Below are 144179 nucleotides of genomic sequence, written 5' to 3'. Positions count from 1 at the left end.
TGCTCTGCTTTCCTGTAAAGTCGACCACTGCATTAGGCTTCATGCACACGACCGTGTGCCCCCCGTGGCCGTATAGCGACCCGCATACAGTGGGTCCGCAATACACAGGCACTGGCCGTGTGCATTCCGCATCATGGATCGCTGACTCATTCACTTGAATGGGTCCGCAATCACGGAGATGCGGAACGGAGGCACGGATCGGAACCCCACAGAAGCACTACGGAGTGCTTCCGTGGCGTTTCTGGCCGTGCCTCCGCACCGCAAAAAAGTAGTGCATGCACTACCTTTTCGTGGTGTGGGCCATCGGATGCGGATTGCGGACCCCATTTAAGTGAATGGGTCCACGATCCGCATGCGGCTGCCCCACGGTCACGGGCACGGAGCCCTAACGGTTTATTTTTTAACATGGCAGCCCCTGCAACTGAATAGCATACAATTGCCTACAGCGGATGGTTTTCCTTGTGGCACGTGTGGTATATACGTCACATTTTCCCCACGTATGAGCTGAATGTAAACCATAATCATGCTCCTGGGCCTCAAAGCAAAATCTGCAATAGGGCCCACCTACTGTTATGTTACAGGAGCCTTTGGGCCGACCTGCACCTGAAGCCTCAGCATCCTTACGTTCCACCAGATAAATCTAAGGCCTCATTCACACGTCAGAGTTCCACATGCGTGTGCTGTACGTGTTATCCACAGACCGAATACATACCCATTCATTTTAATGTGTGTATTCACACACATCCGTGTTTTAGCACGGAAGCATGCTCTATTTTGTCTGTGTTCATGGATCCATCTCGCCCATTATGGTCTATGGGTCCGTGAAATCCACGTATGCAACCCCTGTTTCACAGATCATTAGGAAGAGATGCTTTGAGAAAGATTTTTCAGCTGCACAGTGTCTGTGAAACACGGATGACAAACGGATCCTTAACGGATATAAACACGGACATGTGAATAAGGCTTAACTTTTGCAGTATAAGCCGTCTACTCCATCTTAGGGTTCATGCACACGACCGTCGTTGTTTTGCCGTCCGCAAATTGTGGATACGCAAAACACGGATACTGTCCATCTGCATTCCGCATTTTGCACAACGGCCGGCCCCTAAGGCCCCTTGCAGACGAGCGTGAGCGGATTAGGTGCGGATGCATTCAGTGAAAAATGCACGATTTCGCAAGCAAGTACATTTAGTTTTGTTTGCGATCGCGTTCAGTTTTTATCGTGCGGGTGCAATGCGATTTATTGCGTTTTTCACGCGCGTGATAAAAAAAACTGTATGTTTCCAAACAACATCTCTTAGCAACCATCCGTGAAAATCGCATCTGCACTTCCTTGCTGTGATTTTCACGCAACGCAAAAGTGATGCGCAATAAAACATCGCTCATATACACAGACCCATTGAAATGAATAGGTCCTGATTCTGTGCGTTCGCATCACGCATTGCACCTGCGCGAAATACTTGCTCATGTGAAAGGGGCCTAATAGAACAGTCCTATCCTTGTCCGTAAGGCGGACAATAATAGGACATGTTATATTTTTGGCGGAACAGACATACGGATGCGAAATGCATATAGAGTAGTTTCCGTTCTTTTACGGCCCCATTGAAGTGAACGGTTCCCCAAACGGTCCACAAAAAAAAAAAAAAATAATACGTTCGTGTGCATGAGCCATTAATCATTTTTTGCTATCCTGCTGTCCTCTACAGATATTGGAAGTGCTGCTGTAGAGTTTTACTATGCCATGAGAAGAGGTTGTAAATTATTTCGATATGGCACAGGTGTATGCAGTTTAGTGACAAGGTGATAGGGCGGTGTGTGAAGCTAAACATAGTTACGCACTGCATGAGCACGAAATGAGCGTTTACACAGGTGCTTAGAGAGATAACCGTGTCTTTCCCCTACAAAATATTACTGCAATAAATCATGGAATCTATTATAGGTTCAACTACAACCTATTACAAGAGTATTCTGCCTTAGATGTATCCATCCTAGTGATTTCCTATTGCTATTTAAAGGGGTTGTAAAAATGTTTCCATAAAGGGTCAGAGGACAAAATGAATACCGACCTCTAGTTACTGTCCCTTGGTCCCCACCCAGTCCTTACTACAAAGTTCTTCTTGACTTAGGAAATGTGACTATTTGGCCACAATGGTGACCCACCTTAGCCAGTGAATGGCTGAGCTTCACATTTCCATAACCAGAAGAGACCAGCAGGGAACCCGGGAAGTGTCGCAACTGGAGCATAAGAAGATTCAGTGTTCAGTGTCTGTGCAGAACTTTCTAGGAAATGGCCACTTTATGCCAGGTAAATCGATTTTGGAGACTCTAAAGGCCAATCTTCGATCTTTCTAAACACTCCAATGATCAATGAATGCTCTTTTGTTGGCTGATCGGATCTTTTATGTAATAAAATAAATAATTGTCAGTAGTACATCTGCCCTTAAAAACATGTGATGTGCTGCCAACAATATGAACATCATATGGAGAGCAAACAATCGTATTACTGATTGTTTATCCACCATGCAGTTTTCATTGGCCGTGTAAAGGACCTTTAAACAAGGGCCAGTCGACTTCTCAAGGCCTCGAATTGGGCCACAATGCCAAGTGTCAGATGAAGTGGTATAACACACAATGCCACTGGACTCTGGAGCAGTGGAAACATGTATAGTGGAGTGATGAATCACTCTTCTCTATCTGGCAGCCTGATGGACAAGTCTGGGTTTGATGAATACCAAGAGAACATTACCTGCCTGACCGTACTGTGCCAAATGTAAACTTTGGTGGAGGAAAGATAATGCTATGGGGTTGTTCTTTAGGGGATGACCTAGGCCCCTTAGTTCCAGTGAAGAGAAATTCTAATGCTTCAGACATTTTGGACAATTGTATGCCTCCAACTTTATGGGAACAGTTTGGGGAAGGCCCTTTTCTGTTCCCGCATGACTGTGCCCCCGTGCACAATGCAAGGTCCATAAAGACATGGTTTGGCGATTTTGGTATGGAAACACTTGCCTAGCCCACACAGAACCCTGACATCAACACCAGCAAACACCTTTGGGGTGAACTAGAATGGAGATTGTGAGCCAGGCCCTCTCTTCTAAAATAAGAGTCTTACCTCACAAATGCTCTTCTGAATGAATGGGCTAAAATTCTGAGAGACACACTCCAAAATCTTGTAGAAAACCTTCCCAGAAGATTAGAAGCTGTTCGGGCTACAAAAGGGGGGCCAACTCCATATTAATGCCTATGGATCTAGAATGGGATGTGATACAAGCTACTGTAGGGATAATGTGTAGGTGACCCTATACTTCTTTTCTGTAAAATCTGTACCACAGCCCCACAACTACCATGCACCATTTCTAATACTCATTTCTTCTTATGTGGTAGAGGGCACTTTAGGCACCATCACCATTTGACTACACCCCTCAGTGCCTGCACTGGCCTTTATCCTTTAGCTGTGATGGGCGACAAGAATCCCTGCTGTGCACAGATGTGGCAAAATTAATGTTTTTTTCTCTATATTCATCAGAAAAAATGACTGCGGCTGAGTGGTTAGTTACATTTCATCACCCTATGTAAATTTTCTGCAAATATATTCCAGACCGTAAATGTTGCAATACTATTTTGCATCCGTTTTGCTTCCCAATATGAATTTACACACATAATTAGAATATGTACAGTACAGTGTGTGTCTTTTCTACCCAAACCATAACTTTATCGTCATGAAATAAAAGTTATGAACAGCGAAAGTGAAATGCTGCCCTCTACAGACAACCCATATGCAACTAATGGGGAGATCCAGGCAAAACAGATCTTCCATATTAGCAGCATTTAGGCATTTCAGACAGTCACATTCTCTGGAACTTCCTAACCAATCTTATGCCTCTCACAAATTTCCTTGATCTTGCAAAAAATGTAGCAGCAATTTCTTGAAACTTTTGGGAAGATTTACTAATTTTTAAAGACGACGTAAACTTAGACCACTTGGATGAATGACAAATTTGGGGGATGGCTAGACACTTGTTGGGTGATATAAAAGAAGATGTAAGGGTCCATTCACACATCCGTGTGTGTTTTGCGGATCCGCAAAACACGGACACCGGCAATGTGCGTTCCACATTTTGCGGACCGCACATTGCCGGCACTAAAAGAATATGCCTATTCTTGTCCGCAACTGCGGACAAGAATAGGGCATGTTCTATTTTTTTCGGGAACAGAAATGCGGACCCGGAAGTGCATAGGTTTAGATTTTGCTCCCCTGGACTACCTACACTGGTCCTTATACTTAAAGTGTGGGGGAAAGCAAGAGAATTGTTAGGAATAGACGGATGTACGAAATATACCCCTATCTGGAAAAAAATCCAACTCTGCAATCAGAGTTTCAATTACCGCACAGAGTGTTTTATCAGTATTTACAGTGAAGACACGCTATCCAGAGTCAAGAACGAGACATCCCTTTAACCGCAAAATCGATGCCAATGATAGATTCCGTAGTATAGGCCAGAATAGCCAGTAAAATAATTTCTATGACATATACCAGTTTGTTCGATAAGGAGTTGCATGACTCACTTAAAGGTCTTAAGGATAAATGGAAAAAGGATGTGGGGGAGTTGTCGGATGACGATTGGAGGGATGTTTTGGGGGCAGTACCCATGGTTGCTATGAGTGAAGCGCATAGATGCTCGCAACTGTTTTTAATACATTGTGTATATATGACACCATGGCTTATGTTTAAAATGGGTCTGCGTGCGGACTCTAATTGCCCAAGGTGTGCTGCCCCGGAAGCAGACTTGATCCACATGTTCTGGGCCTGCCCGGAACTGGAGTCATTTTGGAGTGCGGTGTATAAACAAATAGACGCAAGCTATGAAGTTCTGACACCGAGGACCCCACTTGTGGGATACCTTGGACATGTAGAAGACCTGTTAGTTTCTGTAGATCATAAACAAGCTATTGCTAAGTTATTATACAATGCACGCAAAGCTATAGCTAAACGCTGGATACAACCAATTCCTCCAACTGAGCAGGAATGGATAGTCATGGTGAATCACATGATCTCTATGGAAAGTGGTATTCATATAAAAAGAGGTACTATAAAGAAATTTGAAAAACAATGGAGGGTTGTCACGGAACCATGAACCAGACGTACAACAAGAGATAAGTGAAAATAAGAAGGCTTTATTGAAAATAAAGCTGTAAAGCAAAAGTCCAAACGGATGGTGAAACCGAGCAGAGTCTTTGCGAAGCCAGAGGTCAGGAACCAGAAGGGTAGTCAGAGGAAGCCAGGATCAGGAACCAGCAGGGTAGTCAGACGAAGCCAGGATCAGGAACCAGCAGGGTAGTCAGACGAAGCCAGGATCAGGAACCAGCAGGGTAGTCAGACGAAGCCAGGATCAGGAACCAGCAGGGTAGTCAGACGAAGCCAGGATCAGGAACCAGAAGCAGCAGCAGTCTAGAAGCATGTGAACACAGGAGGACCAAGCAAGGAACTGAAGCCACAGACCTCCTATATATATGAGCTAGGCATCCAGCTCCTCCCAGGGGAAGGAGGAGCCGCAGGGTGGAAGGCTACAAGAAACCCAGAGCCCAAGATGGCCGCCAGCACATGTCAAACGAAGGAGAGCAGCAAGCAGGTAAGACCATGACAGTACCTCCCCCTCAAGGGCCCCTCCTCCGCGGAGCACAAAACGGTTTCTGAGGGAAGCGTGCGTGGAAGGCTCGGAGCAAGGCAGGAGCATGGACATCTGCGGAGGGAACCCAGGAACGCTCCTCTGGACCATAACCACGCCAATGGACCAAAAACTGCAACCGACCGCGGACCAGGCGTGAGTCCAGGATATTGCTCACCTCATATTCCTCACGATTGCCCACTTGGACCGGACGAGGCCGAGGAACCGAGGAAGTGAAACGATTACACACCAGTGGCTTCAACAGGGAGACATGAAACACGTTGGAGATCCGCATGCCAGGAGGAAGCGCAAGGGCATAGGCTACCGGGTTTACCCTGCGAAGCACTCGGAAGGGACCAACAAAGCGAGGCGCCAGCTTGGGAGTGGGCACTCGAAGTTTGAGGTTGCGGGTGGACAACCATACACGGTCTCCGACCTGGTAGGAAGGAGCAGGCGCTCGTCTGCGATCAGCCTGGAGTCTCTGGCGCTGCGCAGAGACCTCAAGGGACTTCTGGATCTGTACCCAAGAAGCACGTAGGACGGAAAGGTGATCCTCCACAGCCGGAATATCCTGGGGAGAGAATACCTCCGGTAACACGGCAGGTTGGAACCCATAATTGGCCATGAAGGGAGACGTCCCAGAGGAAGAGTTCACCGCCGTGTTCCTGGCAAACTCAGCCCAAGGCAGGAGGTCAACCCAATTGTCTTGGTGATCGGAGACATAGCAACGAAGGAATTGCTCCAAGGCCTGATTGGATCGTTCTGCGGCCCCATTGGACTGAGGGTGGTAGGCCGAGGAGAAGGAGAGATGAATCCCCAACTGGGAGCAAAAGGCGCGCCAGAACCTGGACACAAACTGACTCCCCCGATCCGACACAATCTCCTTAGGCAAACCGTGCAACCGGAAGACCTCCCTGGCAAAAATCGTGGCCAACTCTTGTGCAGAGGGTAACTTCTTGAGAGGAACACAGTGGCACATTTTGGAAAACCGATCCACAATCATGAGAATGACCGTATGGCCTCGGGATGCAGGGAGGTCCACAATGAAATCCATCCCCAGGTGTGACCATGGGCGCTCCCCGGTGGCTATGGGTTGCAGAAGGCCCAACGGAAGGTGCCGAGGGGACTTACTCTGGGCACAAACGGAGCATGCCGCTACATATGCGGCGATGTCGGAACGTAGGGAAGGCCACCAGAACAGACGTGAAACAGCCCAGGACAGCTGATTCTTTCCAGGATGCCCCGCGGTCTTGGAGTTATGGTAGGTTCGCAACAACCGAGTGCGCAACTCCTCAGGCACAAAACATCTGCCGTTGGGTCTCCCAGAGGGAGCACCAGATTGAGCCGCCAAAATCTGCTCACCCAGGGGAGAGGTCAGGCTGGTGCGAATGGCGGCCAGGATCTGATTCGGAGGTATGACCGAAGTCGGAATCGACTCCTCCCTGGACAGCTCGGAGTACTGCCGTGATAGGGCATCCGCCCTGATGTTCTTGGAACCGGGTAGGTAGGAGACCACGTAATTAAAACGTGACAAGAACAGAGCCCATCTGGCCTGACGTGGTGTCAATCTCTTGGCCTCAGAAAGGTAGGTCAGATTCTTGTGGTCCGTCAGGATGAGAACCGGAACCACCGAACCCTCGAGCAAGTGCCTCCATTCTTTAAGGGCCTGCACGATGGCCAATAACTCCCTGTCACCAATCTGATAGTTGCACTCCGCGGAAGACAGTTTCCGGGAGTAAAACCCACAAGGAAGCAGAGGACCCTCTGGTGTTCTACGCTGAGACAGAAGGGCGCCTACTCCCGTCTCAGACGCGTCCACCTCGAGGACAAAGGGCAACCCAGGGTTGGGATGCGACAGAATCGGAGCCGACACAAAGGCGGACTTTAGGGCCTCAAAAGCTCGGATGGCCTCGAGCGGCCAGACCTGGGAATTACTGCCCTTCCTGGTCAGATCCGTGAGAGGCTTGGCCAGCATGGAAAAGTCCCTGATGAACTTCCGATAATAATTGGCGAAGCCCAAAAAGCGCTGCAGGGAACGAAGACCACTGGGCTGGGGCCACTGTAAGACAGCCGAAACCTTCTCAGGATCCATGGAGAACCCCTCAGCGGAAATGATGTAACCTAAGAAGGTTACCTGGGATCGGTGAAATTCGCATTTCTCAAGCTTACCGAACAGCTTGTTCTCTCGTAACCGTTGCAACACTCGTCTGACATCCAGAATGTGGGCCTCCATGGATTCAGAATATACCAAGATGTCATCCAAATAGACTACCACACACTGCTGCAACAGGTCACGGAAAACATCGTTGATGAATTCCTGAAAGACTGCGGGCGCATTGCACAACCCAAAGGGCATAACCAAGGATTCGTAATGACCGGTCCTGGTGTTAAACGCGGTCTTCCACTCATCGCCCGCCTTGATCCTTACCAGGTTATATGCCGCCCTCAGGTCGAGTTTGGTAAAGACCGTGGCCCCTTTAAGGCGATCGAACAGCTCGGAAATCAAGGGTATCGGGTAAGCGTTCTTGATCGTGATGCGATTGAGACCCCTGTAATCGATGCAAGGCCTCAACTCACCGCCCTTCTTTCTCACAAAGAAAAATCCAGCCCCTGCCGGGGACGAAGATTTGCGAATGTGTCCGCGTGAAAGCGCCTCACTCACGTACTCCTCCATGGCCTCATTCTCCGCTACCGACAGTGGATAGACTTTGCCACGAGGAGGAACGGCACCAGATTGTAACTCTATGGCACAATCGTATGGGCGGTGCGGAGGTAGGGCAACCGCGCGCACCTTATCGAATACATCCCGGTACTCCTCGTATTCAGGAGGCAACAGAGAGTCCGAGGAAGTACACAGCAACTTGACAGACCCATGGATGCAACTAGCCCCACACTGCGGTGACCACGAGAGGATCTTGACCGATCTCCAATCGAAAGTCGGATTATGCTTCTGGAGCCAGGGGTACCCCAAGACCACCGAGTAGTGTGGGGACGAAATAACCTGGAGGCAGACCGACTCTCTGTGAACGGCACCAATGGCTATCCCCACTGGAAGGGTCTCATGAGTCACGTGTGGCGGCAGAAGGGGTCTGCCGTCTATCGCCTCAAGAGCCAGTGGGGAACCTCGAGCCTGCAGAGGAATGGAATTGGCGGCAGCGAACACACTATCAATGAACAAACCACCAGCACCAGAGTCCACCAACGCCTGGGTCGTCACCGAGCCCCCGACCCAGGAGAGGACAACAGTGATCAGTGGTTTGTCAACACGGGAAACCGGGGACGAGGAGACTCCACCCAAGATCTGCCCCCGACAGGATCTCAGGGTACGAGCATTTCCCGGACGGTTCGGACATGCCAACCGAAAATGCCCACCGAGACCACAGTACATGCATCGGCCCTCGCGTCTCCGGAGTGCCCTCTCCCCCTCGGACAGGCGAGCAAACCCCAGCTGCATGGGTTCACCCCCAGACAAGTCATCCCCAGGAGGCGTGGGAGGAGAGGGAGGCACGGGTGGGACAGCAAACGTAGGCACCAATCTGTTAGAAGACCTCCGCAGGTTCTCCTTAAAGGAAGGTCTCTCCCTGAGTCTGGTGTCAATCAAAATCAGGAAAGAAATAAGAGACTCGAGCTCAACTGGTAGGTCCTTAGCTGCAACCTCATCCTTCAAGGCATCCGAGAGACCATGAGAGAAAGCAGCGACCAGAGCCTCATTATTCCAGCCCACCTCTGCTGCCAGGGTACGAAACTCAATGGCGTATTCAGCTACGGATCGTGAACCCTGTCTGATGGACATAAGGAGCTTCGCAGCAGAGGCAGCACGAGCCGGCACATCGAATACCTTCCGAAGAGAAGCAACAAAACTGGAAAACTCGACAACCACCGGATTGTTGTTCTCCCATAAAGGGCTGGCCCAGGCCAAGGCCTTGTCCGAGAGCAGCGAGATCAAGAAGCCCACCTTTGATCTCTCAGTAGGAAAGGCATGTGGCAGCAACTCGAAATAAATGCCCACCTGGTTAAGGAAACCTCGGCACTGAGTTGGCTCTCCCCCAAAGCGCTGTGGAAGAGGGGCAGAACCGGTCATACCCCGAAACACCGCAGGCGCAACAACAGGTGTCGGGGTAGACTCTGGCGCAACAACCGGAGCGGCAGTAGGAGCGAGCCCAGGAGCGACAACCGACCCATCGGCAACGGGAGCGAAATGAGCCGTGCGTTCAAGCAGGGTTTGCAACGCCACAGCGAACCGACCCAACAGGTGATCCTGCTGATCAAGTCTGGCAACCAGCGTGGGTAGCGAGGATGGCCCTGTACCGTCAGAATTCATGGCTTGGTCCTAATGTCACGGAACCATGAACCAGACGTACAACAAGAGATAAGTGAAAATAAGAAGGCTTTATTGAAAATAAAGCTGTAAAGCAAAAGTCCAAACGGATGGTGAAACCGAGCAGAGTCTTTGCGAAGCCAGAGGTCAGGAACCAGAAGGGTAGTCAGACGAAGCCAGGATCAGGAACCAGCAGGGTAGTCAGACGAAGCCAGGATCAGGAACCAGCAGGGTAGTCAGACGAAGCCAGGATCAGGAACCAGCAGGGTAGTCAGACGAAGCCAGGATCAGGAACCAGCAGGGTAGTCAGACGAAGCCAGGATCAGGAACCAGAAGCAGCAGCAGTCTTAGAAGCATGTGAACACAAGAGGACCAAGCAAGGAACTGAAGCCACAGACCTCCTATATATATGAGCTAGGCATCCAGCTCCTCCCAGGGGAAGGAGGAGCCGCAGGGTGGAAGGCTACAAGAAACCCAGAACCCAAGATGGCCGCCAGCACATGTCAAACGAAGGAGAGCAGCAAGCAGGTAAGACCATGACAAGGGTGTGGTTGACTGGCCCTGGATTGCTGTTCCAAAGATTGACGTATATATGGAATGGCATGATCATTAGGGGATTTAGTAGTTAGAGATAAAGAACATATACGTTGAAGGAAGGTACGCCATGATTTCAATGATGTGTATAATAGAATGCGGCTTCAGGATAATGATTATGGTCACACGGAAAAGGGAAGGGAGGTGGGAGGGTAGAGGTTTTGGGGATAGGGGGGTACTTTTTGTGTTCTATTGTTTGGAGAATAATAACTTGTGATCGCTTAAAAATAATACATCTATTTTGTACAATTTGGCTTTTGTATAAGTAATAATTGTATGGTCTATTTATAGTACTTTACCTATTTATATAAAAAGCTAATAAAAATTATCAGATTTTTAAAAAAATGACACTTTGAGAGACATTTATTAAGACCAGCGTTTTCCATACAGGCTAAAAGTCCCTCTGCACTGCCAGAGGAAGTGCCATAGTTATGTAGAGGCGCAAACCTCTACATAAGTTTGGCGCTTCATTCAGCAGGACGTGCGACAGACTTAAAGTGGTTGTCTCACTTCAGTAAGTGGCATCTATCATGTAGAGAAAGTTAATATAAGGCACTTACTAATGTGTTATTATCCATATTGCTTTCTTTGCTGGCTGGATTTATTTTTCCATCACATTATACACTGCTCGTTTCCATGGTTACAGACCACTCTCAAATCCATCAGTGGTGGTCGTGCTTGCACACTATAGGAAAAACACCAGCCTATGTGCACTCCCATGGTCAGCCTCTCTGGTGGCCGGGACCATGGGAGTGCACATAGGCTGGTGTTTCTTCTATATTGTGCAAGCACGACCACCACTGATGGATTTGAGAGTGGTCTGTAACCATGGAAACGAGCAGTGTATAATGTGATGGAAAAATAAATCCAGCCAGCAAAGAAAGCAATATGGATAATAACAACACATTAGTAAGTGGCTTATATTAATTTGATAAATGCTGAAGTGAGACAACCCCTTTAACGCTACGCCAACCATCTAGCAAGCATACTGTCATGGAAAATGATAAATAAGCCAGGCCTGCTCATTTAGGACCTTGCTGCAATACCAGCTAAGGCTACTTTTTCACACTGGCGTTTTGGCTTTCCGTTCGTGAGATCCGTTTAGGGCTCCCACAAGCGGTCCAAAATGGATCAGTTTTGCCCTAATGCATTCTGAATGGAAAAGGATCCGCTCAGAACTCATCAGTTTGCCTCCGATCAGTCTCCATTCCGTTCTGGAGGCGGACACCAAAACGCAGCCTGCAGCGCTTTGCTGTCCGCTTGATGAAACTGAGCCAAACAAATCCATTCTGACACACAATGTAAGTCAATGGGGACGGATCCATTTTCTCTGACACAATAGAAAACGAATCCATCCTCCGTTCAAGACGGATCCGTCATGGCTATAGAAGACATAATACAACCGGATCCGTTCATGACGGATGCATGCGGATGTAATAAACAAAATCTAGTGTGTCCTCAGCATAATGAAAAATCGTGGTATTATCACCGCACCAGGGTCAATGGGATATCATGGCAACATGCAGAAGTGTTTTAACCTAGCAACGTCCCTGGCACCTGCACTAAATCCTGACCCATTCATTTCAATGTGTCTGTGCACATGAGCGTTGTTTTTCACGCATCAGTTCTGCATTGCCTGAGAATCACAGCATGTTCTATATTCTGCATTTTTGACGCAGAAGAAGTGAATGGGGCTTCAGTGAAAAACACATTGCATCCGGATGTAACCTGGATGCAATGCATTTTTCACAGATGGTTGCAAGGAGATGTTGTTTGTAAATCTTCCGTTTTTTTCACACGCATGAAAAACGCATCCATACTGATTGCACTCACACAGGAGAAAAACACACTGAAGGCAATTGCATTCAAAACTGACTAAACTTGCTTGTGAAATGGTGCGTGTTTCACTGAACGCATCCTGACACAATCCGTATCGCTCGTGTGAAAGAGGCCTAAATAGAAAAAATTCTGTTCCACCTTCAAAGAAATCCCCCCTTTCATTTCGGACAGCTCCTTTGGAAAATGAAAGGAGGAATCTGTGTGTGTGTAAGGGTCCATTCACACGTCCGTTTTTTCTTTCCTGATCTGTTCCGTTTTTTCTGGACCAGATCTGGACCCATTCATTTTCAATCGGTCCTGGAAAAAAACGGACAGCACAATGTGTGCTGTCCGTTTCCGTTGTTCCGTTCCGCATGTCCGTTTAAATATAAAATATGTCCTATTCTTTTCCTGAAAAATCGGATCCTGGTACAATACAAAGTCAATGGATCCGCAAAAAACGGAAGACATACGGATGTCATTCCGTATGTCATCCGTTTTATACGGAATCCGTTCCTGGAAATAAAATTTTTTTTTTCAAGAAATCCAAGCAACTTTATTTGCTTATTGAAATTTATACATGTTTCCGTTTTTTGCGGATCCGCAAAAAACGGATGACATACGGAAACATTTTCAGGAACAACGGATCCGCAAAAAACGGACAGAAAATCGGATTATAGAAAAATACTGACGTGTGAATGTAGCCTAAGGCATTGTAGATGGACTTTTTTGAGAAGATTCAAGATTCAAGATTTTGTGTGCTTGTCTCAAAGAGGTTTCACAAAATCTCTGTTCATTGAAAACTCACTGCTCTACCTGCCTATTAAAACAGTTTTTATGCAAATCTCTTTGGCACAATGGACGTTCTTGGGGCAGATGGTCACATATCCGTTAAACCTAAATTTCCCAAACAAGATAAACTTTCCAGACTAAAAGCAAAGATACGAGCCCTGCCTTTATTTAATCTCAATTTGGACTGAAAGGGCATCCAACAGAAAAGATCAGTGCAGGAAATACCCTGTTGTATTTGCCAGCTACTGAGATATCTCATACTTCTACTATTAACATACTGTAGATATTAATGGTCGTTGTGCATACATGAATGGGTCCGCAATACACAAGATTCAGTCCCACTTACATGCGCCTTGTGCCGTTTCCTACGGCATTTAAGGAGGGAATCCTGCCGGTCCGGGCTGTTAGAGCAGGGCCTGTGCAGCGCTTAGACTGGGCTGTAGTGAAAAAGTGCCGGCCCAGCCTAAGGCCCCTTAGTGACCACTGTCAAATGGTGTATGGGTGGTCACTAAGGGGTTTTCTGGGATTTTAATACTGATATGAATACTAAACTATCCTCAGGATTGGTCATCATTAGTCTTTTTTTTTTTTCTGTTAGTTTTAGGGATAAGTACGCGAACACCCGTGCCCCCACACACACGCACACTGAATAAAATTTACACGCACGCACGCACACACACACACGCACACACACACGCAGACACACACTCCCCTATGGCCCGCTGGATGTTTTCGGCCGAGGAGGCATACGCCCAGCTTGCCTCCGAGTCCGAGAGTCCCAGTGAGGACGAGGATGACCCCACTTTCCTGTCGTCATCCGCATCCTCCTCATCATCTAGCGATGATGAGCCCCTCCGCCTGGCGGAGACGCCGCCAGGCGGAGCAAGGGGACTGCCATGATAGGGACCCTGTGGCCCACCCTAGTATGAGCAGCTCTGGGGCTCGTACTAGTTTTCCGGCCCACCAGTTAAATCCACCAGAGCCCCGTGCCGGTGAACTTGTCTGGTATACCCCAGAGCGATTTGAGCCCGTGATTCCTGATTTTGTAGGCCAACTATGTAACCAGGAATCCAGATTTCCACAGTGGGCTTCACTGAATATGACTTTTTTAGTCACTTTTTCAGTGACCAACTTCCAAATCTAATGGTGGAGCAGACGAACCTGTACGCCCAACAGTTCGTTGCTCAACAGCCGGGCTCCTTTTTGGCTAGGCCCGGTGGCTGGACGCCGGTCAGTGCAGCCGAGATAAGGACATTTTGGGGCCTCGTGCTGCATATGGGCCTAGTCAAGAAACCTAGTGTCAGGCATTACTGGAGTGGGGACGTCCTCTACCAGACCCCACTTTACAGTACGGCCATGACACGCTCCCGGTTTGAGGCCATCCGGAAATGCCTGCATTATTCAGATAATGCAGCATGTCCCCCCCCGAGGTGATCCTGCTCATGACCGCCTGTACAAAATGAAGCCGGTCATCGATCACTTTGGGGCCAAATTTGTACAGGCCTATGTACCTGGAAGGGAGGTCGCGGTTGATGAGTCTCTCATTGCATTCAAGGGGAGACTCATTTTCCGCCAGTATGTTCCCTCAAAGCGGGAGAGGTAGGGCGTGAAGCTGTACAAACTTTGTAAGAGTCAGTGTACACTTACAAGTTTCGTGTGTACGAGGGGCGAGATCCCTGTATTCAACCCCCAGAATGTCCCCCCACTCTGGGTGTTAGCGGGAAACTTGTGCGGGACCTTATGCACCCACTGCTAGATAAGGGTTACCACCTGTACGTGGATAACTTTTATACTAGTATCCCCTTGTTCCAGTCCTTCGCCGCCAGATCTACGTCCGCTTGTGGGACCGTGCGGAAAAATCAACGCGGCCTTCCTGCCCACCCCCTCCAGGTACCTATCCCCAGGGGTGAGACCCGTGCCCTTACCACTGGAAACCTGTTGCTGGTCAGATATAAGGACAAGAGGGATGTCCTTGTACTGTCCACAATTCATGGTAACGGCATCACCCCTGTCCCTGTGCGAGGTACCGCGGCAACGGTCCTTAAGCCCGATTGTATCGTCGACTACAATCTGTATATGGGAGGAATTGATCTCTCTGATCAAGTCCTCAAGCCATATAACACCATGCGCAAAACGCGGGCATGGTACAAAAAAGTTGCGGTCTACTTGGTGCAGGCTGCCTTGTACAACTCTTTTGTGCTGTCCCGGAGCGCTGGCAACACAGCGACATTCCTTCAGTTCTATGAGGCAGTCCTCAAGGCCTTGATCTTTTCTGACCGGGAAAGAGCAGGCCGGAGTACCTCGGGAACTGGAGGCGCCCCGGATCGTCCCTGGCCAACACTTTCCAGGTGTGGTCCCCCATACTGGAAAGAAGGGATGGACCCAAAAAAGGTGCAGAGTGTGTCACAGGAGGGGGATACGGAAGGACACCACCACTCAATGTGACATGTGCTCCGATCATCCGGGCCTCTGCATTATTGGTTGCTTCAGGGAGTACCACACTTCCATGGAGTACTAAATTTATATCCCAATTTAGCCACTGACAATCGGATAAAAAACTGGTTCTCAGACTTGAGACACTAAAACAAAAAAAAAATTTTTTTCAAAAATATTATTTAGTAAAACTAAAATAAATAAAAAAAGTTGACTTATTAGGTATCGCCACTTCCGTAAGAATCTGCTCTATTAAAATACCCCCAACCCCTCAGATGAACACAGTAAGAAAAAAACAAAAAAACGGTGCAGTTTTTTTTTGTCACCTTACATCACAAAAATTGTAATAGCAAGTGATCAAAAAGTCATATGCCCCCCAAAATAGCGCCAATAAAACCATCCTCACATCCCGCAAAAAATGAGCCCCTACATAAGATAATCGGCTAAAAACTTAAAAAAATGACTCAGACTATGGAGATACTAAAATGTTTTTTTTTTCTTTATAAAAAGATAATATAGTGTAAAACATAAATAAATAAATAAATAAAAAGTAGACATATTAGGTATCGCCGCGTCCGTAAGAATCTGCTCTATAAAAATACCCCCCCAACCCCTCAGATGAACACAGTAAAAAAAAACGGTGCAAAAAAAGCAATTTTTGGACAAATTGTCCATGTTAATCCGTTTTTTTCCAATAACAAAGCAAGGGTTAACAGCCAAACAAAACAAATCATACTGCAGTTTACAGAAACACCCCATATGTGGTCGTAAACTGCTGTATGACCAAACGGCAGGGCGCAGAAGGAAAGGAATGCCGTATAGTTTCTGGAAGGCAGATTTTGATGGCCTTTTTTTTGGGCGCCATGTCCTATTTGAAGCCCCCCTGATGCACCCCTAGAGTAAAAACTCCATAAAAGCGACCCCATCTAAGAAACTACACCCCACAAGGTATTCAAAACTGATTTTACAAACGTCGTTAACCCTTTAGGTGTTCCACAAGAGTTATTGGCAAATGGAGATGAAATTTCAGAATTTCTATTTCTGGTAACCTTGCCTCACAAAAATGTAATATAGATAAACCAAAAATCATATGTACCCTAAAAATAGTCCCAATAAAACTGCCACCTTATCCCGTAGTTTCCAAAATGGAGTCACTTTTATGGAGTTTCTACTCTAGGGGTGCATCAGGGGGGCTTCAAATGGGACATGGTGTAAATAAACCAGTCCAGCAAAATCTGCCTTCCAAAAACCACACGGCGCACCTTTCCCTCTACACCTTACTGTGTGCCCGTACAGTAGTTTACGGCCACATATGGAGTGTTTCTGCAAACTACAGAATCGGGGCAATAAATATAGAGTTTTGTTTGGCTGGTAACCCTTGGTTTGTTACTGGACAAAATAGATTAAAATGGAAAATTTGCCCAAAAATCTAATTTTATCTCCATTTGCCATTAACTCTTGTGGAACACCTAAAGGGTTAATGACGTTTGTAAAATCAGTTTTGAATAGCTTGAGGGGTGTAGTTTTTCTGTGGTTTCTATTATGTAAGCCTCACAAAGTGACTTCAGACCTGAACTGGTCCCTAAAAATTGGGTTTTTAAAAATTTCTGAAAAATTTCAAGATTTGCTTCCAAACTTCTAAGCCTTGTAACATCCCCAAAATATAAAATAACATTCACAAAATGATCCGACAATGAAGTAGACATATGGGGAATGTAAAGTAATAACTATTTTTGGAGGTATTACTATGTATTATAGAAGTAGAGAAATTTAAACTTGGAAATTTGCATTTTTTTTTACAGATTTTTGCTAACTTTGGTATTTTTTTATAAATAAAAATGAATTTTTTAAACTTCATTTTACCATTGTCATGAAGTACAATATGTGACGAAAAAACTATCTCAGAATGGCCTGGATAAGTCAAAGCTTTTTAAGTTATCACCACTTAAAGTGACACTGGTCAGACTTGCAAAAAATGGCCTGGTCCTTAAAGTGAAATAAGGCTGTGTCCTAAAGGGGTTAAGAAAAGATAATAAAACTGACAATACAGTAACAATGTTGTCAATGGATTATACAGTCAGCATAGTAAGTACATTGTACAAAGCACTCAGAAGCTACTAAGGCGATATATGGCAGCATTTGATTTATCTGTGTTTTCCACATACTCAGAGTTGGCGTGTTGGAACTGTACGATCGCAAAGCAATGCATTTACGAGCCAGAAATTCCTGGAGGAATATAGCCTTATAGTGATCCCAGTGTTCCTCGTCCTATAAACCCAAGAGACATAGCTCCGCAGTGCAAGTAATAGGAATGGATAACAAGGTTGAAAGGATGTCAATTACCCTCCTTCAGAAAGTAGATATCGGACTGCAACCACATCATGTGCCAGAAGTCCACCTCCAGCTCCTCACATCCTGGACAAGCAGTACACGGAGCCCTACCCATCCTGTATAATCTGACTGGAGTGAGATATGTCTGATGAATAATGCAGAGGTGGATAAGTTAATTGTTGATTGCTGGTGAAACCTTAAAAGGATTACCATCACAGACAATGGGGGCATATTGCTAGGATACTCTCCCATTGTCTTATAGGTGCGGGTCCCACCAACACCGAGAACGGATCGGGGAAAGTGGTGGAGGGCGCCTTGCGCATGTGCTGGCTTGGCTATTTCCATCGGCCACATAGAAATGAATGGGAGCGGTGGCCGCACAAGCACGGTGCGCTCCCATTCACTTGTATGGGGCGAGAGCTTGGAGGTGGCCAGACCCCAGGAAACCCGATGCCATACAACCACCACTTTGCCAGCTCCCCTTTAAGATGAGATTCTAATAAATCTATTATTGATTCATCAGAGAGTGTGGGAATCTGTTTCTTCCATTTGTCTATCACCGCAAGGGGATTAACGAGAGTTCTAGTCAGTGGCATAACTATCGGGGAAGCAGATTCTTCAGGGCCCGGGCTGACAAGGGGCCTGGTGCCCGGCAGCGTGTTTGTCAGATTAAAGAGGACCTTTCATGGGTTCGGACTTTGTTAACTAAGTAGCAGGACATGTAGAGCGGCGCACAGGGATCTCCCTGCACTTACTATTATATATGGGCGCCGCTCTGTTCACCCGCTGTGGCCCCCGTTACCGTCTCCCACACTGTATGATAATTACTATTATTGGAGCAGGGAGGAGGAGACCGCCCTTTTTCTCAATAGGCGTTCCTTCTCCCTGGCTGTAGCGCTGTCAAATCGCAGTGCAGAGCATCACAGCCAGGGAGAAGGTGAGTTTTTTTTCATCCCTGGCTGTGATGCTCTGTGCTGCGATTGGACAGTGCTACAGCCAGGGAGAAGGAACGCCCATTGAGAAAAAGGGCAGTCTCCTCCTTCCTGCTCCGATAGTAGTAATTATCATACAGCGCGGGAGACGGTAACAGGGGCCTGTCAGGGATATATAGCAAATGCTTTATAAAAAAGAAAGGATCACAGGGATTTGATCCTAGAGGTGGACATATAAAACACCTCAAAAATAATTTGTTGTTAATTGATTTATGTTGTGCAATCAGTAAAATATGGTACAAGCGTCTGCAAAAACATAAATGATTTATTAATATTATACAATAACTTAAAATACAGTCAAAGCTTAATAAATAGAAAAACTCAATAATATGCAATAACACACAGTGATATGCAGTACCCAAAATTCGCCACTAGATGGCTCTAACACAACTACCAGCATTCCATATCACCTCTCAAACATAAAAATGTAATACAACCGTCTCGACCACAATTATGAGATAATGAAGATTACTGTTACCGGTAATTGGATTTTCCTGAACCCACGACAGCACCACGAGAGAGAGGATCCGCCACCAAAGACAGGAAATCGGAAGTACAAAAAGGTGGAGACTCCCCTCCAACTTCAGTATGTTTTCTCTAAGTATTTGAGAAACTCCGCCCCTTAAGGTTAGTATCATGTCATTCCATCATTAAGAAAAAAAAGGGAGGGAAAAAATGGGTGCTGTCATGGGTTCAGGAAAATCCAATTACCGGTAAGAGTAATCTTAATTTTTCCCCTCACCCACAACAGCACCACAAGAGTGAAAACCAAGGAACTCCTAGGGTGGGATAATAGCTGAAAGCACTTTCGAACCAAAAGATAAATCAGAAGGTGAATTCAACTGCAGACGATAGTGATTGAAAAAGGTAGAAGGTGAAGACCAGACTGCTGCTTTACAGATATCCTCGATAGATACAGCAGCTTTTTCCGCCCAAGAGGTAGAGATTGCTCTAGTAGAATGAGCGTGAAGGCCTTCTAGAGGTTAAATTCCTGAAGATGAATAGGCCAGAGATACCGCTGACATAATCCATCTTGCCAAGGTTCTTTTAGATGCTTGCTGACCGTTATTCTTTCCCTGAAAAAGAATAAACATTGAGGAAGACTTCCTCCAATCTTTAGTTTTAGATAAGTAATGGAGTAAACATCTCCTAACATCTAGGCAATGGAAAGCCTTTTTCTCCTCTGAGGTTGGATTTTCAAAGAAACATGGAAGGATAATCTCCTGAGACCTATGAAACCTAGTGGCCACTTTGGAATAAATGCAGGGTTAGGTCTGATAACAACCCTATCATCTAAAATGGTAGTGTAAGGTGCATTACTAGAGATCGCCTGAAGCTCACTAATTCTACGGGCTAAAATAAGAGCCACTAATAGACAACATTTAAGAGATAGCATTTTAATCGGAATCTGCTCAATGGGTTCAAAAGGAGGTTTAGTGAGGGCACTAAGAACAAGATATAAATCCCACGGAGCTATTCTTGGGGACAAGTTTAAAGCTGTTTTAGTGACTGATTTAAAGAATCTTATTACCCATGTATTTGCTGAAATCTGTTCATTAAAAAGAGCCGAAAGTGCTGAAGCCTGAAACTTTAAGGTGTTGGGGGGGAAGGGGGTTCAACCCGAACTGCAACCCCTTCTGAAGAAACTTCAAGATCTTAGTAACTCAGCGCCGGACATGGGAGGTCCATAAATTGTAACCCATGAATACATGAAGTTAGGCTTCCCAGAATTGACATACCTTTCCTTAATGACATTTTTGGTTTGATCAAGGTCTGTATCTTTTTTATTATGTTCAAGATTTTTTCTTCTGGTAAAAAACACATCTGCCTTTTGGAATCCAGAATCAGACCCAGGAATTCTTGAAGCTGAAGATGATTCGGTTTTGATTTTTCTTTGTTCAGGATCCAACCCAATTTCTTCAGGATCCGGATCACCTCTTGCACTGCTCTGCTGCAGGCAGGGCCGATCCTACACGGGGTGCAGTGGGTGCCCCGCACCCCAGCGCTGTCACCCGAAAGGCGCCGAGCGCAGGGCCGGACTGGCCTGCCGGGATAGCGGGAAATTTCCCGGTGGGCCGGCAAGCCTGAGTGCCGCAAGGCCGCGGCCCTGGTGACAAGTGGGGGCGGCCGCGGCCGGCGGCAGGGCAGAGCAGGAGATGAGCGCCTCCATTGCGGAAGCGCTCATCTCCATAGTCATCTGTATTGCCGTCCTCAGGACGGCAATACAGATGCCTGTGCTGCGGCAGAGGAGGGAGAGGTGTGTCCCCTCCTGTTCCTCTGATAGGCTGCCGGCTTAGTGCTGGCAGCCTATCAGAGGCCGGTGCAGGCGGCGCGATGACGTCATCGCGTCGCCTGAGCCGTATAGCGAGGGACACAGACGGAAGAGGGGGCCTGCATCGCATCGCATTGCTGGAGGTAAGTATAAGTGTATTATTTTTTTTTATTTTTTTTATATAGGTACAATACTGGGCTGGCACATGATAAGGGGGGCTACTGGGCTGGCACATAAGGGGGGCTACTGGGCTGGCACATAAGGGGGGACTACTGGGCTGGGCTGGCACATGATAAGGGGGGCTACTGGGCTGGCACATGATAAGGGGGGACTACTGGGCTGGCACATGATAAGGGGGGCTACTGGGCTGGCACATAAGGGGGGACTACTGGGCTGGGCTGGCACATGATAAGGGGGGCTACTGGGCTGGCACATGATAAGGGGGGACTACTGGGCTGGCACATGATAAGGGGGGCTACTGGGCTGGCACATAAGGGGGGCTACTGGGCTGGCACATAAGGGGGGACTACTGGGCTGGGCTGGCACATGATAAGGGGGGCTACTGGGCTGGCACATGATAAGGGGGGACTACTGGGCTGGCACATGATAAGGGGGGACTACTGGGCTGGCACATGATAAGGGGGGACTACTGGGCTGGCACATGATAAGGGGGGACTACTGGGCTGGCACATGATAAGGGGGGACTACTGGGCTGGCACATGATAAGGGGGGACTACTGGGCTGGCACATGATAAGGGGGGACTACTGGGCTGGCACATGATAAGGGGGGCTACTGGCACATGATATGGGGGGCTACTGGCACATGATATGGGGGCACTCTGGCTACTGGCACATGATATGGGGGCACTCTGGCTACTGGCACATGATAATGGGGGGGATCTGGCTACTGGCACATGATATGGGGGGGGGATCTGGCTACTGGCACATGATAAGGGGGGGGCTCTGGCTACTGGCACATGATATGGGGGGCTACTGGCACATGATAAGGGGGGCTACTGGCACATGATAAGGGGGCTACTGGCACATGATAAGGGGGTCTACTGGCACATGATAAGGGGGGCTACTGGCACATAGGGGGGCTACTGGCACATAAGGGGGGCTCTGGCTACTGGCACATGATATGGGGGGGGGCTCTGGCTACTGGCACATGACATTTATTTTGACTTGTCAAAGCCGTTGACTAAGTTATTGTCAAAGCAAATTGGTGGGGCTGAAGTTGGGGGCTGAAGTTGTTGCCATAGAAACATTGTAAAGGGGAGGAGTTAGTAAGATAACCACGCCCATGTGGGGGCGCCAGAAATATTTCTGCACCCAGGCGCCTGTGACCCTAGGATCGGCCCTGGCTGCAGGCCTCCTTGGACTCTGCTACAATTAAAGAGTCATCTAGATATGGATTTCCCTGGAAAACACACACACACACACACATATATACACTCACCTAAAGAATTATTAGGAACACCATACTAATACAGTGTTGGACCCCCTTTTGCCTTCAGAACTGCCTGAATTCTACATGGCATTGATTCAACAAGGTGCTGATAGCATTCTTTAGAAATGTTGGCCCATATTGATAGGATAGCATCTTACAGTTGATGGAGATTTGAGGGATGCTCATCCAGGGCACGAAGCTCCCGTTCCACCACATCCCAAAGATGCTCTATTGGGTTGAGATCTGGTGAATGTGGGGGCTATTTTAGTACAGTGAACTCATTGTCATGTTCAAGAAACCAATTTGAAATGATTCAAGCTTTGTGACATGGTGCATTATCCTGCTGGAAGTAGCCATCAGAGGATGGATACATGTTCTCATTCTGTTTACGCCAAATTCGGACTCTACCATTTGAATGTCTCAACAGAAATCGAGACTCATCAGACCAGGCAACATTTTTACCAGTCTTCAACAGTCCAATTTTGGTGAGCTTGTGCAAATTGTAGCCTCTTTTTCCTATTTGTAGTGGAGATGAGTGGTACCCAGTGGGGTCTTCTGCTGTTGTAGCCCATCCGCCTCAAGTTTGTGCGTGTTGTGGCTTCACAAATGCTTTGCTGCATACCTCGGTTGTAACGAGTGGTTATTTCAGTCAACGTTGCTCTTCTATCAGCTTGAATCAGTCGGCCCATTCTCCTCTGACCTCTAGCATCCACAAGGCATTTTTGCCCACAGGACTGCCGCATACTGGATGTTTTTCCCTTTTCACACCATTCTTTGTAAACCCTAGAAATGGTTGTGCGTGAAAATCCCAGTAACTGAGCAGATTGTGAAATACTCAGACCGGCCCGTCTGGCACCAACAACCATGCCTTTCTTTCCCATTCTGACATTAAGTTTTGAGTTCAGGAGATTGTCTTGACTAGGACCACACCCCTAAATGCATTGAAGCAACTGCCATGTAATTGGTTGACTAGATAATTGCATTAATGAGAAATAGAACAGGTGTTCCTAATAATTCTTTAGGTGAGTGTATATATATATATTTATACAGGGCTTTTTTTCTCAGAGAAAAGGTGGTGGAACTCACCCCCCTCCCCTGGCCACGCCCCTACCCACCCCTAGGCCCGCACCCTAAAACCGCCCCTTTAGAGAACAGGGATGCAAGTAAAATTTGGGGGGCTATAAAAGTCCTGCCCAGCAAAGAAACCCCCCAGATGGGGAAGGCACTGTTAATGGGGGATCTGGGGATGACACTGTTAATGGGGGATCTGGGGATGGCACTGTTAATGGGGGATCTGGGGATGGCACTGTTATGGGGTGGAGGATCTGTGGATGGCACTGTTAAGGGGGATCTGTGGATGGCATCCACAGATCCCCCATCCTTTAACAGTGCCATCCACAGACCCCCCCATTCTATAACAGTGCCATCCACAGACCCCCCCCCATCCTATAACAGTGCCCTCCACAGACCCCCCCCCACCCCATAACAGTGCCATCCACAGACCCCCCCACCCCATAACAGTGCCATCCACAGACCCCCCAACCCCATAACAGTGCCATCCACAGACCCCCCCCACCCTATAACATTGCCATCCACAGACCCCCCCATTCTATAACAGTGCCATCCACAGACCCCCCATCCTATAACAGTGCCATCCACAGACCCCCCCCACCCCATAACAGTGCCATCCACAGACCCCCCCACCCCATAACAGTGCCATCCACAGACCCCCCCACCCCATAACAGTGCCATCCACAGACCCCCCAACACCATAACAGTGCCATCCACAGACCCCCCCACCCTATAACAGTGCCATCCACAGACCCCCCCACCACATAACAGTGCCATCCACAGACCCCCCCACCTCATAACAGTGCCATCCACAGACCCCCCACCCCATAACAGACCCCCCCTTAACACAGATCCCCCCCTTAACAGTGCCATCCACAGACCCCCCCACCCCATAACAGTGCCATCCACAGACCCCCCCTTAACAGTGCCATCTACAGACCACCCCCACCCCATAACAGTGCCATCCACAGACCCCCCCCCTCCCATAACAGTGCCATCCACAGACCCCCCTCCCATAACAGTGCCATCCACAGACCCCCCCCCCATGCTTATAACTTCTTCCGGACGTGCCCACGATGCTTACTAGTGCTTTTAATAGCACGGAAGCATCATGCCCGTCAGTGCTCAGGAGCCCCCAGTCATCGCACCTCTGCAGGACCCACTGCGCACCGCTGTGCCAAGCATCAATATTGGGGACTGCAGGTAAGTAAGGGGAACCATGGGGAGAGAAGAGTGTTCCACAGGCTTCCCCTCCAAAGATAGGAAACCATACTGAAGTTGGAGGGGAGTCTCCGCCTTTTTGTACTTTAGGTTTCCTGTCTTTGGGGGCGGATCCTCTTTCTCGTGGTGCTGTCGTGGGTGAGGGGAAAATACACAATAAACTTAATATTGATTAAGGTAGATACAAAAACCCTTGCTCTGCTCAAACTATGACCAATCTCTGATATCGGGTAGTATTGCTACACAACTTATGAATTTTCAGGCCTGATCTGGACTATAGAATGTGAGCATTTCAATCAGAAATTCTCTCTGATATCAATATTAGATATTTTATTCAGTGATATGCATCTTTTCCTAAATATCAAGCCAATCAATTCAATCAATACTACACATAATAAAGTTATACGTTACCCGAGAGTGCAGTTGATATGCAGAGTCTAAGGGAAGTCAGCTCTAAGGCCTGTTCTGATTATTGGGATTTTTCTCCTTGGGTCTCTCCTTTCTTTCTTTGTTTCTCTGCGTTTCTGTGTCTTCTGTTGTTGTCCTTTTTTTCCTTCATGGGTGTGTGGTTTAGGATCACAAACTTATCAGTTAGACACATCTTCCTAACTTGGAGTTTTCCAATCATTGTCGGTTAGGCGTGTACATATGATAATGACTGTGATGTCACTGTATCACCCAGAATGCATTTCAGCTGTTGGTGCAATGTTACCTATTCATACCTAGATGGCACTATTGCATAAGCTACTAGCATCATCACTATTAAGGGTTAACTGTCCAGGTCTGATTTCTCTTACATTGACTACACCCCTCAGTGCCTGCACTGGCCTTTATCCTTTAGCTGTGATGGGTGACAAGAATCCCTGCTGTGCACAGATGTGGCAAAATTAATGTTTTTTTCTCTATAATCTTTTCTCTGAGGGGTTGGCACCTGATACTGGCACATGGGGGGGAGGGGGGTTGGCACTATGATACTGGCACATGGGGAGGCACCTGATACTGGCACATGTGGGGGGGGGGGGGGGGGGTTGGCACCTTATACTGGCACATAGGGGGGTTGGCACTATGATACTGGCACATAGGGGGGAGGAGAGAGGCACTTGATACTGGCACTTTGGGGGGGGGAAGATGGCACTATAATACTGGGACATGGGGGGGGGGGAGAGAGGCTCTTGATACTGGCACTTTTTTTTTGGGGGGGGGGAGATGGCACTATGATACTGGGACATGGCATGGGGGGGGAGGAGAGAGGCTCTTGATACTGGCACTTTTTTTTGGGGGGGGGAGATGGCACTATGATACTGGGACACGGGGGTGAGGAGAGAGGCACTTGATACTGGCACATGGGGGGGCATCTTACTGGCACATTATTGGGGGGCATTATGGGGGACACTAGGCCGGCAGCCTATCAGAGGCCGGACACTGAGGGCATCTACTGGGGCACTATACAGGGAGTGCAGAATTATTAGGCAAGTTGTATTTTTGAGGATTAATTTTATTATTGAACAACAACCATGTTCTCAATGAACCCCAAAAACTCATTAATATCAAAGCTGAATATTTTTGGAAGTAGTTTTTAGTTTGTTTTTAGTTTTAGCTATTTTAGGGGGATATCTGTGTGTGCAGGTGACTATTACTGTGCATAATTATTAGGTAACTTAACAAAAAACAAATATATACCCATTTCAATTATTTATTTTTACCAGTGAAACCAATATAACATCTCAACATTCACAAATATACATTTCTGACATTCAAAAACAAAACAAAAACAAATCAGTGACCAATATAGCCACCTTTCTTTGCAAGGACACTCAAAAGCCTGCCATCCATGGATTCTGTCAGTGTTTTGATCTGTTCACCATCAACATTGCGTGCAGCAGCAACCACAGCCTCCCAGACACTGTTCAGAGAGGTGTACTGTTTTCCCTCCTTGTAAATCTCACATTTGATGATGGACCACAGGTTCTCAATGGGGTTCAGATCAGGTGAACAAGGAGGCCATGTCATTAGATTTTCTTCTTTTATACCCTTTCTTGCCAGCCACGCTGTGGAGTACTTGGACGCGTGTGATGGAGCATTGTCCTGCATGAAAATGATGTTTTTCTTGAAGGATGCAGACTTCTTCCTGTACCACTGCTTGAAGAAGGTGTCTTCCAGAAACTGGCAGTAGGACTGGGAGTTGAGCTTGACTCCATCCTCAACCCGAAAAGGCCCCACAAGCTCATCTTTGATGATACCAGCCCAAACCAGTACTCCACCTCCACCTTGCTGGCGTCTGAGTCGGACTGGAGCTCTCTGCCCTTTACCAATCCAGCCACGGGCCCATCCATCTGGCCCATCAAGACTCACTCTCATTTCATCAGTCCGTAAAACCTTAGAAAAATCAGTCTTGAGATATTTCTTGGCCCAGTCTTGACGTTTCAGCTTGTGTGTCTTGTTCAGAGGTGGTCGTCTTTCAGCCTTTCTTACCTTGGCCATGTCTCTGAGTATTGCACACCTTGTGCTTTTGGGCACTCCAGTGATGTTGCAGCTCTGAAATATGGCCAAACTGGTGGCAAGTGGCATCTTGGCAGCTGCACGCTTGACTTTTCTCAGTTCATGGGCAGTTATTTTGCGCCTTGGTTTTTCCACACGCTTCTTGCGACCCTGTTGACTATTTTGAATGAAACGCTTGATTGTTCAATGATCACGCTTCAGAAGCTTTGCAATTTTAAGAGTGCTGCATCCCTCTGCAAGATATCTCACTATTTTTGACTTTTCTGAGCCTGTCAAGTCCTTCTTTTGACCCATTTTGCCAAAGGAAAGGAAGTTGCCTAATAATTATGCACACCTAATATAGGGTGTTGATGTCATTAGACCACACCCCTTCTCATTACAGAGATGCACATCACCTAATATGCTTAATTGGTAGTAGGCTTTCGAGCCTATACAGCTTGGAGTAAGACAACATGCATAAAGAGGATGATGTGGTCAAAATATTCATTTGCCTAATAATTCTGCACGCAGTGTATATGGGGCATTTTATACTGGTACATTATGGGGGGCACTAGCAGGAAGGGGGGAGAGGAGCACTATGGGGGAATTTACTGGGGGCACTATATAGGGGTATTTTATACTGGGACATTATGGGGGCACTATGGGGACATTAGCTCAACTGGGGGCATTACAAGGGGGTATTTTTTGCACTGTCACATTAAAAGGAGAATTATTTCTACGGGGGGGGGGGGGGGGGTTCATTATGGTGGGCTTTATTACTCCCCTATGGTATGACCCCCTAGTAGCAGCACCAGCCTGTCCCTGCTCTGCTATTCCTCTGCCCCTTCCCCAAATCCTTATTATGAAATCTTTCTCATTAGGATAAAACACAACATCAGCTCCGCCGAGCCCCCGGCCAAAGTGTTGAAGTGGTGTCAGAGATCCCCAAGGGCCAAGCCAAGTAATTGTAAGTTTTCATATGAAATATTTTATGTTATACACATATAGCCTACACTGTGCCACACAATATACAGTATACCGCTACACTGTGTAGTCTGTTCTATAAGCACCATTGTTTTGTGGCGGCGGACAGAAAATAATCTGTAAGTGCCCCTCCCGAGACCAGGCTCTGACTGCTAGGGGGGGTCTGCTGAGCTAACGGATGCCCCCTATGGCAGTAGCACCACCATAGCCCCCATATATGGCTAAAAACTATTGCTTCGGGGGGGGGGTGACACCATTTTCTACCGCAACGGGTGACACCAGCCCTAGCAACGCCACTGGTACGCTGCCTTCCTCTGTGCCACATTCTGCCTCGGCCCTCAAGTTCCTCAACTTGCAAAGGCGGCCGCGTCACAGAGGAGACACCCAGTCCATCACCACCACCATCACTAGTCTAGACACTCAGTAACGGTTCGGTTACTCACCTGAGTCACGGTCACCTCTAGACTATCTGTTAGTCGCTTGTCGGTGGTGTGCACTGCAGGCTCACTTGTCTAAAGGAAGTGGAACTGTCTGAATGGCTGTACAGTACAGTCAGAGTGGCATGTGAGTCTGTGACACATGATGTGGCAATAATAATGTGTCTGCTGGCCTGCTGCCTGGACCAGTATCTGTACACGTATGTATGGCATAATTAATGGAATGACACATCACACATGACATGAGTAACATAGGTCTTTACCAGGCAGCCTGGTAACTCATGTCATGTTATGTGTGATTCCATTAATTATGCCATACATACGTGAACAGATACTGGTCCTGAACTCCTGTGAGGCTGCAAGGCAGGGGTGTGGTGTGGACCATTCCTGAGACTGCATGTGCTTACAGTCCCTAAATAAATAATACTGCAGTGATTAGCAACCGTATGACAGGCGTTTATCACCGATCCTCAGGACGACCGTCGCTTGGAAGAGCTTAAAGTGTAACTGCCATTTAATTTTTTTTTTTTGCTAAAGTGTAGGGCAAGGGATAAGTAACATTTTTAGAATATTGTTTATTTAGCCAAAACGTTTAATTTTAGTAGAAAACTGTGGCTGAAATGGCCCTTAGCAGCGCTCTCTGAAATGAGCGTTGCTAAGGGCCACCCGTCTTCTATTTTAAAAGGGGAGACGGGCTGTGCGGGAGCTGTGCTTCTGCCTCCTGTGCCCCCGCGGTGGCCACAGGTGTCTTAAAATCTAATGCTCGGGTACACTAACTAACCTGCCTTCCCTGCGATAATCACTCATGAAGACAGATGGACCTTAGCATTTCAGGGGGCCCAAGGAAATTCTTTCCCAGGGTCCAATCAATTTTAAAGACGGCCCTGGTTCCGGCGATGGAACTGCCTGCCGGCTCCTCACAATGCAAGTGTGAAAGTACCCTAAGGGGGTTAATGTTGAGCAGCAAGGCCTGGGAGTAATGTTTAGTAATCTTAATTACCTAGGTATTTAAAGGAATCCACCACTTTTAGGCCACCCATGTGCGACGGGCCGGACCACTGTGCTTTATGCAGAGGCATATATACAAATTTTTCCCAATTAACCCTTGAGCCCGAGTCCAAATTTGTCTATAATTGCTATGGCATGGGTAAAAGAGGTGTCCAAGAATAAGTATAAAATCGTATTGTCGGCATATAGTCGGATTTGGACAACCCTCTCTCACAGTTGAATCCATCGTATGCAATCACTATTCCTCACTCTATGTAGCTACATGGGGGCTTATTTTTTGCGGGACAAGATGCATTTTTTAATGCCACTATTTAATTTACCATATCTCGGATAGGAAAATTTAAAAAAAAAAAAATATAAATAAATATTCCACCAAGGTTTTTGGGGTTTTGACATTACAGTGTTCACTGTGTGTTAAAATGGCCTGACGTCCTTATTCTGCGGCTCAGTTATGAATGCGGCAATACCAACCTTGTATAGTTTTTTTTTTTGTTTTACTACTTTTAAAATAATAAAAACCTTTGAAAAAAAAAATATCAAAATTTTCTTTTCATTGACATATTCTAACAGCCATAACTTTATATTTCGGTTAACAGAGCTGTATGAGGGCTTGTTTTTTTACGTAACAAACTGTATTTTTTATTAGTACCATTTTTGTGGTATGTACAGTTGATATAAAAAAAAATCTACACACCCCTGTTTGACTTTAGCGAGATTTGCCCACTCTTCTTTGCAAAAACACTCCAAATCTGTCAGATTGCAAGGGCATCTCCTGTGCACAGCCCTTTTCAGATCACCCCACAGATTTTCAATCGGATTCAGGTCTGGGCCATTCCAAAACTTTAATCTTCTTCTGGTGAAGCCATTCCTTTGTTGATTTGGATGTATGCTTTGGGTCGTTGTCCTGCTGAAAGATGAAGTTCCTCTTCATGTTCAGCTTTCTAGCAGAAGCCTGAAGGTTTTGTGCCAATATTGACTGGTATTTGGAACTGTTCATAATTCCCTCTAGCTTAACTAAGGCCCCAGTTCCAGCTGAAGAAAAACAGCCCCTTGGCATGATGCTGCCACCACCATGGTTCACTGTGGGTATGGTGTTCTTTTGGTGATGTGCAGTGTTGTTTTTGCGCCAAACATATCTTTTGGAATTATGGCCAAAAAGTTCAACCTTGGTTTCATCAGACCATAACACCTTTTCCCACATGCTTTTGGGAGACTTCAGATGTGTTTTTGCAAAATGTAGCCTGGCTTGGATGTTTTTCTTCGTAAGAAAAGGCTTTCGTCTTGCCACTCTACCCCATAGCCCAGACATATGAAGAATACGGGAGATTGTTGTCACATGTACCACACAGCCAGTACTCTTGCCAGATAATCCTGCAGCTCCTTTAGGCCTCTTTCACACGGGCGTGTCCGGATTAGGTACGGATGCGTCCCGGTGCATTGCGGCAAACCCGCGCGAGTAGGAACGCAATTGCAGTCAGATTTGACTGCGATTGCGTTCCGATGTTCAGTTTTTATCGCGAGGGTGCAATGTGTTTTGCACGCGTGTGATAAAAAACCGACTGTGGTACCCAGACCCGAACTTCTTTACAGAAGTTCAGGTTTGGTTTCAAGGTTGTGTAGATTGTATTATTTCCCCTTATAACATGGTTATAAGGGAAAATAATAGCATTCTGAATACAGAATGCATAGTACAATAGCGCTGGAGGGGTTAAAAAAAAATAATATATTTTTAACTCACCTTAATCCACTTGTTCGCGCAGCCCGGCTTCTCTTCTGTCTTCATCTGTGAGCAATAGGACCTTTGATGACGTCACTGCGTTCATCACATGGTCCATCACATGATCCATCACCATGGTGATGGATCATGTGATGAGCGTAGTGACATCATCAAAGGTCCTATTGCTCACAGCACAGATGAAGACAGAAGAGATGGCGGCTGCGCGAACAAGTGGATTAAGGGGAGTTAAATATTTTTTTTTTAACCCCTACAGCCCTATTGTACTATGCATTCTGTATTCAGAATGCTATTATTTTCCCTTATAACCATGTTATAAGGGGAAATGATAATGATCGGTCCCCATGCCGATCGTCACTTGCTTGCAGATGCTTGCGATTTTCACGCAACCCCATTCATTTCTATGGGGCCTGCGTTACGTGAAAAACGCACAAAGAGGAGCATGCTGCGATTTTCATGCAACGCACAAGTGAGGCGTGAAAATCACCGCTTGTGTGCACAGCCCCGTAGAAATGAATGGGTCAGGATTCAGTGCGGGTGCAATGCGTTCAACTCACGCATCGCATCCGCGCGGAATACTCGCCCGTGTGAAAGGGGGTTTCTGTCACCCCGCAAAACTCATATTTTTTTTTGGATGGTTAGATTCCTCATAGTGCGATATAGCAGAATATAATGCTCTTACTTACTTTCATGCGGCCGATTCTTTATAAAACGAACTTTTATAATATGTAAATGAGGGCTCTACCAGCAAGTAGGGCGTCTACTTGCTGGTAGCTGCTGCAGAAATCCGCCCCCTCGCCGTGTTGATTGACAGGGCCAGCCGGGATCTCCTCCTCCGGCCGGCCCTGTCAGTAATTCAAAAATCGCGCGCCTCGCGTCATTCGGCGCAGGCGCTCTGAGATGAGGAGGCTCGTATCCTCAGCACTCCCTCAGTGCGCCTGCGCCGATGACGTCTTCTCTTTCGGTGATGTCATCGGCGCAGGCGCACTGAGGGAGTGCTGAGGATACGAGCCTCCTCATCTCAGAGCGCCTGCGCCGAATGACGCGAGGCGCGCGATTTTTGAATTACTGACAGGGCCGGCCGGAGGAGGAGATCCCGGCTGGCCCTGTCAATCAACACGGCGAGGGGGCGGATTTCTGCAGCAGCTACCAGCAAGTAGACGCCCTACTTGCTGGTAGAGCCCTCATTTACATATTATAAAAGTTCGTTTTATAAAGAATCGGCCGCATGAAAGTAAGTAAGAGCATTATATTCTGCTATATCGCACTATGAGGAATCTAACTATCCAAAAAAAATAAAATGAGTTTTGCGGGGTGACAGAAACCCTTTAATGTTGCTGTAGGCCTCTTGGTAACCTCCCAGACCAGTTTTCTTCAAGTCTTTTCATCAATTTTGGAGGGACGTCCAATTCTTGGTAATGTCACTGTTGTGCCATATTTTCTCCGCTTGATGATGACTGCCTTCACCGTGTTCCATGGTATATCTAATGCCTTGGAAATTCTTTTGTACCCTTCTCCTGACTGATACATTTTAACAATGAGATCCCTCTGATGCTTTGGAAGCTATCTGTTGACCATGGCTTATGCTGTGGGATGCGACTAAATTTCAGGAAAGACCAACTAGAGAAGCTGAATTTTATTTGGGGTTAATCAGAGGCACTTTAAATGATGGCAGGTGTATGCTGCTATTTAACTTGATTTTGAATGTGATTGCTTAATTCTGAACACAGCTACATCCCCATTTATGCAACCACATTATTTTAGTTTTTTTTTTTTCTTCCCTCCACCTAAAAGATTTCAGTTTGTTTTTCAATTGAGTGGTACAGTTTATAGGCCACATTAAAGTTCTGAAATGATTTAGCTTTGTCTAATTTTTTTACAGCACAGAAACCTGACATTTTAACAGGGGTGTGTAGACTTTTTATATCCACTGTACAATTTTTTGATCAATGTTAGTTCATTCTTTTGGGAGGACAAGATGACAAAAAAAGTGAACCGTGCGATTTTCCATTTTTTTTTTCCTGTTACGGTGTTCACTGTACAGAATTTAAAAAATATATATTTTAATAGTTCAGGCATTTTTGGACGCAGCGATACCGAATATGTTTATTTTTTTTATTGTTTATATATTTTTCTTTGTAAAAGTGGGAAAGGGGGGCGATTTAAAATTTTACTATATTGGTGTTTTTTAAATAAATTTTTTTCACTTTTTTTTTTATAAACTACAGTATTAGCCCGCTTAGGGGCCTAGTACATGGGATCTCTATTAGGGTGAATAGGATTTTTACACTCCATTCTGAGCTATGCCTCATGCTTAGCTCAGTATGGAGAAAGCCATGGCAGGCCTGGAGTGCTTCAGCAGCGTCAAGGCTGCCATGGCAACTGACCGGAGCCCCACAATTTCACAGTGGGGGCTCCATTGGAAGGCAGAGGGAGCTGCATCTTTAGGGGGAGCAGATGCATGGTCGAGAGTGCGCACTCTCAGTTTTTGAGCTCCCAGATGCTGTGGTCAGGAGGGGTTAAATGTGTGCGGTTGACATTATCGTTGATCGCATACATTAGCCTTCGGTGTCTGCGGTTTAAAACAGCAGGCCCCAGATGGCTATGGTGCCTGCTGCACTACTGAATGGGCGCCATTTTTAACTACTCAACTGTCAACGTATTTTTATGGCATTTTGCAGTATGGAGCAGTACAAAGAATGATGATGCTGAATCACATGAAGAGGCCTATCACATGTATATTCTCATGAATGCCTGCAGGTGGCAGTGCTCCATAAGAATATACTGCTATCACACAAATATTTAGACAGCACTCCGTGATGATGATAAATAGTGGTTTATTTCATATTATTTCAGCTGGAGACAGTGGTATATCAGTTACGTGCAATGTTTCGGGCTAACATACGCCCTTCATCAGGCTGACAAAACATAATATACAAAAGATAGTTCATAAAATGGAAACACATCATAAATTTATGAAACATCATTATACAATTTTATAAAAAGGTCAGTACCATAATTGATTAATCAAGGTTCAAAACAAAGGAAGTTGTGCCCCAAACATCATGGTATGCCAAAAAGTACATAAACAGATGATAAGGTGATAATTGATGCAATAATCCACAGGACACGATTATACGGTGTCTATCCAAAATTAACGACATGATTTATAAAACAGGGTCCAGTGGAATTGGAAAGTACATGGGCCCTAAGTATAATACAATGTCATAAAGTGTATGGACTGGCCGCAGGATCAGGCCATGGGATGATCCATGCAGCAAGTGGATTGGAAGAGGTGGCATGGAGGTCAGACCAGGCGTGCGGCAAAAAAACTACCGCAGGCCTACTCTAAGTACCAAGCCACATCACTGAAGGCAAGCTGAAAATATGTGAAAACCAGTGGATAGCAGAGAACAAAACTCCGGTGAGTGGGGGTTCGCACTTATGGAGCAATGCTCCAAAGCAAGGCGGAAAAAACCCTAAAAAGAGAACAAGGAGAAACCATACTCTATGTAAATAAATAGAACTCAGATAAGTCCCTACTGATGCAAAAAGTAATAATATTAGGATGTCAAAGACTCACCACTATTGGGACCACAGTAGGTGTACTAGCCTGTCACGTGACCGCGCCTATTCAAATCGTGTAGGCGGAGCCACTGGTGAGTGGGGGAGGCAACTATAATAAGTGACGTGCCTGTCACGGAGTGCCACAGAGTAAAACATTGTTCATATCAGTGGGCATGTCACTATAGGTATACATTATGCCGCCATATATTCAAATAAGCAATACGGGGTAGAAAAAAAGCGGAAGGCCACACCTTCATGGTGCATGCGCTACCCCCCAAAAGAAGTTCATAGGCGGCCATCTTGCAATATGGCAGGTTGCCGGCATCAGGAAAGACTAATCATTATTGCTAGATATAGCACAAAAATCAGAGCAAAAACATATGATAAGAGTATTTAAAGGAGGATGTGACCGTGGAACTATATACTTCTGGGACCATATGCAGTAATATACAGTTCCAGGGTCACCATAGGAGGAGGAAATCATTAAAGCATACGGATAAGTGTGGTCATGGAATTATACGATTATGGGTGCACTAATTATATAACTCCAAGGTAAACCACAGTAGAGATGCAGAAGGCCATTTCTATAAACAGCTAAATAGATCATTGCACTACCATTGTATGAAACACACTGTACACAAGCAATAGATCATTTCAAATTGACACATGGGATACTTAAAATAATGGTAAGCCATGGAGAATGTTGGGACCGTAAAATGTGCTTGACGGATGTCACCACCCGCTACTGGACAGTTCTGGTCCTGCAAGGAAAATAGAAAGGAGAATGTTAGTGAACACACGGGACACATTGAGAAGCAATGCTAAATAGTCATCCTAAAGATAATCCTTATTAAGTCTAATGGGTTGTAAAGTACCCAGCCGGCGAATCCATGACATCTCTCTCTCCCGCAGCATCGCCGGCCGATCACCTCCTCTTCTCAGAGGAGGAATCCAGTCAATTACCTGGAATCGTAATTGGCTGATGGCGTGTTTATGTCCAATGAAATGTTCGACTAATGGAGCGTCAGTCTTTTTGGTACGGATATTGGACTTGTGTTGGCAGATACGCTCTTTAATTTTTTGGATAGTCTGACCAACATAGCCAAGTCCACAAGGGCAGGTAAAGGTAAATGACGAAGTTAGTTTGGCATGAGAAGTGGCCCTGGATGTTATATGTTTTCCCTGACGTTGGGTGAGTGAAAGTCGGGCCCCTTGGTGACACTGCTGCATTGGGCGCATGAGAGGCAAGGATAAGTGCCGTTAATAGGGGAACCTGTGATGGTGGTCTTAATGGAGGTGCCCTTGTTGCTCCCAAGGTCAGATTTTACTAGTAGGTCTCTGATGTTTTTGGCCCTTTTGTAAGACATTAGGGGCTTCTCCTTAAAGACATTGGGAAAATTATTGGTAAGAATGTGCCAATGTTTGTTCACAGTTCTTTTAATATCCATACTCTGGTGCGAGAATGTAGTCACACATGGGATCCGTTTCTGAGTTGGTGTTTGGGTCCGCAGTTTAGGTGTCAGTAAATTACCTCTGGAGATATCTGTTACTTTGAGGGTATGTGTGTGTATAGGATATGGGCGGGAAACCCCTCGCAATAAATTTGGATGACATTTCTTTTAACCTTGTATCTAGGATTGATGGATCCGAGACAATGCGTTTCACCCTCATCAACTGTGATCGAGGTAATGATCGAATTAGGCCTGGGGGGTGGAAGCTATTAAACCTAAGTAGACTATTTCTGTCCGTCGGTTTAGTGTACAAGTCAGTAGTGATAGTGTTATTTCTTACCTACAAACAGACATCTAAGAAGGATATTTCCGACCGGCTGGAGCTCAGAGAGAGAGAGATGGAGGAGACACTTGAGTTGATGTCCTGATGAAAGACAAGGAGATCTTCTTGTGTACCCTGCCAAATACAGAAAATGTCATCAATATATCGGACCCAACAAAAGGCAAAATCATTGAACATAGCATGGGGATAAACCACCTTTTCTTCTAAGGAGTTCATATAGATGACGGCAAATGTAGGTGCTACGTTACACCCCATCGCTGTCCCGGATGTCTGCAAATAGAATTGGTCCTCGAATAGAGAGTAATATACTGAATTACCCATATACTACTGTATTAAATCATAGTAGTGTAGTGTATGGGAGAAGTGATCTAAAGATTGCATGTTTAGGTTCCCTAGAAGGGCTTAAAAAAAGTAAAAGAAAAAGGAAAAAAGTTTTCAAAAATATAAAAGAAATCTAAAAATTCATCCCCCTTTCCCATAATAAAAATAAAGAATAAAACATAAAAATAAAGATCATTTGCACCGCTATGTCCCAAAACATCAGAACTATTAAAATATAAACGTACTTATCCCATACAGTGAATGCCGTAATGGGGAAAAAAATAATCAAAATTGACGATTCGCTATTTTTGGTCACTTCCCCACAAAAAAAAGTCACATACACCCCAAAATAGTACAGATCGCCCTGCAAACAATGAGCCCTCACACACCTCCATAGACATAAATATAAAAAAGTTATGTGGGTCAGTATATGGCGATGAAAAGAAAAAATATTTTGTGCTATTGCTGTAATCGTACTGAATCAGAGAATGAAGGGCACAGATCAGTTTTACCACATACACAAAATACACAATTAAAACAAAACCCCAAAAACTTTTTTCCCCAATTCCACTTCATCTGGATTTTTTTTCCAGCTTCCCACTGTTTTGTATACAATATTAGATGGTGCCAATAGAAAGTACAACTTGTCCCACAAAAAACAAGCCCTCAAATGGCTATGTGTACAGTCGTGGCCAAAGGTTTTGAGAATGACACAAATATTAGTTTTCACAAAGTTTGCTGCTAAACTGCTTTTAGATCTTTGTTTCAGTTGTTTCTGTGATGTAGTGAAATATAATTACATGCACTTCATACGTTTCAAAGGCTTTTATCGACAATTACATGACATTTATGCAAAGAGTCAGTATTTGCAGTGTTGGCCCTTCTTTTTCAGGACCTCTGCAATTCGACTGGGCATGCTCTCAATCAAATTCTGGGCCAATTCCTGACTGATAGCAACCCATTCTTTCATAATCACTTCTTGGAGTTTGTCAGAATTAGTGGGTTTTTGTTTGTCCACCCGCCTCTTGAGGATTGACCACAAGTTCTCAATGGGATTAAGATCTGGGGAGTTTCCAGGCCATGGACCCAAAATGTCAACGTTTTGGTCCCCGAGCCACTTAGTTATCACTTTTGCCTTATGGCACGGTGCTCCATCGTGCTGGAAAATGCATTGTTCTTCACCAAACTGTTGTTGGATTGTTGGAAGAAGTTGCTGTTGGAGGGTGTTTTGGTACCATTCTTTATTCATGGCTGTGTTTTTGGGCAAAATTATGAGTGAGCCCACTCCCTTGGATGAGAAGCAACCCCACACATGAATGGTCTCAGGATGCTTTACTGTTGGCATGACACAGGACTCATGGTAGCGCTCACCTTTTCTTCTCCGGACAAGCCTTTTTCCAGATGCCCCAAACAATCGGAAAGAGGCTTCATCAGAGAATATGACTTTGCCCCAGTCCTCAGCAGTCCATTCACCATACTTTCTGCAGAAGATCAATCTGTCCCTGATGTTTTTCTTGGAGAGAAGTGGCTTCTTTGCAGCCCTTCTTGACACCAGGCCATCTTCCAAAAGTCTTCGCCTCACTGTGCGTGCGGATGCGCTCACACCTGCCTGCTGCCATTCCTGAGCAAGCTCTGCACTGGTGGCACTCCGATCCCGCAGCTGAATCCTCTTTAGGAGACGATCCTGGCGCTTGCTGGACTTTCTTGGACGCCCTGAAGCCTTCTTAGCAAGAATTGAACCTCTTTCCTTGAAGTTCTTGATGATCCTATAAATTGTTGATTGAGGTGCAATCTTAGTAGCCACAATATCCTTGTCTGTGAAGCCATTTTTATGCAACGCAATGATGGCTGCACGCGTTTCTTTGCAGGTCACCATGGTTAAGAATGGAAGAACAATGATTTCAAGCATCACCCTCCTTTTAACATGTCAAGTCTGCCATTTTAACCCAATCAGCCTGACACAATGATCTTCAGCCTTGTGCTCGTCAACATTCTCACCTGAGTTAACAAGACGATTACTGAAGTGATCTCAGCAGGTCCTTTAATGACAGCAATTAAATGCAGTGGAAAGTTTTTTTGGGGATTAAGTTAATTTTCATGGCAAAGAAGGACTCTGATCACTCTTCATAACATTCTGGAGTATGTGCAAATTGCTATTATAAAAACTTAAGCAGCAACTTTTCCAATTTCCAATATTTATGTAATTCTCAAAACTTTTGGCCACGACTGTACATATGGCTCTAGGAAGACAGGGAGTTAACGAAAATGAAAAATGGAAAATCCCTGCATCATGAAGCTGTTAAAGGGGTTGTCCCATAAGGAATATTATTGTTTATAGTTAAAGCAACCCTTTAGGATAATCAATTTTTTTGTATTTAAAAATACACTAGAAATGCAGCTAGTATTCCAAGCATAATGTCAGTATATCGTCACCTGCTGTTTCTGTTGAACAGTCATTCTGTGTCCACGTCTTCGCTTCTTGAGGCATGCAAGGGTCCTCTGGTGTAGTGAGGAGGCTGCTTCTGAAGCATCTTTTCTTCTCAGAGGAGGTGCTGTGCAAGTGACGAGTGTGTTACTGTATTTAAACTTGCTCAGCACCTCCTCTGAGAGGCAGAAAAATTGCTGCAGCTTCAGAAGAAGCCACCACATTAGGGATCTATGCACAGGCTCAAAACTAAACATGTGGCTCAGCCTTCACATTTACTGAGGTGGATACAGAAAGGCCGTTCAATTGAAACAGCAGAGGACACTATACTAACAATATTTCTTGAATATCTGGGGATATAAGAGGATTTTACAATAAGTGTAAATATATAAATGCAGAGCGCAGCGTGCACCATAGCCTCCGGATTTCTGCTATTTCATGCAGCAGACACCCTGCCTAATTTCTGCAATCCACGATAACATTTAACCCATCAGATGCCGTGGTTAAATGAGGCTTCTGCACCTAAGAGTTCTGCGCTTCTGGGCCTGGAATGGCTCCCCCATGTGGCCACTGGGAGGAGCCATTGATTCGTTGTTAAAATCGCTTGAGCCTGCTGGAGGCTCTGATGCCTTTCACAGGTATATTCCAATGTAAGCCTACAGGGGCCAGCACTACACTGCAATATACTGAATCTTCTATTAGTCAATGGATTTATTCTCCAAGTGGCAATCTAAAAACTGTATGATGTTAGGCCCTTGGGGGCCTAAAATCAAAGTATAAAAATATAGAAAAAATATACACTTTCCTCAGAATAAAAATAAAAAATGAAAAAATAAAATATCATGGGCATCACAGCATCTAAATACTATTAAAATCTAAAAATACTTATCCCATATGGCGAACAGCGTAAAGGGAAAGAAAATCATAATGGGTAATTCGCAATTTTTTGTCACTTCACCTCCCAAAAAAATTTAATAAAAAATGATCAAAAAGTTATACACACTTCAAAATGGTATAAATACTACAGATTGTCCCACAAAATGAGCCCTCACACAGTTCCATAGATATAACTATTAAAATGTCAGAATATGGCTAAAGATTTTTTTTTTTTTTTGAGTATTTAAACACAAGAAAAACTGTATAAATGTGGTATCGTTGCAATCAGACTAAGGACTCATATACACAAATGAGCGCCGCCTGTGCCGTTGGGGACTACAAATTGAGGTCCCCAATGCATGTGCACCATCTGTGTGGCCTGCGCTGACGGATGCAGACCCATTCAACTTGAATGGGACCACGATCCGTCCACACGGCAAAAAAATAATGTTCTATTTTTTGCAGTGTGGAGGCATGGACCGAAACGCACTTCGTAGTACTTCCATGGCCTTCCTCTCTGTGCCTCTGCATGGTATCTTCTCAATCTTCCCTTGAATGGGTCCGCATCCATGATACAATACGCAATACGGGCACGGACCTGCTACGGCCATGTACATTAAGCCTAACCCAGAGAATGAAGGCATGGGTCAGTTTTACCGCATAGGGAATTCCGTAAAAACAAAATTCATAAAAATGTGTCCGAATTGTGGAATTTTTTCCCCCCACTCCATTTGGAATTAATGGTGCCATTAGAAAGTATAACTTGTGCCACAAAAAACACATTCTCATATAGCTATGTGAAGAGAAAAATAAAAAAAGTTATGGCTCTGGAAAAGCAGGGAGTAAAAAACGATAACACTAAGGCCCCTTTCACACGGGCGAGTATTCCGCGCGGATGCGATGCGTAAGTTGAACGCATTGCTCCCGCACTCAATCCCAACCCATTCATTTCTATGGGGCTGTGCACACGAGCGGTGATTTTCACGCATCACTTGTGCGCTGCGTGAAAATCGCAGCATGCTCTTTATTGTGCGTTATTCACGCAACGCAGGCCCCATAGAAGTGAATGAGGTTGCGTGAAAATCGCAAGCATCCGCAAGCAAGTGCGGATGTGGTGCGATTTTCACGCACGGTTGCTAGGAGACTATCGGGATGGAGACCCGATCATTATTATTTTCCCTAATAACATGGTTAAGGGAAAATAATAGCATTCTGAATACAGAATGCATAGTACAATAGCGCTGGAGGGGTTAAAAATAAATAAAAAATAATTTAACTCACCTTAATCCACTTGATCGCGCAGCCCGGCATGTCCTTCTGTCTTCATCTTATCTGTGTGGAGCAACAGGACCTGTGGTGACGTCACTCCGGTCATCACATGGTCCATCACATGATCCATCACCATGGTAAAAGATCATGCGATGGACCATGTGATGACCGGAGTGACGTCACCACAGGTACTTTTCCTGCAATCAGCAAAGAAGGAGACAGAAGAGAAGCCAGGCTGCGCGAGCTAGTGGATTAAGGTGAGTTAAAATTATTTATTTATTTTTAACCCCTCCAGCGCTATTTTACTATGCATTCTGTATTCAGAATGCTATTATTTTCCCTTATAACCATGTTATAAGGGAAAATAATACAATCTACAGAACACCGATCCCAAGCCCGAACTTCTGTGAAGAAGTTCGGGTACCAAACATGCGCGATTTTTCTCACGCGAGTGCAAAACGCATTACAATGCGCACCTTTTCCTGCAACGCCCGTGTGAAACCAGCCTAAAACAGAAAAATCGCAGGGTCATGAAGGGGTTAAAATTATGGCCTGGATGTAGCTACTGTATTATTAATATTCTTCAAAATGCCTCCATATTTCAATCTTTTTAGATCCATAGTAAGTAAGGCCTGTTTCACACTGCCGACAGAGAGGAATGGCTGCCAGCCCCATTGACCATAATAGGGCACGGCAGAGATTCAGCCGTCAATTGGCTGAATCCCAGCAAATTTGCCAGGCAGCAGTGGGATGTCCGTCTGACCCCATTTTAGTCAATGGGTCCTGCGGCCATTCCAGTAACATCTAAATGTTCTCTAACAAACCTCTGAGGCCTTCACAGAAAAGCTGTAGTTATACTGAGAATACTTTACACGCACTGGATTTTATTTAGGGGTATCCGAGTAATACAGGGGCTGAATGCAAATGCCCACCACACTTTTCAGATTTTTATTTATTAAATATTTTGAAAACCATGTATTATTTTCTTTTCACGTCACACATACTTGATACTTTGGCCTATCACATAAAACACATTTAAAGGGGTTATCGGAGACAAAAAAAATGTCCCCCATATGCCCAGGCCCCTCACACTGAATCTACTTAGGCTACTTTCACACCTGCGTTCGGGTGTCCGCTCGTGAGCTCCTTTTGAAGGGTCTCACAAGCGGCCCCGAACGCATCCGTCCAGCCCTAATGCATTCTGAGTGGACGCGGATCCGCTGAGAATGCATCATTCTGCCAGCGTTCAGCCTCCGCTCTGCTCAGTGAGCGGACACCTGAACGCTGCTTGCAGCGTTCGGGTGTCCGCCTGGCCGTGCAGAGGCGAGCGGATCCGTCCAGACTTATAATGGAAGTCAATGGGGACGGATCCGCTTGAAGATGACACCATATGGCTCAATCTTCAAGCGGATCCGTTCCCCATTGACTTTCAATGTAAAGTCTGGACGGATCCGCTCAGACAACTTTCACACTTAGAAATTTTTCTAAGTTTTAATGCAGACGGATCCGTTCTGAACGGATACAAACGTCTGCATTATCGGAGCGGATCCGTCTGATGAAACATCAGACGGACCCGCTCCAAACGCTAGTGTGAAAGTAGCCTTACCTGGCTCCCTGTGTCGCCGCTTCTCCCCATGTGCGGATGAAAACATCCGGTGTCGGGGGGGGAGGGGGGGGGCAGCCAATAGCAGGCGGTGACAAGGACGAGCCTCCCTAGCATCGCGTCCCCGTCTGCCACCCTCCACCGGATGTTTTTATCCATGCACGGGAAGAAGCTGCAGTGGTGGAGCGGGAGCCAGGTAAGTATATTCAGTGTGAGGAGCACGGGCATACGGGGGACATTTTCTTGTCTCGGATAACCTCTTTAGGTTTGTGGGTGTAACGTGAAAATCTTTTGAAAAGTTTAAGGGGCATGAATCCTTTTTCAATGCACTGTATCATTCTTACAACTCCCACTAAAGGAAATCTGTCACATCTCCTTTCTGTGTTCGCCTGCGTCATCTGGCGCATGCGCAGTTCAGGTAGAAAGACGATTTGCGCCTGCACGAGATTTGGAGAGAAAAGGAGGGGAGGAGTGGTGCTCCAGCAGCGATAAGTACACCTTGGGCTCTTTTAACCTAATTAGTAGATTTATAGAAACCTGTTTTTTGGAGATAGAGAAGATTGATTTGGACATATTTACAAGTGGCTATAGCAGAGCAAACATGACATACGAAGTGACAAACGGTCCAGGGTGGGGACAGACTCGCTTTTATCCAATGTCTTAAGGGAAATTCCAGGACCAAACCAAATTATAGGTGATGTCACTGTCTTTGTATCAACCAGGAACCTACAACTCATATCAATGCCAAAAACTACATTTATGATTATTCAGCACTGCCAAATCTGGGACTTACCAAGGTATTTGGATTTGTACTTCCCCTTTAACCTGTTCCAAATGTGTAGGCAGAAATAAATTTCCTGCTCTTTCCAGGGAAATTTCAAATAATACATTTGAACAATTCAACTGTCAGACATGTGAGATTTACTTACCGTCTTCTTCGCTTTGTATACAGATTTCATTTTCACACGAGGATCAAGATTTCTACCAAACACTAAAATCTGAAATATATGAAGTAAAAGCAGGAGCCAAAGTTTAGTAATAAAGCTCGTTTTACTTACAAAAAGACATTGGGGGAGATGAATCAAAATTGGTGTAAAAGAATATTGGCTTAGTTGCCCATATATACAAACTAAGAAGACAGGTTGGCATCAGCAGGAGCTGCTCAAACCCACATGCAGTTGTGCATATATATAGGGGAGCAAATCCTGCACTTGTGGCCCGTTGCTAATGGCAATCCCCAGCAAAATGCATACAATGGAGGATGCCCGCGGCGAACCACAAGTACCACAATAGACATCCTACACAAGGTAACAAGTGCGGATGTGATAATTAATATAACAATATAACAAAACAATGACAAACATAGGTGCACTCTGCAGTCTCACTAATTCTCAAACTGATTTTAAAATTGAGAGATTAGTCAACATGTCCTACGGTGTAGAACATGTCTTAAGCCCGGACACCACGACAAGGTTTCTCAAGTAGCCCGGGACCCTACACTCTCCTACCTGAGCCATATGGGCGATACCAGGAGCCAGTGGGCAAATTACAGGAGCATAGGGCCGACTCGCAAACAACTCACCAGTTACCTCCAGCATGTGGCCATGCTTGCAATGGGAGGAGGGAGGAGTCTGTGAGTCCCACTCAAGACTTGCTGATATAGCCCAGGCTTCACAGGTGCACCTAAATGTGACCTGTAGATGGAAAACAGGCACATTTAAATAGGAGTTTATACACCTCCAGGATTCTATATATACAAACTAAGAAGACAGGTTGGCATCAGCAGGAGCTGCTCAAACCCACATGCAGTTGTGCATATATATAGGGGAGCAAATCCTGCACTTGTGGCCCGTTGCTAATGGCAATCCCCAGCAAAATGCATACAATGGAGGATGCCCGCGGCGAACCACAAGTACCACAATAGACATCCTACACAAGGTAACAAGTGCGGATGTGATAATTAATATAACAATATAACAAAACAATGACAAACATAAGTGCACTCTGCAGTCTCACTAATTCTCAAACTGATTTTAAAATTGAGAGATTAGTCAACATGTCCTACGGTGTAGAACATGTCTTAAGCCCGGACACCACGACAAGGTTTCTCAAGTAGCCCGGGACCCTACACTCTCCTACCTGAGCCATATGGGCGATACCAGGAGCCAGTGGGCAAATTACAGGAGCATAGGGCCGACTCGCAAACAACTCACCAGTTACCTCCAGCATGTGGCCATGCTTGCAATGGGAGGAGGGAGGAGTCTGTGAGTCCCACTCAAGACTTGCTGATATAGCCCAGGCTTCACAGGTGCACCTAAATGTGACCTGTAGATGGAAAACAGGCACATTTAAATAGGAGTTTATACACCTCCAGGAATCTATATATACAAACTAAGAAGACAGGTTGGCATCAGCAGGAGCTGCTCAAACCCACATGCAGTTGTGCATATATATAGGGGAGCAAATCCTGCACTTGTGGCCCGTTGCTAATGGCAATCCCCAGCAAAATGCATACAATGGAGGATGCCCGCGGCGAACCACAAGTACCACAATAGACATCCTACACAAGGTAACAAGTGCGGATGTGATAATTAATATAACAATATAACAAAACAATGACAAACATAGGTGCACTCTGCAGTCTCACTAATTCTCAAACTGATTTTAAAATTGAGAGATTAGTCAACATGTCCTACGGTGTAGAACATGTCTTAAGCCCGGACACCACGACAAGGTTTCTCAAGTAGCCCGGGACCCTACACTCTCCTACCTGAGCCATATGGGCGATACCAGGAGCCAGTGGGCAAATTACAGGAGCATAGGGCCGACTCGCAAACAACTCACCAGTTACCTCCAGCATGTGGCCATGCTTGCAATGGGAGGAGGGAGGAGTCTGTGAGTCCCACTCAAGACTTGCTGATATAGCCCAGGCTTCACAGGTGCACCTAAATGTGACCTGTAGATGGAAAACAGGCACATTTAAATAGGAGTTTATACACCTCCAGGAATCTATATATACAAACTAAGAAGACAGGTTGGCATCAGCAGAAGCTGCTCAAACCCACATGCAGTTGTGCATATATATAGGGGAGCAAATCAGTTTGAGAATTAGTGAGACTGCAGAGTGCACCTATGTTTGTCATTGTTTTGTTATATTAATTATCACATCCGCACTTGTTACCTTGTGTAGGATGTCTATTGTGGTACTTGTGGTTCGCCGCGGGCATCCTCCATTGTATGCATTTTGCTGGGGATTGCCATTAGCAACGGGCCACAAGTGCAGGATTTGCTCCCCTATATATATGCACAACTGCATGTGGGTTTGAGCAGCTCCTGCTGATGCCAACCTGTCTTCTTAGTTTGTATATATAGATTTCTGGAGGTGTATAAACTCCTATTTAAATGTGCCTGTTTTCCATCTACAGGTAACATTTAGGTGCACCTGTGAAGCCTGGGCTATATCAGCAAGTCTTGAGTGGGACTCACAGACTCCTCCCTCCTCCCATTGCAAGCATGGCCACATGCTGGAGGTAACTGGTGAGTTGTTTGCGAGTCGGCCCTATGCTCCTGTAATTTGCCCACTGGCTCCTGGTATCGCCCATATGGCTCAGGTAGGAGAGTGTAGGGTCCCGGGCTACTTGAGAAACCTTGTCGTGGTGTCCGGGCTTAAGACATGTTCTACACCGTAGGACATGTTGACTAATCTCTCAATTTTAAAATCAGTTTGAGAATTAGTGAGACTGCAGAGTGCACCTATGTTTGTCATTGTTTTGTTACTTAGTTGCCCATAGCAACCATATTCCACCTTTAATTTTCTAAAAGAGCTGAGAAAAATGGAAGGTGAAATCGGATTTCCTTTAAACTCATTTTAATAAATCTCCTCCATGCGCATTTTTCCTATCCATTTGCAGCAGCCATTTAGGCAAAACCCCTGCGATCACGTTACTTTAAAAGGGTTGTCTGATTTTTTTATTTTTTTTAAACTAAACAAAAAAAAAACAGAGCTCACCTCTGCAGCCACCCTGCTGATCCACCATAGAAGCTCCCCAAGCTGCAAGTGAAGACGTACTTTAACCCCTTCCATGCCATAAATGTACAACAAAGTATACTGAACCTTAGTGCATCATGCCGTACATTTACATCATGAAGAGGGCAGCGGCTCAGGAACAGAGCCGCCACCATCATACAGCTTAACACCCCACTGCAACAGCCGAGATCGGGCTAGCTAGCACCAATCCCAGCCGTTTCATAACAACCGCTGCATCTAAGGCGTTTACAGAGGGTACGATCTCCCTCTCTTCACAATCGGCCTCTCTGACAGAATTACTAAAAGTCATAGGTACCAAATAGGATACCAATAAAAACTACAGCCCGTCCCGCAAAAAACAAGCCCTCATACAACTACATTGGCGGAAAAATAATGTTATGGATGTTAGTATATGGCGATGAAAAATACAACTGATTTTTAATTAAAAATAAATAGTAAAACATGAAAAAAAATATATATATAAATCTGGTATCAACCTGCAGAATAAAGATATATTGTATATACCACATAGGGAAACCCCATAAGAAAAAATAAAAACTGACAAAACCATACCCCTAAACAAATGCATCTACTAGGCTTGCAGCCATCGGATCTATGCTGGAGAAGCGAGGACAGGGAGGGTACACTGAGTCACATCTTCTGGTCCTGCCCAAAGATTTCTAATTATTGGGAAGAGGTAACGAGAGAGGTTTATCTGATTACCTCAGCTAATATTGAGCTAACTCCGGAGTCAATTCACTGAAAAAAATAAAAAAAATGCACCAAAATGATACGCAACTGACAATACTAGCTAATTCCTCAAGCCGATGTTAAAAGCTGAGAACTTTGCCAATATCTTCCAGTCAGGAACATATCGGAGCCCCTCATGCACCACTTAGGCCACTTTTTTCAGTGAGTTTTTGTCTTTATGTGTATGGAATGTGCCACTTCATTTTGTTGGCAACATTCTTATGCACCTAGTAGCTTCTGTGTCACATGGTCTGTTGTGGGTGCAACTCACAGCTTTATTCTACCTCACAGTGCATTGGTGATACCACTATGGAGGCATGTGAGAGCCTGGCTGTGAGTTGGTTTCTAGGACTGTTCAGACCCTGTCCACACACCACGGGCAGTTGAGTGGTAGGACCCCATGCTTGCTGAGACACCGTGACATGGTGCATGAGGGGCTCCGATATGTTCCTGACTGGAAGATATTGGCAAAGTTCTCAGCTTTTAACATCGGCCTGAGGAATTGGCTAGTATTGTCAGTTGCATGCAGTGCATTTTGGTGCATGCGGTCTGCACTGGCATCCTCTATTGTACGCATTTTTTGCTGGGGATTGCCGCTGTCTGCGGACCGCATGCAGAGGAATTGCTCCCCCGGTTATAGACACGCCACAGTGTCTGGGTTTGGAGCATTTTCACCCATTTAGGGCCATTTTTATTTTTTTAACTCCGGAGTCAATCTTACTGTGGCTCCCAAATGATACTTGGCGCCCAGCTAAGAGCGACCTAGCCACAAGCAGCAAGGCTATTGATTCCTCTCAAATGGCTTAGTAAAGAACCCCCCACTTTAGAGCAATGGGTCGATACAGTGGATCAAATATGTCGCCTTGAAGAACAGGAATCACCAGAGATATCTGAAACTTTGGGGACCCTGGAAACGATACCATGCATCAGGACCTAATTAAAGTGCCATAGACACCTCATCCCTCTATCCGGGCAACACTACCTATGTAAGCATATAGATTACATCTTCTCCCTTATGGAATACGAAGGTAGTCAAAGAGGAGCAATAATCTGAGCTTCCACCCTGTCCTTGTCACAGATCTGTATGGCTATCTAGTGGAGAATTGTTGGCCACATGGACCCCTCCTCCCACCTCTTACCCTATCTGATCCTTCCCTATTCCACATTCGCCTTATCTTTTATTTATTAATTCATTGTTAAAATATATTTTTGTTTTGTTTATATTCTGTTCTGCAAAACTAGACTAGACAGAGTGAATGGTAACATCTCCTATAAATGGGGTCAGACGCTTTACCTTTATTTGCATTTGTGAACTTGAGATATTTGTGAATTGCAATATATGTTGTCAAATTTGACTGTACAATTTTGCTGATCAATAAAAAAAAAAACAACAGACATAACTGCAATTTTTGCACATCTCACCTGCCAAAAAAAAAGCGATCAAAAAGTCATATGTACCCCAAAATTGTACCAATAAAAACTACAGTCCATAAAACTTACAGCTCTTAAAAACCATTTCAGCAAATTCTATATTACACAGTCCCGATGTCGCTCCTTCCCTTCTGAGCGCTAATGGGGTATTTCTGTACTCAGGAGAAGTTGCGTGACAAAATTCTGTGATGCTTTTTTTTCATTTAACCCTTGCAAATATAAAATTTGGGGGCTAAAGCAACTTTTACTATTGGAAAAAAAATATATAAAATTTTCACAGTCCAATATTAATAAAATTCTGTGAAACACCTGTGGGATCAAAACATCACTACACCCCTAGATGACCTTGGGCAGATGTAATTTTAAAAATGTGGTTATTTCCACTGTACTGCTATTTCAAGTGTGCTGCGAGTTTGACATGGCACCCAAATCCATTAAAGTTAGAATTTGGGTTTCAAAAGCCGAATGGTGCGCCTTCCTTTCTGAGCCCTGCTGTTTGCCCAAGCAGCAGGTTACAACCACCTATGCAACCATTTTTGGGGTGCTTTTTCTCCGGTTAACCCGTGCAAAATGTTCACTGGTTACTGCTTGCAACACTTTTTGGCCAAAGGCCAAATCCACAGAAGCAGAAATATTTAGGAGATAGTGTTTTATGAAAGTATTAATACTAGACCAAGTCGCCTCCTTGCATATCTGGCAGAGAGACACCGCTGCTTTCTCTGGCCAAGAAGAGGCCATAGCTTTAGTGGAAAGGGGCTTTATTCCAGTAGGACAAGTTTGACCCATAAGGGTCCATTCAGATGTCCGTAAGTGTTTTGCGGATCCGCAAAACACGGACACTGCCAATGTGCATTCCGCAATTTGCGGACCGCACATAGTCCACACTATAATAGAAAATGCCTATTCTTGTCCACAATTGCGGACAAGAATAGGACATGTTCTATTTTTTTGCGGAAACTGAAGCACGGATGCGCAAGTGCGGATCCACAAATGTGGATGCGGACAGCACATACCGGCCCCATTAAAAATGAATGGGTCTGCACCCGTTCCACAAAATTACGGAACAGATGCGGACCCATTTTGCGGACGTGTAAATGGACCCTTAGGGAGTAGCAGCAAGAAATAGTGTGTTTTATCCAATACCCTATGGATGCTTTGGAGAGCTTTTTTCCTTTATTTTTTTCCCGCAAACTGTATTAAAATATTATCATCTTTCCAAGAAAACTTCTGTGACCCTAAGGTACTGAATAATGGTTTCCCTTACATCTAGAAGATTCAATTTTTCTTCCGTGGGATCTTTCGGGTCACTACAGAAGGATGGTAAAATAATTTCCTGGTCTCTATGGAAATTTGAAGCTACCTTAGGGAGGAAGCCCGGGTCTAATTTTAATACAATCCTGTCGGGGAAGATGGAAAGATAAGGTTCCCTACCATGAAAGGGCCTGAATCTCTCCTAGGCGCCTAGCAGAAGTTATTGCTATTAAGAAGGCAGTCTTAAAAGAAAGGTGTTTTATGGAGAGGTCTGTCATTGGAGCAAATGGTGATTTTGTCAACCCATTAAGGACTAAATGTACGTCCCATTGAGGAATCTTATCTTTTAATGACTGTCCAAGTCTGGACGCAGCTCTTATAAACCTTCTAACCCATCTATGATCGGCTAGATTGGTATCGTAGAATGCCCCTAGGGCTGATATCTGTACTTTCTAAGTACTTGGCCTAAGGCCTATGTCTAGGCCCCTTTGAAGGAATTCTAAGATATTTTGTATGCAGGGAGAGGATATATATGGAGAGGCTTCTCTCAACCACGAACAGTACTTTTTCCAGATCTTTAAATAAATGGCGGCAGGAACCTTCTTTCTGCTGGATTTTAATGTATTGATAACATTATCCGAGAGGCCTTTACTTCTTAAGATCTCGCTTTCAGGATCCAGGCTGATAGTTTGAAGAGACCTGGATTTTGGTGTAGAAATGGCCCCTGTGAAAGAATGTCCTCCTGGAAAGGCATCAGCCAGGGATCTTCCAAAGCTAACTTCTTTAGGATGGAGAACCAGCTTCTCTTGGGACAATAGGGGGTTATCAATATTACTGTCACAGGGTCTGTTAAAATCTTCTGCAGAACCCGGGGAATTAATGCCCAAGGAGGGAACACACATGCCAGGTTCCAAGTCCATTTTATTGAGAAGGCACTTGACCTTTGTGTTTCTTTTTGAGGCAAACAGGTCTATTTGTGGTTGGCCCCATCTGGTTGATATCCTTTGAAATATCTCTGGATTCAAGGAACAAGGACCATTCTCCTGGGTCCAGAGTCTTTCTGCTTAGAAAATCTGCCTCAGAATTTTCTGATCCTTTCAGATGAATGGCTGCAATAGATAAATAGATGCCCAGGAAAATAGATGCCCAATTCTTCTGCCGAGCAAAATATTTCTCTTGCTAGGGATTTCAACTTTTGGGACCTTGTGCCCCCTTGATGTTTTAGGTAAGCGACCGCTGTCGTGTTGTCCGAAAATTTCTTTAGATGCTTTTTAATAGGCTCTGATTTAGTTTTAGAGTTTCCCAGACCACTCATAATTCTTTGTAGTTTGACGATTCGTTCCTTATTTTTTCTGGCCACTTACCTTGCCAATTTGAGGAGGCTACTTTTGCTCCCCATCCTATCACGCTTGCATCTGTCACTATCTGTATTTCTGGTTCTTTCAGCCAGATTACTCCCCTGGATAAATTTGTTTCTTTCTTCCACCAATTTAAATCTTTATCAGGTGTCGAATTTTTATTTCCTTGTCCAAGGACGACTGTTCTTTGTTCCAACTGCCTAATATCCAGGTTTGCATAGCTATGGTGTGAGCTTGGCACCATGCAACTGCTGTTTTGCAGGAGGTTATGTGGCCTAGAATACTAATAGCGTTCCTGTGCTTGGAATTTTTCAATTTTTTCCTTGATGTCTCTTATTTTTTCTTGAGGTAGAGATGATGTTTGTGAGACAGAGTCTAACATTACTCCTAAAAATCTCCTGTTGGGTGATGGGATTAGGTAAGATTTTTTTGTATTCATCAGCCAACCCAAATACATTATTTTCTGCAAAAAATTTAGGTTTTGTGGGACTGCCTCTGAGTTTCCTACTAGGAGAAAGTCGTCTAGGTAAGGGAAGTTTACTAAACCTTCCTGTCTGAGGGGAAGACAACATTTTCACTACAAGTTTCGTGATGACCCATGGTGCCGAGAAAACCCAGAATGGAAGGGCGCAGAATTGAAAACTATGCAATATGTGCCCCGGGCCCTCTAGTGCAAACCGAAGATATTTCTGTGAGCTCTGATGGATCGGTATATGGTAGTAGGCGTCTTTGAGATTCACAGATGTCATGTAGGTCTGCTTTTTTATTAGGGGAACAATGGACAAGATTTATTCCATTTTGAACTTCCTGTATGTTATAGACTTTAGTTTAAGTTTCTTAGGTTTAGGAACTAAGCCATCTGGTTTTTGTACAAGGAAAAGCCTCGAGTAAAGCCTTGTCTTTTTTCTGACTCTGGGACCTCTTACTACGCCCGATTTTTTCAAATCCTGTATCCTTTGCCATATCTTTCACAGAGTGGTGGGACTGTGGGAAGTTATTTGAAATTTTCTTGGGGGGGTTTGAAGCAAACTATTTTGTATAAATTTTTTACAATATCTATTGCACAAGGATTTAAGGTTATGGATTCCCATTGGGTCCAAAAAAATTTCATTCTCCCCCCTACTCTGGCACCATTGTTTTTCATTTTGTTTGTTTTGGGGGTTGAGGAGGAAACCTCTACCTTTGCCCCCCTTCTGATAACTCCAGCACCCAGTGTTTCCTTTTCCCCTGTATGGCCTGGATTGTTGACTTTAGAGACGAAAAAAACTTTCTTTTTTGTTCTTCAGGAAACCCTTTCTTTTTGTCTGCTGCCTTTTCTAGGATCTTATCTAATACAGGCCCAAACACCTATCCTCCTGAGAACGCTATGTAGCATCATTTTGACTTGGAGGTTCTGTCCCCACCCAAGGATTTCATCCAACGTGCACACCGAGCTAAACTTGAAAGAGCGGCGTCTTTAGCTGCAAATCTAACAGATTCCGCTGAAGCATCTGCCAAGAACGCCGTGGCGGATTTTAAAAGTGGGATAGAGTGAAGAATTTCTTCTCTATGAGTTTTATTTCTTACATGGTTCTTTAGCTCATTAAGCCAGAAGTACATGGCTCTAGCAACGGATGTAGCCGCAATATTTGTTTTCACCCCGAACATGGACGTTTCCCTACATTTACTTAGAAGGGTATCCCCTTTCCGTTCCATTGGGTCACGTAATTGTGATGAGTCTTCAAATGGCAGGGAAGTTTTCTTCACAACCTTTGCCAATTATATGTCTATTTTGGTTGTTTCGTTAAAGATTTTTGCTTCTGTAGAATCAAAAGGAAGCCTTTTTCTAAATTCTCCTTTCTGGATCCACCCATTCATGACGGACCATTTCCTTAATATTTTCATTGATAGGGAAAACCGTGGCTCTTTTTGTACGTAATCCCCCAAATATTTCATCCTGTACCGATCTCGGTTTTTGGATGTCTTCAATCCCCATGGTCTCTCTCACTGCCTTAAGTAGTTCCTCCAAAAGAAGTATTTTTTATCGTCTTCCACTACCTCTCCTTCTGATAATTGATCATCCTCAAAATCCCGTCTAGAAACAGACGCCACGTCGTCCATGTCCTCAACATCAGAGGAGGATGGAACAGATAACCTTGGCATTTTAGCAGGAGGTGTGGTTTGAAGGGGAGTAAGTGTGGCCAGTGAGGATCTAATTTCATCCTGAATCATGGATTTTACTTCCATCAGGATAGACGGTTGCAAGACTTGCATAGTTTCTATATCCCTCAGGTAATTTTTTTGAACAAGTGACACACTTGTTATATTTTGGTTTAACTTTTATTTCTTTAACTCCCTGGTAAAAGAAGAGCAACCCAGAATCAGCGCATATATGCAATCAGACGCAAGGAAAAGAAAATGTAGATTCCCCATATGGAAACTCACGGATGGAGTAGCCGAAGGTGGGTCTGCGCAGCCCATGCGGGTCACGGGAGCTTCAGGAGCTGACATTCTTACTGGAGTCAGGGGAAACGGTTTTGAAAACGCTGCACTACTTTCATACCGTGCGGCGTCTGATGTCATCCCTGCGCCTGCGTGATGACGCGCTCCCCTTCTGGGAAATCAGGCAGTGTATCTGGCTATGCTCCCATAATGAAAGAAATAAAAATAAGTTGTAAAGAAAAACCGAAAGTAACTCTTCAACTCCCCTTAGGGAGTCCTCTCTGTGCAGTGCCCTGTAGGGACAGGAAAACACTAAAGGGCGAGAGTGGGTGGGGGCTGTTAAACTCTCTCTCTGTGTATTCCTGCCCCTACAGAGGTCAAGGGGTCAATCTCATCTCATCTGGAGCCATCACGGTGGATGAAATGGAAAATGGGGCTTCGTTCTTAAGGAGTTAAAGGCACATGACCTCGGGGGTCATGTGCTATACTTCTTGGCATCTTTGCGATGTCAGCGGTATGGCAGGGCAGCATCATATTCCACAATACAATGCTCCAGGTACAAATTTCTTCCATCCTTGTTGTATGGCCCCTTCCTGGTGAGTGCCCTGCAAGAATGTTAGGATTCTGATCGCTGGAGGGTGCTTCCTGGTATGGCCAGATGTACTTACAAGTCTAATGATGTGCAAAAGCTTTTTATATATTTTTTTATCATTATCTCAACATTGCTAGCAGAGATAAATACATGACATTTTTCTTCACCAGATATGGTTCAGAAGGTGTTTCCTTGGATTACAACTAGGCATGGCTTGATGCTGTTGGATCTTCTAATCAGGGGAGACAACCCCTTTAAGAAGCTTATAGTGAAACATTTTCTGGTAGTTGTCACAGGCAAGGAAACAAGATGTACTTAAACATGATTTCACTTTATTCTGAACAGACCATTTAAAAGGGAAAAACATCAATGTCCCATGTTCTCAAACGTAAAGCTTAAATTGTTAAAAAGCCGTTACAAAGGTCAAACAGGCATTGTCAGCAACGTAATAATCTGTCGTCAATTATTACACTTCAGGTAAAGCATCAATTAATAACTTCTTTATATATGGACAGATTGTGGAAGTATACTTAAGGATAAGAATTTTAAAGTGCCCCTTTAAGAAATAAAAATAAAAAAAAACACATCTAATGGGATGCCAGGAATGGTACTACCAATCATTTTAATATTAGTTCTGTCACCATGTTTTTTTTCTAACTAAACATCTAGGTCAAAAATAATGGAATAATCTGGTATACCTCTGGCAAAAGCTAGTCTGGGGGGACGTCTGGGAATGGGGATACACTTAAAGGGGTTCTCCGGGCTAAGGAGTAGGGTAGAGTTGGTACCATGCAGTGAAAAAATGGCTTAAAAGGGTTCCCTGGGCTACAGATATTGATGTATTCCCCAGATAGTTCATCAACATTAGATTGTAGAGGTCAGACACCCAGCACCACCACTAATCAGCTGTTTTGGGCTTCTGTGGAGACGGCAACTGTGTATGGAGCGGATGCCCAACTCCCATTCACTTAAATGGGAGATGAGTTGCATTACCCAGGTACATCCACTGCAGAGCAGTTTCCCTCCAGCAATATCAACGGTACAGTTTCTGGTGTTTGGACCGCCACTAATCTGTTACTGATGACGGATCCGGATAGGTCATCAATATCTGTAGCCTGGAGAAACCCTTTAAGCCACTTCTTCACTGCACAGTATCAACTCTATCCTACACTATTCGGTTTGGTACCAGAAACTCTGTTTTCCACAGTGGATATGGAACCCCCCTCAATGTAGCTGGTAGCAGCATTGTGAGGATTCTCTTGGACCAATCACTAGTCAGCAGTGTGGTCATGTCACCTTCATGGTAACTGCTTGGCTGATTTGGAACCTCCTCGGATGTGGTACCAAAAAAGTACCAGGTATTATCTGCAACCTTGGCCTCGTGGAAAAATAGGGTAGAGGTGAGGTGTTTCCATGCAGTGGAAAAGGTTTTTTAGAGGGTTCTACTAAACTAAATTTTAGATAGAACTCTCTGCAGAGAACAGTAGGGGGGTGATATAGTGGTCCTAACCTGGCTTCTAAAAGCCAACCACATCAAAACCAACAAGGCCTAGATTCCCCTTATGGCGAAAAAAGAAAATGTACAATGCAGGAGGTCATGGGAAGCACTCTGGGACAGTTCTCTCTTTAAAAAGAGAACCAGTCACCAACGACCTCCTGTTTGCATAGACAAATATCTATGATTCACTTCACCTGATTAGAACACTGTTTTTCTTTTGTTAATGCGAGACTCCATTCCCGAGTTAGGGCTCATGCACTCAACTATGGGCCCTGGCTGTTTTGGCAACGCATCACGGATGTGGACCCATTCACTTGAATGGGACCACAATCCGGAAGGTTGGTGCGGAACAGAGGCAAGGAACCCCACAGAAACACTACGGAGTGCTTCCATGGGGTTTCTGTCCGTGCCTCAAGTGAATGGGGTTCGCGATCCGCATGTGGCAGCCCCACCGTTGGTGCCCATGCATTGCGGACCGCAAATTTCCTTAATAAGCAAAGTAGGCCTTTTGTGCAATAAGGGTGTCACTATTGCTCTTGCTGTACCCAAGTTCTGCTTTTTGTGGCCAGCCCCTCCCTCCCTGGCTGCTTTTCCACTGCCTAGCCCTGTCAATCAGAGCAGTCAGGAAGGTTGTGGCCACAGAAATTAGTGGAGTTTGGGTACAACAAGAGCAATGGTGGCGCCCTAGTTGCACCAAAGGCCTGATTTCCATATTAAGAAAATGTATTATAACTCAGGAACGGAGACTCAGATCAACAAGAGAAAAACAGCGTTTTAATTAGGTGAACCCTAGCTATATGTCTAGGTGAACAGTTTGATAGGGAGGTCGCTGGTGGCAGATTATTTTTAATGTCGGTCGGATATGGTGTACGTGAATGGTCACACAATGCAGTAGCAGCAGCAGTGCAGTTTAAGGCTTTTTTTCCCCTTTCTAATCTGCAGCAACCATGTGTCCCTGGAAGTTTTACAGATTTTTCTTTGATGGGGAAACCTTTATAAATTAGCATTTCTTAGAACCATTTCTAAGCGAATTAAACCGGAAGCTAGACTGCTGGCCTCAAAAACAAAGGATGGGGGTGATGTGGACAACCTATTAAAGTAAGACTTCAAATGTGTCAAAATATACACACAAATATGTATATAGAGGTTTCTATATAGCTTTGTGAAATCAGTGTAGAGGTCTGGCCGATCCACATGGACTACCTCCTTGTAAACTCAAGAATTCAGAGCATCTTTTCTTATAAGACCTCATTCACATAGTCCGTGTTCTGCATCAGTTATTGTTAGCCAAAACCAAGTGAGGGTCAAAACCGCAGAGCTGGAAAACCATTATACCCTATACCGTGTAGGCTCCACTCCTGCAGTGTACGTATTATTCCTTGGTTACTGCATGGTGCCTTTCCTTTGTTATGCCTCCTAGAAATAAATAAACTGACAACTGGATGTTACCATTCTCTTGCCAAAAGGGTGTGTCCTTTCACAGTCCGGCACTACTGAATGAGTGCTTCCAGTGTCAGAATGTGTAGGGACACACCCTGTTAACGAGAGGAATGGTAACATCCAGTTGTCAGTTTGTGTACATATCCAGGAGGAATAATTTATTATATTCGCTTATAAAGTGCTGCGGAATATAATTTATAAAATATAATAAATAATTATTCCTCCTGGATATGTACACAAACTGACAACTGGATGTTACCATTCCTCTCGTTAACAGGGTGTGTCCCTACACAGTCTGACACTGGAAGCACTCATTCAGTAGTGCCGGACTGTGAAAGGACACACCCTTTTGTTGTCAGTTTATTCATTTCCAGGAGGCATAAAGCAAAGGCACCATGCAATTTTTAAGAAAAAAAAAAAAAAAAATGTTCCAGTATTGCTATTTAATAGGTGATTCAAATATTTTCTATAACAGACATGTCATATGAGCAAAGCGGCCCTACTATAAGTCCTTGAACCTACAGGGCTATTTCTTGAAGGAAGGTGCATCTGAATAAACCTTTTACGTTGGAGAAGTGATATTCTTTGCTTACCGTACAGGTAATAACAAATGGCCGTGTCTGGCAGTTCACTTCAAGAATAAACTGCCCATGGATCACTAGACCCAACTAAAAGCTACTTCTGGGGGAATGCTCAATTGAACAGGCTGTGCAACCCCGACAAATCTGGTGCTTGGTGCACCAACCAAGAATCCTTTTTCAATCTCCATTTTAGGGTGTTCTGGTTAGTTACAAATTATAAGGGAGAGGGCTTTTATTACATCTGGGTTCTGCTAACCCAATACCCCGCCTCATCTACCATCTAAGTGCTTAAAAGGAAGGCCACAGATTGTCGAAACGTCAGAGAAGCTGCTGATGGAGGAGAGGGGACATGTAATTCTGCGGTTTTTGTGTCATAGCTGTAGCCACAAATATTATTTTCATTCGGTTAAAGTTTTATTCCCACAAGCCTATTCCATCCCCAGTAGTCTAGGTTGAGCATGCATGGCTGACACCCGCACTTCTTGTTCTGAACTAGGCGGGCATGTACACTATGTCCCAAGCAGTTTTTTGCCTCTATCTGCGCCGCTTGGCAGTGTGACGGGCACTCAACCACCAACAGTAAGTTTTCTACAAAAAACATAAATTGGAATATTTTAATGCCTATAGTTGCTACACTGGTTGTTTTCTACTGGCTAATGTCAGCAGCACAGTACAGTACAGAAAATCAGGTGCTTGTGGGAAATTTAGCTGTCATGTGGGCAGGGCTTAAAGGGGTAGTCTAGGACAGAAAAAAGCAAGATGGCCATGAATAGGTTAAACAAATAAATGGGCTTATACACACTTTGCTGATCCTCGCTGCTATTAAGACGGTAACCAGGCCCCTGCTGTCCCCTTCACGTCCTTCTCCTATCTTAGAAAAAAGTGGAATCAGGAAGTGGATCACAACGGGGACCCGAGCACCATCAGAATAGAAGAGATTTTTTTTTTTTAACCAATTAACAACCATCCCACATTTTTCTTTGTTCTGGAATACCCCTTTAAGGACTGCCCACTTTACACAGAAAAGAAAGACACACAGTCCAGGACCAGGAGCCAAAAGCAGTAGCAGGAAAACCAGCTAATGAGTATCCAAAAGCAAGTTACTTTTATATATGCTGTTAGGCTACAGGGCATAAAAAAATATTAGATTATGGAATTATAGGCCAATATATCCTCTAGTACCTGCCAGCCAAGCAGAATACAGTAAGTGCCAAGAAAAGAAAAGAAAATCATCAACAATATCAAATGCCAACTAAAATGGAGGTGGCAGAAAAGTCCATGTAAGTTCAAGATTTAATGCAGGAAGGATTGAGTAACTTCTAGCTTGTGGAAGATGGTCTACTGCATTAGGCCTCCTGCACACGACCGTAGGAGTCCCGTTGCCGCATTGCGGACCGCATTTGCACAGCCACAATACACGGGCACCGTTCCATGTGCATTCCGCATTCACTTCAACAGGTCCGCAAATCTGGAGATGCGGAATGGAACCCTACGGAAGCACTACGCTTCCGTGGGGTTTCGTCCCGTACTTCCGTTCTGCAAAAAGATAGAACATGTCCTATCTTTTTGCGGAACGGCTAGATTGCGGACCCATTAAAATGAATGGGTCCGCGATCCGCTGCAGCTGCCCCACAGTCGGTGTTCATGCATTTCGGCCCGCATTTGGTGGGCCGCAGCACGGCCACGGGGCACACACGTTCGTGTGCAGGAGGCCTTATGGTGATGCCTGAAGGGGATCGGGGGATGTCCTGATCCATGAACCCTTGCAGGACCAGACACAGTGGTATCTGATTCACTACACTGACAGCACTGGGGGTAGCTAATCTCATAGCACAACATTCAGTCGCCTCCGTATAAGAAAATACTAACTTTTTTTCCACAACAGCAGGATTAGTGCGAAGACCAGTGGCTCAGTCACTGCTTCACGAGACTAAACTATAAGATCTCTGTACATTTACATCTAGCACATGACTTGCTCTGAAGTCATTGTCACATATAGCCTTGCAGGGGAGTTACTTTATAAAAGTCATCATCCTGTGGGGAGGGTAAGAAGCCCTGTATCTTACCTGGTCACCAACCTAAGGTTCAGCTAAACAAAACCAGCCCGAAACAAGACAAACATGGTAGAAGCCCCAAGAGAAAGAGATTGCATCCCTTTCTACTGATCAGGCCAGCTATAAATAAGTCACTGTAAAGCTGTATGTACTTCTCCCCGGTCTCAAGTCTCTTTACTTAGGGTACCTAACCTTCCATGGGTTAGCTGAAATGTTTGCATCATCTCCCTAGGTGATGTCAGAAAGGTCTTTGATGCAGGCCTGGCATTTAGTCCATATGCAGCGCCTGTATCGTCCATTGCTTAGCAAGTTAAGGAGGTCAGAGGGTCTCAGGTGCACACTGTTCATTAGCCTCTACTCGTGAACATCCCAGATCTCAGACAGTAGAGGTGGCAGTTTTTTATCCTGAAGACGGAGGGCAAAAACCTGTTCTGAGTGCACGCTGCTGAGGGTGCGCAGGCTGACCAACTTCATTAACATACGAGGAAACATCAGGTGATCCTGGGGAAGAAACGGGAAAAAATGAGTTAGAGGGACTCGATAAGTGCCAAATGATCAAATATGGATCATTGAATCGTTGTAGAAGTATACAGAATGTATGATTAAAGGGGTTTTCCGAGACTTTAATACTGATGACCTATCCTCCGCAGTACTCACAGGAGCGCTCAAACAACCCTGACCGATCAGATACTGATGGCCTATACAGAGAAAGGTCATCAGAATTAAAATCTCAAAAAACCCTTTTAAGGATAGAGCGCCTAAAGGAAGCACTCCCAAAAATTTTAAATAGCAGTGAAGTCATTTCTTTTTTTAGTGGTGACTGTTTGTGAGTGATCCACTCCCTTCTGTTCCTCAGCTGTGTCAAGTGACTGACACTGACTCTCCAAATGACGTGTTGTGTGTGGACAGGAAGTCCGTTTCTCTATTCAAGTGAATGCCTCAATGTGGGTTTCATAGGAATTTGACTGACTGTCCACACAACACGTGTGTCAGTTGGATAGTCGAGTGTCAGTCACACAACACAGTTGAGGACCAGAAGGGAGTGGATAACTCACAAATACAGTCACCATTAAAAGGCATCTGTAACCAGTGAACTATCTATCCAACTGCATAGACACATAGCTGTGGTCCGTCCACCTGATTAAAACGCTGTTTTTCTTTTGTTGATCTGAGGTTCAGTTCCCGAGTTACGATATTTTTACTTAATATGCAAATTAGGCCTTTGGTGCAATGAGGCAGTTACCATTGCTCTTGTTGCACCCAAACTCCACTCATTTCTGTGGTCAAAGCAGCAAGGAACGGGCTAACCACAAAAGCGGGCTGAGTTTGGGTGCCTCAAAAGAAACAGCGACACCCTCATTGCACCGAAGACCTCATTTGCATATTAAGTAAAAGTATCATAACTCCTGAATGAAGCCTCGGAACAAAAATAAAAATTAGTGTTTAAAGGGACTCTGTCACCACTTTCTAAACCCCCTTTTAAAAGTATTGTCATCTCCATGGCGCCCCTGTGATTACAAAGGTGTTGTTAGAAGATAAATTCGCCGTCTCCTTTTGATAAAAAGAGCTTTTATCTAACCTGTCAATCTTCTTGATAAGGTGCCCAGGGCGTTTCTGTCGGTCTCAAGCTGCCGCCCGCCGCCGCCGCTGTTGGTGCCCAGCTCCTCCCCTGATGCTTTCAGCGCCGCCTGAATGTAATGAAATACGCCTCCGGCTCTCGCTCAGTGCCCCCTCCTCCTTTTCAAAGATCCCGCGCGTGCGCACAGGCCTGTGCCTGATGCGCCCGTGCGGACATTTACAATCAGCCTCATTGAGCGAAGTGCGCATGCGCGCACTTCGCTCAACCTCCTCATCAGACGAGCACTGCAGCCGGCCGGCTGCAGTGCTCGTCTGATGAGGAGGTTGAGCGAAGTGCGCGCATGCGCACTTCGCTCAATGAGGCTGATTGTAAATGTCCGCACGGGCGCATCAGGCACAGGCCTGTGCGCACGCGCGGGATCTTTGAAAAGGAGGAGGGGGCACTGAGCGAGAGCCGGAGGCGTATTTCATTACATTCAGGCGGCGCTGAAAGCATCAGGGGAGGAGCTGGGCACCAACAGCGGCGGCGGCGGGCGGCAGCTTGAGACCGACAGAAACGCCCTGGGCACCTTATCAAGAAGATTGACAGGTTAGATAAAAGCTCTTTTTATCAAAAGGAGACGGCGAATTTATCTTCTAACAACACCTTTGTAATCACAGGGGCGCCATGGAGATGACAATACTTTTAAAAGGGGGGGTTAGAAAGTGGTGACAGAGTCCCTTTAAGTCAGGTGAACCGGATTGTCTAGGCAAACAGATGGATACGGAGGTTGCTGGTGACAGATTCCCTTTCAGAAACTTTCTTTCACCACTATTTACATCATGTACCTTTCAAAGTGGCTTGAGAATAACATTTAGCGGCAGGGGACTCCGGCAAGCTGTTCTGGCAGGTGAACAGCCTGTCGGATCCGTCCTGCCGCTAGTTCACGTGTGCCCCTGGAATGCCGTTGCGTCCCCATTGACTATAATCGGGGTGGGGGCGGAGTTCCGGTGGCAGCACGGCAGCGCACGCCGAGAGGCAGCAGGACTAAAAGTACTGCATGCTGCTATACGGAACACCACAATTTATTACATACCAGCAGAAAAACGCAGCTTTGCACGGGTATATTTCCTTTAATGTTTCTGTGTGTCGTTAAAAGATATACAGTATCCCCCATAACAGTGACCTCCACAGTGCCCGCCCCTTCAACAGTGACCTCCACAGTGCCCGCCCCTTCAACAGTGACCTCCACATGGTGTGAATTACCACCAACACCGCAAGGTGACTTATTGCTTGTTTTATCACTTGCCTAAAGTGTGAATAAAACACTGAACTGTTTGATCCAAAGAACTTGTTGTTGCCTCCTGTACTGCATCCGGTAAAACCTACACAGACCTCTACCATATATACTTTGACGTGCACAAGACATACAGTGCGATCTGAAACTTATGTATTCTAGCTAGTAAAAACACATGAATTTTCAAATGGCTGGCACAAGGTTGGCATCCATGTGTTGTCTGTTTTTCTCACGCACCCATACCTTGAAGGGCATGTGCCATGAAAACCAGAGCTGGGCGGTGCAAGCCATCTGGTCCACTGACTATAATGGGCCAGTGTTCAGTCAAGGTTCTGTCCATCCTACACTCAGATGTGCACATGGCCTGTCTGAACCATACAACCATAGTCTCAGACCTCTCACAAAGAGATGGTGCTACAGAAGTAAATTACTCCACTCACTGAAAAAATAGCCTCTCTCTCTCAAAAGAGAACACCACTGCCACCTGGAGGCCATGATGTGGAAACACTCCCTAGATATCAGAAACCACTTAAAGGTTTGTTTCATCCCCAACTTATTTCCTTGTAAGAGTATCCGAAATATTTTTACCATCTCCAGTTGGACATGAGACCCTGGAGAGAAAAATACAACTTCTGGTTCACAAGGAGGAAGACATCATGAGTGAAGTTAGTCTCTGTAAAATATTAGTCTCCATATCTACCTGAGGTCGCTTGATGCGGGTATAGGAATGCAGAGCTTCCACGTAAGGTAACTGGAGGTTTTCCACAAGCTGATGGTTCTGCACATTTGGCCGATCAGCAGAGAAGATGTTTATCGCTATTAGGAGGGCATATTCTGCATCGTCCAGCTGCATCTGCCTCATGCCACGTGAAAACTCAAAGATGGGGTTTATAAATTCCACCTGTAACCCTGAGGACAAGACCAAGCAAAAAACAAAACAAAAAAAAGTAAACGTCAGCATTTGGGAAGTGTTAGGGAGCTCGAGCTGCCCCCAATTGTCACCTGCAGTATCATGTACAAGACCCCAGGTGGTTCATGACAGTCCTGCTTGGTTACCAGGTAATCATGGCCAGTACAGGTCTCAGCTTAGGATCTCATTAACAGAGGCATTCAGGTAAGTGAAACTTTAGGGATAGGTAGAGCTCAATGATTTCACCACCTGCTACTGATGCTTGGTATTGGCCATTTGGATCCTTGCCCTCAAGCAGTGATATCACATCCTATCTTAGGCAAATACGGTCACATCTGTCTGTAAACTGAAGAAATGGAAGGGGTCATCAACCAATGTGATCGTGTAGTCCCTTTCATCAAGGAAAAAAGTCAAGCAAAAAGTGAAGCAGTTGGTTTGGGTACCAATCCTACCACCCACATTGTAGATGAAAACCACCACCATTTAGCTGTAGCCTAAGGGTCCGTTCAGTGTGTATACCGGAGGTATATTTCGGGAGGACTTTTGATGTACACCTCCAATGTCTGCCACTGCACTCGGTATCTGTAAGCCCATAGGTTCCAGTGTTTAAAAAAGAAACGCACACTGCAAGGTGTACGGAATAGGGCAGAAGGCTATGCTATTCCATTCAACAGAAAAAGATGTATACCGATGGAAGCTGAAAGGACATAGGCTTCCACGCAACCTCTGACGCTGTGCGACACTTGCCTTATGGAGGTAGTATGGTTACAGTTAGGAGCCAAATCGTGTCCTGAAGAAATAAGATGCTTGCTTTCCCTTCAGGCCACAATCTATAAAATGGGACTTTTTTTTTATTTTTATCAAAGTTGCCCCAAAACTGACTTAAAGGGGTTGCCCCATGAATAAATGCCAATTTTTTTGTTACAGTATGCAAAACAAAAACACTTTTTTTTAACTGGAATAATTTAAAATAAAATGCTTCTGTGTGTAGACATTGCTCCATATACTTGCTATAGTGCCCCCTGCTGTTCTCTTGATTCCCTTAGAACAGCAATCCCGAACCCATAACGAGCCACATTCTATACTTGCTCAAATGATATGAGCAAGTGTAGGAGACGAGCCTGTGGCTGCTGTGCTATGGCTAATGGCAGGACGCAGGAGCCACTGGCTCCCTACCCTGCTGGTTACGCTCATGGGCCTGAGGCCGATGAAGGCAGTCATGAAATTATGACATGATCGTGACTGCCTGCGCCTGATCTCATGCACACATGAAGTCCTCAGCATGCCTGCGCCAAGACGCAGGTGGTCTTTTTTTCATGCATGCCTGAGTGGAGAAACAGGCAACTCAGGCTGCAGGCACTGTGCGCGCGTGGGGGGTTACTATATGTACTGGGGGCACTGCAGGGGCCATTATAACTATTGGGGGCACTACAGTGGACATTATAATTACTAGGGGCACTATATGGGACATTATAACTACTAAAGGCCATTATATCTACTGGTGGTACTGAAAAGGGGATTTTAAGGGCTCTTTCACACGAGCAGATGCCGTGCGGGTAATCCGCTGCGTGAAAGAGAGCCAAGCCCCATTCCGGACAGCAGAGACACAGAGCATTAACATGACTGATAATGCTCTGTGCCCTTTTTACTACAAAATCACGGTGACAACTTTATCTCGCTGTGATTTTGTAGTAAAAAGATCACAGAGAGGCACAGAGCATTATCAATTATGTTACTGCTCCGTGTCTCTGCTGTCCAGAGTGGGGCTTGGCATTCCTTCACGCAGCGGATTACCCGCACAGCATCCACTCGTGTGAAAGAGCCCTAACTGGGAGCACTATAGGGGACATTACTAATAAAGGCACTACAGGAGGAAACTGGATATTAAAATCTGAATATAACCCACATGACAGATATACACATGCAGTCACCCAGGTGTGGACAACTGTCCCCAAATATAATCCTGATTTTGTAAGACCAGCAGAAAATATGCAGCGTCAGGTCTCCCACTGAACTGATTCACTGCTATTTGGAACCATTTTCAGGCATTTCCTATTGGTTATATGGATTTGTGTTAAATGTAGTTCACAACCATCTCTCTGCTCTGTATGTGGCTCTCAAGGTAAGAAAAGTTGGGGACCACTGCCAGCAATCACTCTAGAAGTGGCTTCTTTCACCGGCACTTGACACAATAGGTCGACATTCTGAGGGGGAATATAAGAACAACCGGGCTGCCATAACAAGTACGAAACAGCAGCTGAATTTTCTTTTTACTTGGTTCCAATTGAAAACTTTAACACAAGTCTGACCTGCGGAGGTCCAGAAGCTGATAGCCCCAAAGTTCCTAAGAACGTGTGCGCATTTATTCTTCATTGGAATGTATAGGAGCAATTTCATTAGACGTTTTCCGTAAATCCCAATGATTTCAATAAAAAATGACGTGTGACCATTTCGCAGTCAGGTGTGCAAGGACCTGTTCACAGAAAAGTGGGGCCTAGTAGCCGAACCAATCTCAATCAAGTCATTAAGCAATTTCGATATCAAGGCCCTAATAAGGACACTAAACTGCAACCATCATATGCTATGGGATTTTCTGAATACAGAGACCATAATGCAGGTATGGCCAACCTGCGGCTCTCCAGCTGTTGCAAAACTACAACTCCCCACATGCCCAGACTGCCTACAGCTATCAGCAGGGCATGGTGGGAATTGTACTCTGTATGCTACCGCATGGTACCTCTGCATGTGCCCCGTCTTCCCCTAGGAATAATGCATCACATAGAATCGACAGGAAACCGTATATTAAAATCAAAGTCCACAGCAAGCCAAGGGCACAATATTATGGATATGTACATACAGATTCCAAGTAGGGCAATGTGAATGAGAAACCGTATACAACTCACCTGCTCGGTGGAAGTCATCCTTGCTGTATGTGAAGTCTTTCAGGAAGGTTATACATTCGGTCTCATGATTGTAACGCCTCGCTGTCTCCAACAACATGATCTGTTGATGAATAAAAGCAGGATGCTGAGGAGGAATGGTCTACACGTGTATCCAAAACTGCTGGGAAACTACAAGTCCCAGCATATCACATTAAATAATACCATGCATGCCCTCTCCAATGTCTGATCGCTAGGAATAGTAACCCGTGTTAACATCACATAGCACTTTGTAATATATTTATAGGGTTGTCCGAGTCATTAAAAATGTCCCCCAAGGCAGTAATTGTGCTAAAATTATAGAAGAATGTATACTCGCCTAATTAAGGCTCCCACCGATTCCAGTGCTGCAGCTACGATGTCATGTTCTTGGCTGCAGCGATGGGATGCCCACAGCCTTATTGGTATACAGATATACTGGCTGCAGCAGTCATGTGGAGAGTATAAGGGCATGTCATCGCTCCGGCCAAGCAAACAAAGCCTGTGGGGGAGAATCAAGGGCACCACTTGCAGTGGAAGGGCATAAAACTCCATTAGGCTTATACAGGGATCTGGTGCCCCATTCACCTCCACATATTCGGGGCAATGAGAAGTCTTTAAAGAGGGTTTCCAGGACTTTTTGTTCCTTTACATCCCCCCCTCCCAGAAAGTCCCTTTAAGTCTCATAACCAATAGAATAGGATAATATGAGGAGTAGAGGGTTATCAGTTGAACTCATGGTGGCTGTGGGTTTTTAGAATTCTTTATCTAGACCGGTTATTTCAGGTGACTTACAATCCATCATACAAAACGCACACTGGCCATATTCTTTGAGAAGACCATCCCTCTTGAAAACCATTCTTCATTGCAATTAAAGGCAACTGCCTCAACTTTCACCAGCTGACTTGTAGACGTTTTTTTACCTCAATGGTGGATGCTTTAAGAAGCGCTATCTGATCCTCTCGAGATAGCTCCAAAAAACCTGGGACTTGTTTGGCAAAATCCACAATCTCTTGCACAGAGATGATGGCAAGCTCTGTAAAGTGAGCAAAGCGCTGTTGGCGGGCTTCCCTGCTATTGGGGTCGTTTGCAAGAGGCCATGGCTGAAAAGGAAGAAGAGGAGAGATTGTGAGGATAAAGTCCTTAGGAGGCACAAAGAGCATAAGCTATAAATGTGAGAGGAAAGGAAAGTGCTGAATCGGCTACACGGGGGAAATGAGGATATGAAATTGATGTCTGTGAGCCGTGCTGTCATCTAACAAAAGTCACAAAAGGCAACATACAGCGTCTGAGCCATTACAACAGGAATTGCACCCATTTTTTCAGTATTAAACAGGAAGTACAGCTGTGTACAGCATATGCATGCAGCGAGTAAGGGGCATTTCTAAACCATCGGCACTGGAGTCCAATAGTTTAATAAGCCTAATTTATGGTTACTTTCAGGTCTGCTCGCCTGCTTCCTGTGGAGTGTCTCGTCCATTAGCGGCCTCCACTTACACTGGGGACAAACTGCGCATGCACCAGTGTAAATGGAGGGAATGTCCATGAAATCCATGGAGAGGGTAGGTCCTCTAGAGAGAAACCAAAGAACTCCATAGGTGCTCTCCTCTGTGGTTCATACAGGAGGACTCCCCAGGCTAAAAAGTCAAACTTCTGCAAAAGATGTTTAAACAGGTTATGTAAACCAACTGAGAATCATAGGTTGCTCAGCGAAGTAATTCCCAGAAGGATAGAAAGTGCAAAGACTTGTTAGGGATCCTACCGTTACTTTGGGCTGATCACTAAAGGACCGCTTGTTGCATTGTTGCTGTGCGGAGACAAGTTGCTGGATCATTACTTCTTGCTGTGGTGTTAGCTGTACAACATCCTGAGTGACCACCAATGGACTGGGTGGAATTAAAACTGCAGAGGATCGAACCACATCTTCCTCTTGTTGCTGTTTCTTGATCTTTTTACTTCGGATCTGCTCTTCAGAAAGCACACCTGACAGAACGATGAGAGAGATAACATGAATGCATGATCAGTCGTCAGTTACTAAAAAATTTCAGCCAAGGTAGCATTTATAACATCCAAGCCCATTCCACCTCCTGCTGCTTCCAACAAAAACATCTCCCGCATCCACACATTTCTCACCCAGTAGTCAGCATAAATGCTTGTACATGCCATTATCATCTCCTGCAACATCCTCCTCTGTGGCCTCCCATCTAGCACTCTCGCACCCCTCAAATCTAGTCTCAACTCTGCTGCCCGACTAATCCACCTCTCCCTCTTTTATCGGTAAGTCCCTTCAATGGCTCCCTAATGCCCAGAGAATACAGTACAAAACATTTACTACGATATACAAGGCCGTCCCCAACCTGTCCCCTCCATACATCCGTGACCTGATCTCCCCATACCTTCCCACAAGCAATCTCAGATCTTCACAAAACCTCATTCTCTACTCTCCTCTTGTCTGCTCTTCCCACAATTGTCTTCAAGATTTCTCCCTGGCATCCCCCATACTCTGGAACTCTCTACCCCAACATATATTACCAAAAGTCTACAACCTACAGTAACCCTGATGTTGCTATACCGCTGTACAACCAGCTTTACCCCCATCCCTTGTAGATTGTAAGCCTTCACAGGCAGGGTCCTCTCTCCTTCCGTACCAGTTTGTAACTCGTCGTATTCATGCTTTCCCTTTACTATGTATGTACACCTCTTTTCATATGTACAGCACCATGGAATGAATGACGTTTTAATAATATATAATAATCATAATATACTATCCTATTTTTATCCCCCACCACTTCGTACTTCTGCTTTTCCAATTCTCCCTGCATGCTGTGTTTGGCTTCAGCGATGATGTACCTATATGCTCCACATGACCACTGCAGCCAGTCACTGACCTCAGCAATCATGTGACAAACACTACTGAGGCCATGGACTGGCTGCAGAGGAGTTTGTGGTATATGGGCATGTTACTGCTGCAGCGGCAGAGGATTGGAGAGGCAGTGCTGAAGGCGGCAGGGGATAAAATAGTCATTTCATCACAAATGCTGACTATTTTAATAACTCAGACAACCTGACTGTACAAACGTCTGGCAGGACTAAGAATAACAAAGGAAAAGAGGAAGGAACTGCAACAGATGAAAGCTGTGAAGAGTAAATGGCTCTGTCAAAGTAAAAAGCAACACAGACCGAATGCTCCTGTTAGCAGATTTCTGCTATTGTTTTTAGCGTAGACAATCCTCCGTGAGCCGGCCTGCGCTCATGTTTAATGGTCTGAAGTAAACCCTTGTTATAGGACAGAGGAATGTCTAGACTGGATACAACTCCGCTGTGAATTATTAGGTCTGTACGGATTCTCAGCTTTTGCATCTCAAGAATGCTTCCATTCACTGACAGCAAAGTGATTATGAAGCGGTGAGGAAATGAAACAAAGAATAAATTACATGCCAGAGTTTTTCATTATACAAAGGTTAAATGGGTTGTCCATTATTTTATTTTTTTAATACACCATCACCACCAAGCAAGACTTATGAAGGGATCTATACTTATCCAACCCGTATAATGCCCGGGCCCCTCACTCAGGTGGTACGTAGCTTGCTCCCCGACAGCCGCGTTATAGCAATCTGCAATAGGGACGAGACTTCCTAGCATGACGAGTGATGCTAGGAAGGCTCGTCCCCATCTTGGCCTGCTATTGGCTGACACCCGCATGTTTTAATTGTGCGACGGGGAGATGCAGCTGGGGCAGTGCGGGCATCAGAAGCGACGCAGGTGCCAGGGAACAAGGCAAGTACAACCTGTGTGAGGAGCCCGGGCATTGGGCATTAGAGGGGGGCGTTATAGGGTTTGGATAACCCCAGTTAACTACTCCTTGTCAGCACCGGGCTGTCTTCACTGCACTCCCAGTCCCCACAAATATACTTTTGCTACATGTACAGGACGACTGGCCTCAGCTGTGATCGATCACTGCTGGGTCATGTCACCTCTGAGGCCAGTCATTGGCTGCAGTGACACACATGACCCCATCCATGCAAGAAGTTTATATGCAGGGAATGGAAGTGCAGTGAAGACAGCCCAGAACATAGTGGCAGGGAGCAGGTCCTACCGAGGTGGGGAGGGGAAACTTGAAAAAAATTAATTGTGGACATCATTTTCATGAAATAGGAAATCCCTATGGAAAGAACCAAGCTGACTGCTGGAGCAGAATTAAAAGGGAAACTCCAACCCAAACAATTCTGTCAGGATTATGAAAGAGCCGTTTAACCGCACAGCTTTGTCGCGGCAAGAATCTTTTCTCACTTACACTGTTCCCGCATGCCAGCCTCTCTGCACTTCCGAAGTCTGCATTCCTGGCACTTGCGGCGCATGTACATGTCCATCTGACATTTGCCGTTGTTCTTGCAGGTATACTTGGCATTTTTCATGACACTACGCCTGAAGAAGCCTTTGCAGCCCTCACAGCTCAGCACGTTGTAATGAAAGCCAGAAGCCTTGTCTCCGCACACACTGCACACTTCATTGCCGAGCATCTTGGGTGCAGGGCCCTTCTTTCTTTTACGCTCCGGCTCCTCTGCTGTTGGTAAAAAAATGAATTTAGATGATAAACTATGAGAAATAAAAAAAAATAAAAGACAAAAAAAACAACAAATAACTGAGGTCTACCTTAACCCCTTAAGGACTCAGCCCTATTTCACCTTACGGACTTGGCCATTTTTTGCAAATCTGACCAGTGTCACTTTAAGTGCTGATAACTTTAAAACACTGACTTATCCAGGCCATTCTGAGATTGTTTTTTCGTCACATATTGTACTTCATGACACTGGTAAAATGAAGTCCAAAAAATTCATTCATTTTATTTATAAAAAAATTGCAAATTTACCAAGAATTTGTAAAAAAAAATTGCAAATTTCCAAGTTTCAATTTCTTTACTTCTAAAATGCATAGTAATACCTCCAAAAATAGTTATTACTTTACATTCCCCATATGTCTACTTCATGTTTGGATCATTTTGGGAATGATATTTTATTTTTTGGGGATGTTACAAGGCTTAGAAGTTTAGAAGCAAATCTTGAAATTTTTCAGAAATTTACAAAAACCCAATTTTTAGGGACCAGTTCAGGTCTGAAGTCACTTTTTCGAGGCTTACATAATAGAAACCACCCAAATGACCCTATTCTATAAACGACACCCCTTAAGGTATTCAAAACTGATTTTACAGACTTTGTTAACCCTTTAGGTGTTCCACAAGAATTAATGGAAAATAGAAATACAATTTCAAAATTTTACTTTTTTGGCAGATTTTCCATTTTAATAATTTTTTTCCAGTTACAAAGCAAGGGTTAACAGCCAAACCAAACTCAATATTTATGGCCCTAAATCTGTAGTTTACAGAAACACCCGATATGTGGTCGTAAACTACTGTACGGGCACACGACAGGGCGCAGAAGGAAAGGAATGCCATACGGTTTTTGGAGGGCAGATTTTGCTGGACTGTTTTTCGACCATGTCCCCATTTGAAGCCCCCTGATGCAACCCTAGAGTAGAAACTCCATAAAAGTGACCCCATCTAAGAAACTACACCCCTCAAGGTATTCAAAACAGATTTTACAAACATTTTTAAACCCTTTAGGTGTTACACAAGAGTTATTGACAAATGGAGATGAAATTTCAGAATTTCAATTTTTTGGCAAATTTTCCATTTTAATCTATTTTTCCCAGTAACAAAGCAAGGATTAACAGCCAAAGAAAACTCAATATTTATGGCCCTGATTCTGTAGTTTATAGAAACACCCCATATGTGGTAGTAAACAGCTGTACCGGCACACGGCGCAGAAGGAAAGGAATGCCATACGGTTTTTGGAAGGCAGATTTTGCTGGACTAGTTTTTTTTAACACCATGTCCTATTTGAAGCCCCTCTGATGCACCCCTAGAGTAGAAACTCCAAAAAAGTGGCCCCATTTTAAAAACTATGGGATAGGGTGGCAGTTTTGTTGGTAGTAGTTTAGGGTACATATGATTTTTGGTTGCTCTATATTACACTTTTTGTGAGGCAAGATAACAAGAAATAGTTTTGGCACAGTTTATTTTTTATTTACAACATTGATCTGACAGGTTAGATCATGTGATATTTTTATAGACCAGGTTGTCACGGATGCGGCAATACCTAATATGTATACTTTTTTTTATTTATGTAAGTTTTACACAAGGATTTCTTTTTTGAAGCAAAAAAAAAAAATCATGTTTTAGTGTTTCCATAGTCAGAGCCATAATTTTTTCAGTTTTTGGGCGATTACCTTGGGTAGGGTATGATTTTTGCGGGATGAGATGACAGTTTTATTTGCACTATTTTGGGGTGCGTGTGACTTTTTGATCGCTTGCTATTACACTTTTTGTGATGTAAGGTGACAAAAAATTGTTTATTTAGCACAGTTTTTATTTTAAATTTTTTACGGTGTTCATCTGAGGGGTTAGGTCATGTGATATTTTTATAGAGCCTGTCGATACGGACGCGGCGATACCTAATATGTATACATTTTTTTTATTTATGTAAGTTTTACACAATAACAGCTTTTAAAAAAAAAAAAAAAATGATGTTTTAGTGTCTCCATATTCTGAGCCATAGTTTTTTTTAATTTTTTGGGCGATTGTCGCCGGTAGGGGCTCATTTTTTGCGGGATGAGGGGACGGTTAGATTGGTACTATTTTGGTGGGCAAACGCTTTTTTGATCGCTTGCTGTTGTACTTTTTGTGATGTAAGGTGACAAATGGTTTATTTAGCACAGTTTTTATTTTATATTTTTTACGGTGTTCGTCTGAGGGGTTAGGTCATGTGATATGTTTATAGAGCCAGTCGATACGGACGCGGCGATACCTAATATGTATACTTCCCCCCCCCCCCCCCCTATTTTTTTTTTAACTTTATTTGGGGAAAATGACGTTTTTGTTTATTTTTACTTGAAACGTAATTTTTTGGGGGGAAAACTTTATTTTTTCAACTTTTTTTTTTGTCCCACTTTGGGACTTGAACTTTTGGGGGTCTAATCCTTTACAACGCATTCCAATACTTCTGTATTGGAATGCATTGGCTGTATGAGTAAGGCCTCATGCACACGACCGTTGTGTGCATCCGTGGCCGTTGTTCCGTTTTCCGTGATTTTCTGCGGACCCATTGACTTTCAATGGGTCCGTTGAAAACTCGGAAAATGCACCGTTGTTTATCCGCGGCCGTGATCCGTGTTTCCTGTCAGTCAAAAAAATATGACCTGTCCTATTTTTTTGACGGACAACGGTTCACGGACCCATTCAAGTCAATGGGTCCGTGAAAAAACACGGATGCACACAAGATTGGCATCCACGTCCGTGGCCGTAGGCTACTTTCACACAGACGGATCCGCAAGATCCGTCTGCATAAAAGCTTTTTCAGAGCTGAGTTTTCACTTCGTGAAAACTCATATACGACAGTATATTCTAACTCAGAGGCGTTCCCATAGTGATGGGAACGCTTCAAGTTAGAATATACTACGAACTGTGTACATGACTGCCCCCTGCTGCCTGGCAGCACCCGATCTTACAGGGGGCTGTGATCCGCACAATTAACCCCCTTAGGTGCCGCACCTGAGGGGTTAATTGTGCGTATCATAGCCCCCTGTAAGAGATCGGGGGCTGCCAGGCAGGAGGGGGCATACCCCCCTCCCCTGTATTTAACTCATTGGTGACCAGGGCGGCCTCCCCCCCCCCCCCTAATTAAAATCACCTTCCCCCATCATTGGTGGCCAGTGCGGCCCCCCTCCCTCCCCAGTATTATATTCATTGGTGGCCAGTGCGGCCTCCCCTCTCTCCCCCCCCCTAATTAAAATCACACCCCCCCCATCATTGGTGGCCAGTGCGGCCTCCCCTCTCTCCCCCCCCCCTAATTAAAATCACACCCCCCCCCCCCATCATTGGTGGCCAGTGCGGCCTCCCCTCTCCCCCCCCCCCAATTAAAATCACCTTCCCCCATCATTGGCGGCAGCGGAGAGTTCCGATCGGAGTCCCAGTTTAATCGCTGGGGCTCTGATCGGTAACCATGGCAACCAGGACGCTACTGCCGTCCTGGTTGCCATGGTTACTTAGCAATTTTTTGAAGCATTATACTTACCTGCGATGTCTGTGTCCGGCTGGGCGCTCCTCCTACTGGTAAGTGACAGGTCTGTGCTATAGGCAATGCGCGGCACAGACCTTTCACTTACCAGTAGGAGGAGCGCCCGGCCAGTCACAGACAGCGAAGGTAAGTATAATGCTTCTAAAATTGCTAAGTAACCATGGCAACCAGGACTGCAGTAGCGTCCTGGTTGCCATGGTTACCGATCGGAGCCCCAGCGATTAAACTGGGACTCCGATCGGAACTCTCTGCTGCCACCAATGATGGGGGAAGGTGATTTTAATAGGGGGGGGGGAGGAGAGGGGAGGCCGCACTGGCCACCAATGAATATAATACTGGGGAGGGAGGGGGGCCGCACTGGCCACCAATGATGGGGGATGTGTGATTTTAATTAGAGGGGGGGGGAGAGGGGAGGCCGCACTGGCCACCAATGATGGGGGGGTGTGTGATTTTAATTAGGGGGGGGGGAGAGAGAGGGGAGGCCGCACTGGCCACCAATGAATATAATACTGGGGAGGGAGGGGGGCCGCACTGGCCACCAATGATGGGGGAAGGTGATTTTAATTAGGGGGGGGGGAGGCCGCACTGGTCACCAATGAGTTAAATACAGGGGAGGGGGGTCTGCCCCCTCCTGCCTGGCAGCCCCCGATCTCTTACAGGGGGCTATGATACGCACAATTAACCCCTCAGGTGCGGCACCTAAGGGGTTAATTGTGCGGATCACAGCCCCCTGTAAGATCGGGTGCTGCCAGGCAGCAGGGGGCAGTCATGTACAAAGTTCTTAGTAAATTCTAACTTGAAGCGTCCCCATCACTATGGGAACGCCTCTGTGTTAGAATATACTGTCGGATATGAGTTTTCACGATCTAACTCAAATCTGATGGTATATTCTAACAGAGGGGTTCCCAGACGCTTCAAGTTAAAATATACCATCGGATTGGAAAAAACTCTGATCCTATGGTATATTAACTCCTGACTTTACATTGAAAGTCAATGGGGGACGGATCCGTTTGCAATTGCACCATATTGTGTCAACGTCAAACGGATCCGTCCCCATTGACTTGCATTGTAAGTCAGGACTGATCCGTTTGGCTCCGCACGGCCAGGCGGACACCAAAATGTCTTTTTTTTCCATGTCCGTGGATCCTCCAAAAATCAAGGAAGACCCACGGAAGAAAAAACAGTCACGGATCACTGAACAACGGAAATCCGTTTGGCGGACCGCAAAAAACCCAGTCCGTGTGCATGAGGCCTAATACGGTGTGTATTACTCATACAGCTTCCGGTGCCTGTGAGATCCAGGGGGCTGGATCTCACAGGCTCTTCACGGAAGGCAGCGCAATGCCTCAGGAAGGCATCACACTGCCTTCCATGCCATCGGGTCCCCCCCACAGCCCCATGGGGACCCGATGGCACGCCCGATCGCCGCCACAAACCGCAGGTAAAGCCGCAAACAGCAGGTCTGAATTGACCTGCGGTTTGCGGCGATTGCCGATACGGGGGGACAGGATGCCCGCTGAATGATTTCCTTAAAGGGGTTATCCGAGTTAATAAAAAAAAAAAAAAAAACACTTAAAATCCATCAGAATATACATATAATTTGGTTAAGCTTGATTTCATCAAGTTAAAACCCATATGTCCACCTTTTCATGGTTCTGTCATTGCTTTGTTTACATGCTGAAGTACATGCTGAGGGGGCGTATAACAACAAAGCCTGAGCTCTGCCTCATGAATATTTCTGGGCGTGAACAACCTGACCTTCCCCTCACCCTGCTCTGCACTTTGCATAAAAATAAATAAATACACACAGGGCAGAAGACCTCCCTGTCACATTGCAGCTGCACAGTGTAAGGTTATGTTATTTTACATACATTTCTTTCATGTTTGGTTTTGTTTCTAGTCTAAAAATGTTCTTTCTGTTATTACAGTATATCAAGGAGGACGTATTTGCACTAATTCCAAATTCCGTCACCATAGAAAATGAATGGGTCCGCACCCGTTCCGCAAAATTGCAGAACAAATGTGGACCCATTTGCGGATGTGTGAATGGAGCCTAAGGGTACTTTCACACTAGAGGCAGGATCGATCCAACAGGCTGTTCACCCTGTCGGATCCGGCCAGCCGCTATTTTGCCGTGCCGCTGGACTGCCGCTCTGTCCCCATTGACTATAAAGGGGACGGTGGTGGAGCTATGGCGCAGCACGGCAGTGCACAGCGAGCGGCCACTTGACTAAAAGTCCTGGATTTTTTTTATGGTACTTTCACACTAGCGTTAGTGTGATCCGGCAGGCAGTTCCATCGTCGGAGCTGCCCGCCGGATCCGCCAATCAGTGTGACAACTGACAACATTTGTAGACGGATCCAGGTGCGGATCCGTCTAGAAATGCATTGCAATAACGGATCCGTCTATCCGCTTGCCATGTCGATGGACGGATCCCTCTTGCAGTCTTTTTCACAGTTTTCATGTTCTGCGCATGCGCAGACCGGAAGGGCGGATCCGTCCTTCAGTTGTTTTGCAAAGCCAGATCCGCAAGGCAGCTCCGTCGTCGGAGCTGCGTGCCTGCTGGATCCGCCGATCAGTGTGACAAGTGACAGCATTTGTAGACGGATCCAGGTGCGGATCCATCTAGAAATGCATTGCAATAACGGATCCGTCTATCCGCTTGTCATGCGGATGGACGGATCCCTCTTTCAGTCTTTTTCAGTTTTCATGTTCTGTGCATGCGTAGACCGGAAGGACGGATCAGTCTATCCGCTTGTCATGTGGATGGATGGATCCCTCTGTCAGTCTTTTTCACATTTTTCATGTTCTGCGCATGCGCAGACAGGAAGGGCGGATCCGTCCTTCAGTTGTTTTGCAACGCCGGATCCGCAAGGCAGCTCCGTCGTCCAGGTGCGGATCCGTCTAGAAATGAATTGCAATAACGGATCCGTCCAGCGGCACGGGCAAATAGCGGCAGGGCGGATCCGACAGGGTGAACAGCCTGTCGGATACGTCCTGCCGCTAGTGTGAAAATATCATTAGCAATATATGTATCTAAGCAATATCTATATTATTCAAATATATATTCAATATGGATATTGCTTAGATAAATCCATATATTGGTGGCAGATAAGGATTTTATATAGCTGAATAATGATGATGATGATGATGATAATAATGATGGCCAATAATTTATTTATATTTCCCAGGGGGTGTTGAATGTGTACTAGTGTGGGGGGGGGACGACGACGACCCAGGGCTGTAATAGCGATCCCCAGATGCAGAGGGGAACGTTTACAAACTGCCACCTCTAGCCCCAGTGAATGCAGGAGGGACAAACATACCCTGTGCTGCTGGAGAAGAGATCACCTTGGTATGTACTGCACATGAGTGATCGCATAGCAGAGCCGAGGCAGTGACAAGAGCTGGAGGGGGGAGGGCACCAGAGGCTCTGACGTTTCGTTTACACAGCCTGGCCACTCCCTCAAGCAGGGAGAAGCTTGTAAACGAGACGTCACCAGCAGAGCTGGCTTACTGACGTCAGGTGTAACATGACCCTGAACTGAACTGGCCAAACAGTGATAGATAGGTAATGAAAGTGATTTTAAGAATCTTTCACTGGTCTACAATAAATGCAATTAGAATAGATTTATTTAAGTCGGATAACCCCTTTAAGGACTCGGGAAACAGGTACCGGTACTTCCTACGTCCCTAAGGGGTTAAAGGGAACCTGTCATCAACTTTATGCTGACCTCACTGAGGGCAGGAAAAAATAGTGACAGAAATGCAGATTTCAGCGGTGTATCACTCATGAGCTAAAAGTAAGAGGTTGCCGAGAACCAGCATCATAATCATTGCAGCCCAGGCCTTGAAAAAGAGTGAAATCTACATGAGAAGAGTCCTGGTTATTCCTAATCTCCTGCTCTCTCACCCATCTGCTGATGATTGGCAGTTCTCTCCTAGAGAGAAAGGGAGAAAACTAGGTAGAAGACGGTCAGTCATCAGCAGGTGGGCAGGAGAGCAGGAATTCATGACTCTTCTCAGGTGGCCGTGACTCTTTTACAGGCCTAATCTGCAATGATTATGATGTTGGTTCTCGGCAACCACTTACTTTTAGCTGATGAGTGACACACCGCTGAACTCAGCATTTCTGTCAATACTTTATACTGCCCTCAGTACAGTCAGCATAAATTTGATTACCGGTTCTCTTTAAAGGGGCGAAAACTCAGATGCTGTTTAAATGGCAAGTTCTACAACTTTCATATATACCGTATTTTTCGCCCCATAAGACGCACTTTCCCCCCCCCCCCCAAAAGTGGGGGGAAAATGCCCCTGCGTCTTATGGGGCGAATGCTTCCATTTTACATTGCAGTCTGCGATGTATGAGCCGGGTAAGAGGAGGGGCTGGAGTCCGGAAGTAGGGGCGGGGCCCGGTGCAGTCACTGTACTCTTACATCGGGCCCCCAACCGCTCACCGAAGTATTTATAAACATGAATCCTTATCCTGTTATTAAGTTTAACTAACACTGCGCTCTCCCATGTTCCCCTGTATCCCCACAGCACTTACTTAAGCTTCAATAGCAGGCAGAGCGGACGGCAGCAGTAACGTCACTCACTGACGTCGCGCGCCTGCTCCGCCTGCTTCATTCATAAAGTGGGAGGAGCAGGCGCTCGACGTCAGTGAGTGACGTTACTGCTGCCGTCCGCTCTGCCTGCTATTGAAGCTTGTTCGGAAGTGCTGTGGGGATACAGGGGAACATGGGAGAGCGCAGCGTTAAACTTAACAGGATAAGGATTCATGTTTATAAATACTTCGGTGAGCAGAGGGCCGGTGTATTGGGGGACACTGTTATGAGGGGGATCTGTGGATGACATATAGCAGTGTCATCCACAGATCCCCCACCCCATAACAATGCCATCCACAGATCCCGCCACCCCATAACAATGCCATCCATAGATCCCCCCCCCCACCCCATAACAATGCCATCCACAGATCCCCCCCCCCCCCCACCCCATAATGCCATCCACAGATCCCCCCCCCCACCCCATAATGCCATCCACAGATCCCGCCACCCCATAACAATGCCATCCACAGATCCCCCCACCCCATAACAATGCCATCCACAGATCCCCCCACCCCATAACAATGCCATCCACAGATCCCCCCACCCCATAACAATGCCATCCACAGATCCCCCCACCCCATAACAATGCCATCCACAGATCCCCCACCCAATAACAATGCCATCCACAGATCCCCCCACCCCATAACAATGCCATCCACAGATCCCCCCATAACAGTTCCATCCACAAATCCCCCACCCCATAACAATGCCATCCACAGATTCCCCCCACCCCATAACAATGCCATCCACAGATCCCCCCACCCCATAACAATGCCATCCACAGATCCCCCCCATAACAGTTCCATCCACAGATCCCCCACCCCATAACAATGCCATCCACAGATCCCCCACCCCATAACAATGCCATCCACAGATCCCCCCCACCCCATAACAATGCCATCCACAGATTCCCCCCACCCCATAACAATGCCATCCACAGATCCCCCCACCCCATAACAATGCCATCCACAGATCCCCCACCCCATAACAGTTCCATCCACAGATCCCCCACCCCATAACAATGCCATCCACAGATCCCCCACCCCATAACAATGCCATCCACAGATCCCCCCCACCCCATAACAATGCCATCCACAGATCCCCCCCACCCCATAACAATGCCATCCACAGATCCCCCCCACCCCATAACAATGCCATCCACAGATCCCCCCCCCACCCCATAACAATGCCATCCACAGATCCCCCCCACCCCATAATGTTGGCTCAAGACAACCCATGTCAGTTTACATCTTATTCGGGTACTTGGTCGTTACTGAAGGACTCCCTCCTATTAAAGGGAACCTGTCACCATAAAAATTCAGTGCAGTCTGCAGGCGGCATGTTATACAGCAGGAGGAGCTGAGCAGATTGAAAGAGTTTTAAGGGAAAAGATTTAGTAAAACTTTAATTTAGGACTCATGCAGGCGACCATGATTGGCGCAGAAAACACGGTCCATGTGTTGACTGCGGCTCCCCTGACTGTATGATAGTAATTTATAACACAGTCAGTCTATATCTGATCGCAGGGCTATTGCACTGTAGTCATATGATGATGTGAGCGCAGTACAATAGCCCTGCGATCAGATACTAACTGGCTGTATCATAAATTACTATGACACAGTCAGTTTTCGTCAGGCAAGCCATGGGCGGCCCATGACATATGGCCAACACGGACCATGTCTCCTGGGCCAATCAAGGCCCTTATACATTTAAATTCCTGCTCATTCTGGGTTTTGAAGTCAAGGAGCCGGTCCTATCAGTGACTGAGCCTTCCCTCTATGGCTGTGTATACAGAGATAGCTGTCAATCACTGATAGGACCGCCTCCTAGACTTCAAAGCCCAGAATGAGCAGGAATTTAAATGAATGATGTACAGGTTTTACTGAATCTTTTCCCACAAAATTAGATTACCTAGCATTTTCATGGTGACAGTTTCCCTTTAAACAGAAAAAGGGGAGACTTCTGTAAACCGTCTAAAAGAAAAAAACTTTGTTGTCCACAGCAACCAATCACAGCACAGATGTAATTTTTTTATTCTGCTTTTGCATAATGAAAGCTGTGCTGTGATTGATTGCTATGGGCAACAAAGATTTTTCTTAGACAACTTTTAAAAATCTACCCCAAAAAGTACTGCTTGGATGGAATCAGTGCAATAATGTACTGCAGCAAGCATCCTCCTCCTCCTCCTCCTCCTCATCATGCTCTTAGCCTGAACGTGCTGTTCACTTGTCAGAACAGCAGTTAGTGCTTCAGAGCATCTTTCCTATTATCTCTAAAGGCACTCCCTGCACTTCATTTGCCAATCCATTGGTCACAACCTAGGACACCAGAATAAGTGAGCAAAGGGTAGTCAATCGTGGCTCTTGTCTGAATTTCTATTCATTTCACTAGAATTTAAAGGGTTTCTGACACCCCATTAAACCGTTTTTTTTTTTTTTCTTTACTAATAATCCCTATAGTGCGATCTCATGATACATAAGCAAATTAATCATTTTGGTTCAGTAGAATTTGCTAAAAATCGATTTTTAAAATATGCTAATTACCTTGCTACCAGCAAGTAGGGCGGCTACTTGCTGGTAGCAGCCGCATCCTCCGATGGTAATGACGCCCCCTCGGCATGCTGATTGACAGGGCCAGGGAAGGGAATCGTTCTCTGCTGGCGCTGTTAGAATTTGAAATCTCGCGCCTGCGCCGTACCTGTCTTCAATTGGCGCAGGCGCACTGAGAGGCGGCCGCTCTCTCGACCGCTCCATCCTCAATGCGCCTGCGTCGATGACGTCATCAAGTACACCCGGAAGAGATTTATTATTAATAATCGTTGGTGGTATAGTGTTAATAACTGTCATTTTTATAAAATTATTTATTCCCATTTCGTTGGTGGTTTTTGTGGCAGCATGCTTATTATGTACATACTTACCTGATTCGAGCATCCAGCGACGTCACCAGACTCTCCGCCTCCTTCCAGCGATGCCGGCGTCTTCTCTTCCGGGTGTACTTGATGACGTCATCGACGCAGGCGCATTGAGGATGGAGCGGTCGAGCGAGCGGCCGCCTCTCAGTGCGCCTGCGCCGATTGAAGACAGGTACGGCGCAGGCGCGAGATTTCAAATTCTAACAGCGCCAGCAGAGAACGATTCCCTTCCCTGCCCCTGTCAATCAGCATGCCGAGGGGGCGTCATTACCATCGGAGGATGCGGCTGCTACCAGCAAGTAGCCGCCCTACTTGCTGGTAGCAAGGTAATTAGCATATTTTAAAAATCGATTTTTAGCAAATTCTACTGAACCAAAATGATTAATTTGCTTATGTATCATGAGATCGCACTATAGGGATTATTAGTAAAGAAAAAAAAACAAAACGGTTTAATGGGGTGACAGAAACCCTTTAAAGTATAAACAAGATGTGCAATTTTTCACTTTTTATAGGGTTAAAGGGGTTGTGTCAAGTAAGTTATCCCCCATCTACAGGACAGGGGATAACTAACTGATCGGTGGGTGTCTGACCACTGGGATCCCATGTCCCCATCATGATAGAGCGGCATGCCAATCATTTGCTGCGCCGCTCCATTCATTCTCCATGGTATTGCCGCAGTACAGCGTTCTCCTATGCCATGGTGGTGGAGCATGCACGCTGCCATTCCATTCAAAGTCTTTGGGACTGCTTAAGATAGCCGAATCACATGGTGGATGAATGAAGCAGCAGGAGCGCGCGCTGGACTGTCACTCCATTCAGATGAAGGATCTGGGACTCTTCCTCTCATAAGAAGCCATCCCAGCAGTCAGATGATTATGATTATCACCTATTCTGTGGATAGATGATACACAGTCATTCTGGGACAACCTCTTTATCAAAAAAAGAACCTACTTCTAGTACAGCTTACAGAACCTTTTTACCCCAACAGTACCTTTTTCCTACAACTACACCATCCCTAGTGAAGGGGACATCTTCGGGGAACACTCACCAGTGCTGTGCGAGGAGCCTTCTCCATCTGTTCCCAGGATTTCATTTTCGTTGGGCGCCGAGGAACCTAGAGATTCTGACCTTTCCTCCTTTATGTGCAACTTAACAGAGCTGGCAGAATCCAACAGTATTGTATCCACGGGGTGGAAGGACTCTCCATCTGTTCAGGAGAGAGACAAGTCCAAGAATGAAGATGAAATAACTCCTGTGCTCCTTCTGAACCTTCAACCGTTAAATTACTATGAAACCTCAATCTAAATCCAGGACTTTGTATAAGATGATCTGCCAGTCACTTACCGAGTGAAACATCGGAGCCATTGACAGCCGTGGCTGACATATTTAGTCAGGCGTCTCCAGGCATCTTCCAGGCCAAACACTGTACAGAACACACAAGCAATCAGAAAACATTACTCATAATTACTCACAATCTCCAACTGCTATTCTGCAGCTGACATCATCTTCCCAGCACTAAGCCAACTGAGCAGAGCTGTGACCTTGGCTACTTTCACACTAGCGTTTTTTGCAGATCTGTCATGGATCTGCAAAAACGCTTCCGTTACAATAATACAACCGCATGCATCCGTCATGAATGGATCCGGTTGTATTATGTCTTCTAAAGCCATGACGGATCCATCTTAACACCACTGAAAGCATCCATCATGAACGGATCCGGTTGTATTAGGTCTTCTATTGTGCCAGAGAAAACGGATCCGTCCTGGCACACAATGTAAGTCAATGGGGACGGAACCGTTTTATCTGACACAATCTGGCACAATAGAAAACGGATCCGTTTGGCTCTGTTTCTTCAGCCGGACAGCAAAACGCTGCAGCCAGCGCTTTGGTGTCCGCCTCCAGAAAGGAATAGTGACTGATCGGAGGCAAACTGATGAGTTCTGAGCGGATTCTTTTCCATTCAGAATGCATTAGGGCAAAACTGATCCGTTTTGGACCGCTTGTGAGAGCCCTGAACGGATCTCACAAACGGAAAGCCAAAACGCCAGTGTGAAAGCAGCCTTAGATTTTTCATGCCATGGAGGAGAACCTCATTAGGAAGCACCAGAAATCATTAAAGGGGTTCTTCAATGCCATGATTATAATTTTTTTTTCAACAAATAGCAGTCAATGGTAAAAGTAATAAAATGAGTAACTGCTCACCTCACCAATCCCCTGCGGCTCCCATGTCGACATTTCACTGGTCCCCTGCTTGTCTTTGTTCACCCATCTGTGACCTCTGCAGCAAATATTACAGATATATATCATTTATATAATCATAACTGGAGCAAGGTTTTTAAAGAGGTTGTCTGAGATCAGAAAAAATAGGTCTGCACTAGCACCACCTATATATCTAGTGAGTGGGGCTATACTGTAATACAAGTGTGGCTGGAGCCCACCTTAGTGAACTTGTTGGTAGTCTAATAAGGGATACAATCTCTGTGTGTATATATATATATATATATATATATATATATATATATATATATATACACACACATATATATACACACACACACACACACCTAAAGAATTATTAGGAACACCATACTAATACGGTGTTGGACCCCCTTTTGCCTTCAGAACTGCCTTAATTCTACGTGGCATTGATTCCACAAGGTGCTGATAGCATTCTTTAGAAATGTTGGCCCATATTGATAGGATAGCATCTTGCAGTTGATGGAGATTTGAGGGATGCACATCCAGGGCACGAAGCTCCCGTTCCACCACATCCCAAAGATGCTCTATTGGGTTGAGATCTGGTGACTGTGGGGGCCATTTTAGTACAGTGAACTCATTGTCATGTTCAAGAAACCAATTTGAAATGATTCGAGCTTTGTGACATGGTTCATTATCCTGCTGGAAGTAGCCATCAGAGGATGGATACATGTTCTCATTCTGTTTACGCCAAATTCGGACTCTACCATTTGAATGTCTCAACAGAAATCGAGACTCATCAGACCAGGCAACATTTTTCCAGTCTTCAACAGTCCAATTTTGGTGAGCTCGTGCAAATTGTAGCCTCTTTTTCCTATTTGTAGTGGAGATGAGTGGTACCCGGTGGGGTCTTCTGCTGTTGTAGCCCATCCGCCTCAAGGTTGTGCGTGTTGTGGCTTCACAAATGCTTTGCTGCATACCTCGGTTGTAACGAGTGGTTATTTCAGTCAACGTTGCTCTTCTATCAGCTTGAATCAGTCGGCCCATTCTCCTCTGACCTCTAGCATCCACAAGGCATTTTTGCCCACAGGACTGCCGCATACTGGATGTTTTTCCCTTTTCACACCATTCTTTGTAAACCCTAGAAATGGTTGTGCGTGAAAATCCCAGTAACTGAGCAGATTGTGAAATACTCAGACCGGCCCGTCTGGCACCAACAACTATGCCACGCTCAAAATTGCTTAAATCACCTTTCTTTCCCATTCTGACATTCAGTTTGGACCAGGACCACCCCCCTAAGTGCATTGAAGCAACTGCCATGTGATTGGTTGACTAGATAATTGCATTAATGAGAAATAGAACAGGTGTTCCTAATAATTCTTTAGGTGAGTGTATGTAATATATATAATATATATATATATATATATATATATATATATATATATATATATATAATATAAAAAAAAAAAGGCTGGTTCAGAGGCTCTGCCATGTCCCATATATTTTCCTCCTTATTGCCCTGTGTCTGGCTTCTAGACAACTGGCTGTAGCAGGAGCCTTCCCCCTTCCGCAGCAGGACATAAAGCCATTAATCCCAGCCCCATCAACTGTTACACAGCAGAAAATGGAAGTGTTCAGTAGGGCATTAACCTCCATGTTCCCTGCAAGATTTCTACAAGACAGATTCATGAACATGTAGAAAATCCTGCACACTGGCAAACGATGGGGGCAAGATTATCTACGGTGCACTTTCATCATTCATTCCTAGGTTTAGTCTTTCTTTTAAAGAGAGCCACAGCCATGTACATTAGATAACTAAATTACTGCGCTGGGTAGGGGTCTGAAGGACATTAGGAAACATACTTTAATTACATATAAATCAAGGTTTAAATCAATATACAAATTAGAAGTCAAGTGTCAAATCGGTGCTAAGCCTCTCAATCATAATCCCTGCACCACACCTCCCCGTCTTGACTGATGGCTCCTTAGCCGCCCAACGACACAAATTCTAGAGCCTAAATCTTGCACATGTGCCATGCAATATCAAGAAGGCGCATGCACAACACTCTCCAGACTGTTTGCCAGGCTGAATTTAGCACTTGAATTAGTGACGTCAAACGGCAAAGGAGAGGTCATTCCTGATAGAGGGGAACGCACGGGCTGCGAGTAAGGTTGAGAGCCTGGGCACTTGCTATGATGAGGATGCCTACTGGGCACTTATGAACTCATTAGCATATTAAAGAACATAAATAAAATATGTTTAGTAATGTGCTTAAAACCCTTACCCAGCACTGTTATTAGTTTGTATAAGGGTCCATTCGGACGTCCGTAGTGACACCGGACATGGCCGCCACTATATAGAGGATTCCTATTCTTGTCCGCAGCTGCAGACAAGAATAGGACATGCTCTATTTTTTTGCGGAGCCGCGGACCGGAAGTTCGGGGCTGTGGACCAGAAATGCGAAATGCGGTGCTGTCCGCATCTTTTCCAGTCCCATTGAAAATGAATGGGTCCGCACCCTTTCCGCATAATTGCAGAACGGATCCGGACCATTCATACGGACAGTGAATGGACCTCAACGGTGTAAATGGCTCTGAAAGACTCTTTAAAGAGAACCTGTCACCATTAAATGGAGTGCAATCTTCAGGCAGCAGGTTATAGAGTATGAGAAGCTGAGCAGATTGATATATGGTTTTGTGTATAAAGATACAGTAAAAACTGTAATTTATACATTTAACTCTGCTCTTTTTAACTTAAGACCATCCTTGTGTACAACTATCAGTGACTGACAGCTATCTCTGTATACACACTTACACAGGGAATGCTATCAATTACTGATAACACCTCCCCTGTGAACAACTATCAATGACTGACAGCTATCACTGTATGCACACTTAGAGCACACGACCGTATGTATTTTGCGGTCTACAAAAAACGAATCTGCAAAAAATATGGATGACATCCGTGTGCATTCCGTATTTTGCGGAATGGAACAGCTGGCTCTTCATAGAACAGTACTTATCCTTGTCCGTAATGGTCTCATTTTTTGCGGAACGGAAATACGGAAACTGAATGCAACTTCTATTTTTTTGCAGACCCATTGAAGTGAATGGTTCCGCATACAGTCAGCAAAAAAAACACAACGGACACGGAAAGAAAATACGTTCATGTGCATGAGCCCTTACACGGAGAATGCCATCACTAATAACACCCCATCTGTGTACAGCCATCAGTGATTAACAGCTATCTCTGTATACACACTTAGCATTCTCTGTGTATCAATCACTGAAAACACCATCCCCGTGTACAGCTATCAGTAACTGACAGCTATCTCTTTATACACATTTACACAGAGAATACTATCACTGATAACACCTCCCAGTGTACAGCTATCAGTGACTGACATCTCTGTATGCACCCTTACACAGGGAATGCTATCGATAACTAACCCTCCCCCCTCCCGTTTACAACTGAAGTCAGAAATAGCACAGATATAAATACATAAAATACATATTTCACTGAATCTTTTCCCACAAAACTATATATCAATCTGCTCAGCTCCTCCTGCTCTATAAAATTCTGCTGATTAGGGCTTGCTGGTTTTGCAAAAAAATAAATAAATATTCGATTATTTTCAATTTGAGGACGATTATCGATTTTTCTCGTCTGTTTTTATTTAGCTTTTTGTCGAATTGTTGATTTTAGGGACACCAATTTGGCATACATATAACTTAGGGTACTCCACTAGCATTAAAGTTTTTCGGTATTGGGTTCCATCACAGGGGCTTAATACCGGAAAAAAAACTGATCAATGCATTCTGAATGGAGAGCAATCCGTTCAGTATGCATCAGGATGTCTTCAGTTCAGTTACTCTTATTGTATTTGGTATTTTAATCCGTCCAAAATTCCAGGAACACTTTCCATTGAAATGCATTAATGCCGGATCCGGTTTTCCAGTCTGTGCGTGCGCAGACCTTTAAAAATGCAAAAAATAAATAAATACCGGATCCGTTTTTCTGGATGACACCGGAGAGAGGAATCCGGTGTTTCAATGCGGATGCGCACACAGATTTCAGGATCCGGCAGGCAGTTCCGGCGACGGATCTTCACAACGCAAGTGTGAAAGTGCTCTTAAGGACTATGTACATCTTTGCTTATGATTGCATTTTACTCATTTTTGGCTAAAAATCTTTTTTTTAATTGGCCTTTATCAAAAATATTGAGCCATTCAAACCTTATCTCTAATCTAACTAAGAGGTCATAAACACTTATTTAAGCCATATTCTTAACAGAAAGATAAGAATTGAGCTATAATGAGCGTTCATAGTGTCAGAGACCAGAGGTAAGGAGTCCGTCAGCTCCCCAAAAGACAGAAAAACCACAGGCTGCTACTACAGCATCTCAGCTATGTACACAAGAAAGGATTCCATATTTTTTATGAATAAAAAAAAAAAAAAAAAAAAAAAGATTTTTAGCTTAAAATAAGTACAATGCAATTTTTTTTTAAATCCTTCAATGATTAACTTATTTTTCTGGTGTGCGGTAACGGGGGAAAAAGAAGCTATTCCACTTTTTGCACTTTAAATTTATGATGTTTACTGTGTGACATAATCAGCATGTTACTTTTATTGTATGGGTCAGTGCAGTTACAAAGATACCAAATATGTATAGCTTTATTAGTTTTTTTTTACTACTTTTTCATAATAACAGCACATCTAATGCAAAAAAATTGTTTTTATGTTGTACTTCAACGCTTATTTTTTGCATGAGGAGATGTAGTTTCATTGGTACCATTTTGGGGTACATGGGAGGCAAACACATTCCATAGAGGTGTGCAGGGTTTTTACCACTTTTACAAAATAAAACCACTTTATGAAAAAATATATTTATTTAGATTTATGTAAATAAACTTTATTATGCTTTATTATTTTTTTTTTACTTTAAAGGGCTCATTCACACAACCGTATCGTTTTTTTTTTTTTGCAGAAATCAGGCCGAACTGGATAGACAGATGTCTTTTTTCAACCTTATGTTACTATATTAAATAAATATCCTCCTCCATGATAGAAATGCCTATTCTGGTCTGCAAATACGGGCAAGAATAGGACATGTTCTATCTTTTTTTGCGGGGCCACGGAATGGACATACGGATGCGAACAGCACACGGTGTGTTGTCCGCATCTTTTGTGGCCCCATTGAAATCAAAGGGTTTGCATCCGATCTGCAAAATTGCAGAAAGGATGCGGACAGAAATCTATACGGTCGTGTGAATGGGCCCTTAGGGACATAGCTTTTATAATGCACTGGTATACCTAGCATCACTGTCACACGTTGGTTGTCTATTAAGGCTACTTTCACACCTGCGTTAGGTGCGGATCCGTCTGGTATCTGCACAGACGGATCCGCACCTATAATGCAAACGCTTAGATCCGTTCAGAACGGATCCGTTTGCATTACCATGAACAAAAAAAAAAAAAAAATAATAATAATATATATATATTTTTTTTTTGTTCATGATAATGCAAACGGATCCGTTTTGACTTTACATTGAAAGTCAATGGGGGACGGATCCGTTTGAAAATTGAGCCATATTGTGTCAACTTCAAACGGATCCGTCCCCATTGATTTACATTGTAAGTCTGGACGGATCCGTTTGCCTCCGCACGGCCAGGCGGACACCCGAACGCTGCAAGCTGCGTTCAGGTGTCCGCCTGCTGAGCGGAGCAGAGGACAAACGGTGCCAAACTGATGCATTCTGATCGGATCCGCATCCACTCAGAATGCATTAGGGCTGGACGGATCCGTTCGGGGCCGCTTGTGAGAGCCTTCAAACGGAACTCACAAGCGGAGCCCCGAACGCTAGTGTGAAAGTAGCCTAAGCTGCACTGCAATTGTTTTTGGAAAGGGTACTAAAAGGGCAAATTACTGCCGATTGCATTGAATGTGTGGTGACAGTTTCTCTTTAAGTCTAAAGCAAAAGAAATCTAAAAAAATTATCCATATATCGTACATACCACTCAAAGTTCAGCAAAGGAGCTTTAACTGGAAACTGAAGTCTTATTCCACCCAGGCAGTCAGATACACTCTCTCATCTTCAACTCTTGAATCTGCAAATAAGAGGACACGCTTACAGCATATGTGTGTAGGTAACCAGTGTAAAACACATATAAGAAAAATAAATAACCTAAGCACTAGCGTCTTGTCTGGCAGCCGAAAAATGAGATTTTTTGTGAAACTCACCTGTAAAATCTTTTTCTCGTCTTTTCCATTGGGGGACACAGACCATGGGTATAGCCTAGGTCATTACTAGGAGGAGACACTATGCAAATAGAAAAAGAAAGCTCCTCCTTCCTGGGCTATACCCCCATGTTCAACCGGAAGGACCCCAGTGCGTGCAAAAGCAGTAGGAGAAGGAGACCAACGCCATAGAGACCAGAACAAACGGAATACCGCCATCGGACCGAAAACATTAAAGGGTTTCTGTCACCCTGCAAAACTCATTTTTTTTTTTTTGGATAGTTAGATTGCTCATAGTGCGATATAGCAGAATATAATGCTCTTACTTACTTTCATGCGGCCGATTCTTTATAAAACGAACTTTTATAATATGTAAATGAGGGCTCTACCAGCAAGTAGGGAGTCTACTTGCTGGTAGCTGCTGCAGAAATCCACCCCCTCGCCGTGTTGATTGACAGGGCCAGCCGTGATCTCCTCCTCCGGCCGGCCCTGTCAGTAATTCAAAAATCGCGCGCCTCGCGTCATTCGGCGCAGGCGCTCTGAGATGAGGAGGCTCGTATCCTCAGCACTCCCTCAGTGCGCCTGCGCCGATGACGTCTTCTCTTTCGGTGATGTCATCGGCGCAGGCGCACTGAGGGAGTGCTGAGGAGACGAGTAAGAGCATTATATTCTGCTATATCGCACTATGAGCAATCTAACTATCCAAAAAAAAAAAAAGAGTTTTGCAGGGTGACAGAAACCCTTTAAGGACCCGAAGAACTAAACCAACCCTTCCTACAACAGGTAAGAATGGGAGGGAGCGGTGTCACTCAATGGAAAAGACAAGAAAAAGATTTTACAGGTGAGTTTCACAAAAAAAATTTCTCCTTTTCTCGAACATTTCATTGGGGGACACAGACCATGGGACGACCTAGAGCAGTCCATGGGGTGGGAAAAAACCAGCACCTCCAGGAGAAAACGCTCAGCGGTCAAACAGGAACCACCGCCTGCAATACCTTGCGCCCAAGGACAGCATCAGCCGATGCCAAAGAGTGCAACTGGTAAAACTTTGTAAAGGTATGCAAGGAAGACCAAGTGGCCGCCTTACAAAGTTGAGATGCCGAGGCGCGATTACGCCTAGCCCAGGAGGCCCCCACCGCACTGGTGGAGTGCGTGGTAACCCCAGCTGGGGGAACCCTGCCACGGGACAGGGCGCAGCACGCCTTATCCTGATGGAAGACCAAAAAGGGCTCCCTACAGGAAAGCGCGGCCAGCTCCGATACCCTCCTGATCGAGGTAATCGCCACCAAAAAGACCACCTTCCAGGTGAGAAGATTCAAAGAAACCTCCCTCAAAGGTTCAAAGGGAGCCACCTGGAGGGAAGACAGAACCAAGTTAAAGTCCCAGGGGGGCAGGGGAGGAACATACGGAGGGACTGAATGTGCCACCCCTTGTAGGAAGGTCCTCACTGGACCGGACAGAGCCAGGAATCGCTGAAAGAAAATGGCCAGAGCAGAGACCTGACCCTTCAGAGAGCTCAAGGACATTCCCATCTCAAGACCCGACTGGAGAAAGGAGAGGACCACCGGAACCGAGAAACGAAGGGGAAAAACGCTCAGTTTCTCACAAAAGACAAGAAAGGCCTTCCAGGTACGATAGTATATATGGGATGAAACTGGTTTTCTGGCCTTGATCATGGTCTTCACCACAGAGTCCGAGAAGCCCCTCTTCTTCAGGATGGCGGTCTCAGAAACGTGGGAACCTTGTTGTTGAGCCTGGATGCCATCAGGTCGACATCCGGGCGGCCCCACCGGTGACAGATGTCCTTGAAAACTTCCGGATTTAAGGGCCACTCTGCTGGATCCACCGTTTTGCGGCTGAGAAAGTCTGCCGTCCAATTGTCGATCCCCGGGATGTACACTGCTGACAGTACTGGAACATGAGTCTCCGCCCACTGGAGGATCCTCTCCGCCTCCTGCATCACCGTCCAGCTGTGGGTCCCGCCCTGATGGTTGACGTAAGCCACGGCGGTGGCATTGTCTGACTGGACCCTTACCGGGAGACCTGCCAGGAGATGAGTCCAGTGAGAAAGGGAGAGGAAAATTGCTCTGAGCTCCAGCACGTTGATCGGAAGGCGGGCCTCCGCCGCCGACCAAAGCCCCTGCACCGTCCGGGTCTGTAGAACACCACCCCAACCTAGGAGGCTGGCGTCGGTGGTGACTATCGTCCAAGAGATCGGAAGAAAGGACCTTCCTGAAATCAAGTTTTGGGGGGGGAAGCCACCACAAGAGGTCCGCCCCAACCCAAGGAGGCAGATGGACTCGAGAGGTCAGACCGTGCGACGTCCTGTCCCAAAAGGACAGAATCGCCCGCTGTAGAGGCAGAGTGTGAAACTGGGCATAGGGGACGGCCTCGAAGGAGGCCACCATCAGCCCCAGAACCCTCATGTCCCTGGTCAGGGTAAGGGAAGAGACCGCCTGCAAAAGAGCCGAAGCCCGGACTGGATCCCCCGGAACCCAAGAAGAGAAGAAACGCTCCGGAGGCCTGGAAGCGAATTCTATCTTGTAACCCGATGTCGGGCGGGCTGACTGTGGCCGCGGGCGCCAGGAAGGCTGCGGCTTAAAGGCAGGTTTCTTACGGGAGTCCTGAGAGCCACCCGGGAAGGGGACCGCCGCAGATCTGGAAGAGGAGAAGCGACAAAAGGACTGGTTCCTAGAACCGGAGGACCGACCTCCAAAAGGTGCGCTTGGATCTAGATTGGGGCAGGTTGTACTCTTGCCCCCCCGTCGCGTTCGAGATTATCTCGTCCAGCTTAACACCGAAAAGCCTGGAACCCGAAAAGGGGAGGTTAGTGAGGGAATGCTTAGAGGAAGCGTCAGCGTCCCAAACCTTCAACCAGACTTCTCTACGCTGTGTGACCGAAAGGGCCGAGATACGCGCAAAGAGAATGCTAACATCAAAGGAAGCTTCGTAGAGAAACTTTGTCGCCTGCGACATCTGGAGGACAAAATTCAATGTGCTCCGCCAGATCCTGATGGTGGTGCTGCAACCATACGGAAAGCTCTCTGGAAACCCAGGCCGAGGCGAAAGCGGGCCGCAGGCCAGTGCCTGCCAGAGTGAAGATGGCTTTGGACAGAGAATACAAACGCCTGTCCACTGCATCCCGTAGAGACGAACCGTCCAAGACAGGAATAGCCGTATTCTTAGCTAATCTGGCCACCGGCGGGTCAACCTTAGGAGAAAACACCTGCTGCACATTTTCTGCAGGAAATGGATAAAGAGTATCCATACGTTTCGTAGCAGAAAAACGATGATTCGGGCAGTCCCAGGCCTTAGATAGGACCTTGTCGAACTCGCCATGTATGGGGAATACAACCGTTTGAGGTTTCCTCGAGTGGAAAAGAGGGAATTCCTGGCTACCAGCGGAAGGAGATTCCCCCTGGATATCGAAAGTATCCCGGACCGCCGTCACCAAGTCTGCCACCATAGTGGACAGCTTGGGCGAGGGCTCCAGCTCTGTGTCCTCATCGGAACTGGATCTTTCCCCTTCCGATCTATGATCTCTACGAGGAGGGGAAGTTTCTGAACGGGCCTCTAGGCGAGGAGGGGAAGCAGAATCATCTGAGGAAGGATGCTGCTGTGTACGCTGCCTCTTAGTGGTTGAGCGTCCCCTATGGGAACCACTGGGAAGCGGTATGGTGGTAGCCACAGGATCCGTAGACACCATGCGCTCCATGAAGGCCATGGCGGCCCGAGAGACTTGGGCTAAGTCAGCGGCCGCCCTAGAAATGGCAGAGGCCCAAGCGGGTTCCGCAGCTCTGACAGGGCGGTGGGAGGACTGGGCTGAGTGAGAGGGGGAGGAGGGAGGGGAGGATGATCCTGTCCAGAGGCAAGGCAAGAGTCACAGGACCCGGAGACAGAAAGTGGCAAGCCGTAAACTTTACATAGCCCCAGTGGGGCCGACTTGGATTTTTGTGAGGCCCCAGGTTTTGGCATGATGGCGGTAATCCAGCAATGGAAGGGGCGAGGGTCTCCTACCGTTCCTGCAGCACGCAACCGGGACAGAGTGGAGCCGGGAACAGCCTAGAGCGCTGACCCGGAAGTAGCAGAAGACAGAGCGCCGCCCACAAATCGCGTCAGGAGGCACGAAACCCTAAATATGAAAATAAGAAGACACGGCTGCCGGAAGGGTAGGATGGTCCGCCCCCTAGACACTGCCGAGGGAGGCCGGTAAGTTGCCGCTTATATAGCGATGCCCCAGACCGGTATCCTCTCCCCCTTCAAACCCCCCACCAAGCGGCCCTAACGTCACACCCAGGAGACAGGGGAGGCAGTGTATTTATCTGCGTCCTGTAGTCTTCGCCCTCAAATCCACACCAGCGGAGGTCACCTCTCAGTCAGCTGGCACAAGGATTGGCAGTGATCTGGAGGAGGGCAGGAAGGTGACCCCAAATCTGGTAGGCCGCCGGAGCTGCAGATAGAGCCCGGTTCCACTTAACTTTTGGGGGAGGATGGGAGGTAGCCGGGACGTCAATTCGACCCCGGCGCTTGCTCCACCAAGAGCTACAACGAAAGTATGAAATTAAACTTACACCGTTTTTTCCTAGCGTTCTATTCTATAGATATTCTGTTCTGTGACAGGTCACAATTTCCCTGCCTGAAAATGAACACTGAAAATAATATGTACAATACATAGATACATGATGTCATGTAACACGGCGTCATTTTTCTAGGTCATGAAGTCTCCTAACAGATCTTTTGTGTTCAGAGACAACTGTTCGGACAAAGACCTGGGAGAGAACAGCCATGAAGTCAGAAGTATTTATGGAAGAAGGCTCCCAGTACTGGGAGGTGATGTGCTTGAATGGAATCCAAAGATGTAGGAAAAAGGGTTTATTTTTTGCAAAAAAACACAACAACAAAAGGGTAGTGAGTTTTTCTAATTTTAGTTTACTCTATAGAGCATAGTATACTTTAGACTTGAGATAGCTATAAACAATCAGCAAGGAATAATGGGAGATTTCAGTTCTGAAACCTGCAGAATTGTGAATGTAGAATAGAATACAGAATACATACAATGTATTCCCACTCTACACAGTATCTAAATTACTTCTACTTCAGACTTTCCCAACTTATCTTCCCACAATCGACCCACAGAATAGGTAATATATGCCTGTTTGCTGGGTCCTTCACCATTGATCATAAGAACTGGGGTCCCAAGCCCTCCTGATCGTCTTCAGTACACAAGGTAGTGTTGGGGTCCAGTCACACGTCCGCAAAATGGGTCCGCGTCCGTTCCGCAATTTTGCGAAACAGGTGCGGACCCATTCATTTTCAATGGGGCCTGAATGTGCTGTCCGCATCCGCAGATCCACACTTCCGGATCCGCAAAAAAATAGAACATGTCCTATTCTTGTCCACGGACAAGAAAATGAATTTTCAATGAGACTGCCAGCGATGTGTGGTCTGCAAAACACATACGGACGTGTGAATGGACCATTAAGGAGTTTCGGTGGAGGACCAAATGATCAAGACATTTATCACCTATCTGGTGAACAAATGATAAATGCAGATTGTTGGACTGCAGGCGAAACGAAGACTTGAAGCTACTTTCTCCAGTAGGGTTGTTGCGGGTATCGAAATTTCGATACCCAATCAATACTTTCCATTTTTTCGATATTGGGCTGCGCAGTCTAGTATCACAGAACATGAGCGCGCTGCTGTCAGCACAGGGGAGAAGGAAGCAGTCTCTCCCTCCCCCCTGTGCCACGCTGCCAATAAAGAGATAGGGGCGGAGGAGGGGCGTGCGCACTGCACAACCAATGATAGGAGGACCTTTCATAAGTTCGGACATAGAGCGGCGCCCAGGGATCTCCATGCACTTACTATTATTCCTGGGCGCTGCTCCGGTCGCCTGCTGTGGCCCAGTTACCGTCTTCTGCTCCGTATGCTAATTACTACTATCGGAGCAATTGGGAGGAGACATCAGCTTCTCTCCTGGGCGTTCCTTCTCCCTGGCTGTGACGTTCTGCGCTGCGATTAGACAGCGCTACAGCCAGGGAGAACGCACGCCCAGAAGAGAAGCTGATGTCTCCTCCCCATTGCTCCGACAGTAGTAATTAGCATACGGTGAACGCGATTTACCATTTTTTTAAATGCGGAGTGCACGTGGCTTTTTTGGTGTTTCATTTTTTTTCACGTGGTATCGAATGGTATAGAGTATCGCAATACTTTTTTATAGTATCGAAATCTAATCAAAAATTTGGTATCGCAACAACTCACCATCAGCTCTTCTCTAATGGGCCTCTACCGTGGGAAATACAACCCCCTTTAAATGACCTCTTCTGAAGGTGCCCAATCATTTGTTCCTTTGCTTCTACTTATTCCCCTCTCCTTATAGAAATATATAGGCACCCTTGCAGGGCCTAGCGCATGTTTATAGAGGAGTAGAAAGCTATAGCGGCCGCCAGATGACCGTTACTTACTGCATACGGTCGCCATTTACAGTACAACATTCCAAGGTTTGCTGTGGACTTGCACACCAAAAACACTCTCCACCATTCTTGCAGACCTCCACCCTGACTGCTTAGCCGTATGACTACCACAGCAGTTTCCAGAAGTCTCAGAAACACTTCAGCATAGAGAATATCTGCTGATAAACACCCCAATAGACAGAAATGACCGGTAGTAACCTTTGAAGACTTCCTGAAATGAACGACTTCATGAGCGTATCCACCAGCTGGGCTGAGCACCATCCAATGATTCACAGTATCTGTTAGACAGACAATGAGCAAAGTCCACAAGACACAAGAGCGGAGGTATTCTTTTGCAGCGTCGATGGGCAGGCTCTGTTTTGTTGCATAACGCGTATATGAACTGTAGTCACCGCGTGGTCTATAAAGGTGAGAAGAGTGAGAAACTCTGTACCCTGGACAACCACACACAGAATACGTCATTGCTGGGGAGCTTTCTCTCCTTGTAGTTTACGAAGGTTCTCATCAATGGTCCAATCAGAAAGAGAAATTAGCTCCTGGACTGAGCTAAGCTCCTGAGGTCCAGAGAATTTGAGCCTGCAGTAAAATTGACACACACAGATTATTTTTTTGTGTTGCAATTAAATTACTTATTTAGTTTCGCAGTAGTTTCATCCAATTGCCCAATATTTATCTTCAAGGTGCAAACAGAATATCTAGACCGGATGTTTCTGTCACATCAGACCTTCATCAGCGGTCAAATTTTTTATATGTTCTGGGAGGGAAGAATGGGTCCTCTGGGCTTGGATGTGCACCGCTGATGAAGGTCTGATGTGACCGAAACATCCAGTCTAGATATTCTGTTTGTAATGTACCTTGAAGATAAATATTGGGCAACTGGATGAAACTACTGCGAAACGAAATAATTTAATTGCAACATTAAAAAAAAAAATCTGTGTGCCTCAATTTCACCGCATGTACATTGGCTGATTTCAGCCATTGACTGGCACCAGAGTCCATCGAATTGAGTGTGGTTCTCCACTACACCACAGAGAATTTGAGCCATCAAAAATAAGTCACAAATATGACTGATTTCCCCAATAGGACACATACACAATTAAAAGGGGTTAAAGGAACTCCCACTCGTTCACAGAACCGCATCTCAACTGCTGGGTATGAACATACCTTCAGGGTACGTCCACAAACCACATACTGTATGCGATTGAAACGCTACAGATTTCCACGTGGCAAATCCAAAGAAACTGCATCCAAATGCTGGCTAAAAAAATTTGCAGTGCAAACCAACCTGCGGTGCGGATTTCAAATTTGTGGCGTGTCAATTTACACTGTAGAGCTGCACCCCGGCCTTCACCCTTTGTAATGGAGAAAGTGAAATCCACAGCCATTTCTTCAACAAAAACATGTAATTAATGCTGTTTTGGTTGTGGATCTTCGAAAGAAATCTAAGAGTGGGGGGGGGGGGGGGGAGCATAGGGCATTAGGTTCAGCACTTGGAATTATGAAATACCTCACAAAATCAACTTCTTCTCAAGAAAACATAGGAAATGAGGACTTTACTGTCTATGCTGCTGACAGTCTCTCGGAGTCTCCAAAATTAACTCTCACACAGTTTCTGATTGCAAAACATGTGAACTCTGACCTGCATCCACTGACGTCGTCACAAACCACCAGGACTATTTTCATTATTTGTCTGCAGGTTGGTGGCCTCCTGGTTCTAAAGCCAGCCAAAGACAGAGCCACCTGAAGAGCAAAGCTCCCTATGAAACCAAGCATAACCTGGCCCTCACCATAGGATGGGGCAAAGATCTGAATGGGCCCAAGTCCCGACTGCTTACTTCAGGTTTCATTCCTTCAATCTACTCCTTCCTGTATGTAAAGGGGCCTTTTGACATCATATAGGCCTGTGAAAGGTGATGGAGATGCTCCTGGAAGAAGCCAAGTGAAGCAAAACTCTCTCTAGTTGAATGCCTGCAATATACCGTATGTCTCGGTCTACAACTCTCCACACAGGGGTGAACTGATTCATCATTTCTTTGTAAATCCTTCAGCAGGATGCACTGTGCTGTTTATGGACAACACCATGCTTTGAGAAACAATCTGTATCTGGTGATGGACATCTTGGGGGAGATACTAGCTCTGCTTAAAGGGGTTTTCTGGAGCAGTCATTGGTGACCATGTTTATAACAACCAGAAGAAAAAAAAGTTGGGGACCAGAATATGGAGGAGAGGGAACCAGTACGTAGAACTGGAATGGTGGGGAAAATGCCAATCGTGCAATAGGCAAAGCAGGCTAAAGAGTAAGGGTAAAATTAGTATAAATTTACCATAATTTATTAGATTAAACCTCTGCCTGTTTTAAGTTTAGGAGTCACATGGGTAGTCCTACTCCGTGATTGAAAGCTATAGCTGTATGCATGCAGCAGGAAGGTTTGCGGGCACAGACTACAGCAAATCTGAAGGTTAGCCTTGGACTTCTGCTGCAGACAATACTGCCACTTCATCCCAACCCTTTTATGTTGGGCACCTGGGTCCTGCGATTTCCAGTCTGACCACCTTCCAGAGTAACAAGAGGTACAGACAGGATACCATGTTGAAGGAACATGCCTTAGAGGTGCTATCAAGTAACACTGCCTGTAGTTGTCATGGCTTTACACAAATCTAAAGCAATTCCACCCTGTGGTTTTTGCCCATCCAGCTTTTACAGGTGAAACCAAGGGGTTTTCAGAGCAAAAAAATAAAAAAATTGCTAAATGCTAAGGAAGGTGTTAAAATCTGGAAACAAACATGGCCCACCCATGCAATCTACTGCAACTGTGCAGGGATCCTCCAGGAGCCTCAGGCATGAAGAGTGAAAGCAAACATGACCCATGGGTAATAAATAAGACATATCACCCGAAACGCGTAGACCAGGCAGAGGGCTCCATGTTTGGATTTTAGTCAGGCTGTATTGAGTGCTGGACACAAGTTATACTTACTGGTGCAAACTCCGTCTGCCCCAGTACTGCCCGCTGCAGCCATGATGGTTCAGTGATCTGTCCATATACGGCACATGACTTTTCTCAGCGGTGTAAGGGTAAGTTCACACAGGTTTTTTTAAGGAGGTTTTGAGGCAGATTTTCCTGCAGGTTTCTCAGCCAAAGACAGAAATGTATCCAGCGGGAAGGAGAAGTCCTTCCTTTATATTTCTGAATCCTTTTGAAACCATTTCTGGCTTTGGCTGAAAAACCTGCAGAAAAATCACCCCCGAAACCTTCTCCAAAAAGTCAACGTGAACCTACCCTAAGGCCTTATACACAAGTCAGTGACTCACGGACATGTGATGTCCATGTTCTACCATATGTCATGTACCCATTGACTTTCCATGTATTACTTTGGTCCACGATGCCGATCAAACACTTCCAATGACGTTTACGGGTCCGTGAAAACCACTGACACAACACAGATGACATCAGTGTTCTGTCAGTGATTTTCATGGACCATTGGTAGAAGATGCTCTGGAAATTAATTTTCAGCTGAGCAATTTTCTTGGAATAAGGATGACACACAGGCAAAAACCGGACACACAGACCAAACACAGATCCTTCAAGGACGAACCACTGGCCATCTTGTCACAGACGTCATCACGGACACAGATGTGTGAATAAGGCCTAAGGCACAAGACTACTGTGACCAGTGACACATCGGTCATGTGCGGAGTACAGGCAGGTCACCCGCTGCAGTCACAAATACAAAGACCAGCCGGGAGGATAGCAACAGCGATGCTGAGGTGGAGTGGGTTTGAGTTGGACAGGCTAACCTGTTTTATTATTTGAACACCTTCTTGGCCATGCAACTTATTTTTTAAACTTGTAGAACCCCTTTAAGCCCAATATGTTTCCTCAACATGAAGTGTGGCAATAAAAGCATTTGTTTGTGTGTTCTCCCTGTGTTTGTGTGGGTTTCCTACACTACAAAGACGTACTGATCGGGAACTTATATTGTGAGCCCCATTGAGGACAGTGTCTGTAAAGTGCTGCGGAATATAGTAGCGCTATATAAGTGCGTTAAATACTTGTAGAACAAGTGGACTTTATGCGCGACGTCCGCAAAATTCATGGCTGTGAAAACCACAAGGTAATGAGAATTCTGGAGCAGATCCTTCACAAGGATAAGCATTAGATCTCATGCACACGGCCATTGTGTTGCGATTCCGTGCATTGGGGACCACAATTTGCGGTCCCCAATGCACGGGCAACGTCCATTCGGCAGCCGGGACGGATCCAGACCCATTCAACTTGAATGGATCCGTGATCTGTCCACACCGCAAAAAAATAGAACATGTTCTATTTTTTTGCGGCGTGGAGGCGAGGCACGGCCCGAAACACCGTAGTGTTTCCAATCCGTGATTCCATTCCGCATCTCCGTGATTGCAGACCCTTTCAAGTGAATGCGGAGTGCACAGGGGGCGTTGCCAGTGTATTGCGGAACTGCCGTATGCAGGCCGCAATACGTCCACGGGCACATAACGTTCATGTGCATGAGCCCTTAAGCAGTGGAAAATATGAGATACGGCCTGTGTATGGGTGGGAGGGGGGGGGACTGACTCATTGCTGCATCAGGGAGACACTGAGCCTCTGTCTGTATCGCCTAGATATACAGTTTGATTAATAATGAAGGTTTCAATGTGTAATCTGCATATTTCCCACAATGCTGCCAATTGTGCTGCAAATGTCATTTTTCAATTCTGGGAATTCACACCCGGATTTGTGCTCCACCACGCACAATACCGTTCACCAATTCCTGGAAGCACAAATCTCCACCAGAACGCATCTCTAAATTCTGTGAGGTAGATGTAGCAGTACGGGTTTACAGGATAGAAACGTTTCTCAAGTGCTGCCAGATTGTAACGCAGAATACATTCGCCAGATCCCACAAAACAAGGAAAACAGCAAGCTCTGCCAGCAGGAGCCTAAGGCTACTTTCACACTTGCGGCAGAGTGATCCGGCAAGCAGTTCCGTCGCCGGAACTACCTGCCGGATACGGCAATCTGCATGCAAACGGACAGCATTTTTAGACAGATCCGGATTCGTCTTACAAAATGCATTGCAAGAACAGATTAGTTATATATTTTTTTCACATTTTTACCGGTCTGCACATCCGGCATTGCAGTATTTTTTATGCCGGATCCGGCACTAATACATTTCAATGTAAAGTAATGCCGGATCCTGCATTCCGGCAACTGATCCGGAATTTTGGACGGAGATAATACCGCAGCATACTGCGGTATTTCCTCCTATCAAAACGCGGTTCAGTGACTGAACTGAAGACACCCTGAACGGATTGATCTCCATTCAGAATGCATTAGGATAAAACTGATCAGTTCTTTTTCCGGTATTGAGCCCCTGGGACGGAACTCAATGTCGGAAAAGAAAAAAGCAAGTGTGAAAGTACCCTGTCAGTGAGCAATGCAACCTATGGGCAGCACTGATGTACAACATCTATTCAAGGCTTGCAAAAAGCTACTGACAGACATGAGCAATGACCATCTCTGTCCTGCAGAAGATTTAGGCCAGGGTCACAAGTGACTTAAGGGGATATTAGACGAACAGATTTTCTGCCCGATGATCGTTAAGTCATTCACTTTGCTGGCACTGAATGAAATTCCACAGCTAATCAGTCACACGTGACTCAAGTGTAAAAGGATCTTTCATTCCATTTACAAGCTGCTAAGGCCATGTCCACACGTGACTAAGGGCTCATTCAGATGGCTGTATACTGTCCGCAAAAATGCGGATCCGTTTTTTTTGCGGATTAGATGCTGTCCCATTCACTTCCATTGCACGGCTCAGCAAAAAAATGAAACATGTCCTATACTTGTCAGTGAAAATCAGGACATGGCCCTATTGAAGTCTATGGATCGGCAAAAAAACGGAATGCAATGCGTTTTTTTAAGGACATGCTGAACTGTCTGCAAAAAAACGGATCAGCATTTTTGCGGACAGCATACGGCCGTCTGAATGAGCCCTAATGCTGCAGATCTGCTGCTGTGAATTTTCGTGCAGCAAATCCATAGGATTGTATTGTATCACCAAAGAGGATAACATTTCAAGGTCCGATACACACACTGTGTATGAAAACCACAGCATAAACTGAAATCTACAGCACGTCAGTTTATGCGGCAGTTCTCTCCCGCTGATTTCACTGTTTGCGATGGAGTGGATGAAATCCACAGCAAAACATCTACCGGTATTTAATACATACAGAACAAAAACTGCTGCAGACCTTTCTGCTGAATTTTCAGGCACGTGTGGACATACCCTAAAAGTGGTTGTCTGACAGGTAAAATTGGACATTTCCTTTAACCCCAATAAAAAAATGTAAAAAAAAAAAATCGTCGCTGATACCCTTCTTTCTTGTCCCTGTTGACACACAGGAAATGACTGCTCATCCAATCACTGGCTGAGATTGGTCATCCAATCGGTGTCCTATCTCAGCCAGTGATTGGATGACCAGTCATTTCCTGTGTGTCACTAAGGGAGACAGCAGAACATGAGTGGTGGTGGATCAGTGAGGTGATTACTACTTTTCATTTTATTCAACATTAAACTTTTGTTAAAAAAAAATAAAAGTTTGCCCGTCCTTTTGCTCTGTTGGAAAATTATGCAATTTCTGAATTGTTTGACGTCCTTGCCCAAGGCTGTCTGCACAAGGTACTATTTTACATATCTTGTGGGACTGCCCCAGGCCAGTGGTGGAGAACCTATGGCACGGGTGCCAGAGGCGGCACTCAGAGCCCTCCCTGTGGGCACTCACACCCTGGATAAAGTCTATGGTGTACCAATATGTCTTAGGGCTCTTTCACACCTGCGTTGTTGTCTTCCGGCATAGAGTTCCGTCGTCGGGGCTCTATGCCGGAAGAATCCTGATCAGGATTATCCTAATGCATTCTGAAAGGAGAGAAATCCGTTCAAGATGCATCAGGATGTCTTCAGTTCCGGAACGGAACGTTTTTTGGCCGGAGAAAATACCGCAGCATGCTGCGCTTTTTGCTCCGGCCAAAAATCCGGAACACTTGCCGCAAGGCCGGATCCGGAATTAATGCCCATTGAAAGGCATTGATCCGGATCCGGCCTTAAGCTAAACGTCGTTTCGGCGCATTGTCGGATCCGACGTTTAGCTTTTTCTGAATGGTTACCATGGCTGCCGGGACGCTAAAGTCCTGGCAGCCATGGTAAAGTGTAGCGGGGAGCGGGGGAGCAGCATACTTACCGTCCGTGCGGCTCCCCGGGCGCTCCAGAGTGACGTCAGGGCGCCCCAAGCTCATGGATCATGTGATCACATGGACACGTCATCCATGCGCATGGGGCGCTCTGACGTCATTCTGGAGCGCCCGGGGAGCCGCACGGACTGTAAGTATACTGCTCCCCCGCTCCCCACTACTACTATGGCAACCAGGACTTTAATAGCGTCCTGGGTGCCATAGTAACACTGAACGCATTTGGAAGACGGTTCCGTCTTCAAATGCTTTCAGTACACTTGCGTTTTTCCGGATCCGGAGTGTAATTCCGGCAAGTGGAGTACACGCCGGACCCGGACAACGCAAGTGTGAAAGAGGCCTTAGACTCTTCCTGACAATTATCAGCGCAGGGCGCACTGTGAACAACACAGGCAGCGCACTGAATGTAGGCAGGCTATTGTAGTACATGGAAGATATACTACACTGCTCAAAAAAATAAAGGGAACACAAAAATAACACATCCTAGATCTGAGTTAATTAAATATTCTTCTGAAATACTTTGTTCTTTACATAGTTGAATGTGCTGACAACAAAATCACACAAAAATAAAAAAATGGAAATCAAATTTTTCAACCCATGGAGGTCTGGATTTGGAGTCACACTCAAAACTAAAGTGGAAAAACACACTACAGGCTGATCCAACTTTGATGTAATGTCCTTAAAACAAGTCAAAATGAGGCTCAGTAGTGTGTGGCCTCCACGTGCCTGTATGACCTCCCTACAACGCCTGTGCATGCTCCTGATGAGGTGGCGGACGGTCTCCTGAGGGATCTCCTCCCAGACCTGGAATAAAGCATCTCCCAACTCCTGGACAGTCTGTGGTGGATAGAGCGACATGATATCCCAGATGTGCTCAATTGGATTCAGGTCTGGGGAACAGGCGGGCCAGTCCATAGCATCAATGCCTTTGTCTTGCAGGAACTGCTGACACACTCCAGCCACATGAGGTCTAGCATTGTCTTGCATTAGGAGGAACCCAGGGCCAACAGCACCAGCATATGGTCTCACAAGGGGTCTGAGGATCTCATCTCGGTATATAATGGCAGTCAGGCTACCTCTGGCGAGCACATGGAGGGCTGTGCGGCCCTCCAAAGAAATGCCACCCCACACCATTACTGACCCAATGCCAAACCAGTCATGCTGGAGGATGTTGCAGGCAGCAGAACGTTCTCCACGGCGTCTCCAGACTCTGTCACATGTGCTCAGTGTGAACCTGCTTTCATCTGTGAAGAGCACAGGGCGCTAGTGGTGAATTTGCCAATCTTGGTGTTCTCTGGCAAATGCCAAACGTCCTGCACGGTGTTGGGCTGTAAGCACAACCCCCACCTGTGGACGTCGGGCCCTCATATCACCCTCATGGAGTCTGTTTCTGACCGTTTGAGCAGACACATGCACATTTGTGGCTTGCTGGAGGTCATTTTGCAGGGCTCTGGCAGTGCTCCTCCTGTTCCTCCTTGCACAAAGGCGGAGGTAGCGGTCCTGCTGCTGGGTTGTTGCCCTCCTACGGCCTCCTCCACGTCTCCTGATGTACTGGCCTGTCTCCTGGTAGCGCCTCCATGCTCTGGACACTACGCTGACAGACACAGCAAACCTTCTTGCCGCAGCTCGCATTGATGTGCGTGGATAAGCTGCACTACCTGAGCCACTTGTGTGGGTTGTAGACTCTGTCTCATGCTACCACTAGAGTGAAAGCACCGCCAGCATTCAAAAGTGACCAAAACATCAGCCAGGAAGCATAGGAACTGAGAATTGGTCTGTGGTCACCTCCTGCAGAACCACTCCTTTATGGGGGGGGTGTCTTGCTAATTGCCTATAATTTCCACCTGTTGTCTATCCCATTTGCACAACAGCATGTGAAATTGATTGTCATTCAGTGTTGCTTCCTAAGTGGACAGTTTGATTTCACAGAAGTGTGATTGACTTGGAGTTACATTGTGTTGTTTAAGTGTTCCCTTTATTTTTTTGAGCAGTGTATATTGGACTGTAGTATTCAGGTTAAATTGCAGTGTTGGCACTGAGATAAATAAGTGGGTTTTGGGTTGCAGTTTGGGCACTTGGTCTCTAAAAGGTTCCCCATCACTGCCCTAGGCTCACGTTTTCCTGGTCCGAGGTGTGACACAACTCTACCTCAGCACAGTTTTTTCTGTATCTTTGTGATATCCCTTTTTCTACTCATCAACGCTCTGTGGCTTGCCACCTGGTAAACACTGCACAGGCTTGCATCCTGACTCTTTGGAGACAGATTACTTCTCAACAAAATATGGGAGATTAGAAGGGGCAGATATGACATGTTCTTGAAATCTTGGCACCATTGGATGGTCTTCTCTATAGAGTATCAACACTTCTTCCCCAAGTGGAAGTTGAGATAGTCTTATTTTTGTCTCCTCATCCATCCCCTCTCCCCCACACGTTTGCGTCTCTATCTTCTTGGATCTACAATTCCTCAGAATTCTCTTGATAAATTCTAGAATTTTGTGCTGTTCCTTGAAATGTTTGGCCATTTGTATTAGGGAATAGTGTTGAGTGAACTTGTGTTTTAAAGTTCGGCGTCTAAAGTTCGGGTTATCGAAGAATCGCGTTATGGATTCCGCTACCACGGACCATAACGGAATTTAGAATCCATAATGCGATTCTTCGATAACCCGAACTTTAGACGCCGAACTTAAAACACAAGTTCGCTCAACACTGCTAGGGAACTTACAACTTTTTACTAGCGGCCTACTTAGCATTGTGTGGAATGGTTATTGCTTTGTTATTTTGAAAAAAAAAAAATACATTTTTTGCTTATTCTATAGACAACCTTTTTAATGAATTTATTCTACCAAAAGTGATTTATCACAGGCTGTTAGCTCTGCGCTGCGATTGGCCAGCGCTACAGCCTGGGAGAAGGAGACGCCCAGGAGAACAAGGGCAGTCTCCTCCTACTATAACCAAGTCCCCTAAGTCTCCGCCTACTATAACCAAGTGATCGAACATACCGGAGGGTATAGCAGGAGAATGGAGCGGCGCCTAGGGATAATAGTAAGTGCAGTGAGATCCCTGGGCGCCGCTGTACAGATCATGACACTTAGTTCACAATGTTTGGACCGATGAAAGGTCCTCTTTAACAGATCTGCAAGTGTGGTGGTGTCCAATCGAAATGGAAGCTGCAGCAGATCCAAATGCACAACTCTCAAGCTCCTTTTGTTCCTGTATTTGCCCCTTAATGATCCCTTGTCACCCATGGGCACTGTACAGCAAAAAGAACCTCTTGAGCACATCTGTGCGGTATCTAGCTACATGTAGTCAAATGATGGTCCCCCAGACATGAAGTCAGGCGGATGCTAGGCAACCAGAACTTCCACAGCAGAACAAAGTTAACTATGGATCTCTTCCAAAAGAGAAAAATATTACGCTAGGGATTATAATACAAATGAGTGGCCAATTTACTATTGATTTAGGTTATATTTGCTGCCCACATGCCTGAACAGGCACCATCTACCATCTCCTGCAACTGCCTTCCTGCAGGTAACACTGCCGGGCCAACAGTGCAGGTCTGGTGCCAAGGCAAACACCGGAAACATGGATTACTGTGAAGCGCATTACTCCTATACTTACTTTTTTTTTTATTAAGCTATTTGTGCACATTTTTGGTCAAAATTGTTTTGGGCCCATTTACCAACAGCAAGGTGGCTGGAGCCATGGCCTGCTCCTTCCTGACAAACGTACTAGATTGCAGAACTATGTTACAGCAGCCATCAAGTCATAGAAATTAATTGGGCCTGCTGTTTGTCAGATTTACGCTGAAATGTATGCAGTGCCAGATTTATAGCAGAATGTGAGTGAAATGCATTACATAGCTTTCTACCATATTGTTTTAGGATATCATAATAGTCATGTGGAGATGACCCTCATATTTTGTTGGCGGAACAAACTACAAGTTTTGTGAAAAGGAAACAAGCAAACGACAAAAGGTTGCTCTTCTCCCATTCCTGAGGCGTTTTCCTTTCACACGGGCGAGAATTCCGCGCGGGTGCAATGTGTGAGGTGAACGCATTGCACTCGCACTAAATCCGGACCCATTCACTTCAATGGGGCTGTTCAGATGAGCAGTGATTTTTACGCATCACTTGTTCTATATTCTGTGTTTTTCACACAACGCAGGCCCCATAGAAATGAATGGGGATGCGTGAAAATAGCATCCTAGTTGCTAGGAGATGATAAAAGTCAATTTACTGCATTATTTCCCCTTATAACATGGTTATAAAGGAAAATAATAGCATTCTTAATACAAAGAAGTAAAAAGTGGCATGAGGAGTTAAAAAATAAAAAATAAATTAACTCACCTCATCCACTTGAACGCGCAGCCGGCATAGTCTTCTTTCAGGACGTAATCGCGCTCATCATGTGTGCGAGCGCGATTATGTCAAAGGTCCTTTTGCAGGTCCGCAAAGAAGAAAGAAGACTATGCCGGCTGCGCGATCAAGTGGATGAGGTGAGTTAATTTTTATTTTATTTTTTAACCCCTCAAGCAACATTTTACTAAGCATTCTGTATCAAGAATGCTATTATTTTCCCTAATAACCATGTTATAAAGGGAAAATAATAACATCTACACAACACCGAACCGAAACTTCAGTGAAGAAGTTCTGGTCTGGGTACCACATTCAGCTTTATACCACGCACGCGCAAGACGCATTGCTCCTGAACAACGCAATCAGTCAAAACTGGCTGAAATTGTGTGCGCACTCACGCAGGTTTCCCGCAATGCCCCAGGGACGCCCGTCTGGAAGAGGCCTTAATCCATTTTTTGCTCTGCCAGAGGTGGGTCTTAAAAAGCAACTGAGAGCCGACATCTGAACTTTTAATGTACTTGGTTTAAGGCCCTAATCGAATCTCTATATATCAGGAAAATATCAGAAGCCTTAGGAGAAAACTTATTTTAGTTTTTAGAGTGATACCATGAGCAAAATTTCTTCCAGACTTTTCCATAAATTGCTGAAGTAACACTTTTACGACTGTGTTGTAATGTAGAGATAACATTGTTGGAAAGTCCCTGAGCTCTCAAGATTTCCCTCACAGGATCTAGGCTGCTAGGCTTAAGGTAGCTTTACACGGGCCGATGTACAAGTAGATTGTAGGGAAGGAAACGTTCCTTGCTGACAATCTGCTGATCGCTAGCGGAGGAGACCGATGCATCTACATGTAGGGATCTTCTCCAGCTCCTGCAGAGTATGGGGAGGAGTGATCGCTAATGCCATTGCTCTTCCCCATACAGACTCGTCGTTTCCTGGCAGATCGTGTTTACACAGCACCATCTGCTGCCGGGGAACAAGAATTTCTTGTGCTGCACAAATGATCCAATTAAAGAGCGTTTTGCTTGTTCACCTGCTAATTGGTGCTACATTTACACCGCCAGATCATCGCTAATAAGCCCTTAAATTTTCACACTTCCAGATATACAAGGGGTCCCTGCTGTAGAAGATCCTGCTTTGAAGGAAGTGGCATCGAGTGTACCTGGGATAGAGACTTCAGGACCAGAAACCAGCTGCGCTTTGGCCAGTATAAGATGATTAGAATGACTGGCTGATTCCCTCTGGAGTTTCTTAATGATTGGCACTCCCCTGCATAACGGAAACGGGACGGATCTGTTTTGCAGCCCATAGACTTCTATTATGACGGAATGAATAACCTCTAAAGGCATCCATTATGCATTCCGTCATAGAGTTGCGTTATGGTCCTTGGTAACAGAATCCATAACGCAATTCATCTTTTACCAGTAAATGAAGTGTGAACGAACTTCAAAATATGAAATTCGCTCATCTCTAATGCTAGTGTCTGCTTTCCTGCAGCCGGAAGAAGCAGCTTCCAATTTAGGGACCGTTGGTTTAGATTCCAGGAGGATAAGATCAACACTTGTTTTGACATAAAAGAATGCTGAACCAAGGAATCTGGAAAAGTCCCTTGTAAAACACTCTTGGTACCTAGGAGAAAGTCTGATTCTTTTCCACATTTATAATCTAGTCCAGGTCTAAGAGGAGATTCAGGACCAACTGTAGGCGAGCCTGAAGGCATAAGGAGAATTCTGCTATGAGAAGGAAATCGCCCAAGTATGGTACAATAATTAGAAAGGAAATGATAGGGTGGCTCACCCCCTATGACTATGAATAGGTGCTTAAACCTGAAATTGAATCACCCTGTTAAAAACGTACACACTAGATAAATTAATCTTATTAGGCAAGCACTCAAACCACCATGGAGCAGGCACACTATTTAATGCTGATAATACAGGGTAAATTGCAAGAAAACACAATAAAATACAACTCTAAGGGTCCATTCACACGTCCGTTTTTTCTTTCCTGATCTGTTCCGTTTTTTCTGGAACAGATCTGGACCAGATCTGGACCCATTCATTTTCAATGGGTTCTGGAAAAAAACGGACAGCACAATGTGTGCTGTCCGTTTCCGTTGTTCCGTTCCGCATGTCCGTTTAAATATAAAACATGTCCTATTCTTTTCCTGAAAAATCGGATCCTGGTACAATACAAAGTCAATGGATCCGCAAAAAACGGAAGACATTCGGATGTCATTACGTATGTCATCCGTTTTATACGGAATCCGTTCCTGGTAATTAAATTTTTAATTTTTTTTTTATTTTTTTTTAAAAGAAATCCAAACAACTTTATTTGCTTATTGAAATTTATACATGTTTCCGTTTTTTGCGGATCCGCAAAAAACGGATGACATACGGAAACATTTTCAGGAACAACGGATCCGCAAAAAACGGACAGAAAATCGGATTATAGAAAAATACTGACGTGTGAATGTAGCCTAAAATGTATAACGGATAAAACGCTAAAATGCAATATAAAACTCGCTAGGAATAAGGTGCAAGATAAGTTCCTGTCGAAATAAATAAACCAGTTGATGTCCTTATTGATACATCTGGTATTGACGCTGGATTGCTGGCAACCTGCACGCTTTGATATAGCGTTACATCCAAAGTCACAAGAAGCAGTTTGTAGCCGCAGTATATTGGTAGTGTGCGGATAAATGGTTGCTCACTGAGCACTCCCCCCACCTGATGGCATGTGATCTTCACACTGGCTGGTGTGTGTATTCTGGGCGGATTAATATCGGTGTCCTGGTAAGATTTTCTTGCAGTTGCCTGAACTGCCTGTGTCCCGCTCCGTACACAGTTCTCGCGAGAGTTTGAGTGCGAGTTCACGGATTCCGGTCGCTTCTTGCCTTCACTTTTCGAATTGCTGAAGGATCGTCTCACTAAATTCAATCATAGAGTTAAAATCACATGGCCGTGCTTCAATTGATTGTGGAATATTTCAGAGCATCGGTATACAGCACCAGACGCGTTTCGAGGTCTTGCTGACCTCTTCCTCAGTGGTTATACTCCATAGTCTCAGATCCCACTATTTATACTCTACTAAGTGGTAAGTAAGTTCTGGAGAACCGATCCCAAAAAGAGCCGAATAGTCATAGATAAATCCTGGAATAGTGGATTTCGAAAGGCAAAATCGATTTTGATGCTTTTTTTTAAAGAATGCGATTTTTTCAACAGATGCGTTTTTATCGCCAAGGCTGCTGAATCAAAGTAATAATTCATTCTCATATACCAGATGTTCAATTTTAAATGCGTTTTTTGTCACCTAAGCTGCTGAATTGGACATATAATTCATTCTAATACACCAAAAAGTTGAAAATCATTTTCATCCTTTTAATATATCCACAATACACAATATTTATACAAATATTTAAAATACATAAAAGAACATACATTTTGGGGTGTAAAATCATACTTGAGTAGTTCAATAAACAATTGATGAACAAACGATTCCTGGGATCCTGCAGGTGTAATGGGATGGAGGCCTGCCTCCGAGGGGACCGCAGCGTCACCACTGCGGTCTTCCGTCAAAAGCAGGCGCCCACCCCTGCCTCACAGGAAACCAAAGATCTCTAGCTCAGTATTGAGACCTGCTGGAAGCAAACTCCCGAACTCATAGATTCATCTAGATTCAATCCTAGACATTCGATGAATATGATCACCACCCCTCCAGTGTCGGTCCACCTTCTCCAGTGCCGCAAATGTCAGTTTGGTAGGGTCTTTACTATGGAATTCCCTAAAGTGTCTCGACCCCATTCTTGATCTTGGTCATATGTTCAGATATCCTTGTTTTTAATGGTCGTTCTGTTCGTCCAATATATTGTTTCTGATATGGGAACTGGATAATGTAGATGACACTGGAGGAGTTGCAGGATAGACTATCCCTAATTTTCCAAGAGAACAAATTTTGTGTAGATGTTACTTCTAATGTTCTTTTAGGGAATACTGTGTGCTTACACGCAGTGCATCTCCCACACCTAAAGAAACCATTCATATTTGTCCAATTTTGAAACATAGAAGTTTTCTTTCACTTTTGTTAGATTAGGCATTTTCGTGAAAGATATCAAAGGGACCTTTGGTACCAAATGGCCTATTGTTTTATCGTCCAGTATATAATGCCAATGTTGTTTCAAAATATACTGGACTTTATTATAATGTGCATTGAATGGTAGAATGACTAAGTTCCATTTCTTTTGATGTTGTATTTAAATTCTAATTTTTGTTATCAGAGAAAAAGGTCTCTCTGACGCTGCGGTCCCCTCGGAGGCAGGCCTCCATCCCATTACACCTGCAGGATCCCAGGAATCGATTGTTCATCAGTTTATTGAACTACTCAACTATTAAGTATGATTTTACACGCCAAAATGTATGTTCTTTTATGTATTTTAAATATTTGTAAAAATATTGTGTATTGTGGATATATTTAAAGAATGAAAATGATTTTCAAATTTTTGGTGTATTAGAATGAATTATATGTCCAATTCAGCAGCTTAGGTGACAAAAAACGCATCTGTCGAAAAAAACGCATCAAAAAAACGCATTTAAAATTGAACATCTGGTATATGAGAATGAATTATTACTTCGATTAAGCAGCCTTGGCGATAAAAACGCATCTGTTAAAAAAAAAAAAAAAACGCATCAAAATCGAATTTGCCTTTCGAAATCCACTATTCCAGGATTTATCTATGACTATTCGGCTCTTTTTGGGATCGGTTCTCCAGAACTTACCACTTAGTAGAGTATAAATAGTGGGATCTGAGCATATGGAGTATAACCACTGAGGAAGAGGTCAGCAAGACCTCGAAACGCGTCTGGTGCTGTATACCGATGCTCAGAAATATTCCACAATCAATTGAAGCACGGCCATGCGATTTTAACTCTACGATTGAATTTAGTGAGACGATTGTTCAGCAATTTGAAAAGTGAAGGCAAGAAGCGACCTGAATCCGTGAACTCGCACTCAAACTCTCGCGAGAACTGTGTACGGAGCGGGACACAGGCAGTTCAGGCAACTGCAAGAAAATCTTACCAGAACACAGATATTAATCCGCCCAGAATACATACACCTGAGCGCACACCAGCCAGTGTGAAGATCACATACCATCAGGTGGGATGGTGCAATAATTACCTCTTTTTGTCTGAGAAATGATCAATTCTCTTCCCTTCCTGGACCACAAACAGGAGATATCGTTGAAATTTCAAATGAATGGGAATGTGGTATGTGTCTTTGAGGTCTAGTTTGCACATGACTGCCCCAGGAATGAGATGTATTATTGATTTGATTGACTTCATTTTGAACTGTTGATATTCTATCCATTTGTTCAGAAACTTCAGATTCATTATGATTCTTTAAGATACTTTGTTTTTATTAACCAAAATAATGCCACTTAAACTAAGAGTGAGGTACTGGAATCCTGGCTCTGCACTGTAGAACTTTTGTTACATCTTGTAACACAACAGACTGTCTCCAATTATAGCAATTCCTCTGGAGGAGGAGACCCAAATTCTATGCTGTAGAATAAATACAAATAAAAAAAAAAAAGTTTTTATTTTTTAATTACTGGGGTTAAGCAGGAAACCCCTACCCTTGCCTCCTTTAGGCCTCATGCACACAGCCGTACTTTTGGTCCATGTGCAGTTCGCATTTTTATGAAAAAAAAAAAAAAATATATAATAATAATTATGGACAGCACACGGATGTCATCTGTGTGCTGTCCGCATCAGTTTTGCCAGGCCGCGTAAATTATAGAACCTGTCCTACTCTTATCCATTTTGCAGACAAGAATAGTAATTTTTTTTACAGTGGGTCCCACATAAATTGCAGGATGCACACGGACCGCATCTGTATTTTGAGGTCTGACTCTGGAGCCAATACCTGGGCTTATGAAAAAACTGAAGGACATTTATTAAGACCGGCGATGCGCCAAAGTTATGTAGAGGTGCAGGCCCCATAACTTTAACTCCACCTCCAACAGGCCGTGTGACATACTAAATACTACACAAGCTCCCTTGCTGGCATCGATTTAAGTCATTTTCCACCTCAAAAACTGGTGTGAAAAATGATAAATGAGACGGGCCTGCTGGCCCGCCCGCCCTCTTGTCCTCTTGTCCTCCCCATTTTCGCAGCACTCAGGAAAAGTGGCACGAGTGGCAAAAAGCCCCAGATTTTGCTGCAAAAATACCACAGCGACAAAATCTGCGTCATTAATACGGCAAAAAGCGGAGTATAATTGATAAATGTTCCCCTGAGTCTTTCATTTTTTTTTCTGGAAAGCACATTTTCTTGCCTTTTCCAAAATGTTCTCTAGGACGGGGCCAAAAATATAAGACAAAGAAATAGAGCACAACTTGTTCTTTGATGGGGTATCTTCATGCCAATTTTTAACCAAAGGGCTCTTCTTGGGGGCATTAGATAAAGCCCCATTTCTGGCTCCAAAACGCACAGATTCTGTTAAAAGTCATCTGCCATAAGCTGTGGACATTTCAGAAGTGGTAAGGAATCAAAAATGTCTTCTGTTAAAGTCTTCATTTTTAGGGGTCCTTCTAGCAGATTTAGCCATAGGAACATCGATCTGGCCACTGATGCTGCCGACACATTAGCAGACTCACATCTTCTTTTCACCAGAGCCTCAGATCTGATAAGGAAGGTTGTTCATCAGTCCAGACAGAGCTTATATATATCTTATGGGGAGAATACTAACGAGCACTTCCATTATGGATGTGCTCATTAGTACAGGAAGACCAGGAAGCAGTGAATGCAGCGCTTCCCAAGCTCTGTACTTACCCCTTCCTGGTCTTCCTCGGCCACTCGCTGGTGCTGTGACTGCGCACAGCCTGAGGATGTCAGCGCTCTGTTACCTCACATTGTGTGTGTCGGGTCACAGCACAGCATGAGGCAAGAGCAGCGGCCAAAACAGGAGAGGTAAGTTTTGTTTTTTAATCTGATCTGAGCATGGGGGGTCATTCACATGGATCTCTGATTGGAGGACTTTTGGAGGTCTGATTGGGGGTCATGCACATGGAGGTCATTCACATAGAGGTCTGATCTGAGATCTGATTGGGGGACTTATTAATATGGATGTCTGATCTGAGGCCCGATTGGGGGTCTTATTAACATTAGAGGACTGATTGAGGCTGTGAGTTGAGGTCTGATTAGGGTTGGGCGATATCAAAAATATTCAGAAGATAACGATATTAAGAAATTTCTTGCGATAACGATATATATCGCGATAAATACCCGTTTAAAAGAAAAAGAAAAACACACGGAGACGCTACACTGTATGGGGCGAGGGCCACAAGGAGACGCTACACTGTATGGGGCGAGGGCCACAAGGAGACTCTACACTGTATGGGGCGAGGGCCACAAGGAGACTCTACACTGTATGGGGCGAGGGCCACAAGGAGACTCTACACTGTATGGGGCGAGGGCCACAAGGAGACTCTACACTGTATGGGGCGAGGGCCACAAGGAGACGCTACACTGTATGGGGCGAGGGCCACAAGGAGACGCTACACTGTATGGGGCGAGGGCCACAAGGAGACGCTACACTGTATGGGGCGAGGGCCACAAGGAGATGTTATAATAAAGTCTTGTGGCCACAGGCCACCATACATACAATAGTACTTTACGATATACTTTTCCAGCGGCTGCCTCGCTTGTGTGCTCCGATTCTGACATCAGATGTCGGTGGGCGGAGATTTGAATATGGGAGCAAGGAGGAGGGAGAGCCGGGGGCGGCCCGCTGCGGGAAGTAATACGTTTCTAATTTTGTCATCAGAGCACATGAGCGAGGCAGCCGCAGGAAAAGTCTCTCCAGAGACACCCAGTACTCACACAGAGTTCGCCACATACAACCGACACGGGTGGGTGACGGACGGTGATGTCAGATGGTGGGTGGAGTCTGGAGACTTGAATAAGGGAGGCAGAGCAAGAAGGAGCCAGGAGCGAGTGGAAGTAATGTGTTTGTACTCACTACTTAGCGATATGTAAGGTGCAGGTGCGGGCGGACGCAGATTTAGAAGCGGTCAGCGCACATGACCGCTTCGATGATGTCACAAAATACTGCGGTAATTAGGAAACAGCGATATCGCCGTTTTTTAATACCGCGGTATATCGTGAACACCAGTATATCGCCCAACCCTAGGTCTGATGAGAACATTTTTCTTATTTTGTCCTCTAAAACCTAGCTGCATCTTATGGGCAGCTAGGTCTTGAAGACACCCGGAGAAGGTGGTGCATTTTCTCCCCTTATTTTTAGTCTCAGAATGACCTATGTGACCAGGTTCTTTATCAGACTAAGATACAAATGAAGATAAGCCCCAAATATAGAGAAGGTAACAAATAGGGACCCTTAGAGCACATACAGTGACCCCACTTACATGGCTGTGCACAGGAGGCTCTAAGGTAGTAATCTCAATACATCCCGAGTTTTGGGGATCCATGGCTCACAAAAGATCAGTCCCTGCTGCTGCCACTATATATACCGCATTTCCCCGAAAATAGGACATATCCATAAAATAAGTCGCAGCAGGGTTGCGGCTTATATGCTCAATATAAGACATACCCCGAAAATAAGCCATAGTGATGGGCGTGGCTATGTGCCGGCGCAGAGCGGTAAAGAAGATGCGGGCAGCCCTTATCTGCCGCATCGTGACAGCTGGAGTAGGTGCCGTCTCATCTGCCCCACATCTGTAGGTGACGGGAGAGTTGCGGGCAGCCCCATCAACACGGTCGGCTGCCCCTGTCAGGTCCCGGTCGTTCTGTGCACAGCAAGCTGAGGGAGAAAGTGAAAGTAAAAGTCTCCTCAGCATCAGCGTGCAGATTGGACCCAGTTCTCACTGGATCCCTGATAAATAAGCCATAAGACATCCCCTGAAAACAAGCCTTAGATTGTTTTTCTAAAGAAAAATATAAGACAGTGTCTTACTTTCGGGGAAACACGGTGTACACACACACCTACTCTTAATTGCCCCTCCTTATACCTAGAAAGCTCCTCTCACTCTACACCCAGGAACGCAATTCTCCTGAACAGTTCCACAGGCAGGAAGCCAGTCGCAATCATAAGGACTCCAGCATGCACCCACAGATGCTTACGGTCCCCAGCGATGGAACTAGAAGTAATATTAGACACCTAACGGAGCATCACTCCTCTCATCGTCCGCCATCTGGAACCCTGTAGACGTCTTCCCGGCAGCACCAGAACCTCGACGTGAGGGAGGAGACAACCAGAGCCCATTTAACCACAGAAAGAGTCCTCGCTGCATCGGTCCTTTGTAGGGACGGGAAGAACACTTGTGGGAGGTGGTAGGAGGCTTCTTTATTTTTTTTTTATTATTCACGGTACATTAATTTGATAATGTGTCATTTTTACTGATGTTTTGGTTATGTTTTAAGCATATTCAGGTCGCCAGAGCTATGTGAGGCTCTTTTTGTGGTTAGGTAGTTTTTATTGCTACCTTCTCCAGGTCAGTACTATTACAGCAATATCACCTTTATCTTTTTTTGGCATTTTAATACTTAAAAAAAAAAATAATAAAAGCTTTGGAAAAATTCATTTTTTCTTTGCATCGCCATACTCTGATGCCCCCTTTTTATATTTATGTCTTTGGAGCTGTTGTGCTGCTCGCGCTGTTACCTCTTCAAAATGACCTTTGCGTTGTCTCCTTTGCAGCGGCTGCGCAGTGTAATTACACATCCTAGTCCCATTGAAGTGAAGCTGAAGAGAAAGCTGTAACTACACTGCGCCGCCGCTACACGGAGACAACGCTCAGGTAATTCGGAAGAGAAAGCAGCAGCGGCAGTGTCGGGATACTCATGACCTACCATGAGGATATGCCATTAATATTAAAGAGGACCTTTCATCAATTTCGCAAAAGTCTAGTTAGGGTGTTACCTTCTAGGGTGTCCCCCACTGATGCCATGGCTGTGGCCCCCTCCCCCGTTGATTTTGGCGCCTTGTTTTATAATGAGGAGTATCGGAACAATGAGGAGGAGACTAAGTTTCTCTCAATGGGCGTCTCCTCCCTAGCTGTAGCGCTGTCCAATCGCAGCGCAGAGCGTGACAGCCAGGGAGGAGACGCCCATTGAGAAACCCTGGTATCTCCTCCTCCTTGTTCCGATGCTCAGTATTAGCATACAGAGCGGGGAAAATACCGGAGGGCACAGCGGGCGAACGGAGCGGCGCCCAGGAATAATAATAAGCACTATAGGATCCCTGCTTTATGCCCTACCTAACGTGCTACTTATCTTCTAAAGTCTGGACCCATGAAAGGTCCTCTTTAAGCCACCTGTCACTAAGTGACAGCCATGTCAGGTGACTCCAAATAAGCGACACCGCTGCGATCACAACAAACAGGCGGCCATTCCGCACTAACTAAAGCGGAATAACGTGGCGATCATCATCAGGTAGAAGCTGCAATTTAGTTCTGCACGCCACATCACGCGAGGACACAAATATGTCACCATCTTACCTGAAAGCCGCGTCATGTGACTCAAATAACACTGCAGGAAAAAAGGGGCCATTTTTTGCATCCAATAATTTAAGTTGCACGATGGGTGCCAATGGCCACATCATGGCTGCACCAGGTGTAACCCCTCAAGGTTACCAGCCATGCCTACACCTGTGCCTGGTGGCCAGCCACGTATGTCATCCTTTCCATTATTGCTGTAACTCCTCCGATCCAGGATTCCATGTCCTGCAGCTGTGAGGAGGACATTACCTGTCCTCAGGTGTCACCAGCACCGAGCCGTCCCCTCCCAGCCCCGCCTTTCCCCGGTGTTACCTGCCCTTCTCTCCCGACGCCTCGTCCTCCCATCATCTGCTCCAAAACTCTTCTACAACAACTTCGACCTCTCTTCCGCGAACCAGTGCGACACTTCCGCCACTAGTCCCGCCCACAGGCACGGCACTCAGGGTTTCCCAGGCTCTGTTAGCCAATCAGGTAATACCAGGGCATTGACCTCGCCGGAGAAGCGAGGGCGGAGAAAGTGGGCGTGGACACTGGGAAGATGGACAGAAGCCTCAGCCAATCAAGCGGCCGGAGAAGAAGTCATGCAGTACGATGTGTAATGAAGTGCGTCACCGTTATTTACCGAGCGCTGGGGCAGTAGTCAGGGTCCGCGCTGTCCTGGAGTCAGGGGGGCGCTCTCCTCCTCCCTACACGCTGCCTGGCAATCTCTATTAGTTCAAGAAGCTCCATATTTGACATGTTTTCCAGTCTTCACCTCAGAAATTAATATATTTCGGCTTTCTTTTCTTTGCGTCTGGATGGTGTGCAGCTACATGTTCCCTTTAGACTAGTCCATCTACTCAGTTCTGGGCATGGAGGTAATATGGGCGGGGGTCGTCACCCTCAAGATGCCCTTTTATTAGAAAACCTGCTATAAAGACAAAAACAACTTGAGGGGGAATTTCTTTACCCTAAGTTCACACCTGAGCGTTTTACAGCGCGTTCCTACGTGCTGTAAAACGCACAACAAGGAGAAACCAATGCTTCCCTATGGGAATGGTTCTCACCTGGGCGTTTTACAGCGCGTATGATCGCGCTGTAAAACGCCCGACGCTCAAACAAGTACTTGAGCTTCTTTGGGGCGTTTTGTCGCGCGTTCCCGTACATAGATTTTCGGGAACGCGCGGGTTAGGCTGCTTTCACACTGGCGTTTTGATTTTCTGTTTCTGAGATTAGTTCAGGGCTCTCACAAGCGGTCCAAAACGGATCAGTTTTGACCTAACGCATTCTGAATGGATAAGGATCCGCTCACAATGCATCAGTTTGCCTTCGTTCAGTCTCCATTCCGCTCTGAAGGCGGACACCAAAACGCTGCTTGCAGCGTCTGACGAAACTGAGCCAAACGGATCCGTCCTGACACACAATGTAAGTCAATGGGGACGGATCCGTTTTCACTGGCACAATAGAAAACGGATCCGTCCTCCATTGACTTTAAATGGTGTTCAAGACGTTGGCTATGTTAGAAATACAAACGGATGCAGACATTTGTATTATCTGAACGGATCTGTCTGTGCAGATCCATGACGGATCCGCACCAAACAAGAGTGTGAAAGTACCCTAAAATAGTAACAAAAAATAGTTGTGGAATCGCACTCACCAGATCTTGAGGTCTTGGATCAGCCGAAACGTCACAACTTGTTGCACGTTAGTTCACTTGGCGATTCCCATTAAAGGGTTTTTTACCGGACATGCTGCCTCCATCTTCTTCCCTAAAATAGTAACATTATTAAATCGCCTCTGATCTGGTGTCGCCTCCTCCCCCCCCCAGTCTTTTTCTATCTTGCTGAAGTGATAATGTCACGTTTAGGGTCCATTCACACGTCCGTAAGTGTTCTGTGGATCCGCAAAACACGGACACTAGCAATGTGCATTCCTCAATTTGCGGACTGCACATTGCCGGCACTATAATAGAAAATGCCTCTTCTTGTCCGCAATTGCGGACAAGAAGAGGACATGTTCTATTTTTTTGCGGAAACAGAAGCACGGATGAATTGAAAATGAATGGGTCTGCACCCGTTCCGGCAAAATTGTGGAATGGATGCGGACTCATTTTGCGGACGTGTGAATGGACCCTTACACACAGCCGATCGCTGACCTTTCTCGCCGAACCCCTTTAATTTTGATGCTAGGGGTTCCTGGACCATTTTCAATTCCCCCCCATTCATTCAAATGCTTTAAAGAGGACCTCTAAACTCTCCTGACATGTCTGTTTAGTGACTACTTGCACTCCCCATGTAATACCATCTATTCCTATTACACTATGATGGTCCATTCCTTTATTATTCCTGCTAGAAGTTACCAGTTGGGGGCGTGTCCCTGCACGATCTGACACTAGCAGCACCGATTGGAGGATGTCAGGATGTGCAGGGACACACCCCCAACTGGAAAAGCCTCATTCAGAAGTCGTGTTTTGGTCAGTGATTTCCATCAGTGATTTTGAGGCAAAACCAGGTGCGGCTCTAAACACAAAACAGGTGCAGATCTTCCCCTTATACCTTATGTCTGTGGAGGCTCCAATCCTGGTTTTGGCTCACAATCACTGATGGAAATTACTGACCAAACACTGACGTGTGAATGAGGCTTAACAGCCAGATGGACCTTCATTGCAAACTTCTAGCAATTCAGTCATTCATAAATTCTAGAAGGAATAATAATAGAACGGCGCAACAGTCGTAAGAATAGTCGCTCCAGAATTGTTATTACATGGGGAAGTAGTTACTAAGATATGTCAAGAGAAGTTACAAGTCCTCTTTAGGCTCCATACACACGTCCGGCACCCCTATAGAAATACCTATTCTTGTCCTCAGCTGCGGACAAGAATAGGACATGTTCTATCTTTTGCGCAGCTGCGGACCCGAAGATCGGGGCCACGCTCCACAAATGCGGATGCGGATAGCACACTGTGTGCTGTCCGCATCCATTCTATCCCCATAAAAAATGAATGGGTCCGCACCCGTTCTGCACACAGATTGTACTTACCTTGCTCCCCGGCACCCGCGTCGCTCCTGATGCCTGCATGACCACTGCTCCATCTCTCCGCTGCACAGATGAAAACATGGGGGAGGGGGGATAGGGGATGGGGGGTGCAGGGGTGGACAGCCAATAGCAGGCTGCGATAGGGACGAGCCTCCCTAGCATCACCTGTGCCGGCATCTGAAGCAACACGGGTGGCGGGAAGCGAGGTAAATACAACCTCTGTGAGGGGCCCAGGCATATGGGGGGACATTATAGGTCTTGGATAACCCCTTTAACCTAATGTGGCCCTATCACAGCATGGGCTGCATGTGACCACTTGATCCCTTTTCTGCAGATTATCTCGCAGTCTGCCCAGACACTGCATATTACACTAGAAATGCCCCACGACTGACAAGCTGTTGGCATGCTGACCAATTTTTCCAGGAAACACAATGACCCCATTATAGACATTTGGGTCCATCAGGCTCTGTCTCCGGCTTCCATTCTGTTTTCTATTCCCATGATGAAAAAAACGAAAGCTGAATGTGCAATGTGAATGAAACCCAGCTGTGGAAAAGCTAGTGTCTTGTACATAAACCAATAGGACACAGATCTTCCTGGGATTAAAGGAAGCAGCGGAGATCCTGGCCATGATTCTCAAGATGTCTGCCCAGACTATGCCTACTTTCACACGGTCAGTATTTGGGCAGTATTTTTCATCAGTATTTGGAAGCCAAAACCAGGGATAGGTCCTAAACCTGGAGGAGGCACAAATCTTTCCATTAGGCCTCTTTCACACGACCGTATGGCTTTTTCAGTGTTTCGCAGTCTATTTTTCACGGATCCGTTTTGTTCAGTTTTTTGTTTCCGTTTCTGTTCCGTTTTTCCGTATGGCATATACAGTATACAGTAATTACATAGGAAAAATTGGTCTGGGCATAACATTTTCAATAGATGGTTCTGCAAAAACGGAACGGATACAGAAGACATACGGATGCATTTCCGTATGTGTTCTGTTTTTTTTGTGGACCTATTGACTTGAATGGAGCCACGGAACGATATTTGCGGGCAATAATAGGACATGTTCTATCTTTCAACGGAACGGAAATATGGAAACGGAATGCATAAGGAATACATTCAGTTTTTTGTTTTTTTTTGCGGAACCATTGAAAAAATGGTTCTGTATACGGACCGTATACGGAACGGAAAAAAATGGTCGTGTGCAGGAGGCCTTATACTTTTTCTCTGTATGCTCCAGGTTCAAGAAAGAGCGTGTTTGACACCTATAAGCACCTGAACAGGTTAGGAAGTTATCCCTTCATGCAGTATATACAGGACAAGAGAAGCAATAGTCAGAAATCATGTAGTAATCCTTCAAAGTGACATACGTGTAAATCAAATAGTGCATAAATCTAGTTATTTATTCCAGAGGTCCCATCACACGTGGCTAATGAGCCCCAAGCAAAGTGGAGTGTCTGCCGTTATCTTACTGAACACTACTTGTGATGTCACTGCAACTTACATGAGTGAAAATGTGATGTCATAGTAGCTAATCTGTAGCATGTACTTTATGGAAACAAACTTGTGATGTCACAGCATATCAACTGACTGAAACCATCTTGTGATGTCACAACAACTTATCTGACTGGAACCTACTTGTGATGTCACAGTTGTGTACCTGATGGAAACACACTTGTGATCTCACAGCAGATCACCTGACTGAAACCATTTTGTGATGTCACAGTAGCTTGCCTGATGGAAACACACTTGTAATGTCACAATAGCTGACACAACTGAAAAAATTGTGCTGTCATAGTAGCTTACCTGTCTGGAACTTACTTGTGATGTCACAGTTGTGTACTTGACAGAAACACACTTGTGATCTCACAGCAGGTCACCTGAGTGAAATAATCTTGCAGTGTCATAGTAGCTTCCCTGATGGAAACACAATTGTGATCTCACAATACTTGACATGAATGAAAAAGTTGTGATGTCATATTAGCTTCTGATGTCACAGCAGCTTACCTGACTGGAACTTGTGATGTCACAGTTTTTAACTTTAGGCAAATACACTTGTGATCTCAGAGCAGTGTACCTCATGGAAACAGACTTGTGATCTGACAGCAGATCCCCTGACTGAAACCATCTTGTGATGTCACAACAGCTTACCTGACTGGAACTAACTTGTGATGCCACAGTTGTTACCTGATGGAAAAACACTTGTGATCTCACATGCAACTTAGTACACGACAAAATGATGAATGAGACAAACCTGCCAGCCCATCCCCTTCCCCGCCTACGCCAAGCCCACGGGCGTTGCTAGGTTAAAACATTCAGGGCCTGGGCCCCTGATGTTTTGTCCCAGGCCTCGAATGTCCTGCCTGCCAGATAGATACAACTGTACTGCCGTCCTCAGGATAGCAATACAATTGAATCTAATGCACTGCAAGAGCTGAAGGACCTGTGGTGACATTACAGGTCATGTGATCAGTTCTAAATGCAGTAGCTGAAAAGGACCTGCGATGATGTCACCATCATGTGACCAGTGCAGGAGAGGACAGCTCAGCAGTGAAGAGAAGTCCTAGGAAGAAACTATGGTGAGGTCTGCTACACGAGGAGAGGTAAGTGAAGATTACTCAGTGTGAGAGGCAGAGCAATGTTGGGAGTTGTAGTTATTTAACTGGGACTGCATGTTAGGACTGATGAGAGGGAAGTTATTTACATGGGACTTAAAATTGAGGGGGTGATGTTATTTACATGGGAATGCATGTTGGAGGTTTCTAGGGCAGGGTGATGTTATTTACATTGTCGTGCATTTTCATAAGTGTACAGTCTTATCTGAAAATATTATAGATTAAATGTCAATGCTCATTGCCTTTAAGTATAGAGACAGACTGAATCAAAGTCTAAAATATCTGTAGGATTGAAATAGGCCAAGATGAGGTTATGCTGAGTTCAGTTTGGGTAAAATGTTTGTAGGGACATAGAGTGTATTGTCTCTTAAAATTATTATGAGCAGATGCGGTATATCTGTTGATGCTATGATGGGTCCTACAGACATGTGTCTGTGAGAGAGAACCATTTGAATAGCAATGTATTATTTTACTTCATTACAAAGTCATTAGGGAAGTTGGCCTTATAGAGACATTGGGTGTGTGAATGTCCCATTCATGTCTTCATAATAATATTCTATATATTCCTGTGTGGTATATTTAAATTTGCAACATATCTTAACCAATGACTTATATAATATGTCATCTATGTACAACAGTGTGTCGATATATATATATATATATATATATATATATTATTTAGAATATATATTTTATGCCGTGTGTATCCCACTGACCATATAGACTTTTTAAGGTTTAGAAAGTATTGAAGTTGTCTTCCTACTAATTGGGTTTCATGAGGAGAGCTGAATATTATTAGCCAGCCATGTGGGTAAGGCCTCTTTCACACTTGCGTTGTCCGGATCCGGCGTGTACTCCACTTGCCGGAATTACACGTTGGATCCGGAAAAACGCAAGTGAACTGAAAGCATTTGAAGACGCATCCGTCTTCAAAATGCTTTCAGTGTTACTATGGCAGCCAGGACGCTATTAAAGTCCTGGTTGCCATAGTAGTAGTGGGGAGCGGGGGAGCGGTATACTTACAGTCCGTGCGGCTCCCGGGGCGCTCGAGAATGACGTCAGAGCGCCCCATGCGCATGGATGACGTGCCATGTGATCACGTCATCCATGCGCCTGGGGCGCCCTGACGTCACTCTGGAGCGCCCGGGGAGCCGCACGGACGGTAAGTATACTGCTTCCCCGCTCCCCACTACACTTTACCATGGCTGCCAGGACTTTAGCGTCCCGGCAGCCATGGTAACCATTCAGAAAAAGCTAAACGTCGGATCCGGCAATGCGCCGAAACAACGTTTAGCTTAAGACCGGATCCGGATCAATGCCTTTCAATGGGCATTCATTCCGGATCCGGCCTTGCGGCAAGTGTTCCGGATTTTTGGCCGGCGCAAAAAGCACAGCATGCTGCGGTATTTTCTCCGGCCAAAAAACGTTCCGTTCCGGAACTGAAGACATCCTGATGCATCCTGAACGGATTTCTCTCCATTCAGAATGCATTAGGATAATCCTGATCAGGATTCTTCCGGCATAGAGCCCCGACGACGGAACTATATGCCGGAAGAAAAGAACGCAAGTGTGAAAGAGCCCTAAGTTAATGAACCCGGATGTCAAGTAAAAGGAACCATTGTCCATTGTCCCTAAAAAGACAGTAGGAAATGGTGACTCCAACATGTCTAGATTAGGGGTAATTAAAATGTCAGGAAGAAACCCTTAATACTGATGTATACTGAATAGGTTAAAAAGGTCATGTTAATATAGTATTAGGTATTTAGAATTAATGTTGAAATTGTTATGTGGTACAACAGTGCCATCTAGAGGTAGATGGATAATAGTATGTCATTTTCACCAGTATTCCAAGGGTTAAAATGACATCATTGGTATATGCATACGAATACACCGATCTTGTCTGATTGGAGATCCCTAATCTAGAAGGGGAGGAATTCTTAGAAAACATGGGGTATAAAGTATGCATGTAAAAGGTTAGACGGGATCTACACTCTTCAACTGAAACAACTGCAACTAACAATTTACTTCAACAACAAAAAGAAACTTGGATTAATTTTTGTCTACTGGAAGAGTTTTGAGAACTGATCACACCCGAAACCCTGTTCATCCTTGACCCGGTAATGTATATCTGTATTTACTGATTGTGGTAATAATAAGATATTCCTCTCGGCATATAGTCAAGAGTCCCCATACTGAGGGAACATATAGTGTTAAACACCTCCCTAATGCTAGTTATCCTCTTAGCAAAGATGCATATTGCTAATGGGAGATTAGACATTATCTGAGTAGAGGAAAAACCTTTGGGAAATTATATTTCCATAGTATGATTGCCGAGTGGGATATAATATCATATTAATATCATATATATATATATTTTTGATTGGACATAAGGAGACAGTGGATCAGTTATGCTTCCAGTATTAATCCGTGTTTATCCTTTTTATATTCAATTGTGTATAATATATATTTCATTAATCTTCGGATAATTTTATGCTGGTGAAGAAGCAATAGTGGGTTACCCCACCATCTAGTGGTGTTTTGTTGGTACTGCGTCGATTTGTCTATCCATTGATCTTATGTCTGTTTTATATTGAATTTTTACTCATTTATAAATAAATTATTATATATATATTGCATAATTGATTGCCCCTTTGTTTTCATTAATTGCATAAATTAAATTTAGAGTCTCAAGATAAAAGAAAAGGCGTTTTATGTCCGCCTAGTGGATTTCCTGACTGATTTCCATATTTTATTGACATTTTATTTTTTTATATAAAATATTTATATTTTATATAAAAGATATACCTTGACATTTATGGAGGCACAAAAAACAATATAATAAACCGCGCTGGCTATCCAGTGTACATCTACAGGTTTTGTATCTAGAACAGGGTATGTATACTATTAGCTTGCCTAGTATACTATTGACTTGCCTTACTGCCGCTGGCTGTTAAAGATTCCTTACAGAGCTTCCTGGTGCTTGTATTCAGATGTAGTGGTGACGGTTCTGTCTTCAGGTTTCCTCTTTCAAACGCGCGCGGTCCCGGCCGGTGCTGAAATCTTGAGATATTGCTGAGATCTTGAGATATTTCTATAAATTATTTATGCAAATAGTGAAAAATTACACACTTCTTAGCTTGCCAGATTGTTATTGTTAGCTGTATTGATTATTGATCAGAATCATGAGTGTAACAGGCAGCAACCCAGGTAATAGCCAGGCTATAGAAGATAATCCATCATACCCGGAACAGATAGTCCATAAAACTATCGAATATATATATTCATATTCATTGATAAGGAGATGACTGAATGGACTAATGAGCTGCAGAAAAGAGCCTATGAAGAACGTGGGGATATATGGAAGTTAGGTGGCATGGTTGATAGATACCTGACATATATAGAGTTGACACAAGATAATACCAAGAGAGATCAACACCTTTTATGCACATTGCCACCTGTTTTGTATGCATTATTGGCGGTCAATAATCTTTCACAAAAGAGAAAAGAGTCTGTGAACAGAATGGAGCACTATATAGCCCAGCTAGAAGCAGATCTCAAAGCCACTGAGGCCACGATCAAGGACTTAAAATACAACCTTGATCACAGCCATGATGCATACCAAAAGGCAAAAAGCAATTTAGAGGATTTATATCTCCAGTATTCCAAAATTAAACAGACAGATGGATCAGCCAATAATATAGTCAATGCTGAAAGGGATCCTTCTAACACTGTGGGATCTCCTGACCCTCCATTTCTTACTCCCCAATATCCAGACATGTCATCACATGCTCTTAAAGCAGACCCCATCCAAGACACTCAGCAACCTGAAAGTGTTGGCATGATTACACAGGAGGCATTAACCCAATTGAGTCGGGCGTTCCAAACTGTAACCGCCTTACTAGGTGCGGGTAACACGGAAGCCTTTAGAAGTGTCTCTCCTCATATTCCCCTGGATAGACATGTTAGGGTTAGGGTTAAATCACCTGTGCAATATGTGTCTCATGAGAGTGGGGAAAGCGCATGTGAGTCTGATAGTGATGTGGGAAAGCGTGTATCTTACTCCCTGCCACGCAGGCAGGAGTTTGCCCACAAAGAGGATCAGGGTCCCAGGCGACCATCATATGCTGAGGTGGTCTCTAGGAAGAAAATTACCAAAATTCAGAAAAGGATCAAAGTTCATCCAGCATAATTAAGTTTTTAAATGCCACTGTGTCCAAGTTCTCTAAGAAAGGTTCTTCTCAGATAGCGAATCACTTAGAACTGTATGAATCCACTATGGATTCTTTAAAATTATACTCTGATGCTGACAGGATCAGATTCCTTCCATGGGCATTTGATGATAAGTATCGTCATTACTTTACCTCATTTAGGGAGAGAGGAATTCAAGATTGGCCAAGTGTTTTGCATGAAGTTAAACTGGAATTCGGACCTTACCGAACCATTACTGCTGCAAAATGGGACATATATAAACTTACATGTAGGCCCAATCAAAGTCCCCGTGAATTGCTTTCTGGTATTAAAAATGCCTATGGGTTAGCATATAGGTCCCCAAACTGGGAATCTGAAGAGTTTAAGCAGTTGTTCTATGATTCTATGCCAACCCAGATCAAACTTAGCCTAGCCAGAGATCTGGATATTGAAGTTCCCTTGGATAGGTTGGTGACGGCTGCCACCACACTGTATAATATCAGTGAATGCCATGAAACAGGTGAGAGAAGATTTAAAAAATCCCCAGAGCAAAACATAGCTGAAGCTAAGGTAAACCCTAGCTTGGGATTTAAAACACAGCCACCTAAGTACCCTCAGTCTACAGGACCTGTCCAACAAACCCAGCAACAACAGGTAGGACCCAAGCAAAGCCCCAAAATCCCAACGGGCCAGAGGGGGATAATTCTGGTGCTGGGAGGTCTAACTACCGTCCATATTACAATAAGGGTCCCCAGGGATATAGGTCCTATTACAATAGGGATTCTCAGGGTTATAGGCGCTGGAATAACAGGCCCAGACAACAGAGGGAAGATAGGCAGGAACCCTCAAATTCACCTAGGAGTAGGTCACCCACCAATAATCAGGGCGCCCCACAAAACCAAAATATGCGCAAACCAAACAGGTTTGATCAGCTGGCAGAACAAGTGGCCCAGTTGAGTGACATTGTGAGAAAGTTATCCCAGGTATCCCCAGGAAAACAGCCTGAACCTTTTTTAGGGGCAACTCCAGGTCCCAGCTCAACATCATAAAGCAGATTGGGCCGGGTCAGAACCCAGGCCACTGCAAGGCTATTAAGATAGATGTGAAAGAATCTGATGTGATTACTAATACCATTTCTCCTTGCAGTACTCCTGACCCTGAGATTGGGGCCAGGGAGGAGGTATCTAATATGTTATTTGTCTTGCAATCTAATCATGTCAATCCCTGCGACCATGCGTCTGTTCCAGTGTGTGATCCCATCGTTCCAGCCTCTAGTCATGAATCAGCTGTAAACTGTGATGTAATCCAGTTTTCCCCAAGGGTGGGGGCTGACGCTGCTCCTCCAACTTCTCCTGTGAGACACAGGAATGCAGAGGTCACGACGCTGCAGAGAGGTCAAACCCTCCAGAGGGATCATATGAGCAAACATTCTAATTTCTTGTGTGATTTATTCCAGGTTGATGGCCGATATTTTGTGGATTCATATCTCCAAAATGAACTTATCGGACCAATCAAAAGTTTACTCGACACCGGATCACAAGCCACCATCTTATCTTATAGTTATTTCCAACAGGTTCTGGATTTGACAACAAAGAAGCCGAGATTAAGATCATTTGATGGCTCTCTGATAAGTGTAGGTGGAGACGCTTTACAGGTAAAAGGTACATCATGGTTGACATTTAGAATTGGCAAAAAGACCATTAGACACCCCACATTGATTGTGGATCTTCCATATGATCGGCTGATCATAGGAATTGACCTTATGAAAAGGTTGAGTACCATAATAGACTTCATTAATGAAGCAGTCTGGACTCAGGTGAAGGCACCCATTGCCTATGAATTCTCTTGCAATGCACAAACACAACGCAGTTGTCACGTGATTGAAGAGAGGCCTAACTCGATTGAAGTTTATTTCAGGAACAATCAAACACCGGATGTCACGATCCGGAAAAATGGTAAGCCTGAGGAAGTTGTCAACGGTGCCGCTCATATCATTACCATCCAAAGGGACAGAATCGAAAAGGTAACCTTGGATGATGATGTATTGACTATTTCTCTTGAGGGAGGAAATCACAAAGTCGCGGACCTGACCAAACATACTCAATCCATGGTACGGATTGAAAGGGTCAATGACAATTTATTGATTCCCATACAGGTGAACAATATAGCCCGGGTGAAATATGCCAAATTGGATCTGAAATCCGAAGCCAGCTACATAAGCCTCGGACTCTTAAAACAAGTCACCAATCCTAAAATGATTAAAAGTTTTTCTCCACAGGAACAATGGGTTCATGATCTGGATGGAGATTACCAGAGTCATAATGTGGTTGCAAGATGTCTTTTGTCTATCTCCCTAGGAAGTAAGACCACGGAACACGTTTTTCATTGTGATAAATGAACCACGGTAAACCAAATGTATATAGGTAACGACCCTTCTACACCGATTTGCCGTACAGATTGATCTGGTGAATAGACCTTATGGTCCAGATACCAGGAAACCCAGAGGGACTCCTGGATGTAGAGCAGGCCTTGAGAGGGGGACAACAGATGCCCTATGCCGTAAGTATTGAGGGTTGCTGAAGAGGTTGAAATCCCTGAAGGAGTGCAAACCCTTTCTTCTTCCCATTCAAGTGAAGAAGGGGAGAAAACTTGAAGAACGCAAATGCGGTTGAACTGTTTATCCAACCGGATGCAACAACTTGGGCCTAAAAGGAAAACCCACTCCTATGAGAAACAGATCCTATCAGGTTGCCACTTACATACGGTAGTCCCATAACATGGCTCCCCATAGCATCTCCCTACAAAAGGACACCGTAAATTGGTTAGCTATAGTTTCATATACTACTACACTTTTGGTATTCCTAAATGATGTTTATTGGACCTTATACCTGATGAAGCTACCCTGAGACGGAAGAACAGGTAGTAGAAAAAAGTTTTCCTTCCTCAACCCCTGAGGGGTTATTTAATATACACTCTGTTTACACTTTCAGGCTCCGAAGAAGGTACATGCCACTTCGAAAGAGTCATCATTGGTTTTTCAACCATGAGATCGATGAAAAGGGAGTACGAATCCTGCCAACAAGGAAAGGATAAGGGTATGCTACACCCAGAAAAGACTTAACCAGTGAGCTTGAAGAAAGCTTACGAGTTAAGTCAGCCTCAAATCTTTTCATGAATTCAGGAGCGGGTGGGGAAGAACAAGTCTCTATAGCTGATGCATGCTCCCGATGAGTCAGAGCGTCGAACAGCTAAAAAGAACTCTTCACAGAGTTCCAGGACCGAAACCCTGTTCATCCTTGACCCGGTAATGTATATCTGTATTTACTGATTGTGGTAATAATAAGATATTCCTCTCGGCACTATAGTCAAGAAGTCCCCATACTGAGGGGAAACATATAGTGTTAAACACCTCCCTAATGCAGTTATCCTCGTTAGCAAAGATGCATATTGCTAATGGGAGATTAGACATTATCTGAGTAGAGGAAAAACCTTTGGGAAATTATATTTCCATAGTATGATTGCCGAGTGGGATATAATATCATATTAATATCATATATATATATATTTTTGATTGGACATAAGGAGACAGTGGATCAGTTATGCTTCCAGTATTAATCCGTGTTTATCCTTTTTATATTCAATTGTGTATAATATATATTTCATTAATCTTCGGATAATTTTATGCTGGTGAAGAAGCAATAGTGGGTTACCCCACCATCTAGTGGTGTTTTGTTGGTACTGCGTCGATTTGTCTATCCATTGATCTTATGTCTGTTTTATATTGGATTTTTACTCATTTATAAATAAATTATTATATATATATTGCATAATTGATTGCCCCTTTGTTTTCATTAATTGCATAAATTAAATTTAGAGTCTCAAGATAAAAGAAAAGGCGTTTTATGTCCGCCTAGTGGATTTCCTGACTGATTTCCATATTTTATTGACATTTTATTTTTTTATATAAAATATTTATATTTTATATAAAAGATATACCTTGACATTTATGGAGGCACAAAAAACAATATAATAAACCGCGCTGGCTATCCAGTGTACATCTACAGGTTTTGTATCTAGAACAGGGTATGTATACTATTAGCTTGCCTAGTATACTATTGACTTGCTTACTGCCGCTGGCTGGTTAAAGATTCCTTACAGAGCTTCCTGGTTGCTTTGTATTCAGATGTAGTGGTGACGGTTCTGTCTTCAGGTTTCCTCTTTCAAACGCGCGCGGGTCCCGTGCCGGGTGCTGAAATCTTGAGATATTGCTGAGATCTTGAGATATTTCTATAAATTATTTATGCAAATAGTGAAAATTACACTCTTCTTAGCTTGCCAGATTGTTATTGTTAGCTGTATTGATTATTTGATCAGAATCATGAGTGAACAGGCAGCAACCCAGGTAATAGCCAGGCTATAGCAGATAATCCATCATACCCGGAACAGATAGTCCATAAAACTATCGAATATATATATTCATATTCATTGATAAGGAGATGGACTGAATGGACTAATGAGCTGCAGAAAAAGAGCCTATGAAGAACGTGGGGATATTTGGATGTTAGGTGGCATGGTTGATAGATACCTGACATAATAGAGTTGACACAAGATAATACCAAGAGAGATCAACACCTTTTATGTCACATTGCCACCTGTTTTGTATGCATTATTGGCGGTCAATAATCTTTCACAAAAGAGAAAAGAGTCTGTGAACAGAATGGAGCACTATATAGCCCAGCTAGAAGCAGATCTCAAAGCCACTGAGGCCACGATCAAGGACTTAAAATACAACCTTGATCACAGCCATGATGCATACCAAAAGGCAAAAAGCAATTTAGAGGATATTATTTCTCCAGTATTCCAAAATTAAACAGACAGATGGATCAGCCAATAATATAGTCAATGCTGAAAGGGATCCTTCTAACACTGTGGGAATCTCCTGACCCTCCATTTCTTAACTCCCCAATATCCAGACATGTCATCACTGCTCTTAAAGCAGACCCATATCCAAGACACTCAGCAACCTGAAAGTGTTGGCATGATTACACAGGAGGCATTAACCCAATTGAGTCGGGCGTTCCAAACTGTAACCGCCTTACTAGGTGCGGGTAACATGGAAGCCTTTAGAAGTGTCTCTCCTCATATTCCCCTGGATAGACATGTTAGGGTTAGGGTTAAATCACCTGTGCAATATGTGTCTCTTGAGAGTGGGGAAAGCGCATGTGAGTCTGATAGTGATGTGGGAAAGCGTGTATCTTACTCCCTGCCACGCAGGCAGGAGTTTGCCCACAAAGAGGATCAGGGTCCCAGGCGACCATCATATGCTGAGGTGGTCTCTAGGAAGAAAATTACCAAAATTCAGAAAGGATCAAAGTTCATCGAGGCATAATTAAGTTTTTAAAATGCCCACTGTGTCCAAGTTCTCTAAGAAAGGTTCTTCTCAGATAGCGAATCACTTAGAACTGTTGAATCCACTATGGATTCTTTTAAATTATACTCTGATGCTGACAGGATCAGATTCCTTCCATGGGGCATTTGGATGATAAGTATCGTCATTACTTTACCTCAGTTAGGAGAGAGGAATTCAAGATTGGCCAAGTGTTTTTGTCATGAAGTTAAACTGGAATTCGGACCTTACCGAACCATTCCTGCTGGCAAAATGGGACATATATAAACTTACATGTAGGCCCAATCAAGTCCCCGTGAATTGCTTTCTGTATTAAAATTGCCTATGGGTTAGCATATAGGTCCCAAACTGGGAGGAATCTGAAGAGTTTAGCAGGTTGTTCTATAGTTCTATGCCAACCCAGATCAAACTTAGCCTAGCCAGAGATCTGGATAATGAAGTTCCCTTGGATAGGTTGTGACGGCTGCCACCACACTGTATAATATCAGTGAATGCCATGAAACAGGTGAGAGAAGATTTAAAAAATCCCCAGAGCAAAACATAGCTGAAGCTAAGGTAAACCCTAGCTTGGGATTTGAAACACAGCCACCTAAGTACCCTCAGTCTACAGGACCTGTCCAACAAACCCAGCAACAACAGGTAGGACCCAAGCAAAGCCCCAAAATCCCAACGGGCCAGAGGGGGATAATTCTGGTGCTGGGAGGTCTAAACTACCGTCCATATTACAATAAGGGTCCCCAGGGATATAGGTCCTATTACAATAGGGATTCTCAGGGTTATAGGCGCTGGAATAACAGGCCCAGACAACAGAGGGAAGATAGGCAGGAACCCTCAAATTCACCTAGGAGTAGGTCACCCACCAATAATCAGGGCGCCCCCACAAAACCAAAATATGCGCAAACCAAACAGGTTTGATCAGCTGGCAGAACAAGTGGCCCAGTTGAGTTACATGTGAGAAAGTTATCCCAGGTATCCCCAGGAAAACAGCCTGAACCTTTTTTAGGGGCAACTTCAGGTCCCAGCTCAACATCATAAAGCAGATTGGGCCGGGTCAGAACCCAGGCCACTGCAAGGCTATTAAGATAGATGTGAAAGAATCTGATGTGATTACTAATACCATTTCTCCTTGCAGTACTCCTGACCCTGAGATTGGGGCCAGGGAGGAGGTATCTAATATGTTATTTGTCTTGCAATCTAATCATGTCAATCCCCTGCGACCATGCGTCTGTTCCAGTGTGTGATCCCATCGTTCCAGCCTCTAGTCATGAATCAGCTGTAAACTGTGATGTAATCCAGTTTTCCCCCAAGGGTGGGGGCTGACGCTGCTCCTCCAACTTCTCCTGTGAGGACACAGGAATGCAGAGGTCACGACGCTGCAGAGAGGTCAAACCCTCCAGAGGGATCATATGAGCAAACATTCTAATTTCTTGTGTGATTTATTCCAGGTTGATGGCCGATATTTTGTGGATTCATATCTCCAAAATGAACTTATCGGACCAATCAAAAGTTTACTCGACACCGGATCACAAGCCACCATCTTATCTTATAGTTATTTCCAACAGGTTCTGGATTTGACAACAAAGAAGCCGAGATTAGATCATTTGATGGCTCTCTGATAAGTGTAGGTGGAGACGCTTTACAGGTAAAAGGTACATCATGGTTGACATTTAGAATTGGCAAAAAGACCATTAGACACCCCACATTGATTGTGGATCTTCCATATGATCGGCTGATCATAGGAATTGACCTTATGAAAGGTTGAGTACCATAATAGACTTCATTAATGAAGCAGTCTGGACTCAGGTGAAGGCACCCATTGCCTATGAATTCTCTTGCAATGCACAAACACAACGCAGTTGTCACGTGATTGAAGAGAGGCCTAACTCGATTGAAGTTTATTTCAGGAACAATCAAACACCGGATGTCACGATCCTGAAAAATGGTAAGCCTGAGGAAGTTGTCAACGGTGCCGCTCATATCATTACCATCCAAAGGGACAGAATCGAAAAGGTAACCTTGGATGATGATGTATTGACTATTTCTCTTGAGGGAGGAAATCACAAAGTCGCGGACCTGACCAAACATACTCAATCCATGGTACGGATTGAAAGGGTCAATGACAATTTATTGATTCCCATACAGGTGAACAATATAGCCCGGGTGAAATATGCCAAATTGGATCTGAAATCCGAAGCCAGCTACATAAGCCTCGGACTCTTAAAACAAGTCACCAATCCTAAAATGATTAAAAGTTTTTCTCCACAGGAACAATGGGTTCATGATCTGGATGGAGATTACCAGAGTCATAATGTGGTTGCAAGATGTCTTTTGTCTATCTCCCTAGGAAGTAAGACCACGGAACACGTTTTCATTGTGATAAATGAACCACGGTACCAAATGTATATAGGTAACGACCTTCTACACCGATTTGCCGTACAGATTGATCTGGTGAATAAGACCTTATGGTCCAGATTACCAGGAAACCCAGAGGGACTCCTGGATGTAGAGCAGGCCTTGAGAGGGGGACAACAGATGCCCTATGCCGTAAGTATTGAGGTTGCTGAAGAGGTTGAAATCCCTGAAGGATGCAAACCCTTTCTTCTTCCCATTCAAGTGAAGAAGGGAGAAAACTTGAAGAACGCAAATGCTTTGAACTGTTTATCCAACCGGATGCAACAACTTGGCCTAAAGGTAAAACCCACCCCTATGATAAATATCCATCAGGTTCCATTACATACGGTAGTCCATAACATGGCTCCCCATAGCATATCCCTACAAAAGGACACCGTAATTGGTTTAGCTATATATTCAGAATACTACACTTTTGGATTCCAAAATGATGTTATTGGACTTATACCTGATGAATACCTGACGGAAGAACAGGTAGTAGAAAAAAGTTTTTCCTCAACCCCTGAGGGGTTATTTAATATACACTCTGTTTACACTTTCAGCTCCGAAGAAGGTACATGCCACATCGAAGAGTCATCATTGGTTTTCAACCATGAGATCGATGAAAAGGAGTACGAATCCTGCCAACAAGGAAAGGATAAGGTATGCTACACCCAGAATGACTTAACCAGTGAGCTTGAAGAAGCTTACGAGTTAAGTCAACCTCAAATCTTTTCAGAATTTCAGGAGCGGGTGGAAGAACAAGTCTCTATAGCTGATGCATGCTCCGATGAGTCAGAGCGTCAACAGCTAAAAGAACTCTTCACAGAGTTCCAGGACATGTTCGCCAAGGATTCTTATGACTGGAGAAACAGACATACATGTTGCAAGAATCCAGACAGATCCCGATGCACCCCCTGTCTTTGTCAAACAATACCGACTTCCACTGGCGGCTTACGAGTCACTATCGGAAATCGTTAAGAACCTGGAGAGGAGGGGCATTATCCGTCCAATACATAGCTCGTTCAACCATTCTATACTTGGAGTCCTCAAACCCAATGGTCAATTTCGTCTCTGCTCGGACCTAAGACAATTAAACAAATGTGTTTACATGTCCGGATGGCCCATGCCATATATTGACCAACGTTTGGCACAAATTCAAGGATCAAACATTTTCACTGCCCTTGACTGTGCACAGGGATATTGGACGATTAAAGTTGACGAGAGGGATCAGTACAAACTGGCGTTCACATTTGGAAAGCAACAATATGCATGGATCCGACTGCCCTTCGGGTACATAAATGCGGGCCATGAATTTGCTGTGTTCATGCATAAGGCAATCCCTGATGCCACTGAATGAGGTACCTTATCCTATGTGGATGACATTCTAATCAAAAGCACAACTTTTGAGGAACACATTGTAGAACTGAGGCATGTACTAACCCAACTGAGAAAAGCTGGTGTGAAACTTTCTTTTCAGAAGACTCAATGGTGTCGTGCCAAGGTTAATTTCCTAGGTCACGAAATCACTGCTGATGGAATCAACCCACAGAAGAAGAAGGTGGAAGCAGTGATCAATACCAAGTCACCTACAAATCTCAAGGAGTTAAGATCATTCTTGGGCATGATGAACTATTCACGTAAGTTTATAGATAATTATGCCGAAATTACAAAGCCTCTTTTGCAGTTACTGAGAAAGGAGTAAAATGGGAATGGAGTGAGCGTCATGAGCAAGCTGTGAATGAACTCAAGGCCAAACTTATCCAGGCTCCATGCCTTGCCTATCCAGAAGGGGGAAAACCTTTCTTCGTGGAAACAGGTTTCACTGACAAAAGCATGAGTGCAGTCCTTTTCCAAAAATAGGAAAAGTTGAACAAAATCATTGCCTATGTCAGCAAATCCTTATCACCGGTTGAGGTACCATTCAATAATTGTGAAAAAGCATTACTGTCAACAGTATGGGCTTTACAATATTTCAGGAGTTTTATCCAAGGTGAAAGGATCATTGTGGAGACTGCACACCAACCGCTGCAATACTTGCAGAGTGATCGGATCAAGGATGGAAACCTGTCAAATAGCAGGATAACCGCCTGGAGGATGTCCTTAATGGGATGGCCGTTGGAGATCAAAGAAGCAAAATTAGACTACTTTCACACTCACGTTTAGTGCGGATCCATCTTGTAGCTGCACAGACGGATCTGCACAAATAATGCTTGTATCCGTTAATAACATTATTCATAAAAAAAAAGTCTGTCAGAACGAATCCGTCTTGACTTACATTATAAACAAAATAATAAGAACCTAGTTGCTCAAGGATTAGCTGAACTCCATGATTGTACCAATGCGGAACATAAAGGTGAGTCACAGGGGAATGATTTCCTAGAGGAACAATCATCATCCCCATATAAATCTTATGAAGAGGAGTACTGCAAATCATTACCATGTGTATATGTAGACCATGTGTATATGTTCCTTCCATACCGATGTAGGATCTGAACGCACACTAGTTGCAGGTGTCGGAATCGTGTGGAATAATATGTTCCCAGAGATATCCGTCGGATACAAAATCGGTTCCAAAAGTAGCCAGGTCACAGAACTTACTGCTGTGTATAAAGCTGTACAAATGGCTTTCGAATATGATATTAACCCCTTAAGGACACAGCCCTATTTCACCTTAAGGACCAGGTCATTTTTTTGCAAATCTGACCAGTGTCACAGTGCTGATAACTTTAAAACGCTTTGACTTAACCAGGCCATTCTGAGATTGTTTTTTCGTCACATATTGTACTTCATGACACTGCTAAAATTGGGTCAAAAAAGTAAAAAAATTTTAATAAAAAAATTCAATTTTTACCCAAAAATTTGAAAAATTAGCAAATTTCAAAGTTTCAGTTTCTCTACTTCTGTAATACATAGTAATACCCCCAAAAATTGTGATGACTTTACATTCCCCATATGTCTACTTCATGTTTGCAGCATTTTGGGAATGATATTTTATTTTTTGGGGATGTTACAAGGCTTAGAAGTTTAGAAGCAAATTTTGAAATTTTTCAGAAATCTTCAAAATCCCACTTTTTATGGACCAGTTCAGGTTTGAAGTCATATTGTGAGGCTTAGATAATAGAAACCTCCATTCTAGAAACTACACCCCTCAAGGTATTCAAAACAGTTTTTTTAAAACTTTATTAACCCTTTAGGTCTTCCACAAGAGTTAATGGCAGATTGAGAAACAATTTCGAAATTTCTATTTTTTGGAAAATTTTCCAATATAATCAATTTTTTCCAGGAGTAAAACAAGGGTTAACTGCCAAACAACACTCAAAATGGGTTGCCCTGATTCTGTAGTTTGCAGAAACACCCCATATGTGGTCGTAAACTACTGTTTGGCCGAACGGGAGCACATAGAAGGAGGGGAACATCATATGGGTTTTGGAAGGCAGATTTTGCAGGACTGGTTTTGTTTATACCATGTCCAATTTGAAGCCCCCTGTTGTACCCCTAGAATAGAAATTTCAAAAAAGTGACTCCATTTAAGAAAGTACACCCCTCAAGGTATTCAAAACTGGGTTTACAAACTTTGTTAACCCTTTAGGTGTTCCACAAGAGTTAATGGCAGATGGAGAAACAATTTCGAAATTTCTATTTTTTGGAAAATTTTCCAATATAATCAATTTTTCCAGGAGTAAAACAAGGGTTAACTGCCAAACAACACTCAAAATGGGTTGCCCTGATTCTGTAGTTTGCAGAAACACCCCATATGTGGTCGTAAACTACTGTTTGGCCGAACGGGAGCACATAGAAGGAGGGGAACGCCATATGGGTTTTGGAAGGCAGATTTTGCAGGACTGGTTTTGTTTATACCATGTCCCATTTTAAGCCCCCTGTTGCACTCCTAGAATAGAAATTTCAAAAAAGTGACTCCATCTAAGAAAGTAAACCCTTCAAGGTATTCAAAACTGGGTTTACAAACTTTGTTAACCCTTTAGGTGTTCCATAAGAGTTAATGGCAGATGGAGAAACAATTTTGAAATTTAAATTTTTTGGAAAATTTTCCATTTTAACCCTTACTTTATTACTGGAAAAAATGGGTTAACAGCCAAACAAAACTCAAAATGGGTTGCCCTGATTCTGTAGTTTGCAGAAACACCCCATATGTGGTCGTAAACTACTATTTGGCTAAACGGCAGGACATAGAAGAAGGGGAACGTCATATGGTTTTTGGAAGGCAGATTTTGCTGGACTGGTTTATTTACACCATGTACCCTTTCAAGCCCCCTGATGCACCCCTAGAGTAGAAACTCCATAAAAGTGACCCCATCTAGGAAACTACGGGATAAGGTGGTTGTTGTTTTGGGACTATTTTAGGGGTAAGTTTGATTTTTGGTTGCTCTATATTACTCTTTTTGAGGCAATGTAACAAAAAAATTAAATTCTAAAATTGTTTCTACATTCGCTATTTAGCTTTGTGGAACACTTAAAGGGTTAATATAGTTTGTAAAGTAACTTTTGAATACCTTGAGGGGTGTAGTTTCTTAGATGGGGTCACTTTTTTGGAGTTTCTAGTCTAGGCTACATCGGGGGGGCTTCTAATGGGACATGGTGTAAAAAAAAAACTGTCCATCAAAATCTGCCTTCCAGAAACCATATGGAGTTCCCTTCGTTCTATGCCCTGCCGTGCGGCTATATAGCCATTTACGACCACATATGGGGTGTTTCTGCAAACTACAGAATCGGGGCAATAAATATTTAGTTTTGTTTGGCTGTTAACCCTTGCTTTATTACCGGCAAAATGGATTCAAATTGAAATTTTGCCCGAAAATGGGTGTTTTGGCACCGTTTTTATTTTATATTTTTAACACCGTTCATCCGAGGCGTTTGGTCAAAAGTTATTTTTATAGCGACGACTTTTACGCACGCGACGATGCCCAATATGTATGGCTCTCAGACTTTGGAGACACTAAGCAGGCATCCTAAAACTGCGGCCCTCCAGATGTTGTAAAACTACAATTCCCACCATGCCCTGCTGATGGCTGTAGGTTGTCTGGGCATGCTGGGAGTTATAGTTTTACAACATTTGGAGGGCCACAGTTTGAGGATGCCTGCACTAAAACTAATATTTTTTGGGGAAAGAAAAATTTTTCTGTGTCTCCAAAGTCTGAGAGACATAGTTTTTTATGTTCTCTAGTGGACTGTTGGGGATTATAAAAATTTTGTACTCCATGGAAGTGTGGTACTCCCTGAAGCAATCGATAACGCAGAGGCCCGGATGATCGGGGGCACGTGTCACACTGAGTGGTAGTGTCCTTCCGTATCCCCCTCTTGTGACACACTCTGCACTTTTTTTGGGTTCGTCCCTTCTTTCCAGTATGGGGGACCACACCTGGAAAGTGTTGGCCAGGGACGATCTGGGCGCCTCCAGTTCCCGAGGTACTCCGGCCTGCTCTTTCCCGGTCCAAAAAGATCAGGTCCTTGAGGACTGCCTCATAGAATTGGAGGAATGTCCCTGTGCTGCCAGCGCTTCGGGATAGTACAAAAGAGTTGTACATGGCAACCTGCACCAAGTAGACCGCAACTTTTTTGTACCATGCCCGGGTTTTGCGCATGGCGTTATATGGCTTGAGGACTTGATCAGAGAGATCAACTCCTCCCATATACCGATTGTAGTCGACGATACAATCGGGCTGAGGACCGTTGCCGCGGTACCTCGCACAGGGACTGAGGTGGTGCTGTTACTGTGGATTGTGGACAGCATAATGACATCCCTCTTGTCCTTATACCTGACCAGCAACAGGTTTCCACTGGTAAGGGCACGGGACTCACCCCTGGGGATAGGTTCCTGGAGGGGGTAGGCAGGGAGGCCGCGTAGATTTTTCCGCACTGTCCCACAAGCGAACGTGGATCTGGCGGCAAGGGACCTGAACAAGGGGATACTGGTATAAAAGTTATCCACGTACAAGTGGTAACCGTTATCCTGCAGTGGGTACATAAGGTCCCACACGAGTTTCCCGCTAACACCCAGAGTGGGGGGACATTCTGGGGGTTGAATACGGGAATCTCGCCCCTCGTACACACGAAATTTGTAAGTGTACCCTGAGGTACTCTCACAAATTTTGTATAGCTTCACGCCATACCTCGCCCGCTTTGTGGGAATATATTGGCGGAAACTGAGTCTCCCCTTGAACGCAACGAGAGACTCATCAACCGCGACCTCCCTTCCAGGTATGTAGGCCTCCATGAATTTGGCCCCAAAGTGATCGATGACCGGCCGTATCTTATACAGCCGGTCATAGGCAGGATCACCTCGGGGTGGACATGCTGCATTATCGGAATAATGCAGACATCTC

At 44.9% G+C, this 144179-nt stretch overlaps 1 protein-coding gene across 2 annotated transcripts; it reads right to left on the bottom strand.

Annotated features, from left to right (window-relative positions):
• Positions 1-60314: 60314 nt before the first annotated feature.
• On the bottom strand, positions 60315-120636 carry LOC121002241 (oxysterols receptor LXR-beta-like). 2 transcript variants are annotated; one of them, XM_040433612.1, is made up of 11 exons: positions 120538-120636; positions 91405-91497; positions 85395-85470; positions 84537-84615; positions 84241-84399; positions 71836-72105; positions 69304-69524; positions 68465-68644; positions 67527-67626; positions 64414-64622; positions 60315-61359 (listed from the first exon to the last, which is right to left on the bottom strand). In XM_040433612.1, exons 4-11 carry the CDS (start codon positions 84574-84576, stop codon positions 61213-61215), a joined length of 1326 nt encoding a protein of 441 aa, XP_040289546.1. In that variant the 5' UTR covers positions 84577-84615; positions 85395-85470; positions 91405-91497; positions 120538-120636; the 3' UTR covers positions 60315-61212. The 2 variants fall into 2 exon arrangements, with proteins under 2 accessions (XP_040289546.1, XP_040289553.1); XM_040433619.1 differs by lacking the exon at positions 120538-120636 and adding an exon at positions 118320-118353.
• Between the last annotated feature and the right edge of the window lie 23543 nt (positions 120637-144179).

Source organism: Bufo bufo, chromosome 1 (genome assembly GCF_905171765.1).
Source record: "Bufo bufo chromosome 1, aBufBuf1.1, whole genome shotgun sequence".
In the NCBI taxonomy this organism is placed as follows: Eukaryota; Metazoa; Chordata; class Amphibia; order Anura; family Bufonidae; genus Bufo; species Bufo bufo.
This window is presented reverse-complemented; position numbering and strand designations above follow the sequence as displayed.

Bases quoted from the DNA above. Each gene is read 5' to 3' on its own strand.
- LOC121002241 (XM_040433612.1), bottom strand. From the start codon at position 84,576: ATGTCAGCCACGGCTGTCAATGGCTCCGATGTTTCACTCG. The intron at 84,400-84,536 runs GTAAGTGACTGG...TCTCCTGAACAG, and splicing joins TGGCTCCGATGTTTCACTCG to ATGGAGAGTCCTTCCACCCC. The intron at 69,525-71,835 runs GTAAGTGAGAAA...TCGTTCTGTCAG, and splicing joins GGCTGGCATGCGGGAACAGT to GTGTGCTTTCTGAAGAGCAG.